The sequence below is a fragment of the Notechis scutatus genome, chromosome 9 (genome assembly GCF_049901735.1).
Source record: "Notechis scutatus isolate UNSWTSFEM ecotype Mainland chromosome 9, rNotScu1.2, whole genome shotgun sequence".
Classification (NCBI taxonomy): Eukaryota; Metazoa; Chordata; class Lepidosauria; order Squamata; family Elapidae; genus Notechis; species Notechis scutatus.
The window spans coordinates 13,677,533-13,821,711 of NC_142017.1; positions in this window are offsets into that span (position 1 = coordinate 13,677,533).

Below are 144,179 nucleotides of genomic sequence, written 5' to 3' on the forward strand. Positions count from 1 at the left end.
AACAATGGGGTTGGATAGAGCATTCCAGGCAATGACCACTCGGTTGCTGAAGTCATATTTTCTGCAATCGAGTTTGAAGCAGTTTACCTTAAGTTTGTATCGATTGTTTGCCCATGTATTATTGTGGTTGAAGAAGTTGTTGACAGGCAATTTTGTGTACTATGCTTAGATTGCACCACAGGCAGCGCAGTTCCAGATTGTCCAAGCCCAAAATTCCAAGCCTGGAGGCATAGGGAATTCTACTGTGAGTAGAGGAGTGGAGTACTCTTCTCAAGAAACACCTCTGAACCTGCTCAATCGTGTTAATTTCTGATATACAGTGTGGGTTCCACAATGGTTTTCACAAATGATTTTTTTTTCATAATAGTGTTTCATAGATGCACAGACATTAATATAGCTGAAGTTCTTGAATACAGCTCGTCCGCCTGGGTTCCAGGCGGATGAGCTGTATTCAAGAACTTCAGCTATATTAATGTCTGTGCATCTGTGAAACACTATTATGAAAAAAAAAAATCATTTGTGAAAACCAACTTGCCAAATGCAAAATGTCCCTGAAAATTTATTCTGTGCTAATAAGAGCATAACTGTTTCCTGTGAAATCAGGAATGTGGAGCCGTTTCCCTCTTTGCAGTTCTACTTATACCTCCCTTTGTGTTTTAATTCACAGGGAGCTTCATGCCTTTTTAAAAAAATAATGATTATGCTGAGCATATTGTGGAGAGTTAACCATTCTACTGGCTCCATTTGTTCAAAAGAGTAAAGCCCTTTCAGGCATTCATTTCTTTCAGACAATTAGAACTGTTATAAAAGAAAGAGAACCAGCTTTTTCCTTCTCCGGCTCTTTTCTCATCATCATGTTAGAAGTCTCATGTCTGCAACCTGGATTCTTCTTCTTATATCAATTTTCTATACCACACAAAGCCTCTGGCCTTTTTTTTTTAACACCCATCCTAAATCATGCTAGCAAATTCCAGCTGTGTAATTTTTTTTTCTAGCATGAGAAAGTGGAAAAAGAACAGAAAAACAAATATGAAACCTGGAAACATTGTTGCAATTGTCAACTGATCTTTGGGTGAATATTAATTAATTGGATTTGGATGCTGTAAAATCAGAATGATAGTTAAGGATCCCACAATAGTATTATAAAATATACGTATCAACATTACAACTTAAAATAAGAATAAAATATCCATAGTAGAACTAGTGGTGAGAGATCCAAAAGGTTAGAATCAGAATCAAAATGGAGCTGGAAGGGACCTTGGAATGGATTTCCTGCTCAAGCAGGAGATCTTATATCATTTCAGACAAGTGACTGTCCAGTCTCTTCTTAAACACCTCCAGTGATGAAGCGCCCACAATGTTTGAAGGCAAGCTAAATCAGAGAATCAGAGCTGGAGATCACAATAAAATTATTCGCTATTTCAGACAATTAGATTATCAAGGGTTTTTCTTTTTCTTTTAGAAAGCTGCCTAGCTGACTGACCATCCCTTACTAAAATATGTTTATCAAACAGAAAAGTTTGGAGATTAGGTACAGAATAACAGAATTGGAAGGGATCTTGGAGGTCTTCAAATCCAACTCCCTGCTCAAGCAGGAGATTGTATACCATTCTGGACAAATGATTGTCCAATCTCCTCTTAAAAACTTCCAGTGTTGGAGCATTCACAACTTCTGAAGGCAAGTTGTTCCACTGATTAATTGTCCTCACTGTCAGGAAATTTCTCCTGAGTTCTAGGTTGGTTCTCTCCTTGATTAGTTTCCATCCATTGCTTCTTGTCCTGCCTTCGGGTACTTTAGAGAATAGGTTGATCCCACCTTCTTTGTGGCAGCCCTTAGATATTGGAACACTGCTACCATGTTACCCCCACTCCTTCTTTTCATTAAACTAGACATGGGTAGTAGTTATTCAAATTGGCTGGATCCAATATCTTTAGGGTGGGAAATGCTTTACCCTATTTCAGGAGCACAGACTTTATTCCCTCTGTGAGACATTGATGATCACTTGGACAGAGCAAGGATCTCATTCTCAATAGATAGACAACATATAGGGATGTCTACCCACTTCATTCTGTTGTTGTTGTTGTTGTTGTTGTTGTTGTTGTTGTTGTTGTTAATTGAAAGGTCATGTCCAACCCATTGCGACTCCATGGATAATGTTCCTCCAGGTCTTCCTGTTCTTTACCATCCTCTGGAGTCCATTTAAGCTCACAATGACTGCTTCAGTGACTCCATCCAGCCAACTCCTTCTCTGCCGTCCCTCTTCTTCTTCTTCTTGTGCCCTCCATCGTTCCCAGCATTAGGTTTTTCTCTAGTGAGGCCTTCCTTCTCATTAGGTGGCCAAAGCATTTGAGTTTCATCTTCAGGATCTGGCCTTCTAAAGAGCAGTCAAGATTGATCTCCTCTAGGACTGACTGGTTGGATCGCCTTGCAGTCCAGGGAGTCTTCTCCAGCACCCTAGTTCAAAGGCCTCAATTCTTTGGTGCTCAGCCTTTCTTATGGTCCAACTTTCACAACCATAAATTGCAACTGGGAAAACCATAGCCTTGACTATATGCCCTTTTGTTGGCAGGGTTTTGTCTCTGCTTTTTAGTATGCTGTCTAGATTTGCCATAGCTTTCCTCCCCAGGAACAAGTGTCTTTTAATTTCTTGGCTGTAGTCCCCATCTGTGGTGATCTTCATTCTGTAGTTGTCTACTAAAAAAGTTGCTCCTCCCTTCTTTCAATAGAGTTTAAGGAGGGCACCTGAGACTTGTATGAAAAAATCTCTATGTTGTAGGTACCTGTGGAGATGTCTTACTGAGTAATTGCAATTTTTCAGAACAGTAGATTATTACATAGGACAATGCCAAATGCCATCCCACTGATATCATGAATCTCTGAAAAGTGATGTGATCGATGAAGAAAGAGTTTCACTTAAAGCTTTCTCTCATCTAATAAACAGTAAGCAATGTTTTAGAATAAATTGCTAAATTCCGCCTCTGATGTTTTTTATATTATAAATAAAATTTTGAATGGATTTCACCCATTATGTTAAACAAACAGTTGCTATTGATGTCGCATGGGCTTCACTCTACAGTTGCCATAACTAAATTGCATACCTTGGCATTGGGTTCTGAAAAAGAAAGGAGTGCTCCTTTTTTCTGATCTTGCACTGATTTTTTAGACTGAAGCAGAGACAAATTCCAGAAGAGAGGCTGAAGACATACAACCGCAGAGCAATGCTTTTGTTTTTGAGATCTGCTTTCTGTTGTTCAATATTTCTAGGCTTTAATGGTGACTGTAAATTTTTTTGTATTGCATTATACATTTCTCTCTATCATAAAAATTGGGTGTCATCTAATGAAAATTATTTTATTTTGATGCAGATTATACATATATCTTCCTTTACACAGTGCTAATGGAATTCATAGTCTGTCTTGATGGGCTTGGGGATATAAAATTGGATCAGACAAATTTATGTATGGTTTTGTTTGTAGACATTTGTTGTTATATCTATGTGGGGCTACCATATTCACAGAGAACTGTCAGTAATATAAATTTTCAATTGAACTACGTATGTAAGAGGCAACAACAATTCTTTCAATTCTCTCTTCTGGAATCCCATAATCCATTGAGGAAATGGGACATTGGTCAAAATGAGAGATGGGTTTCATGGTGCTATAGGCCAATATCTGATCCTTGATCAAATGGTAGATACCCCAGTCTGGTGGTATGGTTTGTGCTCAAGTTACCATTTGTCTACTCTGGTCATTAGGCTTATGATGCCCAGCAAAGTACTGTGGAAGAAATATGGTTCCCAGTAAAAAAAAAAATGTTAGATGGATATTTGGCTTATATAGTAGGCTCCTTCCTTCCTTCCTTCCTTCCTTCCTTCCTTCCTTCCTTCCTTCCTTCCTTCCTTCCTTCCTTCCTTCCTTTCTTCCTTTCTTCCTTTCTTCCTTTCCTCCCTCCATCCCCTCCCCTTCTCTTCTCTTCCCTTCTCTTCCCTTCCTTCCATATGGTTTCTGATTGGCAGTGCAAAGACACTTCTCTGCCTTATAAGGACACCTTACAATATTTATAGGATACACACTGGACTGTCCAGGATCTAAGAAAGGCCCTTGAGTATGTGCAGAATTATATTGCAATGCTTCCTAGAAACTAGAAATATTAGAAAAAGCTGGAAAAAGCTTTTGGCATGTAAAGCACAAGGCATATTCAAAAGCTTTTTAAAAAACTATTGGATCTGCTGGAGAGGAAAACAATATGGCTGCAACTACAATGTTTGATTTTTCAAAGCAAAAGGTCACAGAGATTGAAGAAGTTGCTCTGAAGGAGTGCTTTTCTCAAAGTGTTACTGTTTGCGCAGTGTACAGATATGCTGAAGGATACATATACTGTATCTGTAATGGAATGCAATTTAGCCAAATCACAATTAGCGGGAAATAAACTTACTCTTCATTCTGTATCCCATATACACTCCAAGTTCCTGTCATTTTCATCCTGCATCACTGTTGTTACAGGTTCTTGCTCACTGCTAAAAAAAGGTAGCAGGTGTTCAATCAAAATTGTTAATGTATTTGCAATGGATCTCATATACTTTAAAAGCAGGTAATTAGAATTATCCACAGATACTTTGAAGCCATGAATAATTCATTTCCCGCACATCAATAAAATAATTATTGCATATTATCATTCTTACTTACTTTGTACTCCAACATCACACTCACTCCTGTCAATGTCAAGGGAATGTGCCCATTTATTTATTTATCACATGGATTTAAGAAATCCAAAAAAGGAGTAATAAGGTTTAGTTCAGGGCTGTTTAAAACATATATGCCACATTCTACATAGGAGGAGCAGGGACTTAACAATCTTGAGCACTAACAGAAACATTTTCACCCACTCTGTGCTTTCTAAGTCTCTCAGATCATAAAAAAGGCAAAACAGACTAACAAAATAAATAAAAAATGTTATCTGTTTCCTGCTCTTTTCAAACCGGTTTTGAATTTTTAAAAGCCAGTCTGTGAAACGGATGTGGGGTCATTTATTATTTGTTGTTTTCACTTTTTTAAAAAAAAATGTACAGCATATTTGCTATATGCATTTTAGTAATAGGCAGTCTCTCCTGGAATGGAGATGTTCCGGATAAAACATGCTATAGAAATAAGAATACTAATGAATGCAAAAGTTCCTTCTAGCCTTATAATGCCTGGCTTCCTCCATCCATCAATATCCATTATAGTTTATGTATAGTGAATGTAATATCCTCAGTTGCATTGAGAACCAAGGAATACTTTAGCTTTTGTGTTGCTGCTATAATGGGGGAAAATGTTTATGATCAGCTATAAAATGTACTTAAGCTGAAAGTAAATTACTTTGCATTTTCTCCTATCAATTCTCACTCAATGTTGTAAAAGAACAGTATTAAAAATAATTTCAGCGAAGAAGATGATTTTGAAGAAATGTTTGTGGGCAGAGTGAGATGATCTTGCATATATTTAGTGATAAGGTTGTCAAAATTTGTGTGGGTGGGTGTCAATATCTTGTATTTCAGTGGATTGCAGCCTTCCTGCACTCTGACTCTTCCTTTCAGAGTCAGACAGCACAATCAGACAATATGTTGTTGTTGTTGCTGCTGCTGCTGCTATGGTTGGTTGCACAATTATCCAGATGCTTACATTGGATCTGGCATTTTTGTCCATCTACTGAATCTTTCTTGAAGGCCTGGAAAAGGCAGGTGGTGTTGGATGGTATTAACGGTACTGCCACAAGATGTAAGCTGTTCCAAGTAAAGCTACCTTTTGCAACTGACTGGTAGTGATTTTTGTCAATACCGACAATGCTCATGTGGTCCTCCAGACATTTTGGGTTTGCAACCAAGTTGCCTATTGCTATTGGTATTATCTTTGCTTTCTTTTGCCACAGTCATTCTAACTTTATTGGCAGGTCTTTCTATTTTGTGATTTTTTTTCCCTCCAATTCTTTCTCTACTATTCTGCTGTCTCTGGGTATTGTTATGCCCATTATCCAGACTTTTTTGTCCTTCTTATCCATTGCTAACTCTGGAATATTATTATTATTATTCCTTTAATCCCCAGAAAAACAACAGAACAGAATTCTTTCCATAGGGCTTTTGCAAGTTTCAGTGGTACTGTTGTTACTAAGGGGTTCTGATTTGAGAAATTATTAGATATTTCCAAGAAGCTTTGTTAGCTCAAAAATGAGGAGGAGGAGGAAGAGGAGGAAGGAGGAGGAGGAGGAGGAGGAGACAGCCTGAAGAAGAATGCACCTTTTGTAGAGAAGAAAAACTGAGAGATAACTTATATAAAAAAATGACTGATCCCCCCCAAAATAAGCTGGAGTTGGGTTAAATCTGGTAGGGCTCAGCTGAGAAATCACCAGCCTTCAGTGCTGTTGGTTAGACAGGAAATTTAACACAACCTTCCCAGAAGAAGGCAGTGGCAAACCAGATCAATATTACTGCCAAGAAAAAGTACATATCCATATAGTCACCAAGGGTTGTCTTTCTACTGAACAAATTTTTATCTTCAAAAGGGGAAAAATAGGAACAAAACACGGGCAGTAAATTCTAGGATCCCCACAACAGTAGTATATGGCAAATATATAGGGACATAAGTAAGACTAGTAACATGGCACTAAATGCATTTGGAACAATATGAAGTACTGAGAGCACGGTGTAGTCCTTAATGCAGCCAGCAGCTGAAGATGTGGACTCTTAACAGAGCTTCAAGCATGAATAAATCTGGCAGATCTTAGATAATCTCATTTCACTTCTAAAGTTTGCAAGAGTCTATTCTTTTGAAAACCATATGAGAGGCTCATCTCTTTAATTTGTTTTGGGGCTTAGTCACAGAAATGTTGAGAACATGGTTCATTGGTAATTGAAATCACTGATAGTACAGGCACAGAGCAGACACAGGATCAAGCTCTTAATTAAAAAATATACTAATCATACACAATTCTAAATCCTGCTCTTGGGTGTACTCACTCAATTCTTTTAAGTGAAGCTAATCAGAGCTGTGAACTAGCATTCTCAAATTTTCTGCCAAATATATTTAATGGTTTTCTCAAAAAAGCATTGGAAATGGGACCTCTCTCTGTCTGCATGCAAAACATAAACATACCTCCATCCACTCCCTGTTAAATGGATTTTAACCATCCATGCAAGGATTCACAGTTTATCTATGGTCTAGCAAGAGCTTCTCTTCTTTCTAGACAAGGGGGAAAGACATATTGGAGTGAACGAAGCTCATTTTGCATTTATTTTGTCCTGGAAGCATTTTTAAGACACAAGTATCCCTCTCCAAGGGAGAATCTATGCAATATAAGGAATGCATTTCTTATAAGGAATGCATTTCAAGAATACAGTTATAAATCAAATATGTTGTGATGAGGGGGCGTGGCACAAAAGCAACAAAGTCACAAAAGTATGTAAAGTCCCTTTAATATCTCTAACTTGGCCCCCAATGTCCAGTTATCATTGGCTGGAGGAAAAGCTCTCCCAAGAAAAGTTTTTAAAGGGAAGAAATTCATTCCGAACCCAAAGTACATATAAATTATAAATAAAAACCAGCACAAACCATGCTGCAGCAATTAACGAGACAGGGCAGCAAAAGGAATTGCAGACTTCAAAAGACAACGAAACACACACAATTGGGAGGACATCAGAACCCAGATAAGACTTGACAAGCAAAGATAATTCACACTTTGCTTCCAGCAAGGTGCTGTGTGCAAACATCCTTTTTAAATCCTGTTTTCCCAGCTAATCCTGCAGCTAATGAAGGGAATCAGGGCCCTTTTCTCCCCTGTAACTCACATTGCTCCCTATATTTTCTTCCCAAATCAAGGAACAGAAGAACTTATGTAAGTTCCCATTGGCATATTCCTCTTTTATATCTAATATACAGTGTCATTTTCAGGGATATCACCTTGGATTGTTACTACATCATGTCTTATTATTATTCCCAGTGGATCTTCCTATAGAACAGAAGAATGCTAATATTAATTGTTAGTTACTCTGGAGAACACTTTTGGAAGTGAAGAGCTGAGTAATAAGTATGTAAGGAATTCTAGTCTAATTTCCACTGGGAGAGATTTGAGACTTGGTTACTATCACAGTTTGCAGTGGAAAGGAATACAGGTATGAGACAAAGGCTGCAAATATTGATAGAATACATTTTACCCATCTCTATTTTCAATACCCTTAGTTACCTAAATAATAGAATGTCAATAAAGTTTAATTATATTCCATAAATGTCACTGTGTTGAAACATTACAAGATTTCAAGCATCAAGATTTATAACAACATAATAAAATGGAAACAACAACAAAGATGCCAGAATTGTTCCTTTATGATTCTAGGAAGTAATGGAGTGGCTTTAACCATTCAAAGAGAAATTACTTTATTTGTACTCTTAGTGTATTGTGAGGTACCTCTTGTAAATGCTCTGCATAGCCTTGATGATATAAGCTATTTCTCAACTTAACTCCCCCAGCTCTATGAATCTGCAATAAGCTGTTTAAGAGCCATCAGAATCTGTTACTCAGTCAGAAATGCACTCTACAATCCTTTCCATCTTGCAAAATGAGGCAATAAAACTCAACTTCCACCAGCAGGGTGTTTCAGAGATATTTCACACCGAAACACAAACAAATAAGGCGCTTGACAAAACTAAAACATTTCTGTTTACTGCCATTTCTTTGCTGAAAACAGCAATTGCTGGCTATAACATTAAAGGCGGGAGGGGGGGAATACTTGTTTTTTGTTTCTCTCTTTTTGGAACCTGGAGCCTTGAAACAATATTTCTAAGCACACATTATCTTTAAAATAGACATTGCAGTAATTTCGTCTTGCCGATCACCTATATTTTTATGTTGCAATGACAGGGATGGGTGGGAGTTATCAGCTCCAAAGATAAATTGAAAAAAAAAAGAATAAAAAGGAGAATAAAAAGAATAAAACTCTCTGAATGAATAAATTTAGCCAACAATTATGCACATACATGCTTATTTTCTTAGGCATTTTAGATAGAAAAATAATTTCAACGTTTTTACTACATCACTTTGAAACTTTCCTTAATTAAGATTTGCTACCAACTATGAACATAATCCAGTATGCGGCTTGACATATTTAATCTCATTGGCTTCAACAGAATAAAATCACACTGGGACAGAATAAATCATTTTTAAAATGGTTTATAAAGATACATGATTCCTGGAAAAAACAAGATTTGTGTATGCGTGTGTATGTGTAACCAGTACACTGTTTCCACATACTAAAGATATATAGATATATATAGTATACAACATATTAAATGACATAAAAAGAGGCAGTTTCCACATAGAGTTTAACTTAAGATATATAGATATATATAGTATACAATATATTAAATGATATAAAAAGGGGCAGCCATGATAATCTCTTTATTGAGCATGAACAATAGTATTCAATTCATCCTTTTTCACACTTTCTGTCACACTGGTCTGTTCTTAATATCAAAAATAGATAATTTAGGAAAAGTAATTAAAAAAGACTACATATACCATCATACCATTTTTCTCTTCCAATCAACTTGGGATAATTTTTTTCAACAATTACCACATATTTACACTACTCAAATACATAAACCAAATGATGGACTGGAATATAAATATAAAGTATGGAGGGGAAAAAAGTAGAAGGAAGTAACACACCTGTAGAAAGGGAAGATGTAAAGAGCCACCTGGAGATACTCCAAAAATGTGTATTTTCCTAATAATTAGTCCACCCTATACTTGGCAAACATCTCATAAATAACTCTCAAACAGCCACTGCATAAATCATTTTACAACACATTGTCAGCAGTTCCTGGCATAGCAAAATATAATATTTAAAGGATATGATCTAATGATATATTTTAAGCTGAATGAAGCCAGAATTACTCCAGGTACTGGAGAAACTCTATAATAGTACTTCAGAATTGCTCAAGTTATCAAAGTTAATGGCAGCTGTTTAAAACAAAAGAAGTAAAAATCCTTATCATGCTCTTCAACTTCAGATGTAGCTAGGAACTTAAACCCCAAGTGATGCCATCTGTTTCTTTCAGCTTCTCATGACTAATGATCAAAGGACCTACTACCTTAATATGGGACATATTTTACTTTGTTTTGCTGTTGTTTCAATGCTGTAATATAACTGGATTTGCAGGCAAGGTGCCTGACCCCAACCTAGCAGTACATAGATTAATATCAATTAATCTATTGCCTTCCTAGGAAACTGACAACAAAGAGCTCCTGTTTTTTTTTATTTTGGCTATACTCCATGTAGCATATTACAAAAAAAGGAAGACATTCACTGTGTGTATCTTCCTGTGCATATTATTTTTATTACACTCAATTCATGCACATCTGCAGTTTCCAAGGTAGGTAAGTCGGTAGGTGGGTAGGTAAGTAAGTAGCTAGGTAGGTAGGGTAGGAAGCTGGCATGAAAAAATGAACCATATTTGGGGATATAATGGAAAAGAAAAGAACTTGGTTTGCAGCTCGTAGCTATACAAAACCCACTCATTGCTATTCCAATTCTACTAAATTACAGCCATGGTACTTACTTGTTCATGTCTCTTGAAAACTTACCTCTGCAGGAACAAGAAGCTTCGAACACAAAAAGGTGCTTTCCTGCAGCAACAACAACAACAACAATAACAGAAATAAGTATTAATATTATCCAGCTCGGATAATTTGCTTTTCAATCAACTACAGACAAGGGTGGGATTCAATTTTTTAAACAACCGGTTCTGTGGGCATGGCTTAGTTGGTGGGCGTGGCTTGGTGGTCATGTGACCAGGTGGACGTGGCTTGGTGGTCACGCTATTGGCTGGGCATGGCCAACTCAATATCACTCACATCGAGGCACGCATCTCCTCGCCTGGCCTCCCATAACTGTGGGGATACTGCAACAGTTGTAACTGAATAAATGGCCATAAGTCACTTTTTTCAGTGCCATTGTAACTTTGAATGGTCACTCCACACAAGCAAAGCACCAGCAAAGGAAGGGACAAAAACTCCAGAGAAGTTCCTGAGACAGGAAGTCTAGTCCTGCCAAGAACATAATAAGGGTCAGCGGAGAGGCAGTTTCTGTAAGCAACACCAGAATTTTTCCTTCCTGCCTTCCTTACAGGATTAGGCCAGTAATTTATTCTAACAACTGGTTCTCCGAACTGCTTAGAATGTTAACAACCGGTTCTAGCAAATAGCTGTGGAGTGGTAGAATCCCACCCCTGACTACAGATGAAATGATTGTAAACATATGGATAGAATTTGAAATGAAGGATCCTTAATAACAATGACAGGTGTGTGTCTAGGTAAGTCTACTTTGGTATGACAATCAGAAGATGTAACCAACATGCCTGTCTTTTTGGACATATATATGTCTGTTATAGTACCATGGTAACATTTGAAATTCCTCATATTTCTCAAGTAGAGGTCTTGAAGCTTAATCTAGAATGTATTATGAAGACCTTTAAATATTTAATAGTGACACCAAATACTTGCTTTAAATTTTGTTCATAACCATAGCAACAATACAAATGATGACCAAAGTAACAATAAACTGCCTGAGTTTTCAGCTTAATTTTGAACATTTGCTTCAATAGAGAACTTATCTCTGAGTAATCCTCTAAAATGTCTAATTCAGTTCTAAGATTGAAATTCTGAAGAGATATCAAATAAGGCAGTGGTCACAGAAATATCTCTTGGAAAGAAAAAAAGAGAATTTAAGGGAAATATTTTATTATCTTGGTCCAAACATAAAAATAATCACAACCAAGCATCTGTATACAGTCCTGTGTACTGTGTACAAACATTACTGTATTATAATGTGTGTGTGTCTGTGTCTCTGTGTGTGTATATAAAATATACAGTAATATGGAAACTGCAGAAAATTCTTCTGCAAAGTCATTTGCTTGTATTAAGCAAAAACTGAATCAAGCTTTTTGTTCGGATCAACCTGGAATTAAATCTACATCAGAAATGTTCAAGCTGCTCACCATTATGTTTTGTTTTGTTTTTGTTATTTGAAAGTGGTATGCAGAGGGTTTTTTTCTCCCCTAACCCTTCTTTAGCTATCTAATTACAGTCTTTAGTATTTGTGCTGTCACCAAACAGCTTCACAGTGTGTAGTCACATCAATGCTTTTCTTGATTTTTGCAACTTCAATTATTGCTAATAAAAACTGATCTTGTTCATGGACTATAGACTGTGGGAAGCACACAATTAAAACCTCCAGGGATCCTTCTTTAATTCAAAATGGAGTCCTGTGGCATCCAAACAAAAAAACCTTCCACTCAACAAAAGATTGAATAGAAAATGTCAGCTATTAGACTGAGCTCAAATCAGAGAATGTTAATACCTCTACAGAGAGGGCATTCAGACCTATCTGGGGACATTATTTTTTTTTTAAAAAAAATCACAATCAAATGACTGTGAGATTCAGAGCTAGTAAACAACAGCTCTACAATCTGCATTTTTATATATTAAAGTATAGAAGTAACAAAGGCATAAGTTTGACATCCTTGTATAACTGTATCCAATAAGAAAACCAGATTTGATAAGTCATACCAATGATAACTTTATTCTATTTAATCTATCAAAGAAAAATATGCTACTAGATGAGTAGGGAACCAATCCTTTGTGACTGAGAAACATTCACAAGCATACAAAAAATCCTGAGGCCAATTGTGTACAAATTATATTTGCCATGTGAAGTCAAATGACATATGCATTTCAATCACTTGGTCTATTCTGTATCAACCAGGTATCCCCCAAGCCCACTGATAAAATCATGTCTTCAGGGCCTTTTAAAAAGGAAGAACAAAGTGGAAGGAGGGAAATCTTATATCGGGGCAATTATATTCCAAAGGGAGGGAGCCATCCCAGAAAAGGCCCTTTTCTTTGGACCCACGAGATGTCCCCTGTTTAAGCAAGGGGTTGAACTAAATAATGTCCAAGGTCCCTTTCAGTTCTATTCTGATTGATTGATTGATGTACCTTCCTAATAGATGAGACCAGCAACATACCTTGTCCTCTCTCTCTTGTGGGCCACATAGTTGAAACTGGGGAAATGTTGTCCTTCAAATAACCTGGCCTCAAGCCATGTAGGCTTTAAAGTTGATAACTAGCACCTTTAACTACATCTGGAAACATATTGGTAACCAACTGAGCTCTCCCCAAAGAGGTGACATATATGCAAATCTCAACTTGCATAGATTTATGTAGATTGCTGCATTCTGAACCAACTGGAGTTTCAGAATACCTTTTAAGTGCAGTCCCATGTAGAACAGAGTTATCTTACCCAGCAGTTTTAATCTAGAAGTAGTAGATTATAATTCATTCTTTTAAGATTCTTTTTTATTCATTCATGTAGTTGTACTTTCCTTGCTCTTCTCCTTTATGTTTTCTTGGCAGTTACATTATGGAAGCATTTACAGCTTTTCTTATAGTATAATTTTATTGAACTTATTAGAGTATAAAGTACAAAGAAATTGCAAATCACTGAAAAGGGAAGAGGAGGAAGACAGAATAAGACAGATAGGATAAAAGGGGAAATATTAACTTTTGACTATTTTTGGTGCAGTAGAATTAACATAATAATTTTTACTTCAACTTTTTACTTTGCATACTCAACATATACATATAATATTTCTGTAAAATAAAATTTGTCTAATCAGTAAATTCCATAGTTAAAGTTTTAATTTTTTTTCTGTCTCAAGCACAAAATTCAGGTGTCACTTCCTGGTAGAAATTAAGTTAGATGCATGCTTCTCTTTAATTAAAGCAGTTAATTTGACCATCTCTGCTAGTTCCATCAGTTTCTCTAACCATTCTTCCATTGTAGGAATTATTACATCTTTCCATTTCTGCACTTAAAGCATTCTCACTGCTGTCAACATGTATAACAACAAAGATTCATTTTTTCCCCAAGTCCTTTGTCCATTAGATTTACAGCTTTTCTATAAAAAATGCCTTGGGTTAAGCTGTTAGGGCACACTTCCATTTTTTATCAGAATTTTGGATTCAGTGCAGAAGTTTGAGGACCTTGCTAGTCAAACGGCAAAAGAACACATCAGAAATGAATCACATGTTTGGCTCTGCTTAAATAATTCAGCCAAATGAATCCTGGGGGATCAGCAAATCTTTAAAGAGTCAGGTCTATGTAGGGAAAATGAAAAACTCATTCAGACACGATGTGCCATTCTTAGCCAATGTTCTAGGATTTAATGATACTTAGTATATCTACTTCCATTAAAGCTAATTTAGAGCTTCAGTGATTAGTAGATAAAAAGACTGAAAGATATGGAAATGGGGGAAAAAAACAGCTCTTTCCCAACAGGAGGGAGCAAAGCAGTGGTGGGATTCAAATTGTTTTACCATTGGTTCGGTGGGCATGGCTTGGTGGGGTGCTTTGCCTAACGCCAGCGCGCACACCAGCTGAGACCTACAGCGCCAATCAGCTGGGAGGATAAAGAAGAGAAAAGTGGGAGGGCCTATCCTGTGCTTTTCTTTTCTTTTTCCTCTCAACTGATAGCCTGATAATTTTTTTCCCTCATCTCAGCTGATCTTGGCTTTTATTTACTACCGGTTCGAACCCGGTAGCATACCACCAGCGGAGCAAAGACTCTCAACACTGGGGCAATGGTGAATTATTTTTTCCAGAAGAATTCAAAGATTCCAAACATATTTTTTTTTTTTAGATTGCCATTGATTTTGCCAAATTCAGCTTAGTTTACAATGGTGAAGGACATCATCTGCTGCAAAACAACTGCCCAAAGATTTTGTTTATTTCCAAGAAAATATTAAGTCTTGTAAAGCTGTGAAATTTGAGTGAATAGCACCTGCAACACAGGGCAATCCTAGACTATGCTGTGCAGCTTGAATCTGCCTTGCATCTCTGTTGATCAGAGTCAAAATTTAGGACAACGTTTGATGATCCTTCACATTCATAGAGTAGTATTTAGAAAATAATAGGTAACTTTCGTCTTTATATTAAAAAATGGCCCATACATGTGGGATTGGGCCTAATCCAATGGGGTTCTCATTTTAGTTCTCTGTTGGCTTTTTATTCAACTTTTCCTTGACTTATCTCCAGACGGAAAACAATTTAGTACAAATGAGATCTCTCATGGTAGGGTTGCCTAATTAAGAATAACTGGCAAAGTTTTAGTAGCATTAATTATCTCAAGGTTTTTGCAGCTTGATTACTTTCTGATAGGGAAGAGTTTCCAAGTCAGACCTATTCAAATCAAGACTTTGTTTTGCTCTGGAGAGCCAGGAAAGATTTCCCAAAGGTGCAACACAGAAGCCTCCCAGAACACAACACTGAGATGTTCAGAGTGACAGCCTGAGACTGAGGATTTGTAGCATGAAAACCATTTGACTTCCTCCCTCTCCTGAAAAAGTAAGAAGTTCTGCTGCTATGTTACAGAAATGCATGATTCTCTAAATAGAGGGGAAATTACAGGCAACTGAATATTTGTCATTAGCGCTTCAGATGAATTGGTTAATGGGAAATGATAACTTGCAATTTTTCTGTTTCTATGCAAATCACTGATAATGTTGGAAAAGACCCAGAAGCCTTTTAATCGTCATCAGATCACAATGGGATAGAGTGATGTCTGTGTTTAAAGGACTTGAGAGATCTCTAGGCTGAAATTACATAGAAACACAGACACAGACCCTCCCACACACAGATTCATCCATTATGCTAAGCCATAAACATGATTTAATTGCAGTTTACACCCAGATACTGTAGTCTGTAAACTATAATTTATGTCTTAGATGTGCCAATATTTGCAACTGTAGTTTATTTCACTTCTGCACCAATTACTATAGAGTTCTTAAACATATTAGGCATCATTATGGATTAAAATAATGAAATTATTACAGAAGTATTGAGGTGATCTTTTTAATCCACAAGATGCAGTCATAAATACTGTTAGCTTCCTGTTGCAGGCTTTGTGATGACACACTGGTAAAATACTTAAATTTAAGACACTGTGGAAAGATTGTATTGTGAAAGGACAGCATTAAGAATCATACATTAATAAATAATAAAAATATAACAGTATAGCTACTATTACAGCTTTGTCTCCCTGAAGGATTGTGGTAATGTTTGTAATGCATAACCTAAGAATTGCAGGTCTGAGCCATTTTAGAGAGAAAGGGTGGACATAATTTTTTAAACAAAATGGCAGCCTCCATTTTTTCTTTCTTTCTTTGGCAGAGAAAATAACCTAAAAATGTGATTTAAGGAACACAAAGCTGTAGTTGGAATCACACAGTTAACCCATACAACTGTGTTGGTGTAATTGAATTGAAGTGGAAATCATATAGAATACACCTTTACAGAGAAAATTGAATTAATTGTTTAAAAAGTATATTACTGTTTCACAAATAGAATACAAAAATATTTGTTTTAAATGTACCCTTGACATTTCTAACCCAAATGTTAAACATATGAGTCTTTGGTTTATCACCAGTTACATATTTGTTGTTGTTATTGCTATTGTTATTATTAATAAATAACAACATGCAAGAATATGCAAGAATAAATTCTGGAACATTTTCTGTGCTTTTAAAAACTTCCCTGATATTTTGCCCCAGGTACAAGTTACTACATAGTTTTGAATATAAAATTCAGCTGTTGATATTATATCCTTATTTTTGTATTTCTAGACCGTGTCAATTTTTAGCATTAAACAATTAGTTATGCAATTATTAGAAGAGATACAAACAGCTGTCTCCAGCTAATATATTATATGGATAAGATCCTTGGAACCCTAGAGGGAAAAAATAGATTGCAGTCAGATTTCCATAGTGAGGTCCCAAATGTTGATGGAAAAAGTTCAAGGTGTATGTGTGACCTCACTGGTTGAATACAGATAAGGACTGTGTAGAATTGGAAACCCTGAAGAATCTATTTCCAATCTCACAGGGACTGTAATTTTTCAAATGAAAAGGTAATGACATATTACCAGTGGTGGGATTAATTTTTTTTACTACCAGTTCTGTGGGCATGGCTGTAAAATCTCCAGTCTGAGGTGGTGTTTGCCGGTTCTCCAAACTATTCAAAATTTCAGCTACCAGTTCTCCAGAACTGGTCAGAATCTGCTGAATACAACCTCTGCATATTATAGTTTGTACAAAATGTATCACAATATCACCTTTCTCACAAAAAGGATTTATTATTACTAAGGGTGTGTGTGTGAGGCCTGGCACTCCCCAAGCAATTCCATCAACAGGCACATTGACCTACAACCAGCCTATGAACCCCTCAGAATCCAAATCAACTGTATAGCCAATCAGAGACAGCACCAACCTTCAACCAACCCACACAATCACCACCACCAATAGTTTACATCCAATGACCCTGACCTGATGTAATCTCCTTATCACATGATAAGATATGGTATGAACCATTCAGAAACCAATCCATGAGCTCAGAAAATGAACCTTCACCTTCATCTTACCCTGAGCTACAGATATTCACCACTTTTGCAAAACTATGGGTGTGTACATGCATATATAAATTAAACGATAGACAGACAGACAGACAGACAGACAGATATGATAGAAAGAGTATATGGAGGGAAAATTTAGCTCTTCCTCTACCATAATAATCTTCAGATAGTAATGATAATGCCAAAATTACAAAACTTCTGATGTCACAGACTTCTGATGTCACAGAGAAAGCTCTGCACTGTGATGCATATGCATACGTAAGAAATATGTTTGTGTTACAATTTCATCACAAGTTTTGTTATTTTTTCCCCTTGCCTCACTTTTACAATCACCTCTTTGTGCTCTGACATAATATGGGAGAGGAAGTGATGGGGAGAAGCTGCTATTGTGCTATTATGCATTGCATAGAATTTTCTAGGGTAAATTTAACTCCTATGTTATACTGTTCTTTTGGTGCAGTTTAAGAAAACTGCTGAAGGTTTTGAGGGCATTAAATTAATTCCCATGAAAGGCTGATGAATCCCCATAATTTGTTACTGGGGGGGATGTCCGGGGGGTGGGGGGGCAGAGAGCAGAGGAACAGAAAGATTTAGTTGAATGCAATTTTCTATTCCTGAACGTTTTATTAGGAGGATGACTCACAGCATCTATATGACACAAGAAGGTCAATTGAAACATCTAGATATTATTTTTTGGTACGCCTGGTATTTCTAATTTGATGGTTTTATTTCTCTACAGTTCTTGCTGGCCATTTACTGAAATATAATAGGATTAAGGCATGTATGTCATTGGTCTAATGGATAAAGGTTTTGGAGGAGGTGGGTTTTTTTGTTTTTTTTTACATTCTATGAACTTAATGTTTAGTTTGTCATTGCTTTATTTTATTTTATTATTTTATTTTAAAATCTGGATCCTTTCACGTAATGGTGATATGAAAAGAAGTAGTCTTAAATGGCATCCATTTCCAGGTTTCTGTATTTTTATTAGTCCTTCTATATTATTGTACTAAATCAATTGTCACTTCTTCTCCTTCCTGTTAGTGCTGTAGAGACAACAATTCTGAGATAGAGGTAATCACTATTCGTTCTTGTCTGTATCACAATTGGTTATTCAGTTCCAGTGACAAGCCAAGCCAATTGCTTCTGTCCACATTCATTACAGGCAATTGGAGTGTGGAACAGAAAAGGAAGAAATATTTGCAAACAACAACCACTGCAAGTTACTGCTAAGGGCAAAACTATGTCTGCAAAATTTTACTTTGGAACAAAGAACCCAGTTCGATTTTTCTGACCTTACCTTTAATTCTTGACAGTTGGAAACATTAAGCATCATCACAGTATTTTAGAAAGTAAAACTCAAAAATATCATTAAATTGAAATGAATGTATGTGCTTGTGCTCTATCTTTAATGGAATGTATACTTTAGCTCGAACACTATCTCAAAGGATATATCAGTGCAGGGTGTATTTAGATGTAATAGTCATCTATGCAAAAATTGCCCAGTTTTAGGATTGTGGACAGGTCATGGTGGAGATTTAACTACTTCTATTTATTAGACATATTGCATTGCATTTGTCAAAGGACTGATAGATCTCAAATTCTTATTTACATCATGTCAGAATTTTTAAAAAATACAAGATTGTATTTTCAGTGATGGCACAAAACAAAGATCTAGCATCCAAACCAAAAGGTTTCCAATATTTCTTTTTCTTTTCTCAATTACTTTCTCAATGTACTGTTAAAAGATATCCTGATCTTAAAAGGAGGAGAAAAACAAAGAATGAGGAAAATAAGGCCAAGCCAGGTAGACTGTAAGAGAGATAACCATACAATAAAAGTCATGATACTCCTATTTCAAGAACCTAACTCAACATACTTAACTGAAAATAACTCCAGTTAACTCTAGTATAAATTGTCCTACAAGCCTTTGCAGAATATTGCTGCCTGCAGTTTTAAATATCTCTTCCCTACACAATTTTTGGGATCAAATCTAGAGATCCACATTGGAATGATTCATAGGTTATGTGCAGCAGATTCATCACCAGACAGCAATGTCACAAGAATGTTATCAATAAATATAATATTTGTAGCTCAGAGTTGGAATGAGAGGGGATTAGTGCTCTCTGACTTTGGTTGTTTTATTGCAGATATTTCATTCAGTGTTATTCCCTGCACAGTAAACATAACTTTGAGCATAAAGTCGCCATGTAAAACCAAGGCCGTGACTAAACATTGATTTTAATCAGGGGAAAAATAATTTCATCTAATGTATGATTAGACGGTTCTTGAAGTAGACTTGCAGTGTTTATCAGGCCTCCAGTTAGAGACAAGCAAATTTCTAAATACAATGATATCCATCAAACTTGGCATCACTTCTAAGCAAATAAAGGTGGCTTGCAAACATGTTTCTGGAAAATTTAAGCATTCTGTGGCTTCTGTTCTCTACCAGATATATATATTTACACAGTATACTATAAAAATACTTTTGTTTCACCAAGGGTGGTGATGGCGGTAAGCAGATATCATGAAGGAAGGCTGGGGAAGGAAGAGTCTAGAAAATTATATGGCTAGGTTACAAGTTCCTTCCCAAATATTTGCTCCTAACGTCTTGACATAATTGGGCATGGTGGTAAATAACGACCTTGAAGTAATGTTGCTTTTCTACTTTGAAGTTCCTGCACAGTTCTGTTGCTCTGAGATTCACTTAAATGCTTCTCAGAACTGGAGCTTCAACCAGCAATTCTGAAAGAGGAATGAAGTTCCCCGTGGGAGAAAGGCTAGGCGTGTGCAGAGCCTTTCCTCTCCCACCTTTCCACCCCTGGGAAATTTCAGTAGGTTTCTCTCCCCTCTGCCCCCACCTCCATCTCTCTCAAACTTCCTCTGATGTCTTGCTGGAACAGAACCTTCACTTTTGCTTTATAAAATCACTTGAAGCAAAGCTTAGAGCTAATGCTGCTAGATGAATAAATAACTTCTCTGGGTGTTATGGGAAATGAGGGGCAATGAGATAGAAGGAGAGAAAATTGTGAGAGAGAGAGACTGATGACATTGCAGTGATATGATCATACACATGTGGGTTTGAAGGCTACATTTTACACACACACACACACACACACACACACACACACACACACACACACACACACATATATATATATATATATATATATATATATACTGGAGAGAACCCGAATAACCAAAGATCCATATATATATATATATATATATATATATATATATATATATATATATATATATATATATATATATATATATATATATATATATATATATATATATATATATATATATATATATATATATATATATATATATATATATATATGTTTTCTGAGGTTCTCGTGGGTATTTGTATGTGGATCTTTGGTTATTCGGGTTTTCTCCCGCGTAAGATTCAAAGTGTCTAGGCAACGTTTCGGCAAGGTCCCACTCGCCATCTTCAGGCTGGTGCTTTCGGCTTAGTGCCAGTGCAAGCAGTGTGTGACCGGAGCTGCCATCTCTATATATACAAGTGGTGGGGGAAGGTGTGCTGGGCTGGTTGGCTGTGCTGCAGCCTCTTGATTGGCTGATGGAGTTGATGTTGGTATAATGGGCTGTGTAATGGCCTTTTGTTGTAGAGATATCCTGGATCTTGTGCTGTCATCTCCTGGGTCGTTAGCCTCTTGTGTTTTAACGGCTTGGGTAATGGGTTGTGTGATGGGCTTGTGAGTTCTTTTTGTTGTGGTATCCTGGGTCTTGCGCTGTAATCTCCTGGGTCGTTTGTGTTTTGATCTCTTTTCGATTAGCCTCCTGTGTAGTAACAGCTTGGGTAATGGGTTGTGTGATGACCTTGTGAGATTTATTGCTGTGGTATCCTTGGTCTTGTGCTGTGATATCCTGGGTCATTTGCTGTGTTGTGACTTCTTGAGTTCTTGAGGTGTAATTTCTTGAGTTTTCTGATGTGATGTCCTGAGCGGGTGGCTGTGATGTAGCATTTTGGGTTTTTAATATGGCTTTGAGTTTGGGGTCTGGGTCTGTGTTCGTTTGGCTTCGAGTTCGTGGTCGTGCCACATCTTCATGGTGGGGGTCAGTTCGCTCATGTATGGTTCAGAGGAGTTTGAAGTGGGTAGTGATGCAGCTGCAGTGCGGCTTCTGGTCTGTGGTCGTGTCTCATCTTCTGTGTGGGTGTGAGTCTGATTTTTACGTGGAAGTGTGTTGGTGGCATCTTATGTGGCCCTCATGGGTGTGGGTCTGGTGTCATTTATCATGTTGGGTACTCGCCTGTTCATGAGGGCGGGTTTCCAAATGGCTGGTAAGCAGGAGGTGTCATCTCTTTTATTCATGCTGTGTGGGCGTTTTCCTATCTCTATGGCTTCTCTGATTAATCTGCTGCTGTGGTGTTCAGTTTTGGCGATAGTTCTGGTATTTTTAAAGTCAATCTCATGTCCTGTGGCTTTGAGGTGTTGGACCAGGGAAGAGGTTGGTTCTTCTTTTTGATTGAGTTCTTATGTTCTTCAACGCGTGCACTTATTCTTCTGTTAGTTTGTCCAATGTATGTGGTGAGGCAGGCAGTGCAGGGGATTTCATATACTCCTTGGTTTTCTAACTCGATTTTGTCTTTAGGGTTTCTTAGGATGGTGGATATTTTTCTGTTTGTGCAGAATGCTGTACATCAGTAAATGCTCAGTAAATGTTCAGCACTCACTAATCAGTTGCCTGAAGTCTACACCAAACAAAGGGATTACAGAGTCATTAAAAAAATCATGGAGAAAGACAGCAATAAAATACTCAGTGTGGTATTCAGTTCCTACACTGTTTAAGTAAATTAGGACCAAAAGACTCATAGTGAATGGATTATTTGATTGATTGCTTTAGACATCCTACTCAGCACCCAACTCATGAAAGTTCAGTGGTGACTTAAGCTGGTCACAATCTCTTAGCTCAAGCTACTACAAGGAGTTGTTGTGGGGGGAAATGGAAAAGAGAATTTTGAATGCCACCTTGAGCTCCTGAATGAACAGAAAGAGATAAATCTAATGAATGAATAAATTATTGTGCATTTGAATGCTATTTCTTACTTTGACTTGTGACAATGGATTGATAATATGTGTTCTCAATCTGTGTCTAAACTAGTTCATTTTCAGTGGGAATTGATATTTATTTGATCACATAATGAGTTGTTTTAAAAATAGATAACACAACCTACTTGGCATCTATTCCATAAGATCCATATGTTTATCCTCAAGAAAGGCAAAAGTGTTTCTTAAACTATTATCATAATACTCATCTATTTTTGGACTGTCTTTATCTTTTGAAAATGAGAAGATGAAACAATATGTTTCTGTACAGCCTAGATTTAAGTATACATTTAAAAGTTGAATTAATTCTATGCTTTCTGATTGATACTATATGGAAGTTTCTCTTTGTTAACATTAGATTTTTCAAATTATTTATTTTAAACAATACAATGAAAATTACTGTATAATCACTAATGTATTTTTTACTGCTGTATCTGTTTCTTATATCTCATAAAAAAGAAGTAATGAAGAAACATTTTTCATATTTTGACTTGTTTTATATATTTCTTCTTTTGGGGATTTTTTTTCCTTTTTATTTTTTATTTTAAAAGCAGGGTATACATCATAGATTGCAATTGTCTAACTTGTCAGTTTTGATCAATGAATGAATGCACTTCATTTAATTTTGTGTTTAGGGAAACACAATTATCTTATTTGTCTTATTTTAAGTAAAATAAGTCAACATGCCCTGGGAATATAGAGAACAAGGAAATCAGCTGCAAACAAGAGTCTCCATAGAACTGACAGTTATTTATTTATTGAGCGTATGGCATCTCATATATGGACTACCAATATAAATTACCATTTCAATTAGGTTAGCAGAACCCAATCAAATATAAATGTCAAAAAGATCTATGCTCTAGGTTATCTAGCCACTGAAGCACAGCATTTATATTTTTTTAAAAAAAATCAGATATTGGACCAGTATATTCCATGATGCAGATCAAACTGTAGATCATGATGTGATCTATAGTTTGACGTGGGACCCTGCAGTCACATCGAGGAGAAGCTACAATGTCCCATTTATACAGAGAGTCCCGGTAGATGCCGTCCTATTCAGGATTGGTAGTTCAATGTGGTAGTTCAAAGCCCAGCATCTTCTTTCTGGGGTCATTTATATGTCTTCTTATAACTCAAAGGTTTTCCGTTGGGAATTGTTGTTGGGTAGATTTTGTGCAAATGCCAGTGGGGGCTATCTGGATATGAGCCTTTCTACTGATAAATGAGGAAGCTCAACATGTACTTTTAAGAGTGAGTTGCTCATAATTTTCCTCTATTCTCTCACTAATGCATTTGCCTTCTTAACTGAAAGTATAAAACAGGGGTGATGGTCTCTATTGTATTTGAATAGATCTCTATTAGAGAGAGATCCCATTGTTCAGCAAAGAGATTTTCTTGAATTTCTCTTCTAATTTATCTATAGGAAAAGCATTAAAAGGTCCAAAGATAATGTTGTTCTGACTTTTGAAACAATGATCCTGTCCAGATAATTGGCTGCTTTGGATTCTGCAAATGGGTTCTTAATAAATACATTATGGGATCCAGCTGCAGAGTCCAATTGCCCTTCTATCAATTGTAGGGTCTGAAATGGACAGACCATGATAGTAGCCATCTTTATGTTGAATAGAATAGAATAGAATAGAATAGAATAGAATAGAATAGAATAGAATAGAATAGAATAGAATTTTTATTGACCAAGTGTAATTGGACACACAAGGAATTTGTCTTGGTGCATATGCTCTCAGTGTACATAAAGGAAAAAACAGATACATTCATCAAGAATCATAAGGTACAACACTTAGTGATAGTCATAGGTTCAATCAAATCATACATAGGTTACTAATATGCTAACATACTAGGAAAACAAATAAAACAATATAAATTATAAAGATACAAGCAACATGGTTATAGTCATAAGTGGGAAGAGATGGGTCTAGAAAGGATGAGAGGAATAATAGTAATACAGTCTTAGTAAATAAGTTGACAGTGTTACAGCAATTAGTTGTTTAGCAGAATGATGGCCTTTGGGGAAAAACTGTCCTTGTGCCTAGTTGTTTTGTAGAAGTGATAGTAGTTGTGTAAAAGGACTAGAAAGAATAGTTTTCTGTACAAGATTTGGTTTCACGTTGTGCTTCTTAAAGAGCTAGGAACAGTGTTCCTAACACTTTCAGTTTCAGTTGAAGTTGTCAAATATTCTCTTCTGCCCACAATGTTTCTCACAACAGGGTTTAGAGTGGTAAATTTGGGACATTGTTTTACCCTCTTTAAAGTAGCTTTCTTCAGCTACCATGTACTTTTTCAGAATAATAAGTGGTTTCAAAAAGAAACTGGGAGACAGAGAGTTCTAGTCTTCCCCAAGGCACAAAGTCATCTGGGTGACCTTGGGCCAGTCACTATCTCTCAGCCCTAGGAGGAAGAAAGCAAGAGCAAACCTCTTCTGAAATCTTGCCAAAGAACTGCAGATCAGCCTATGTTCTGGTGTTGCTATTGTGGGAAAATAGGAAGAGGGAACATTACATACATCACCTTGAACTCTAAACATACAGGATGGGAAAGGAAACGGAAAACTTAGCTCTGCTCTCTTTCTTCTGCCTTTCAAAAATGATCTTCAGTTGCAGTTGCTTCTCAAACTGATGTTCTAATGTGAGAGTAGAATGGGAATATAAAACTAGAAATATAATGATTGAATGAAAAGAAAGGGAAGGGAAGGGAAGGGAAGGGAAGGGAAGGGAAGGGAAGAGAAGAGAAGGGAAGAAAGAAAGAAAGAAAGAAAGAAAGAAAGAAAGAAAGAAAGAAAGAAAGAAAGAAAGAAAGAAAGAAAGAAAGAAAGAAAGAAAGAAAGAAAGAAAGAAAGAAAGAAAGAAAGAAAGAAAGAAAAAAAAATACTGAAGTAAGATCTTTATTACTATTTTCTCAGAGTTGTCCTGATTGGTTTTAAGGCTATAATTTCATCATTCCCTGGAACATAAAGTATGATTCATAGTCTCAGGAAAGGTAAATGCAGCTAAGGAAACAAAATGAAAACTGAAGCTCAGAATACATAATTTATCAAAACACCTCCGTGAAAACAAATGTCAGTCCATGTGAGCCAACTGAAATGGAATTGAGGTTCAAATGAGGACTGTTACACATTTTAACATTGAGCCAAACATGAGACAGCTAACTGAGGAATAGAAATGTATAGTACACTGAGTTAATGTAACTGGGATTGTTATTTTAAGCCCAATGCCAAATAAGAAAAGGTGACATTTTGTATAGCAGCCACCAAGATATTTTTACGAGTTCTGTGTGTGTGAAAACCAAATGACTGATTTCTACTAACATAATTTAAAGTTTTCAAAAGATTTATAATATTAATTACTTAGCTATGACTTGGCTTAACTCGTCAACATGGCCAAAGAAAATAGTTTTGCCCATATCACTGTATTTCTCTTCCTGAACCAGAAATATGTGAAACATAGTTTATAATCTTAAATTGTAACAATGGTTACAATAACTAGACAATTTAGCAAGCTTATAACTAGACAATTTAGCAAGCTGTTTCCGGGAGCAGCCTTTGACTTCCTTTCCACCCTAGTTGGTATCCTGGTCATGATTCCAATCCCTAAGCTTCATTTTTCATTTTTTAATTAATAGAAAGAAAGAAAAAATACTGATACGTTGTGCTGAATATGGAGCCATGGTCACTGCACATGGGGAAGGTATGGTACTTCCAACTGGAAGGTGATGGTGGTTTAGTAGAAAGACTGAATGGAAAGAGCTGGAAAAATCAAGAGATGATCAGATTGGTGGAATAAGGATTATATAGCATAAGAACTCTAGAGAAAATTTGGTCAAAAACTTTGTGGTGGTGGTGAGGTGTCAGTGAGTTTGATGCATATTTGAACAGATGAGTAAGGGAATGAATTAGTGGGGAAATAGATAATGAAGTCTAAGTTCTTCTTCCCAGACTTGTTGATGTTGACTTGTTGATAGTAACACTGATGATGTTCCCTAGATGGGAAATGAAATGTCTGCAAGAAAATAACTAAGCTCGGAGAGCACACCCCAGATGCCGCAGTCAGTTACAAATATTCCCTTCTACTGGGACTTAAGTAGAAGAACTGAAGAACTGGTCACAGGAGAAAATAATACCTGAAACAAGAACATTTAAATTGATCTTAGACTTTTACCAATAATGAAGTTTCTTTTCTCTTTTCTTTTAACTGGGGCAAGAACAGATCTATGTAACATCTCTGCATTATATTCATTATGTATTATGGAAATATTTTCACAGATTGCTCATGTCTGCTATTTGGATTGTCAAGGAACTTATTAATATAAATGTAATGAAAATATCCCATATTAGGAACATGAGAGTATGAATTTGATGTTCACACCTTTTGCCTAATGCACTGATTTTAAATTACATATTCAATAGCTATTCCCAGTTTTTTAAAAAAAATCAATCAGGTGGTGAAAAATACCAATAGTAATATTTTTCTGGTCCAGAATATTTTGACTAGAGGATAAGAAGCAGAAGTGAGAAACCTTTCCACTACAGAAAAGTGAAGATTTATGATTATTAATGACTTAGCTATGACTTAACAAAAAATGAAATCAACAGAAAAAAAATCGCCTCTATGTCAGTGTATTCCTCCTCCTGAATCAGAAATAGCTTGAAGTAGACATATAGCAAATTAATAATCATAATACCTTCCTACAAGATTATTTCCTGGCAACCTTCCTGTCCAAAACAGCAGTAGTACTATATTAACACATTTTAATGCTACTTTTTCTCAGTTTCATAAATATTTTGGCATTACAGAATAGTGTCAATGAGAGAAGCATTCTTTCTCTTTGAAAATCTACACTAAAAATGGCTTAAATTCAAAAGAAAAGGAGATTTAAGAAAATGCTCTTTTTATGAAGATGTTATACCACATCTTTATATTCATTTTTCATCATATTTTCTTCATTCTTAGTATTATTTTGATGCCTCTTGTAGAATTGACATTTGTTTGTAAATGACTCACATTTTCATTTTCAATGCCAACAAAAGTGTGTATAGTCTTGGCTATGGTTTTCCCAGGTGCAATGTACAGCTGTGAAAATGGACTATAAGGAAGGCTGAGCACCAAAGAATTGAGGCCTTTGAACTATGGTGCTGGAGAAGACTCCTGCGAGTCCCCTGGACTGCAAGGTGATCAAACTGCTCAGTCCTACAGGACATCAACCCAGCAAAACAACTTCTTTCTCAAGGGGAAAAAACAGTCTAGTTGCCTTTTTGAAAACAAAAAACAAAAAACCACCTTTGAGACATATTTGCCAGTTAACACCAAGAATGCTGATATAAAGAAAATATATATGAGAATATTTTCAATATTGCATTATTACATTACATTAAAGTTTATTTCCTTATAGGGTATATCAATTGACCTATACAGAATTACTTACTGTACTTACTGAAATAATTATTTATTGAAAAACTTTCAGAATTGTGGGGCTTACCAACAACAACAACAAAAAATGTTACCATTACCTTCTTCAATGATAGTTGTTGTTTTTTTTTACTTCTCAGTCCAGCCTACAACTCTAGAATCCCATACAAGTACTAACTAGTTCTAAATCTTAGTTTTTATAGATCACTCAAGTTCAGCTAACTGCTGCCTAAATGACTGTCCACTTTCATAAGGGTGTGGGCAGCAGGGAGAAAATAATTACTTTTATAGTGTATTTATGGACTTCTTAGCAATCTTGAGATGATGAGATAATAAACAAAAAAAAGGACTTCTGATCCAGTTGTTCCCAATTCTATAAAACTGCAAATAGAACAAACCAGTTTTTGGATGTTAGAAAATAAATGCAGTGAAAAAGCATAGAATAGGGAATTTTCTTTAGAAGTTAAATAAATTGTGTTGCTATGGATTGTGACTGTACTGTGGATTCCTCCACCCTTAGTAGAGTGCACCAGACTAAATTAATTCATTATTTATTTTATTTATTTATTTATTTATTTGATTTGCCAATTGTTTACAAGATAATAAGTATAAGTGTATACATAGTTGTGAATACATGAAATGGGTACATATAAGAAAAATAAAAGAAGAATAGGAGAAACAATAGGACAGGGATGGTAGGCACGTTGGTGCGCTTATGCACACCCTACAGACCTCTTAGGAAAGGGGTGAGGTCAATAGTAGACAGTCTAAGGTTAAAGTTTTTGGGGTTTGGGGAAGAAACTATCCATTATCTATCCATGACTAGTTCTCATTATTGCTGGTCAGGTTAATGTGTCATCTCTGTAGGAGTAATGAATGCTTTAGACTAGTCATTAGTGATTGTGTATATGTTGGAGAACTGGTAGTATTTATACTGATCCATTTGTTCATTGGTTAGGTGGCATTGACACTTTAGTGGAAGTATTGTAATCTAATAAAGAGCTAGTGGTGATCTTTATCATTAAGGGCAATTTTTTTCTCATTCTAGACTATTCAAAAGGGCAAAGAGAGCCCAGCAGTTGGAACTACTTGGCAGCTTTTATCTCACAGTGGAGTTACATATGAAGAACTTATGAGCACCGGATTGTCCTTTGGCAGCTCCAGACGTGCTCCTCAAAGGAAGATAATATGACAATTATGAAACTTCTCAAATCAAATGTTTTCAGCCTTCTCAGCTGCATACTCATCAACACCTATAATTGATCCCTGGTCATCTAATTAAATAAAAATAAATTAATTTTGGATTTGGCTTTGAACTCTGGTGCCTCATTGGTTGGAATGAAGCCCTGCAGGCCAGAGTGGTATTCAGCAGGTTCTGACCAGGTCTGGAGAAACGGTAGCAGAATTTTTGAGTAGTTCAGAGAACCGGCAAATACCACCTCTGACTGGAGATTTTACAGTATTTTTCTCCCGTCACACCCACCAAGCCACACCCACAGAACCGGTAGTAAAAAAATTTGAATCCCACCACTGCTGCAGGCTAGCTCTGCCCATAGCCTGGAATTCGATCCTGATGGGGTCAAGATTGACTCAACCTTCCATCCTTCCAAGGGCAGTAAAATTAGGACCCAGATAATTGGGGACAATATGTTGACATTATAAACCACTCAGAGACCATTGTAACTATGGGGTGATATATTCGTCTAAGTTCTATTGCTATTTGTTATCTTCTGCACTATGGCTGAGTTGTAGAAATACTTTATGAATCTTTCTGTACATCTCTTTCCAACCACTGTGAAGATTGGACTGCACCTAACACAGTTCACATAGTATAGGTCACTGTGTTATCAACATGGGAGGGAAAAAAATCACTGATATCAATGCAAAAATAGTATCAATCCAAAAAAACAACAACAGCAAAATAAAACATTATTTTGTTTATCCCACATCTACTCTGGTCATTTAATAGCCCTTATGATGCATTTACCTTTTGATTTGTTCAGATGAAAGAAGATATTACAATGTTTTTGTGCTTGTTTGATGGTGTCAGTTTGTTTTTATACACTTTTGCTATTCATCAGTAATGTTCCAAGTAATCTGAAGTGCCAATGTTTTTGTTTGGTTTCTTTTTTATTTCCCAGACTATCTGCCATATTTCAAAGAATGCAAAACAGCTCTAACCAATGCCATTAATTCAACTCTAGCTAAAACTGAGTATGTGAATGAAAAATGCCTCCATGGTTATTACAGCTGGAAAGTTTTAAGATTATCTCTATGACTTAGTAAGAAAAATAGGTGTTTCACTAAATGGTTAGTCTAGTTTTCTGTGATTTCATTTAGATTCCTTGTAAGACATATTCATAGATTTTAAGATATTTTGAAATGTTTGAAATGTGATAAAAATATCTTTCATTTTCTTCAAACTAAAAAAAAAGAAAGATTAATTCTGATTTCTCTGCAATCTGTGATATGCTGCTAATTTGGGTTCTTCTAGGACAGAGGTCTCCAAACTTGGCGACTTTAAGACTTCAGTGGACTTCAACTCCCAGAATTCTCCAGCCAACTTATGCTGGCTGGAGAATTCTGGGAGTTAAAGTCCACAAGTCTTAAAGTTGCCAAGTTTGGGGACCTCTGTTCTAGAAGAATCCCTTATACTCTAAATAATTGGGCCAACTTGAATGAACCATGTTATCAAAAGGTAACCATTAGAAATGAATCCATGAAATACTTATATTTAATTTACTCTTTCAAAACCTATGCTTAGACATAACTAAAAATACAATAAGTTCCTCATTAACAGTACAATCTGTTGCTTTCCCTTCTCTCAGCATTACATCTCAAAATTAAGCATTCCATCTTGTTGAGTTTAATAGTTAACCTAGTATAAGTAGGATTACAGCCAAAATATGGTTACCTGGCTTGGCTGGTAGCAATGTTCTGAAGTGAGCTGGTAACCAGAAAGTAAGCTATTATTTGGGATGTAAAATCATCTGAATCAAGGACTTTAGGACGCAAAATCTGGCTTAAAGGAACAATCAGTGGCTCATGCAGACAATATTCTCTTTGCCAACACACAGGCAAAATACACTTATGATGATCACAGCTGTATTGTAATTAGAATAGTTAATAGAACAAATAATGTTTTCTTCTACATAATAGCCCTATGTATGACTATCAAATAAACAGTTTTAGATTTATCTATTTCTTTTTTTCTCTCCTTTCTCCCTTTGGGATAGAGAGTTCTATAATTAATTATTTGAAATCATGAACAAGATATCATTCCAGCTCAAATTCATTTCAAATATTAGCATTGTGGAAGATCATTTGCTAGATGCAGTAAATATTACAGAACAATTTGGACTTATGGAAGAAGATATCAAGAAACTGACTACACATAATGAATAATGATGAGTCCTGAAAACTTGATCAATGTGAAGTGCATATTATAACAAGGGTGCCCTTAAATTCTGTTAATCACCAAATTATCTTGAAGAACTAAGAATGAAACAAAACAAAAACAAAGAGCAATAAATAAATACAATCCAATTTCTGAATTCATTCAGGGATTTAGTTGTTGCTAGACTATGAACAGTAGGTGAAGGAAGTGTAGATTATGGCTTAGTGTAAGGTTGAAAGGTTCTCATATATAATGGATCCCATCTTTATGCTAAAACTGGGTGGAGCATTAACAGAGATTCCACAGCTGAATAAGAAAGATGATTTTATTTTAACAAATAACAGATAATCAGAGTTGGAAGGGATCTTGTAGGTCATATAGTCCAAACCCCCGCCCAAGCGGGAGACCCTACACCATTTCTGACAAATGGCAGTCCAATCTCTTCTTGAAAGTCTCAACTGATGGCGCTCCCACAACTTCCGAGGGCAAGCTGTTCCATTGGTTGATTGTTCTCATTGTCAGAAAGTTTCTCCTTATTTCCAGGTTAAATCTCTCCTTGTTCAGTTTCCATCTATTATTCCTTGTCTGGCCTACAGGCGCTTTAGAAAATAGCTTGACCCCTTCCTCCCTGTGGCAGCCCCTCAAATATTGGAAGACTGCTATCCTGTCTCTCCTGGTTCTTCTCTTCACTAGACTAGCCAAGTCCAGTTCCTGCAACCATTCATTGTATGTTTTAGCCTCCAGTCCCCTAATCATCCTGGTTGCTCTTCTCTGTACTTTTTCTAGAGTGTTAACATCTTTTTTGTAATGTGGTGAACAAAACTGGACGCAGTACTCTAGGTCTGGTCTTACTAAGGCTTTATAGAGTGGTATTAGTACCTCACTTGATCTTTGTCCTTTTCTTCACAAAAAAAGTAGATAGGTGAGTGAATCCCTTTTCCTGCCAACTACAGTTTGAAAAACATGTCTTTGATGGTTAAAGGCAGCATAATACATAGTGTTAGCACAAAGGGGAGGATCTAACAGGAGACAGAAAGATAAGTCAAAAAAAGAGAATTCTTTAAAGAATGAATGGATTGTCATTTTCTACCAATTCCTTTGCCTTGCTACTCCAACTGATAGCATGCAACTTTCCAGATGTTGTGGAACTCCAATTTCCAAAGAGTGGCATATAATATTATAGCTTGACAAATTGGGAGAATTATGGAACTATAGCCTACAATACCTAAAAGATCTTGTACTCTGTAGCTGTAGTGGGAGAGGACACATAGTCATTAGATTACTGAACAGTACTGGTTTTGCAATTTCAATTTTGAAGAAATCCTTGGAGAATGAAACTAGAGTTGTGGTCTTTAAGATAATAATAGAGATAAACAATTTTTATTTCATTGATGATCAGGGACAAAACCTGTTTCCTAGTGTCGTATTTCAGTAGAGATTTTTCATGGCATATATCTATCTTATTAAATACATATAGTAGTCAAAGTAAGTTGGGAACCATAATAGCAAATGGTTTTTAATACTTAGAGCAGTAGCTTCTAGAAGTACCCAAGAGTGATGCTAATAAGCACAATCTCCTTTCTGAAACTGGATGCATAAAGTAAAGGGAGTTATACTGCAAGTGTGGAAGTCAACTTTGCTTGAAATAACTAAAACTTGCACGAAGATGTTGGCCTTCAGATTATTCTGACATGACCTTTTTATTCAAAATATTCAGATATATCTTTGATGGCTAAGATTATTCACTCTATATGTATTTAATTCCTTGCATAATTCTATGAGTCAATGATCCTCCCAGGACATCCATATCTACACTTAGAAGCTTCTTTCTGCAGATGTATTCTAATGTAGAATACAGATAACATTCTGTTCTGAACTTTACTTTTAGAGTTTTCTTTGTATTTTCCCACCCTGTTCATTCCCATGACCTCGTTTAAAATTTTCTTAGGGCCACAATGCTGAATGATATAGGGGAAACAAAGCTCCCCTACTCAGATGATCAAATACAGCTGTATTCCAATCATTTCCTATGGGTGAAGGATTCAAATTGATTACTAGGGATAATCAGGACAATGCCAGAGATATTTCCACAGCCTTATTAAGAGGAGAGATGCAATGAAGGGGAGGGAAGGGGGAAAGGGAGAAAGGAAGGGAAGGGAAGGGAAAGGAGAAAGAAAAGCAAAGGAGAAAGAAGAAACCATGAATTTATATATTTATGACCAATTGCAGCATCCCAGGATCACATGATCACTATCTGCAACTTTCTCAGCAGGCTTGCAGCAAGTAAAGACAATGATTTGCTTAATAACATGGCAAAAAAGTCATAAAATCAGTCACAACTGACTAAATGACCTCATTGCATAGTGACAGAAGTTCAATTGTAGTTGTAAGTCAAGAACTACCTGTATATGAATTAAAGCTGTTTCTATTATGTATTGATCTGTATTAAAAATGATATAAACAGATTCTGCTGTAGCAACAATATAAAACAGCCATCAAGGAAATTACAAGTGGTCTAGAAACACTTTCATACAATTGACTCAACCTTCACATAAGTATGGACTAGCTCCAGTGATTTTCAAGGCCTGCTGTCATATCATAATTAGTCCAGAGTCATGAGCATCATTACCTCTGATTAATGTATAATCTCCAATGTTTCTCCCACTGCATACATTTTCATAATATTGAACACTTAGAATGCATTTAAAATATTCAAAGTACTTTATATGCGTGGTTGTAAAGTCTTCTTAAATTGATATTCTCTGTAGTAAAAGTGGGGGGCGTAAAGGTTGAGGAAAAAATGGTTCCCAAGAGCAAACTAGTAAATTTATAGAAAATCTAAGTAAAAGACCTTCTGACACTCACCTAAACGTTCTGTAATTCTGTAGATCCTCAGACATCAGTGTATTTAAATTCAGTGAGGTTTACTCTTATGTAACTATATAAAATATTCCAAGTAAGATTAGATAGATTACAACTCGTATAATATCTAGCCTGTATAGCCATTAAGAAAATTGGGAATTACAATCTCAACTCATGTATAGGCCAATTGCTTGGGGAAGCATTAAAAATTAAAAATTTGAAGAATGGTTGCAGGAATTGGGTATGTCTAGTCTAATGGCGGAGGGAGAACTAGGGATGACATGATAGCAATGTTCCCAATATCTAGCTGCCACAAAGAAGAGAGTACCAGAAGGCAAGGCAAGAAACAATGGATGGAAACTGATCAACGAGAGAACCAACCCAGAATTAAGGAGATATTTCCTAACAGAGAGAACAATCAACCAGTGGAATGGCTTGTCTTCAGAAGTTGTGGGTGCTACATCACTGGAGGCTTTGGAGAAGAAATTGGACAGCCATTTATTTGGAATGCTATAAAGTCTTGTGCTTGAGCAAAGTATTAGACTAGAAGACCTTCAAGGTACCTTCCAAACCTGTTATTCTGTTATTGCAATATTGAGTTACTTCTTTCTGCTATCTTTCCAGTCTCGTGAACTTATGTGACTCCAGATATCAAAAATTCTGCATGCCAATAGTCCCACTCTGTACTTTCTGACAGAAAGAAATCTGGCACACAAGGAAAAATATTAAGGGTCATTTTATTTTGTTTCCTGTGCTTTCCGGTGGACAAAGTCAGCATAATTACTCCTTGTCAATCATGTTTCTTAGAGTGCTAAGTATGTAATTAAATATTAATTTAATCAAATGGCAGGATTCATGGAGTGGTGCATAATTAACAATTAATTAACAATGAAATATTTAATATATAACATCTGATGATGATAAAATATTGTGTAACAAAATCTCTGTGAAAAATTATATGGTTGAGTTGACTTGCCTTCCCAAGGGGAAGTAGGCTATCTTACCTTGAATAACCTACTAGAATGTTGCAAACACATATGCACAAAATAAATAAATAAAATACACACCAAAAAAAAAACACAAAAACAAAAACTCTAATGAAGAAGTATTCCCATGTCAATATAATCACCTATTCTGGAAAAAAAAAAAACCTCCAGGAGATTTTAAACTTTATTTTATTTATTTATATTTCATGTTTCTGGACTGCCTATCTTCCTCAAATCCAAATAAGGACTTCTTGTGTATTTTATAAGGATGCACAACTCAGCCTATGATATTAACATTTGTAATTCAATTTAAGAAGTCATTAAGTTTTTGTGATATGAGCCCAACTGAATTGACTAGATTTGAAAATCCAGTTTGATTCTATAGAGGTGGGTGAGTATAAGCTCTAAAGCAGGGTTAGGATTCAAAAATCCCAACAACCGGTTCTCTGCCTGGTTGCTGGGTGGGTGTGGCCCTGGTTGGCGTGGTTTACTGGAACTTCCGGGAGGACCATTTTTTGTCCTCCCAAAGCCTCCATTTACCTGCATCCAAAATGGGCCATGTGCAGACTTCTGGTTTGGGTCTCTTCAGTGACAGACTGAAATCCACCATCGTGCACGGTTTCGATCTGTGCTCGCCGCTGGAGCGCCCCGATCCTTTTGATTCGGGGCTGAAGCCACCCCGTAGAGGTGGTGAAGAGGGGGGAGATTGCTAGCCGAGTGGAGGGGAGCCACATCTCTGCTCCTTGGCTGGTCTAAACTCCCTTCCCCGAAGGCGGTTGCAGTGGTGGTCAGAAATGGCCACCTCAAAGAAGAACCCGACTGGATAAGATTGTGCAGGAGGAAGACAAAGAAGAAAGCATGACAGACCAGGCTAAACAACAGAGAACATCTAAGCAAGGTACCCTGAATCTAAAAGTACCTAGAGGGATACTTCTGAAAGAAGATCTTTAAGTGGTGAAGGAGAGAGAAAAGGAGGTTAAAAACCCTTTTTTAACCTTTATATTGACAATTACAAATGGTATGGAAAGAAATTTATATTAACCTATTTTGACACTAATAGGCAACCTTAAGCTGAAATCTAAGTGTCAAAAGGAGAATAAAAATGTTTTCTTGGTCATTTTAAAGCCCTAAAAAGGAGAAGAGTAGAGGCAAAAGGGTGGGACTTGGAATAATGGAAAAATGGAGTGCCACCTGGAAAAATAAAGAGGATTAACAGTGTAACTTTGAAAAGACTCCCGAGGATACATTGTAACTGAAATCTTATTGAAAGATACAGTAACCCACGGAAAGGAAAAGTAAAGGAAAGAAACAACAAGGAACAGTCTGGGATCATTTGGTGATTTTAAAAAAAAGTTTTGGCATTGGTTTTTTCTTTCTTTTTCTGTTTTTAGTTAAAGTCAATCGGGTGGTTGTTCAAAAGTGTTTAAAATGGCATCACTCCTGGAGGAATTGGAGATGAGTCTTAAAAAACAGAAAGAAGATGCAGAAAGGGGAGGAAGATCCTTTGGCTTCGTGTTTGAATTTTTTGAAATGGAGATCCTGAACTATGAAAAGCAAAAGGAAAAACTTCAAGAGCAAGAAGAAGGGCGGGACAAAGAAAAAGCCATTTTCAATGATCAAATAATGCAAAGTGTGGTAATAAGGGGAAAAAGGGGGAAAGGAGTTAAAAGTTTGAGATCAAAGGGAACAGCCAAAAAAGAAAAATAGTCTGAAAAAGAAGTATAACAGCAAGGAGAAGCAGAAAAGAAAACTACAGAAGGGAAAATTAGAGAGAGAAGGGTATAAAAAAAGGGATGAGAAAAAGGGGGGAAAGATAGAAAGGGAAAGAACTCATGAGGGACAAAAACAGGAAATAAAGAAAAGGGGGAAATGTACTAGGATTAAAGGTATTTGCTCAGCTAGAAAACACAGACAATGGTTAAATTAAGTTAAAAGTGAGGATTCTGCAAAGGTACAAAAGATAGTGTTGTGACAGTAGAATACTGTAATGAGTTAGAAATGAAATAAGTAAAAAAACTATGAGATAAAACTGTATTGTTATGTAATGGTATGTTTATTTATAATTAATGCAATAATAAAGAAGAGAGGGAAACATTGCAATTGTTTCTAAAGATTGATAAAAAATTGAAAAGGAATGTGAAAGATTTATAAGGGAATTTATACCAATTATTTGAATGAATTTGAATAATTATTTTGCTTATTAATAGTAAATAATTTATAAGATAAAACTCTATGACGATCCAATGGTATGCTTATTAACAGTTAAGTAATAATGAAGAAGGGAGGGAAACATTTCAATTGTTCTCAAAGATTGATAGAAATTGAAAAGAAACGTGAAAGATTTACAAGGTTCATACCAGTACTAGAATGATTTTGAATAACTATTAGCTATGTTTTTAGAATTTTTCTTTTTACATTTTCAAGGGGAAGTACCAAGCAGAGTCTGAATGATGAGATTTACGTGATATAAAATAGATATTAGAAATTTGAATTTTATAATTTTAGAATGCACAAACTCAATGTTTAATGAGATTTCATATGATATTAACAAAAAGATTTAAAGGTGTTGCACTTCGATTGGCAATCATAGGTGGAATTTTGCTTCTTAAGAACGTTGGAAGAGAACATATGAAATTGTAAACAAGACAGACGAAAGTATAAGTGCAATGAATAAATAGGTATCGAAATTTAGGTAAAAGAAATACAATTGAATAAGAAGAAAATGAGACAACCATAAAAGAAAATTAAGAGAAGTAAAGGGAGAAATAGTGAGAAGTTGGAAAAAGAGTAATAAGATATGAAGTTGAATACATAAGATGAATATGCATATGAAATTGTGTCTGTATGGAAATGTAATAACACGGGACCATGCTGTACTCAAATAAGATGTTTTATTTGTTTTGTTAAAACTCAATAAAACTTTATTTAAAAACAAAACAAAACAAAATGGGCCATGTGCAGACTCCTGGGAGGGAAGGGGAGGGGTGGGTGGAGCCAGTTGGTTGATTCAACCAATGGTTCAGTGAACCGGATGTAAATTTTAACATGTGGTTCACTGAACCGGCCCTAACCGGCTGAATCCCACCCCTGCACTAAAGTCCATTAAATCTTCAAACCAATTTGAAGGTAAAGCACCTATCTGAGTTCAAAATAGCAAACAATTCAGCGGTTCAATTTGAACAGCCTAAAGCTTTCCAAAGCCCTTGTTTTTCAATGCCTTGATGGTAGCAGCAGCTGTCTGAAATTGGCTGAATTCAGAAGCTAAGCAATTTAAACATGTTTAAATGGAAGAAACTTGAGCTAGATTAGGAAGGTGTTTTGTTTTGTTTTTAAATCACAAAGGAATCACCACACCCACAAAAAATTATACTGATACAGTCCAGGAAGTGCGTTTGAGAGGATCTACCCTACCTTAGTCTTTAATTTAATCTTTTGTCCAATATTGATGCAGTGGTATGAAATAGTAAATACAGTTTACAGTGCATTCCTTTTCATGTCTTTCTGAAATAAAACCTAATTAGTTCAGTGATCTTATGGAAAATAATTTATAATTTCATTCTTCAGGCATAAGCAGAATGATGAGTGCTCCTGAAACTTGTTACCACAGATTTTCCTTCTGGTTCTATTGCATCTTACAGTAATAGGGTTCCCCTTGCAGACATTATGATTAATTTATAGATTTGTGTGATCTCAGGTTCATGGAAAATATATAGCCATGTAATCCTTTTAATGTCCCCTTATTTCAACAACATAAGAAATGTGATATTCCTCTAGGGTTGTCATTTCTGGAATAATTAGTAGAATTCTTATTTAAATTTATTGTTATGCTAATGCATTACCTTGCTCCATTTTTTTTGAATAAAATTCTAGATATTATCAAGGTCGTATCAAAATTCATTTTGTTGTCATAACAATTGTGTAATTAGAACTTCCTGAACCAGTATGTTCACTAACGTTGTTACTACATTTCTTCTGAAATTTGTACTTTCCTTGGAGCCAAGTAACAGTGCAAAAACATGGATTTATTGGGATGAGATCACTTCAAAATGACATATACTGGGGAAATAACAAAAAATGACATGATTTGTTTGCAAAAAAAACCAAGAGGAACAAAAAAAAAAACACCATGAGATCTGGAGAGAAGTTAAAAATACAAAATATTTCCATCCAATGAACACAATGAAATGGGGTTGGAAGGGAGAGAAAAAATAAAGCCATCCTTGCTTGTTATTAGAATTGTTGATTAGAGTAGAACAATTTCCCATATTTAATGTGTCTAAAAGCAAATAATATTTTCATTTTGAGCCGTCCCACATTTTGAGCCATCCCGTCAACAATGATTCTTCTTGTAAACAAATAATCACCCCACACATGAGAGCAGAAGACAAATTTTCTCTCAAGTCCCACTATATTTTATAGCATATATTCCACATTAAGTCTCCGTTATTCAACGAGAAAATAGAGAGCATAAGGTACGCATATAGCTGGATACCCATCCATGATGCAGCGCTCATCAGGGTCCTATTAAGATGATTAGATGGAAATAGGCTATCATGTTTGCAAGTGAGATCACTCCTAGCCTGTTACGTATGGCTAAAGCTGCATAGATAATTGTTGAAACCTACGGAATAATGGACACAGGGTGAAGAAGCCTGTGCACATCATATATCATAGAGTTCAATGGATTATTTATCTTATTTTCCTTTTGACTGCTGGGAAGACCTAATGAGATCGGAGATCTCTTCACCACATAGACCCGAATCGTTTAATATGATTTTGAAAAATAAATGATACTCTAGATTAGAACAGACATTTGGAAATTGAGAGAGAAGCTTAATAGCTTTTTTTGTGTGGGGGTGAACAATAAGGAGGTACGTACACAATTGTGTAAGCAGGCTGAATCGCCTAAGTGCCTGAGTTGGGATTTTCTTTTCTTTTCTTTTCCAATTTTAAATGAACATTCTAGAAAATGTAATAGGGATAATAGTATAAATTCCATCTCTATTCTGTCCCACATTCCTGAAACATTGGGGTCAAAATGAGTTAGAGGGGATTCAAGGAATGAATGGGAATAATTAATGGGTGTTGGATTATAAATGCTGAAATGAAATGAATTATAATGGCCTATTAGGAAGGAAAAGATTCACAGTAAGTTTCAGTAAAGACAAGATTGCTCTCGTAGATGTGAACCTTACTGAGCAAAACAGGAACGTATTTTTAAGCAACCCTATATAGAATTTTGTTATCATTTGATTTTGTATTCAATCACATAGTGTGATTTTGATTATATGATGGATATAAGGGATCATACTTGCTGATTATTCTTCCAGAATTATATTCTCTCCTCTGTTTCTATTTCCCATTTTTTAATTTTATTTAGAGTATGGCATATCATAAATGGACTAGCAATATATATTAACAATTCATCCAGATTAATAGAATCCAATAAAATATAAAAATTAAACAGTTCTGTGTTCAAATACCAATGTCCAGGCCATCTAACTATTGAAGTGCAGCATCATTTTTTTTTAAAAAAAAGTCAGATATTTATGTGTATGATGGAAAAATCCGAACAAAAGGGCCACTATGCATATCTTAATTATGCCATGTTCTCCTCCATTGAGGGTCTACATGCTTTGAACCCACAGCAAGATTCTTATGGGACAGGTTCAGAAATAATGCCTGGACATAGCTTCACATTGGACATGGCATGAAATTATTGTATTTCTGTTTGTATTATGTACTCTTGACAGAGAGTTTTTTCAGAGAGTAATGGCGTTACTCAAATATCATTAAAAAGACTTTTATCATAGGATATTTGGAAAATTAATTAAAAGTCCAATTTCTTTAAAATGTTTTTTTTTAAGTCAGAAACACACCTTTCTTCTTCATAACGAGATATGGAACTGGCTCTTTCTAATGCATTTTTGACAGAAAGATTATAAGCAAATTCAACTCACTTTTTCTTCTTCTTCTTCTTCATATTTATCACAGCTAATAAAAAGGCAAATTCATACTTGCTACCCAGAATTCCTGGATGGTGCCAAGACAACTTTTTTTCCTCTAGTGAATAGTCATTGTGATTTCATAATCAATTTCCCCAGCTTTTGGTTCTTATCAATTGGCTGCAGTTGGATCATTTTAGGCTGAATATTAGAAGCCATTTTGTATGCACTTTATAGCATGGCAAACACCTTAAGTGGTTTTGAAGTTTACATTCATGGTCGTATTTCTACTCTCTATCTCTCACTTAAGAAATTTTCTAAATCCAGAGCTTTTGGGAGAGCAATAGATTTCTTAAGAAAAATCAAAGTAGTAAGCCCATCTTCATCATTCTTTGATTGTTCCTCCATTAAGTGCCCAGAAAAAAACACACACACAAGGATAATGGTCACATTTGACATTTAATGTTATTTAATTTTATTTAAACCTCTCTCCCATCTTTAGTCCTTGCAGCATTTCTGGGGACAGGGGGAGGGGGGGATATTTAAATTGCTTTGATTCTTTTTTTTTTCTTCCAACTGCAATCTCCACACGATATTGAATGATAATGAAAATGCTCATGCATACCAAAAGGTTAAATAAAGCAATAGAGAAGGCCCAAAACTCACTCCTGTAGGTAAGAAACACCAATACATTTGCATTTTTTAAGATGAAGAAGAAACAGAAGTAACTGCCTAGCTTTGTAAATGAATTCTTATTCATATGGAATGTGAAACAGAGTGCTAGTATGGGACTCTTAAGAGAATAATGAAAATATTAATATAATGGATAATTATCAGGGAGGTATAATACTGGAAAGGTAAAAAATGAAGCTAAACATATAGTGCGATGATTATAGAGTGCATTATATTTCTACCATGGAAACAATGATAGGGTTTGTAGCACTATGCCATAGTTTGTTAAAGAAAACAACAGCAAGCTCAATAATGAGAGAAGGTTATGCAGAAGACAGAAATGGATATTTATTTTAATCTCAGTCTGTTCTTGAAACCAAGGTGGGTTGGGGAAGAGAGACAAGAGACAGAAGGGAACTGGAAAGTCACATTAATACCTCCCAGATACAACTGGAGTAGTCCTAAATGACCAGACAACCAATTTTTCATTCTCACACATAGCCAAAGATAAAATAAATGTAACCATTGGATTATTTTTCATTTAATTATTTATGTTCCTGACAACTGACACAATTTGTTCATTAAGGAAATAGGTAAAATAAATTTCATGAATTAACAAGGACCACAGAAGTAAATAGTTATCATTAGTGCAGATTTCCAACATATGATTATTCCTCCAGTAATAATAACAAAGTAATGTACAATATTTCTGAAAATCTGCGACTTGGTGTTTAAGGCTATTCCCAAATGGCTCATGATAAACTTCTATCAGATGAATATGAATGGTGTACAGCTAATAAACCAGCCTGCCTCAGAAAAATATTATGTCATAATTGGTCACCATTGACAAAAAAAAAACATAACAAACAAAAAAAACCTTCTAAAACTTTTTGTCTTCTTTGAAGTTTAGAACGATGATACATTAGAGTGACAAATTGGGTGTATCTGGTGAACATATTTATACTAGATAGTGATTCTCAACCTGTGGACCACAGACACTTGTAGGTCGTGATGTCATCACAAAAGGTATTTAAAGAGGGTCTGTGATGAAGAAGGTTGAGACTCACTGAAGGGAATTAATTTTGACCATTTGACCAATAATTTGAAGTTTGGTAGTTTAGTAATCACCAAAACCGTACTTTCACTGTTATTGTTAAGACAATAAGTTACTATTACATCTTTGTGTGTTGTTGTTGTTGTTGCTTTACAGCATTTCTTATGGATTGCAATGTAATTAGAGATGTTAGATTTTGGTTGAATAATAGAGCCAGTTCGTGTAATAGTGAAGGCACTAGGTTGGAAACCAGGAGTCTATGCATTTTAATCGTGTCTTAGCCCCAAAGCCAGCTGGTGACCTTGGGCCAGCCACTCTCCATCAGCCCTAGGAAGAGGCAATGGAAAACTAGAAAACACTGCCAAGAAAACTGCAAAGACTATTCCAGGCAATCTCCTGGATCCACAAGTGCTTTGAAGCCATTGGAAGTAGGTTCTGTGTCTCGTGTATTTCTATATGGCATCAAAGGCTCTGATGAATACTTTGCTACAAGGTGCCTCTCTCTCCACTCTGCATGGCTCTTCAACCGTTGCTGCATTAAGAAGCCCAGCATGCAAGACCAATGCCGAATAATGTGTCCAAAGTAAATTTCAAGACGGACTTAGCAGGTGACAACACCTGATGACCTTTGCTGGGGTGAAATTGTATTTTATATCAAAGAGGCCACAATTTCCATCTGTTGGTAGTGCTTAATTTATTATCGCACTTTATTAAATCTGGCCCCCTTTCTGAAGGGATGTAAATTAATCCTGTGATCCAGGGACACTCCAAAGTTAATGCAGCACAGCACTCTATTAAAACATGTGAACATCTCCTGTGTCTATGTTAGCATGTTGTGGGGCTAGGCAGCAGCAGGAGAAATGACAACTCCTTTTACACATTGCAGCAGTTGAGTGAGGTTCTTTCACTCCAAAAGAGAAAAACCAGGTGCTAATTGGATATTTTTCTCTTTAATTAGCGGCTACCTTTGAATACATTGTCAGACATGAACCCTAAAGAATGCTTAAGGGAACATAATCTTATCTCAGCCTGCTCTTTCTCTCACACTCTCCTCTGGCAAAGTTACTTATCATAACTAGAGGATGAACAGGCAATAAGTGAACGTGATTAAATAAAAAGAAAATCTAAGCGACTAAAGCTGAAACTGCTCCCAGAGTTTCAAGTACTCTTTCAAGTTTTATGAAAGACCCATCTCATGTTTGATCATTTTCAATTCCCTGTTGAAAAACGACAATGAATAGACACACAGTAGGATGGCAATATGCTGTACAATAAGGTTGTCTGTTAATATAAGCCAATTCGAGTCCCTCTGCTGCTCACCTCTCTTTGGAATTGCTGCATAACTCATTAATATATCATCCCCACCAGTCAATTGCAGTAGCAATGAGGAACACATGCTTGGTTGGTTCAATCTCGCATTTTGTTTTAAGGTCATGAACCAGTGTGTTGGGCTGACTCACAAACAGCTCTTCAAATTCACTTTTACTATTCTGCTAAAATTCATTGGCCTAAACAAGCCAATAAGTAGCAAAACAACTAACAGGCACACCAATAAGATGCAAACATTAACACTTTAAAAATGCTGATTTGTGGTCTCAAAATTATAAAATTACAATGTCAACAGCTTATAAAGAAAATTTGTATAAGATGTTTTACAGGTGGCATTTTCCCCCACAAGAATAGCAAGAATGTACAAGAACAAATCAGAAAAATGTTGGAAATGTCATCAGACACCTGGCTCATATTACCATATGTGGTGGACTTGTGCGGATGCTAAAAAATACTGAACTAAAATCCACACGTGGTTGGAAAAAATGACAAAAAAACATATAGACTTGAAACCAGAGATATTTTTATTGGGAATTTTACCTGAAACATATAGTAAAGATTTGAAATACCTGATTGTAAATGTATTAACAGTGGCTAGGATTGTATTTGCTAAAAACTGGAAAAATGAGAAAATACCATCAAAGGAAGAAATCATTAAGAAAATATTGGAATGTGCTGAAATGAGTAGATTGACATTTGAAATTAGAGAACAAGAGGATAAACAATTTTATAAAATGTGGGACCTTTTCTATCAATGGTTAGATAATAAAATACAGTAATGAAATTGATATAATGAAACTGATAATATGAGCTTCTATGTAATGTAACTGTAATTGAAGACTACGAAATGGATGCACAAAATGATTTGTAAACCAACCAGCACACTGTATACCTATGGAAGAAAGTTTGATGTTTTTATGTTTTGTTTGTTGATGTTGGTTTTTAAAAAAACCAATAAAATTTCCAAAAAATATATATGCTGATTTGCAATCTCTGATAAAGGCACCAAGGTTGCAGATAAAATGGTATGAAGTAGCCTAACATTTTACTTTCGTATCCATGGGGAATTACTTGATAATAAGTTATAAGTAGGGGTGTATGGGTTTAGAATTGCTTCTGTGAAACTTTATCTGAGGTGACAAATCAATTCATTGAATTGATTTAATTGGACAACATGTATCAAATAATTCAGTTTCATTTTTATGGTAAGTCCACATCAAAGAAATACATATGCATATACATACAAATACATATACATATTTATCCATTTTGAACTGAATTAACCTACTTCATATGTTCTAATCAATGATTCAAATAAAACTGATAAAACCAATTCAAATGTTTGGATGTTCAGAAACAGATAAATCCACTTTTTTCTAATCAAATAAATTTGATGAATCAAACACAATTTGAGTGGGCTTATCTTTAAGTAATTACTTTCCTGCTGAGAATCTAATTTGAATAGGATCTTGCTGTTACTGCTATCCCTTTCATATTCTTGTATTCATCAAACTGCACTTGATCATGGAATGAAAACACCCAAATCAGATGTGACATATATTTCCCAAATCCTGGAAGAGCATCTTTTCAGTATTAGCATGTGGGATATTTTGCCCCAAAATTTCAGGGAGAAATTAACACTAAATTGTGGATCAAACTCAGTTACCCAAGCTGGCAGGATGATTTTTATGGGTTTTGCAATGGATCAAAATAATAAAGAAGTGTCTGAACACTGAAAAAAATTCCTTTTTAATATCTTTCTGGCTTATTCAGGTAATAGAAACAGATTGTATATCCCACATTAAATGGAATGTATCTCTAATCCTTGTTAAATGTTTGTACAATTTGTTTTGATTATAGTATACTTAGTTATATTTTTTCTTTAGCAAAGTGACAAACCAGTAATAGGAGGGAAATCTATGTACCTAGATTTATATAGCCACATACTATATATGTGTGTGTGTGTGTGTGTGTGTGTGTGTGTGTGTGTGAGAGAGAGAGAGAGAGAGAGAGAGAGAGAGAGATCTCACATACATTTTTTCTGTCTCTCTCTCTCAGACTAATATTTGAAATATTTTACTTTTTCCATTTGAACTAACCAGAAGTGCTAGGAATCATTTAATAAGTACAGTTAGTATACATATAGTACTGCCTGGTTTTAGAGTGGTTCTGGAAAAAGGCTCATTAGAATGATTTATACTGAAATTCTCCAGATACTTTCTTTTTTACTTTTATAATATTATGATGACTAAAAGGTGGAAAATGTTAATCTTGTTTCTTGCATATAACCTTTTCCTTTGGTTAACTAATTTGACATCATAACATAGCTTTTCAAAAGAGAACAGTTCCTTTATATTGCAGATATGCATCCCATTTTCTTTGATATCTATGAATTCCTTATAAAGATGTCTTCTGAAGTGCATTCCAAGAGAAAATATTTTGTACACACATACACAAAGTAAGAGAGAAGAGGGAGAGGGAGAGAGAGGGGGAAGGAAGGGGAGGGAGGGAGAAAGGGGGAGAGAGAGAGAGAGAGGAGACAGAGAGGAGAGAGATTAAAGACTAACAAATTTACAATCAAATGAAATGTTGTAGTTTTATGTAGTTTTAGTGTTGTGCATGTCATAGAACAAAGTATGTTTTGAGCAAGTCCTTTCTCTTTTCCAAAGATGGAGTTATTCTTACATAGTAAACAAGGAATAAGTGCTGACGAATCATAGTTTGTAGCAATAAACATTCACACACACAAACACACAAAATCTCTGCAATGGAGTCTCCCCTTTCCATTGTTTTGATTCCCTCCCATCTTTCAAGTTCTTGTGTAATGCCAACCTTGTTGGCATGAAAGAATTCCTTGTAGAGTTAATCACCATTACAACTTTATTAGGCAATAGGGACTTTTTCCTCTATCCAGAAATGTGTTCGCCTCCTCCCAGTCACCTCCAAGAAGAAAAAAATAGCCTTTTAAGGGTTTTTCTCAATCTTAGCCACCGAAGCATTCTAAAAGTTCAGAGATAAATATTATCTCGGTTGTGTTTAAATAAAAAGTATAACATTTTGAGTGTGTGTGTAACTTTTCCAGCTTTAATCAACAGAAGCATTTTTGTTATGGGCTTCAAATAAAATGGAACTGTTTGTACATTCTTGGGGATTTAGCTGGGATTGTATATGAGAATATGTGGTCTAAGAGAATTCAGAGTTTTAGGGTAGCTTTATAGTAGCTTTCTGGAAGCAGAAAGGAAAGATATATTCTTTCTAACCATAATGTGGTTAATGGGAGGCATATGGTTGTTTAAAAGAATTGCACATCCCTAAAATAGAAGATTTCACAATGAGGAGTCCTTGGTGCATTCTGAGTGGGATTGTTTTCTTGCAGATGTTTCCTTGCCAAATTAGGTAACATCATCAGTGCCAGTAGGGAGTATTCTAGACTTCACAATGCAATATTCTGCTCGGTGTACAACTTGTTTAGAAATCCTACTTCTTTTATGACAACCTTATTTAACTGTAAGTTTCATTAGTTAAGTTTGGAATTCCTGTAGTAGCTTATTCTTCTGCATCATTTGTTATTATTTGTAATCACTTTTTCAGCTCTTTAATTTCCTGTTACATTTATCCAATTATTTCTTGCAATTCATCGCTTCTATCCACTTTATCCTTTTGGCCTGTTTTGTTTGCTTTCTCTTTTGGGCACAAGGATAGAAAGACTGACTCGTTTTTAATTTTAAAAAATGGCTGCAAAGTCAGAAAGAATTAACTGCTACTTGATTCTTTGTTAAAGCTCCCTGTAGCCCCTGACAAAATGGAGAAATCATCTACTTGAACAACAACTTACCAGCAGAAAACATGGCCACGGAGCACTGCAAAACATTTTAAATGAGGTTAAACCAAAAATATCCATTTCTCTAACTGAGAAGGGAATTGCCATCAACCAGTCCTAGAATAACAGCTCATGGGTTTTAAGGGTGGGAAGTTTTTATTATCATAATGGTGCAGTGGTGGGATTAAATTATTTTTTACTACCGGTTCTATGGGTGTGGCTTGGTGGGTGTGGCTTGATGGGCCTGGCAGGGGAAGGGTACTGCAAAATCTCCATTCCCTCCCTACTCCACTAACCTTCCCAGCTCTGTTCTCCTGTGCAGGGCTGCCAAAGAAAACCCAGCCAATCAGCTGGGACTCGATGGGAGACAGAGAAGAGATGGGGGCGGAGCCACTACTGGTTCTCCAGAACTGGTCAGAACTGGCTGAATACCACCTCAGCAATGGTGGCCATACGACCCTGCTTTCATATGGCTTAATTTTCCTCCTTGCATGGGATATTCTTAAATATGTAGATACATGCAATTTCTCATGTATTTCCTATTTAAATTTCTCCAGTATATCACATTCTTTAAGCTAAGAACTTCATTACAAAATCTGGACATACAAAACATTTATTCCAATCCACATAATGAAGTGAGAAACACAAAATAAGCAAGTTTGGGTTAAAATTTGGACCCACAGACTTCTCTGATGGCGCTATTCATGAAACCCACTATCTTGTGATATTTTCATTGCTTTTTTTGCAAAATAAAAATAAAAATAAAGCATAGGTAGTCCTTCTAAATGTCTTCAAGTTTAGTAATCTTTTTTATTGTATAGTGTGGATGAAAATAAATCCTTAAATGCAGGGCAAGGAACTTCATTGAAAAGTGTGTAAAATAATATACCAATTCTTCTCTTTTTGTTCACATATTTACATTAAGCAGCTACATTATTCAAAGTGATTCTTTGACAACAAAGATTCAATGACAGAAACATTTCTTCCTGTTACTACTTGCCTGCAGATCAATTCTACTTAAATTAATTTGGATTCTGTAGCTTTCCTTTCCTTTCCTTTCCTTTCCTTTCCTTTCCTTTCCTTTCCTTTCCTTTCCTTTCCTTTCCTTTCCTTTCCTTTCTCCTTTCCTTTCCTTTCTTCCCTTCCCTTCTACATGATAGTACATCCAATACATCTTCATATACAACTTTCTTAAAATAACTTGAAGCTTTCTCAGAAAGACACCATGTAATTCAAACCAATTAAGATGTATTATGGGCATGCCTCAAGCTACCTATGTAACACTGCTGAGATATATATCAGATATAAGTAAACTTTTATGAGAATATGCCTAGTGAATTGTCTGGCTTACAATTCTTAAAAATCCAAGTAAAGACATGACAGGATGGAAAAGATTAATCTAAAGAGATGGAAGCAATCAAGGAGGATGAGTATCAATAGGAAGGAAAATCTCAAGAGAGTTAGCTTCCATCCTTGCTTGGTGACAAACCAGGTGCATTCATGATATGAATGTGTAGATTGCCCCTAGCTCTTCTAGTAAAGAATTTAATTTCTACTCCTAGAATATCTATACCTCATATGGATCAAACCTTGGAGCACTCTCTCTTCCTCTCTGGGTTTCACATAAAATTATTGTGTTGCTTTGCTTGACAGATATATTTTATGAAGTAATGTCTTGCTGCAGATAGAAAGCCCAGTGGTTTACTTCATTTGTTCATAATTAATATAGTTGAAATGCTGGAAGAACTGAGATACCTATTATAAGTTTCAATACCTTCATATCCTCTTATCTTTATAGAATTATGTAATTAAGAGTTGGAAGTAAGCTTGATGGTCCTCTGATTCAACCGTATGCATGAGGCAGGAATCTTCATACTATTGTAAAAAAAAGATCCACCACAGAGGATTTTTTTGCTTGAAAACCTCTATGCTGATCCAGGGTCAGGAATTTCCTCCTAATTTCAAATTTGGGTCGTCCTGTATAAAACTTCCAATCATTAGATCTCGTCTTACCATCATGAATTATGGAGAATGAATCCACATCCTCTACTTTGGGGTAGCCTGCATTAGAAGACTGGTCTCTTATTTTTCCTTAACCTTTTATATTATTTAGGCTAAATACACCCAGTTTCTTTAACCCATTGTTCATATAATTTAGCCTTCAGGTTCCTCGCTGTTTTTATCACCATGCTCCACATTCTTTGTAACTCCTAAGTATCCCTCTTGTACAGAGCCACTCAAAATAAGATACAGTATTCTGATATGACCAATGTAGCATACTGTAGAATTAGCATTTCCCCTGATCCTGATAAAATATTTCTGCTGATGCAGACAAATATTGCATTAGTTCTTTAAGAAGCAAAAGCAGATCTTTCCTTGTCACCCCACTGTCTCTTGACGTTCCATAGCATAAAATAAACTTTATTTATAGTCAAAGATCAGCTTTCTTCCTGGCTGTCCACACATCTCGGTCTGAATAAATCAGGGATGGAGGGGAAAAATTCCTACTTTCTGCAGGACTGAATGGAAGTGAGGGAATAAGGAAGATTGCTATGGAAAGGGTTCACCATGTAAAAGAGAGTATTAATTCACATAAGAGCTGTGCAAAGCTTCAAAGGGTGCTTCACTTCAACAGTGTCTTTGAAGCTAGCAGACATTTCTCTAAACATCACTTTGAGTGGGAGAGTAGAGAATAGCCTCTTAACTTTTTATTAACTTTACAACAAGGGGACAGAGATGTGTGTTTGCGTGTATGTGTGTGTGAGATTTTTTTTTAATCTCTGTCTCTTTCAAGTTCAACTCTGCATGGCACTACAGGAAGCTCAGCTGGCTGTGCAAAATATCCTTTTGAGAGAGGTCAAAAGCTCTTCTTTCTATTTTCAAGCCAGCAACATAATAAAATGAACCCCAGTCAGCATGTATAGAATGTATGGAATTCCAGTTTAAACCATCAGGAAGAAATCAGGTTGTAGAGACTGGCTACATTTGAATTATCCACTCTGAGATACATATTGACCTCACCCTTTCCTAAGAGGCTTAGGGTGCATAAGCGCATTACGTGCCTACGTCCCTGTCCTATTGTTTCTCTTATTCTTTTATTTTTCTTATATGTACCCATTTCATGTATTCACAACTATATACATTTATACTTATTATCTTGTAAACAATTGGCAAATCAAATAAATAAATAAAAATAAATAAATAAATATGTATATGGGTATGCACATGCTCTCACAAGCTTCAATGTCTTGGTTAGCTCTAATTTTTATGAATTTATTTAGAATGGAATGGAATAGAATAGCTTTATTTGGCCAAGTGTGATTAGACACACAAGGAATTTGTCTGCAGATTCTCTCAGTGTATTTATTTATTTATTTTTTATTTATTTATTTATTTGATTTGCCAATTGTTTACAAGATAATAAGTATAAGTGTATATATAGTTGTGAATACATGAAATGGGTACATATAAGAAAAATAAAAGAAGAATAAGAGAAACAATAGGACAGGGACGGGTAGGCACGTTGGTGCGCTTATGCACGCCCCTACAGACCTCTTAGGAAAGGGTGAGGTCAATAGTAGACAGTCTAAGGTTAAAGTTTTTGGGGTTTGGGGAAGAAACTACAGAGTCGGGTATTTAGAAGCTTTAACTCTAGAATACATTTATTTTTCATCACTCCTTTTAAAAAGAGCAAGGAAAATTCTATAACTATCAGAATGGTGGGAACTTAAGGAGAAAAATATCTATTTAGCAAAGGAGTGGGCATATGAAGTTGTTGTGGCCCACCAGTGGCTGATGTAGCTGGAAGCAGAGTTGGACAGTGAGGAGGTTGGGGCCAGTCCTGGAAGCTGAGGAAGACTTGGATGAGGGCTCTGCGTCAGAGGCAGAGATGGGGCCAGGGCAGGCTGGCAGTCATCAGCTGCCTTCTGGCTCAGACAGCAGTGAGGCAGGGGAGCTTCTGGAACCGGTTCCCAGCCTGCACATGCGCAGAGCTGCCAAAAGGAAAGAACAATTAAGAACTCAAGATCGACATGGGAGAAGAGGCCACAGGTGGACGATGAATGGCTTCTCCCATAAGGATTAAAAGAGGAGCAACTTCCCTACTTCTTATAGAAGTAACAATGTCATATATGTAGGGTTGCTCAATGTCAATGCATGAAACAAGACTTCAAGACATACTATGAAATAATGACTAACAAAGGATCATCCCGTGATAGCCACAACTGAATGAGGATTAAAAAATAATAATTCTTTTTCCCCCTGATTCCAATAATACATCCATTGCACCATCTTTCCTCTTAACCCACATCTTTCTCTACTGCAGATGAATGGACAAAATGAGTTTGCTTTGTTTTAGTGTTAGATTTCCAGTGTAATAAAACTACCAAAATCTTTAGAGGGGCAACATAAAACTTGGAGTTATTTATGAGAATATAAACTGGCTAACTAGAGTCCAATTGCTGGTAATCAGAGCCATTTTTTTCAAAAAATACCCACCTTACAGGTAAGTTCTATTTTCCTTTTTGTGAGTGTACACTGCAAGGACTGAATGGTGTGTTGATTTTCAAATAAAGATCTTCCAGACACAAGATCAGAAAGGTATCTTCTGAAGGTTTTAAATCAGGTTCAGAATTATTTAGATCCAGCTGCTCTGTGAATTCTGAATCTTCAGATTCAACCTCATTCTCCAATATTTCCCTGTGTCAGCTCTTTAAGGCACAGATAATCCTTGATTTATGACCACTCATTTAATAACTTTTTAAAGTTAGGACAATGCTGAAAGAAAGTGACTTACCATTGTCCCAAAGGTACTTTTTCAAGAGCCCCCTGGACTTTCTGGTTTTTCTTTGAAGACATTTCGCTTCTCATCCAAAAAGCTTTTCCAGCTCTTGAAAAAGCAGCTTTGGGACAACTATGACCTGGATGATCGAGAATGTCCACAGACATTTGACTTATCATTGGACTTTGCGCTTATGACCATTGTAGCAACTCTGTGGTCATGTAATAAAAATTTGGATGCTTGGTAACCAGCATGCATTTACAACAGTTTCAGTGTCCATGTGATCATCATTTACCATTTATGAGCATCTTAAAAAAAATATCAATGGGAGAAGCTAAATCCACAACAACTATGACAAAAATGCCATAAAATTGAATATGACTCACTTAATGGACTGCATTGCTTAGCAATGGAAATTCTAGGCTGTCAGGAAATAGTCACCACAATTTTAGGAATGGTCCTTTAGGATTTTAGGTTGGTCCTTTACTGTTGTAAGACACTATAATAATATATTGAAGACTATTTGTTCTGCCCTGTTTTAGGCCAAAGACAAGCAAGATGGGATTGTTTTAAGCCTCTTTCTCAAGCTATCTATTTTTCCAGGACTGCACTGCTTTTTTCTGTCCTTTAATGCCCATCCATTCCTTCACTGAAATTGTTTCTATATCTGTTTACCCAGAGGTGGTATTCAGCAGGTTCTGACCAGTTCTGGGGAACCGGTAGTGGAAATTTTTAGTAGTTTTTTGGAGAACCGGCAGCAACCTTCCCCCAGGTGTGGGGATGGAATAGAGATTTTACAGTATCCTTCCCCTGCCACGCCCACCAAGCCATGCCACACCCACCAAGCCATGCCCACAGAACCGGTCGTAAAAAAAATTGAATCCCACCACTGTGTTTACCCCTAGAGAAGATATAATGCTAAATTCCAGTTCCAGAACAGTGTTAGATTAAAAAAGGATTTTCTAGTAGTGTAAGATTCTCAACTATGCTGATGTTGACCTTAGAAGTTACTGCATAACTATATAGTCAGCATATCTTGCAGAGGAAAATACAGAAACACAGAGATAGTTTAGTAATGCAATTAGACATAGCAATTGGCTTCTGGAAGCATCTCTTCTCCCCTGTTCAACTGAAAATGCAAAGTATGATTTGCAAATCGGACTGAATTATATGTCTAATCAATCTAATGTGAAAAACAAAGTGTATTTACAAAAATGTTTCTCAAAAAGTCCCTGGTTATTTGGACTGAGAGACTCTGTCAAGTCCAACTATTGCCTACTAATGGGGCCCATTTTTTTCTTCTCTCTCATCAATCTGTTAGCTTTTCAGCTCTCTTGGCTAACATTCAATTGATTTTTTCCAACATGAGAACATTTTTGACTTTTTTTTTGTTCAAGCTCATCAAATTTAAAGTCCTTGTTCCATGAACATTGATATTTTCCACCCAAGTCTGTCCCATGTACATTTTGAAGACTGGGGTAGCAGCTGCCTCCCTTGGCAACTACCAGAATACAGCAATAAGAAAATCAGTGGAGCCCAAATACAGATGATCCACCTGTACTTCAGATCAAGACTGAACGTCAGTTTAAATAAGCATAGCGGCTCATTATATGTGCAAATTAAATAAGGCACATTACGTTTGTATGAGGCATACTAAAATTGTATGTCATATTAAAATTTAGCCTAGCCTAGTCTCAAGCAATCTACCTGGAAGTAGCATCTAGGGGGGGAGATGTTTCCCATCAAGTATTTCCTGATTCTTTGAAAGATAAGTTGAAATATTTTACCTGGCATTTTAAATTTCTCTTAATGTTGAAGAGAATCCTTGACATTCCTTGAAGACTGGAATGTTATTTGGATCATTTATCTGAAAAAGAACTGGAAAGCTTCATCAAGGCATCCTATCCTGGACATTAAAGGACTCTCTTCTCTGGCCACATCAACTGCCTCCACTGAACCTTATAAAAACATGGGGGTATTATTTAGCCCAGCGCAAGACTGTTTTAATCCAAGTTGAATATTAGACCTTCCATATTCATAGGGCAAGCTCTACCACTCTCATTTTCATATTGATAGAATAGGGTCTACCATGTACCTAGTTTGGGAATGAAACTTCTGCAAGAAAACAACCAACTTCAATGAGCACCAAAGGAACACCTCCCCCCATATTTCAATTTTGCACTACAAATATTCTCCTTTATTGTCTGACATTAATTTATAATATTTGCAAAGGGATTCCAGGGAACAACAGTTATCTCAAGATAATCTGTAACCATGCTCGTCTGCAATCTCTGCATCATGCAGTGAGGTATTCCAATAAACAATGGAAAAGTAATCTTCTACCTAACAGGTACAAAATAGACATTTAGTGCTTTATTGACATTCTTCACTAAGTAACAATGGTGCATATGATGTGCAGTCGTATGGATAGGATGAATTACTTGGGGAATAAAAAATGGTGATGATAGATAGATGATAGATAGATAGATAGATAGATAGATAGATAGATAGATAGATACAGACAGATGCTAGAAAAAATAGATTTATTTATTAGATAGATAGACATGTATTTGTTAATTTTAACCATTGTAAAGACTGTCTGTCTGCATTATGTGACCAATACACAGACAGGATAGACATTAGGTGTATTTATACAACACGCTAAACCAATTTATTCAGTCCAATTTTCTGGGATCACACAATCACCTGTATCTTAAACTAACCATAACACTGGGCTCAAATAACAGGCTAGATTGTAATCTGATTGAATTATTCACTGGACCACAAACTAGCAAATCAGACACACGGACTAAGAAAAAAGTATGAGCATTTCCAATTTAAGAATGTGTGTTCTAAAATTTAATGAGCTGTAAAGATTAAAAATGGGGATCCACAGCCTCGCCTAGCTACAATGCAAACCCCCAATGCACACCAGGTTCAGGTACAGATCTTCATAAAATAATCAGCAAAGGAATTTACTGATAAATAATACAATCAATGTATTTCCCCCCTAAAGTTTGAATCTTACTAATAAGTTCTTTTCAACATAAAAAAACATAGAAATATTCATACTTTTTTTATACGCACCTCTTGAATCAGCTTTGTATTCACTTTTCTCTAATACATATTTTATACTGTAAGAATGATAGTTCTGCAACTTCACTGCATGTATTACGCCTATGTGAAATGGCTATCGCCTTGAGAAGGCATTTAAACTCATGGGGGTGATATTTCCTGAAAAGTAACTGGGGAAACTGAAATTGAAATTTATTTTTCCAGGCAGATAAAATGCTTGACAATATCAAAACAATAAATCACAGGTGAGAGTAAACACCAGCACAATCTAGGGATACACACACACACTTTTATAATTTAAGATCATTCCTAAGGAAATAAAATGAAAATTAGGCTGAGATCAGATAAAAGTCTAGTGCCCAATTCATGAAAGTGGATCTGTATATTGTCTCACAGTAGAGTTTGTGCATTGTGATACAAAAACTGGGACATGGTGTGTAATAAAGTCATGTTATCTGACAGCAATAGGAAAATATGAAATTGTTCTGATTATCTGAAAAACTCATTAGGGTGGGCATTTAATTTATGCATTGTTAGATTTTTATACACCTGTATCACTTCACAGGTAATCAAGGCGATGAATGTACCTAATATTCCTTCATTCTCCTATTTTCCCAACAACAGCAAACCTGTGATTGGACTGAGAGAATATGATTGGTCCAAAATCACCTAGCCAGTTTTCATCCCTGAGGCAGAGCTAGAATTCACCATTTCCTAGAGTAATGGAGAATTCACCATAATGGAGTAATGCAGAAGTTAATTGGATCTATGTTGAAAGCTCCTCATGAATCAGATAATGTTGTGATGTAAGTTATTTTTTTTTATCATTATGGTTTAGTTCAGATGCTTACATTTTGATTCTGATTTAAGCCTTGAGCACTGGTTCTAGCCTCTTGATTTATTTGTAGCTTCCATTCCACTGGAATGGCAGTATCAAAATTATTTTAGATGCTCCCCTTTAATTTTTCAGAAGGCACAGAAGGAAAGTTTCTTACAGGTTAGGACTGGAAAACAATTATATATTTCATCCCATTGGACAGAAAAAAATATAACCAGATAATATATAGTTCAGTGGAGATTGAATGATTAATGAATCATAAAATTGCCTGTTACTACACCCTTTGGCCACACACACTCATTTTTAGAAAATAAAATAGCAGATTCCATGACATTAAGAGATGATGGACAAATCAAAGCAAACTCATAAGTGAGGTCATCTCACATCACCTTTTTCTTGGTGGCTGGCAGCAAATCCATCATATTCCAGAATGGTTAAGTGTTAACAAGTTTCTAATTAGCAATTATTCATCCATATTAATAATATATATTGCTGCTCAGTGCAGCAACCAAAAGAATTACACTGAATGACAGGGTGAGAAAATCTGTTCTAATCTATGACTCTGACAACTAATTAGACACATCTCCTGAAACTTATAAATATTATTATTCTATTTCTTTCTTTTTTTTTAAAGTCCAACATACAAAAGCTACAACTGAAAAATCAGTTGTTCTTGTGTAGACTGTTACAAGTATTTGTAATTAAATAAGTAATGATCGGGTATCTTTTCTATTCTTCCTTTTTTTTTATACCTCTTTTAAATTTAATCATGCTGTCAAGAACTGTTATTGTTTAGTGATCTTTGAGATTTTGGAGTTTGTTTTTTGGTTGAAAATGTGAAAGTGTTGTTTTAAATGAACAAGATAAACAACGATGATTAATAACCCTGGCATTGTTTATTTGAAATTATTGCTAATGTGACAGTCACTAAGGTGGTCTTGGTAATACCCTATTAACTAAAGACAAATACATATATTTGTATTTTTTTGCTTTACAATTATAAAGAAAGCACTTTAATATAGCAGGAGTTAATTAGATGAATTTGAAAAATATATATGAATGCTTATGGTTCAATGGATTGTGGTTTGAAAAGGATAATTGATCCATGAGAATTAATACAAAAAATGTTTCACAACACAAGGGGGAAAAATCATGCTTCCCCATACCCTGGTGGTGCCATGGTGATACAAATACATCTTGCTATAAATGAATTGCATTGCTATTATGAGATACCATAGAATGCAGCTCATGATTTTGGAAAGCTATGTGGCTGAAAACAAGGAATGATAAACATAAATGGTGTGATCATCACAATGAAGCAGTAGTTAAGTATTGTAATGTAGGCTAGAAGTTCCAAGGATAGTACTTTGAAATTTTTGTTCTCAAACTATAAATTATAGTTCACCCACATCCAAGAATCAAATAGCTAAAAGATGCAAAGATAAAAATGAAGAAATAATGATTTTATGTAATATATATTTTTAAATCCAGATTAAACATGATTAAAAACTGTTGTGAAGAGTTGTACTGTTGTAGCTGGTTACCATCCTTTGTTCAGTCAGCCATCATGCCTGAGTTGATATATAATGCTAAATAGGGTTTCTAAACTATCATTTTGGGATGGAGTCCTTGCCCTAAGAGCAAATAAACAAACATTCATTATGCTAAATATGACATTCTTACTACACCCCCCCCCCAACCCCAATTATAATGCTGGTGTCAATCCAGAAGAATTATTTTCCGCTGCATAATTTTTGTGAAGCTGGAATTCTGAATAACGTTTTCTAATTCAAAGCTAAAAACAAAGGTGGTAAATAGCAGTCACCATTTTTGAAAATATTCACCATGGCACTGGACTTTTTTGGTTTTTTTCTTTGAAGAAATTTTGCTTCTTCAGCTCTTACAGGATAGTGGATGGATTTCCAGAGAAAAAAACGCAGACTACAGGAACCAGGAGCACTTACTCAGGTGACCCTGAGATCACAGATAAACCTCCATGTGCTTCAACAACCCTCTAAAAGGGTGCAAATGACCAGCTGGCTGCAAGGAGTATAAATCCTGTCATTCTCCACCATCCTATCAGAGCTGAAGAAATTTCTTGGATGAGAAGTGAAACGTCTTCAAAGAAAAAACCGGCGAGTGCAGTTGTCTCCTGGAAAAGCACCTTTAGGATGATCAAGGAGAGAAGTAAGAACCTAAAACTAAGAAGAAATTTCCTGACAGTCAGAATAATTAATCAGTGGAACAGCTTGCCTCCAGAAGTTGTGACTGCTCCAACAATGGAAGTTTTTAAGAAGAGATTGGACAATCATTTGTCTGAAATGGTGCAGTCTTCTGCCTTAGCAGGGGGTTAGACTAGATGACCCCTAGAACCACAGCACTGAATTCTTACCGGTTCTCTAATCCTTCCTATGATTTAGCCAGAAAAGCAACAAACTACTTTTTCTTTTCCCTTGTGGCTGTGAACTCTTTTTTTTAAAAGAAAGGAGGTTTTAAATCAAGAAAGAAAAGAGTCGGGAAAGAAACGGATTCCATTTGATAAATGTGTCCTTTAGTTTCCTTTTGTTCTTCTGTCTTCAGGATGATGGTGCTTAGGAAATTCTGTGCAATTGGAGAATTGATTGAGACTTTTAGGTGAGCTCAGAGGAACAATTGAAAAGTTGTGGTCAATATTTTAGCTTTAATGGAAAATTCTGTATTCTTAAGGTTATTCTGTTTCCCATTTAATGAGGTTTTTTTTTTTAGCCAAAATTAATGCCCTCTGATTCTTTGAGATAAAATATTTTGGCATACGTTCATTTTCTGTAGCATGTCAGCAACTGAAACAAAGTCTTTGCATTTAATCAGTCCAATTAATTATAATTGTAAATATCCATTTCCACTGGATAACATTATTGGAAAGTCTTAATATCTTTTGAGTTTTTCACAGGGAAACAATGAATCTTACTTTCAGTTCCTGAGAATACCTACAGAAAATCCCATAATTGCTGATTTAAGTTACATTAAACTTGAATAAACTGTTAATGAGTAAAAAATAAACCTAACTGACTGACTCATTAATCTTATTCCAGATAAGTAAACCTGAGTCTGAGAATTTATACTGTGTTCCATCTTTGTTAGAAATCAGAGAGAAACTTGATGAATAAATGGAATTTAAGACTCTGCTAAAACATTGTTCAGAGGACATTTTTCTTAGTATTTGGCTACATCAAAGTTGATTATTATACCTGCTTCACTAAAACCATGTATAGCAGATAGTAAAATAAAAACCTGATGCAATTGAATACTAATGATAAGGTCACATTTGTGTGCACTTGAATGAATTTTTCTATACTTGGTAGAGAATATTTGGAGAATGACCCATAATTATGCTGGATTCAATTCAAATATTTCTAAAAACTTTGCCTGAAGAGTCATAAATCATTTGAAGACAACAGTTCAACCTGTACATTGGCATTTGTAAGTGAATTTGGCCTTTGGTATAAGTCACAAAAGCTGACCTCTGAGAATTATACTCATGGGTTGCTTTGTCCTGCATGGTGACCCATTGTCTTCTTTGTGGCTCAAATATTTTGGAGGTGCTGAAATAATTGATGTAGAACTTGTGGGAAATTGCAATAGCATTTAGACTTATATACCATTCCACAGTGCTTTACAGCCCTCTCTAAACAGTTTTACAGAGTCTGTCTATTGACCCCATTGGAAGGATGAAAGGCTGGGTCAGCCATGAGATGGTGAGACTCGAACTGCCCAACTGCCTGTAATACTACATTCTAACCACTGTGCCACCATGGGTCATTGGTGAAATTGGCTTGATGGAAGATGGATGTACTAGATTGTAATGTTCCTTTCCTTGATAGATAAAACTTATTTATAAAAATAGATACAAATATAAAAAAGTTTTATAGATAGATAAAAATTATAATTAGAACTGGAAAAACAAACAAAAAACCAAATGCTATCAACCTGCTTTCCATTGAGGACCTGTATGAGCCAGAAAGAGGGCTGTAAAAATATCTAAAGACCCCTCACATCTTGGACATAAACCATTTCAATTTCTACCCTTGAAATGACGCTATAGGGCATTGCATGCCAGAACAACTGGATACAAGGACAGTTCCCCCCAATGCCATCACTCTGCTAAACAACTAATTCCCACAACACTGTCTCTTATTCTTCTCATCTTTCCTATTACCTATCTCCTTATCTTCTTATGACTATAACTTTGTTACTTGTGTCTGTTTATTTATGTATTGTTTACTTAGTAACTTAGTATGATTTATGTTGATTGCTTATTTAGTATTCTATAACTATCTTAATCGCAACTAGTTATCATATTTAAGCAAGTGTTTTCTCATAAATTTGAGTGTAAGATTTCATTGGCAAATCCATAAAGGGATGATTGCTGACTGCAATGAAATTCTGAAATCCTGCTAATCTACACTCCCTCTATCAAATATGGTGGGTATAGACAGATTGCTTATACTTACTTACTGTAACAAGGTGAATCGATTTTTTTTCTCAACACTTGTTGCATTTTCTTCTTTCTTCCTCTCGTCAGAAACCATTGTCCTATTCCTTGCTTTGTTCATCAGCTCTTTTTGGATATCCAAGCCAACCTGTAAAGCTGAGTCAGCCCTCAACAGAGTTCCCTTATACCAGTGGTGTGTGGAAAAACCTCTCACCAAATCCATAGCCTTTACTAGTGAAAACTCAAAAATATTGAAACACAGGAAATCTAGCAGCATTTTTTACAATGGTTACCCTTCTGACTGCCTCTCCTCATGCCATTAACTTCAGGCCTGGCTACAAGCAGTAGGATACTGAATACTTTTCTTACTGAATAGAAATGTGCAGCTGTTTTGACACAGATCATACCTTCACTTGCAAATTGCTTCTGCTGAATTCAGGGGAGATCGTGGCATTAGTGGACTTGGCTTTGCTGATTCCAATTATATATCCATAGGAAGCAATAATGAAGCATGTGTAAGGTGAGGAAGAGACAAATAGATATAGAAAGAGATATTCTTTCTACGCCTAAGTTCCAATCCATTTGTAATAACTGTCTCAAGAACAGTGTTTAATATCTCCAGACCAGTAACTGACCCTGTATGTTATGTATGTATTATACTGGGGGCTTATAAAAAGGTGTACACCTTACAAAAAGTTAATAGGTGGTACATGAGAGAAGAGTTTTTATACAGCAAAGAACCAGGTAAGTGCGTGTTACAAAATATTTCTTAACACATCACTTAGGATTTTTCCCCCCAGCTCTGATCAATTTAACTTTGAATAAAAACCCTGTGATAATAATGCAGATGTTTCATATCCCAAAGACAAAAGCCTCTGTAGTCTCACAAAAAATTCAGTTTAACACAAGGTCATGGAAGAGAATCTTTAGGGATTTTTCAAGGTCTTTAATGATGAAGTCTTTAGTATATTCCAGAGCTGTGGCCCCAGGGCAGCAGAAGCTTTTAATGAGAGCTGAACAAGAAGGACCACTGAAGCAGGGATGAGCTTTCAGGCTGAATGGCCATTTTCTTTTGTTCTGATATTTCACCAGAAGCTACGGCTGGCATCCTGAGAGGCGGGGGAGCTCCCAAAAGCTTGTGGCTACTTTCCTGATGCCAGCCATGAAGGACTATGGCTTCTCTATATAAAGGAAATTGTAATGCAGATTTTGGATAGCAACAAGATGCTATGGGTGAATATGACACTTCAAATAACTTGATGTGCCCTCATTCCAGATAAAAGACAGAGAAGATTTATGCTGGTCCCTTGTTAAGCAAGGACAAACTCTACTCTAACATTCAAGAGCAGAAGAGATTTTTCCTTGTGAAGATAGTATCTTGAAGGACATACTTTAGTGGACCTAACTTCTGGACTTCCTTGTTTCTTTTGTTTTGCCACTTTACTGAATGAAAAGTAGTGGAAAATGTGAAGTCTTTTGTCTGTACACTTTGCTCGATTTAATAACATTATCTATATAGATGTTAAGCTATATCTAAATTAAGAAGAAGAAAAAAAAAGACCAGGACATATCTTTCTCCAGCAAGCAACAACCAGATAAGCAGGGATTAATATCAGACAAACAATCAAGCAGAAAACAATACCTTAATCAAGGAACAACCAAGCAGAAAATCACATCCACACCAAAACTGGCATGGCAAGCTACTGTATAGCATTAAGAAGCAAACCCCATGTTTCCTAGGACTAATGATTGATAGAAGCACCGAGGATTCCACAGTTCAACCTTTAACTGCATATATTGTCTTCTTTTGGATAAATTCCTCTGCTAAACAGATAACAACTTCTTGTTCCTCCTATTTTACATTACTGCCCTACCCTCAGGATGTCACAGTCCTCAAATGCCCAGTCACTAAAAATTATTTACCCCTAGCAGTGGTGGGATTCAATTTTTTTTACTAGCGGTTCTGTGGACATGGCTTGGTGGGCATGGCTTGGTGGGTGTGGCTTGATGGGTGTGGCTTGGTGGGCATGGGAGGGGAAGGATACTGTAAATCTCCATTCCCACCCCACTAACCTTCCCAGCTCTGTTCTCCTGTGCAGGGCAACCAAAGAAGACCCAGCCAATCAGCTGGGACTTGGAAGGCAGAGAATAGATGGAGGCGGGGCCAGTCAGAGGTGGTATTTGCTGGTTCTCCAAACTACTCAAAATGTCTGCTATTGGTTCTCCAGAATTGGTCAGAACCTGCTGAATACCACCTCTGACAACTAGCATAAAATCATACCATGATCAAAACTAATCTTTTGGTAACTGGTAGAGTAATTATGAATTAATGGCATTACAGAGCTGTAGGTGAAATGTGATTTATACACAAGGCCTGGAAATGAACTAGTCAAAGCAAATACTAAGAATTTTAAAAAAAATGTGGTAAGGATGGGAAACCAAGCTTGCTTTGCTGAAATGGAAAAGAAAAAGGATGGCTTTTACAAACTCTCTTTTCACTATTCTGGTTTCTAAGTACCCTATTAGTCAAGGTGATGAAGATATCATCAATTAGATTACGGAAACAATATAAATATTTGATCCAGTCCATTTTCCCCAAACTCAGTCTCACTATAATAACTTTACATGTTCTTCATTTATTATAATACAATCAAATTGAAATCAATAAGTTGTAAGCACAGTTAGCTTGCAAGGCTGTTTACCGCTATTATGCTTCTAGGAAAATAAATATTATTTATTAGGAGTGAAGATTCTCTGCTTCAGAGTAGTCGTCTGAGTCTATCCTTGCAAAAGAATGAAATGATAGGATCCTGATGTGATAGAATGAGCTGAATCATCTCAGGCAATGGAAATGTTTTTGTCCTGCTAGCAATGATATAACAGAGCAGTGGCGTAGCCTAGAGGTGAAGACACCAGCCTCCCACTTGGAAGGTTGAGAGTTCAATCCTAGGTAGCAGCAGATGTTTCTTTATCAGGGTGCAAAGAAAAAAAAATTCTGCTGTGAACTCTGTGTGCCATCAGGAAGGGCATCCAGTCAGTAAATGCTCAGCGGCATCCAGTCACCCAGATTCTATTCCAATTTATTTATTTATTTAGTGTATGACAAATACATGGACAAATTAAGGGATGACAGGGTTGTAAAGAGAAATTTGTAGTAATGATATAACTGAGGGCACAAGACATTCTAAACCAAACTGTTACTTTTCTTCCTCAAGGGGATTTTTGGAAAGATCTTTTTTTCATATAAAGGCTGCTTGCATAGTCTCCTCCAATCCAAAGCCAGTCTATTGTCTCAGCCTCTTCTTTTTCTGCTTCATGTGCTGTGAAAGCCTCTACCTATTCATGAGAGGGAAACAGCTTTTTTTTTTTAGACATTCATCCTCTGTCATGGCTAAGGAGAATGAGAAAATATTAAACCACTGGTCTAGTTAGCATCACATTTTAGCCCCAATTGGGAGTTGCTCTGGGTAGGAAATATGAAATTTTGCAGATCTACTTCATTGTATATTCAAAAATCCCACATGAAAACTATAGCAAATCCTGAATGAAAATTACAGCAAAACTACAGTAATTTGTTTTTCAAATAGTTATTCCAATGAGAACTAAGAAAGATCAGTCTACTTTTAAAAAACAATATTGCTTAAAAACATCAGATTTTGCAGAAAAGAATATGAGAGTGTTTACAAATTAGATAAAAAAATTACTCTAAGTCTATTATTTTCTACAGAGTAATACATACATTTAGTATTTATTTGATTTGTCAATCACTTACAAGATACAGGTATAAGAATAAATATAGTTTTGAATACATGAGATAGATACTTATAAGAAAAATAAAAATAAACAATAGGACAGGGACGGTAGGCATGATTGGTGTGCTTATGCACGCCCCCTACAGGCCTCTTAGGAAGGGGGTGAGGTCAATAGTAGACAGTCTAAGGTTAAAGCTTTTGGAGTTTGGGGAAGAAATCACAGAGTCAGGTAGAGTATTCCAAACATTGACCACTCTGTTGCTGAAGTCGTATTTTCTGCAGTCAAGTTTGGTGCAGTTAACCTTGAGTTTGTATCTATTGTGTGATACAATACATACAAAACCTACACTTGTATTTTTATTAAAAATTAATATTTTTATTAAAATATCCCCTTCTTTTGTTCTACTGATATGATACCATAAAATTCAGCAGAGCAAATAAAACCAAAGGTTCAAATGAAGCAAGGCAGAAGAAAAAAATACTATTATATTATCTCCCTTTCTTACCATTAAACTTGATTAAGATATCTTGAGTCTCAGTTATGCACCTGTAATTCAAGCCACTATACTACACATCTTCAACAGATAATAGTACCATCTCAATAGCAGCAGTAGTGTATTAATTGATTAGTCTCAAATCAAATAGAAGTAATAGTAGTTGATGCACCTGTATAAAAGAACTGACCAAAAAAATTATTTGTGTGGCTATTTGCAAATTTTAGAAATAGGTTGAGAACCACTGAAAGTAGTGCATTATGCAATAAAAGATAAGATATTCACATACTGTATTCCTTGGCTTTCTGATAAGTATGTGCAAGACACTCCTAAATATTTCCCTGCAAATATTTTCTACCTGGAAAGAAATTTTGTAAGCAAATTATTTTTGATTGCATGAAAAAGAATTGATAGAAAAATGGGGAGAGGTTTTTTTTTTTAATGGCATTATAATAGGTAGTATTAAGGGGAGAAATATTGGTGTCTGTTTCTGTAGCCACTGGCCTCTATAGTAAAATTATTAAAACTGGAGGTAATGTATCTTTCCTAAGGCTTCCTAGAATTTGAGAAAGGGAGATAAAGAATACAGAATAACAGAGTTGGGTTCATTTCTTCTCTCTGTTCACAATCAATCTTACCACAAATTCAGATCCAAGCCATCTCCTCATAGACATTTAAAAAAAGCTTTATGAAAATCATTCTTTTCCTAAAACTGTAGGAGTTTTCATTGCTTTTATTACCTGACTACAAAATGACTGATTGATATCGAGAATTCCAAAGATTGCTCAAAAGTCTTCTCGCTAACATGCCATTCCTTCTCGAACAATAAATTTGTGATAGGTTGTGAAAGACAAGCGATCAAAAGGACACGGTCTTCCGAAGAGAAACCCAACAGGCGATGTAACTTTTGTTTGATGGGGGAAATTATACATGTCTTGCCAAATTATGGAGGCAAAGGAGGCTGAATGAAAAGTCCCAGAGGGACGTTATTGTCATGGCTTTATAATGAAACAAGCTGTACAAGTATAGTCTAGACTCTAGGAGCTTTTTGATGTTGCAAGTGGAAAAAGTAGTGATGGTGGGGGGAAAAGGGAGGATTAAAGAAGCTCAATAAAAAACCATATTTGGGAAGAAAAAAGAAAGAAAGTGTATAATCCACATTGGCAAAATCCATTCAGACAGTCCACAATGGTAGGATCTTTCAACCGGCACCTGGACATTTTGACGTCTTTACAAATTAGGACATAAATGAATGATACTTAATTCAACCTATTAAAATGAAATTGAAAAAAAAATCAGAGGGCTCAGGCTTTATCTGTTAGCTTTTAATGTGTGCATTTGTGTTGTGCGTGTTATGTGTATATGTCCATGTGAATGTGTACACTACACATATTACACATAGGGGTTTATTGTGTTATGTGTATATATTATGTACATTTTGCAAAGAGGGATAAAAATTAGAGACTGAAAGAAGAAGAAAAATAAGACTAAGAAAATATAGTGTTAAGTTTGACAGATTGGGGTGTGTGTGGATTACTTAAGTGACATTAAGTCAGACTTAACTCTCTCTCAATGCCTAAAAAAACACCCAGCATCACAATTGGTCTCTTGCAACATCTTGTAAGCACTGTTCTTTAATCTCTTTGATCCCATCTATCTACAAAGCCTTCTTCTCCTTTCATGCTTACCAAGAACATTCCATTAAAAAAAAAAACCAAAAGGAAAAATGTAAGAGTTTTTTTTTTACATACATACATACATGCATGCACACACACACATGAAGAGTCTTTGTTTAGAAGTTAAGAAAACAGGAGGGAAGAGACAGATTGGAGTTTGGAAACTAGGAGGGAAAACAAAGAAGAAGATGTTTACATGTTTGCATTTGTTTGTTTCTTTAAATCACTTCATAAAGTTTCCCTTCCTATGGCAATCATTTAATAGGAATCCTTGACTTCAGGATCCAAATCATCTAAACTGCCGGTCAGTTCTGGTAGTAGCTTCAGCTACTTTAGTAGCATGCTTACCTAGTATATGTCTCCAATCTATAGTAGACATCCATATCTTGCTCTAAATTACTTGAAGACTGCAACATCCTATTTTACACCATGACTTTCCAAAAGACATGATAAATTCTAACTTAATGTTGGAAGTGATCATTCTAAAGTTACAGACTAAAGGGTTTTTTTTAATGGTTTCTCTGAAACAACCTTCATATCTTCTGTTTTAAATCCCTTTAAATGTGAATGTAGAAGTGAAAACATATTCAGCCATTCAGCTCAAACTCTAAAGGACTCAAACTGGCTCTGCATGATATGATCATATTACGATCATATATATCCTATGCATTCAGCTGGAAGGATGAGGGGAAACTGTACTATTGTTTGCTTGAGTTCAAACACCTTTCTAGAAATTTGCTTTATTATGTTTCAGGGTCTCATGAGATGTGCATTTAATTTCAAGCAAATGCAAATAAGGCTCTGCTTCAAAAGTCTTCTTAAATATAGAGATACTGTGTAAGTGAGGATAATGAACAATGCACTATGAGCTGCTATTCTCATTCAGCATGCTCTGTATATGCAGTTAAATGTATCAAGAAGTCTACAGCGCAGTTAGCTCCAAACTGGTCATTCAAAAGATCATTTTAATGAGCAGATTTTCAAGAATGACTTCCTGACAAGCCAAAGATCTCCAATGAATTCCACTGGGTCACGGTTAAGGAATGAAACCAAATTAACCTTAAGAATTTTTGGGGGGAAATCGGTTTTAGTTAGATATCCATGATCAGCAAAAAAACTAGATCCAATCAATATGTGCAATTACATCAGCTGCTGATTTTGTCATCCTTCCTTTATAGCTTCAATCATACTGCTCCAAACACAGGTTGTCCTTAATTTACAACCACTCATTTAGTGAGTTTTCGAAGTTGTGGCAACTGAAAAAAGTGACTTATGACTGACATTCACTCTTACTCATTGCAGCATTCCCCATGGTCACATGATCAAAATTCATTTGCTTGGAAACTGGCATGTATTTATGTCAGTTGCCCCATCCCAGGGTCATGGAATCACCATTTGTAATCTTCCCACTGTCTTTCCAACAACAAAGTCCATGGGGGAAATCAGATTTGTTTAATTATCACATGAATCACTTAACAATTGCAGTAATCTAGTTTATAATTGTGGCAAAAGTTATACATGGGACAAAACTCACTTAACAGCTGCCCTGCTTAACGGTGAAAATTTTGGGCTCAATTGTGATTGTAAGTTAAGGACTACCTGTAGGATTTCTGCCGACCCAATGGGAATGGAAGGAATTTGGAGATAGTTCAGCTGTTCTTCATGAATTCTCCACATTTAGAGAGACGAAAGAAACTTAAGGGGTGCAACTCACCCCTTTGACTACATGCTTGTCTATGAGACTGCAAAAATGTTCATAATTCTAGCCTGGCAAATAATAGGGACTAACATTCATTAGTAACTGAATGGCCATAGGTTCACAGTTCTATCCTACATTCAAGATCCTGTTTCCCAGTATCATTTTTGATTTTCACCCGTTGTAATCCTCAAGGGTATGCTTGATATCATTTCAGTTCATCTAAGGCAGGAGTGTCAAACTGGATTTCTTTGAGGCCAGATCAGCATTGTAGTTCTCCGCGGGCTGCCCAAGGGAGTGAGGGTTGGACAGATGCCTCCTGTAGCACCCTGCTGGCCAAAACAGGGCATGGGGAGGCTGTGTGTGGCTGCCCTGCACCCTTTGGCCCTCGATGGCCTTCTGCAGCACCCTGCTGGCCAAAATGGGGCACAGAAGCGGGCACACGCAGTCCCCCCATGCCCCATTTTCAGCCTGGATGGCCTCCTGCAGTACCCTGCTGTATATGCCCCCCCCGGTGCTGTTTGGGCTGGCAGAGCGTTTGTCCGGGCTGAAAATGGGGTGCGGGGGCTCTCATGCACCATGCAGCATTTTCTCTAGCAGAGGCATTGTAGGCTGGTCCTTTGCTATTTCCAAGCCACTCCTGTGGGCCAGATTTAAGCCCTGCATAGCCTGGATCCAGCTCATGGGCCTTGAGTTTGATACCCCTGACCTAAGGCATGTCAGGGCTTCATTATTCAAGATTTATAAAGGGCATCCATAGGTTGTCATGCAAAACAAAAATTAAAAAACGCAGCCCTGATGGTGCAATTCAAGTTCCACCAAATGGTTATGTGGTATTGTGCACATATTGTACATATGTGTGATGCCCCCAAAAGAGGGTGGAGCCTCCTGCGTACCATTACAGCTGCTATATTGACAGTTTTGACTGTATGCTACAGACAATCTTGCCATTATACAAAAGGCGTGATTTCAAATATTATTCCAGTTGGGATAAGGTTCTGGAAACTGTTGAATCAGATATGTTATTAAGACCGGCTTAATAATTGCACACAAGCAGAGTAAACTTAGGAGCTGTGAATATTTTGTTGCAGTTCACTAAACATAGCGTATTTTTCATTTATGTAAAGAAGAATGAATATTTTTGTATTAAGGGATGATCAGGGAGATCATTTTCAGTCCCAGTGCCAAATAATAGTGCTTACAGTACTGTCATAATAGTAAAAAGAAAAAAAAATCCACTGAAAGAACATTCTTAGCGATGAAAACAAACAAGGTGCTTACAGAAAAAAGTATTTGAAAAATAACAGAATTTGAAATCACAAACTTGTTCTAAAATGACAGTTATAATTGGATGTGATTTTTTTTACTGAAAAGAAGCACAGCAGCCCTACCATCAATACATTAATGATTATGCACTTGCAAAATATATCCACATTACTTTTTTTAAAAAAAATCCTAATTAAATCCTAATTAGGATGTGCATCGGAGTGTTAATTCTTGTTCATTATTTTGCGAGGGTATTTCTTACACTTTAAGGAACACTGGATTACTGAGATACATAAGATATAATTATCAATAAATAGGACTATCACTTAAACAGACTCAGTGAACTGTTTTCTAGGTCAGTAAGAATTTAAGAGCAAATGACTTTTAGCATTAGTAACATATATTTGTACACTGTTATTTACATTTTTTTTTACACTACTACTTTGTAGCTGTTATTCCTGCAATGACTTTGCTGTTATACAGTATATTTCGGTTATGTAGCAATACATGATCTGAAAATGTGAGTTTTGCCATAAGCATCGATGTCAGCAGCAAATTGATTTTAAAAAGGTAAACAGACAGACAGATACATAGACTATATACTGTGCAGTATGGATCCTTCTGTAACATTTGACTATATTGAGAGAATTGTGTACAAAAAAAGTATGGTAAGTGTTCTTTATAGATCTCCCAAATAAATGCACATTTTAAAGGTCTAAATCTCAGAGTACTATCACAGATTTTAGAGTCTTCCATAAGATCTGAAGAGATCACCGATGTTACATCACATCTGCTGACCTTGCAGTCCTTTGATTCTGGGACCCTAGCAATTGTGAAATGTTAGAAAAGTGTTGCCAGTCTCTGAATCAATTTGAAGTGTTGGAATGATGCTCTGAACCAACGCATTTCAGATCAAAGTCACTGGGCGCAGACATATTGTGCATCTGGAAAAATTGCACTGAAGAGTAGTAACATTGATAAGAGTCTCATGAATTGCATGAGAAAACCCAACAGAATATGGACATGAATTACTTACAGAATATAATCCATAGAACTGCAATTACAAATTTCAATATTTTTTTTTTCTGTGTGAAATTTCAATTGAATTAGCATCTGTGAATACATCCAACCATTTGCTGATCAAATTTCTAGTGACATCAACATCAGCAAGCAAAACCTTCTGCATAACTCCATGGGATTAAACTGATTAATCTTTTTGGAGTTAATGCAGTTAATACTTTATTAATGCTACAGGGGCCATGGTGGTTCACGTAGTAAGATGCTAGGCCTGCGCACTGCTGAGGTCGGCGGCTCAGTTCCCATGAGCGAATAAACTGCTTAGGGATAAGAAAAGAGCCTCCCCCGATTGCCTACCAGCATTCAGGCATCCTGCAGGTAAAGATAACACTGCCCCCCCAAAAAATCCTTTCACACAGGCAGCCAGCCACTTTAGTAATCCCTGGCTAATACATGCCATATGCTAAAAAAAAATGCCGGGATTCAATAGACAAGAATAATTTTAACTTAGGGGTGAACTGTAGGGTGCTTGATGCTCTCTGAATTTGGTTCTTTTCTTACAAACGTTTCATTACCCAACTAGGTATCATCATCAGTGCTAGCAGTGCTTACCTAGCAGTTTCCTGGCTGGGTAATGAAATGGCTACAAGAAAGCAACCAAACTCAGGCAGCACCAAGACAATGATTCTGTTGAACCATTTAATTTGACTTTTAGAATACTTTTAGAGATAACATTATCTTTCACTTTATTTATGTCTTTGGCCAGATCACATTAGGCTAGATGTTCATTAAATCCATATCTTAAACCAAGAGTTTTCAAACTTGGCCAGTTTAAGACTTGTGGACTTCAACTCCCAGAATTCCTGAGCTAACATGAGTGGAGGAGGAATTCTGGGAGTTGAAGTCCACAAGTCTTAAAGCTGTCAAGTTTGAAGACCCCTGTCTTAAACTCTCAGGATAATTCTTCTTTCCTCTTTTCTTACCTTTTCTATTTCTTTCTCCCTCCCTTCCATTCCCCTTATCCTCTTTTCTTTATGATTACTTTCCTAAACTGAAACTCTATTTGGAAAGCTCATGCCTGTCCTGCAAACTTTGTTTCCATTTCCTAATGTGCAAATAACCTAAAAGTCCTTTCAATGAACAATTCAGCTGTCAAACAATATGCAATCAATTGTCCCTGATGATAATTAACCTTGGCTACAGTTAAGGTCTCTGTTATGAGATGAGGAGTCTCTTGTTCTTTTCTGTCTCTCTGAGTTTGCATGTGATTAAGTTGTAATTTCTAAAAATCAAATTTACCACGAGAAATTAATTTCCTTTGACATCCATGATCTGTAGATTAATATGTTGATGTTTTGTTTTGTTTTTTATTTTAGGAGAAAAATACAAGTAGTTTAAGACATCGCTCCAATCATGAGACATATTAAAATGCAGGTGGCATGCTAAAGCCTAGGGATAGCATAACTTCCATTCATTTTCTGATTTTTTTCATCTCTTTTAAAGATTCCTTTGATTTTATACAACTTGACATAGACTATCTTGAAAATGTGCACACATTGTTCGTGTAGTTTTCCTCTGGGATGCATTTTTGTACATGCTCTATCCAGTATCATTATTTATATATACATTTTCCAAAACATATGCATGCATCTGCATAAGTAGTGACTCATAAAATAATATATTTCCACATGTGGATGTCTGAAGTGAGATTCCATACAATAATTTATTTCTTGTACAATTTACCCCTAATAAATTCATTTTTGGAAGACACACATTGCTTCAGGAAACTTTGGATAGCCACATACTGTACTCATTCTGGTTTGAATTGAGATTTGCGAATCAAAATTTCAAATGTGCTGGGTTCACATTAAAAATGAACTTAATATATTTTCCCATTTTTATCCCCATCTCTTTTGGAAATATACATCTGAATAAGATAGATAGATAGATAGATAGATAGATAGATAGATAGATAGATAGATAGATAGATAGATAGATAGATAGATAGATAGATAGATAGATAGGCAGGCAGGCAGGCAGGCAGGCAGGCAGGCAGGCAGGCAGGCAGGCAGGCAGGCAGGCAGGCAGGCAGGCAGGCAGGCAGACAAAGACATATGAATAAAAGCAATTGCATCATATCAATCTGAGCTGTGAATACCCAGTTTTTCACAATACAAGATAAAATAAGGAAATACTTTCCAAAGGCTTCTACAAACACAGAAAGAAAGAGAGATCTTGATAGAGCATTGGAATGGTTCATTCCCCTCAATTTTACCAATGTTAGTTATAGTCCTTGTGCACGTTTCTGAAAAGAATGGAGTCTATATTTCTCTTACGCAAGAGAAGAGAACCTGATTCTGTATTAGATACATTGATATTGGTGACCTCTACGCACTTAGATTTCTGGAAATTGCCTTAAGTTCAGTCCACCTTGAGGTCTTCCTTCTCCTGTCTTTAACACTATATTGCAGAGAGATAATTTAAATCCTGGACAAAGTTTGGCGCTTTTAAATCATATTACTTTGCAACTGCACTGATTTACAAGAGATGTGTAACAACCACCCTCCCACCTCTTTTTAATATGCCCTCTGCAGAGATCAGTACCCAAATACATTGGCAAACTGCCAATGATGAAAGCAAGTATTTCTAACTGATTTCAGGCAAAAAAATAGAGAAAAGTCTATAAGCTCTTGGATTGACTTAATATAAAATCTAAAAAAATCTAAGTACACCTGAACATTTAAAGATGTGGACATCCCAGTTCCACAAAATCATTATGATGTGGACATCCCAGTTCCACAAAATCATCATGCTAATGCAATGCAATAGCATTGATACTTATATATCATTTTAGAGTGCTTTACAGCCCTCTCTTAGCAGTTTACAGAGTCAGCCTCTTGCCCCCAACAATCTGGGTCCTCATTTTACCCACCTCAGAAGGATGGAAGGCTGAGTGAACCTTGGGCCAGGGAGACCTGAACTGCCAAACTTCTGGCAGGCGGTGATCAGCAGAAGTAGCTTGCAGTACTGCATTTTAACCACTGCACTACCATAGCAATCCTATTAACTATGGCCTGCAGTCCCAGGTTAAAAACCTCCCCCATTCCCAGAAAGTAGAAGACATATGTTTCAAATAAGATGTTTTCTCTTACAAATCCTTCCTGTGTTAACTGCAGCCAAACAGATGCATTGATGACAGAATCTAGATTGTGAAACCAGATTAATCCATTTAGTGCAAAGTGGTGAATGCAGCCCAGAAATAAAACATCAGATTGCACTGAGTTGGACAGTAATGATGAACATGAGCTGAATGTGGAAATGCAAGGACATCAGCCTGACAACCAAATGTAGCTTATTCAGCTCTATTGTGTTTCCTGTAGATACCTGCCATGGTGGTACAGTGGTTAGAGTGCAGTACTGCAGGCTACTTCTACTGACTGCCAGCTGCCTGTAGTTTGGCAGTTCAAATCTCACCAGGCTCAAGGTTGACTCAGCCTTTCATCCTTTCAAGGTGGCTAAAATGAGGGCCCAGATTGTTGGAGGCAATATGCTGACTTTGTAAACAGCTTAGAGAGGGCTGTGAAGCATTGTAAAACATTGTATAAGTCTAAGTGCTATTGCTATTGCTACTGCTGCTTGTGAAAGTTAGACTTTAAAAAGCAAGCAGGAAGAAAATCAATTTGTTTGAGTTGTGGTGCTGGAGAAGGCTCCTGCATATTCCTTGGACGGCAAGGGTGACCCACAAGCAAGTCCTAGAGCACATAACACCAGATATGTCACTGGAAGGCAAAATCACAAAACTGTGTCTCACCTATTTTGGCAATCTCATTTGGGGGAATTCATTGGAGAAAGCAATTATATTAGGAGGAGTTAGTGGTAAAAGGAAACCAGGCTACCAAAGAATAAAATGGCTGGGTACCATCAAAGCTGACACCATCCAGAATATAAAACTAGCACAAGATTGGAAGATGTGAAGAGACCTGGCCCATAGAATCGCCAAGAGTCAGACACAACTGAATGGATGTCATCATCATCATCATCATCATCGTATATCAATTTATATCATTGTATATCCCAGCTGACTGTGACCTCTCTCCCTTCCAATATTTCAATGAAATGACTAAGGAAGATGTTTCTTATCTTCTTAAGGAAACTGAGAAAACAAGGAAGCTGCAGTGTGAAGGAGAGATAAGTAAAATGAACAAAACCTATTTCCATGTACCAATTTTTGACAGTAAAGTTCAGAAAAATGCCAAAAGATATCTAATGCAGTCAAGAATAAGGCATCCAAAACGGAGTGCCACTTCTTTAGGGAAATAAAAGTTTGGGGAAATAGGTAGAAAACCTGGTAGGGTATTAGTTATAAACGAATGAACCTTGATTTTAATTTTGAACTAACTGCATTTCTTCTATTTTTTTCCCCAGCTGTTCTTTAATTATCATAGTTGGAGACTCTTTTTTATTAAAGAATGGGTAATAAAGTATCAGAAATAAGTACAGAGCCCATTGGAGTGCTTCTTTGTGCTATTAAAATTTGCCATCTCTATTTAATAATCTTCAGTATTTCTTTAATATACTGTCCTGTACTATTGTAGCATTAAACAATAGCCTGAGTTCTTGTATAAAGTAAGATGGCAGATTATATAATGTATGAAAAAGATAAATGTAGTATAAAATTGAAGCAAAATGATAGCTTTGTTTGAGATTAAAATAAATCACCTTTTCCAAAGTTAAGTTTTGCCACCCTTGATTTTCAAAGAGTAACAGTCTTCTAGATTCCTTGTTATCAGGGCAAAAGTTATTTTTTCTCTTTCCCTTCCCTCCTTACCTCTTGATGCTTTATTGTTACTTTATAAATCTTGAGGTCTGTTTTACTCATTATATTTTCTAGTTTCTGGTCAGGTACATTTCCCACATTGGCAAAATGACATAGATACACACTGCTCATTGCAGAACAAGACTTCAGGGAAGCAGGAACATCAAATATATCTTGAAGGTTTTTATTTCAGTTTCTCTTTTTACTGCTTTATTACCTACTATTTCTCTTCTATCGCCTCTAGTTACATGCAGCATCCACAGTTATTTTAATTATACTTTCTCTTCTGCCACTTACCTTCAGTATTTTGTTCTTGTCTAAGCACTCCTTTGCTCATCAATGCATTTAGCACATAAATGTCACAAATGATGCTTTCACCATTCCACATTTTTAAAATGTCTTCATTTTTTATCAAATGTATATAGCTGTCCATCCATCCCATGAAATTCTACAAAACACAAACATAATTAATTAAAAAAAGAAAACACATCAAGATCTCATTTCCCATATATTACATCAACTCAGACTAGAGCTTCAGTTACTAATTAATTACTTTTATTGTCAGAGTACAACATGTGTACAATGAGATTGGCTCTAATGCCTAGGGTAAAAGCCAGATCTTCTTAGGCTCCCAGAAAGCATGTAGAATTGGGTTCATTTGTATCTGTTTGAGGAGGCTGTACCATTGGGCAGATGTCATTTTTCAGAGGAACTTACAGACATGAGAAATGCTCATTGTATGACCACAATCTAAATTCTTCATTAGTTCAGATCTCCCATTGATTTCCAACAACATTGTGGAAAGTAGAATTTGTCATCCCTTTGTTATTTCTCTTGCTTCCGTCTTTTCCTTTCTTCTTAGCATAAATCAATTCACAAATAACAATTTGGGAGAAAAAATCCAGCAAACATTAATATTGCTTTGAATGTTCAGTTTACCCTACATGTCCCTTCTGCCTCCTTTCTCTCTTTCCTTGTTTTTTTTTAATTCTCCAGAAGTCAAGAGAATCCTCTCTCTAAGTCTGACAACAGATTTTATGTTTGAATTCTGGTTCTTAAGCAATGGGACTTAAAGTAAAACAAAACTTCAAATGGCAAGACAAGCCTTGCACAAACAGTATGAAGTGAAGGTCAACATTTTGGAAGGAGAGAAGGATGTTATCTCCCACACAGAATAAACCTAACAAGGAAGAAAATAAACACATGGTGTCTGTCTCCACAAAATTACAATTGACACAAATATTAATTTTGCCAATCACACTTGAAAAAAAAAATCACATAGCAAATGTTTCCATTTGAGTTTTAAAGGGTATGTGTACCCACGCAAACACATTCACCCACACGTTACATGACTAAAATACGGAGATCAAGTAAGGCTAATGGAATAGCAGAGTTGAAAGGAAACTTGGAGATCTTTTAGTCCAAGCCCATGCTCAAACAGGAAATCCTATACCATTTCAGAAAAATAGTTGCCCAATCTCTTCTTAAAAACCACCAATGTTGGATCATTGACAACTTATGGAGACCAATCATTCCACTGATTTATTGTTCTCACTGTCAGGAAATTTCTCCTTAGTCCTAAACGTTTCTCTCCTTGATACATTTTCATCCATTGCTTCTTGTCTTGCCTTCAGATGCTTTGGAGAATAGCTGGACTGGACCCTCTCTTCTTTGAGGCAGCTCCTCAAATATCGGAACCAATGCTATCAGGTAACCCCTAGCCCTTCTTTTCCTTAGACTAGACAAACCCAATTGCTGCAACCACTTTTCATATGTTTTAGCATCCAATCTTCTAATCATCTTTGTTGTCCTGATCTACAAACAAGAAAAGCTAAATTCAAAGTCATTCTCCACCATAGAAATTCAATTGGTGACTTTGAACCAAAATCCAGTCTGTGTTCTCAGCCTAACCGTTTCATTGTTTTAGGAAAACATTACAGAAATTTGAAAGAATTCTGGGACTTGAAGACCTTGGATATAAATATTTCTAAGGTAGAGAGAACCACTGTTCTATAGCCACAAGGATATTTAAAGTATCTCCTCTTTTCTTATTCAGAGACTAGGATTTTTTTCCCATAAACATTTTTCAAATACTATGTAGAATCAACAAAGGATATCCTCAGGAAGAGGATGAAAATTGTTTAAAGGAAGAAATATTGATTTGTCTGAGGAATTATATGTTTTGTTTCATCTCATCTAAAATAAAGTCATACCAGCTGCAGAATGGATCTTTTTTATTGTAGTCTTGATCAGGCTTCTTTACTACTATTGTATCAGCTATGGACAGAATTGGAAAGCAATGATATAATCCAGGGAAAAATGAAGAATAAAAATGAGAAAATGTTGTTCCGCCTTACTTTCTAATCAAGGAAATGTCCATATTTTATCTTTAGGGAAGCTGAAGATTAACCATATCTGGAAAGCTGCTCCTTAAAGCTGTAACCCTTAGGAAAGTCGAGCCAAAAAACAAATACATACAAAAGAATACATACAAAATGCTCAATGCCATTATGAGCCTTACTAATCTATTTGCCTTAGCAGCATCTTGTGGTTTCAGAGGTTAATTATTGGTCACTTAAGAACTAGATTACAAATTTGCTTCCTTTTAGCCATATTGAGTTTTCCCTTGCTCTATTAATTTGGGGCATTATAAATGGACATTCCCAGTTGTCTTTAATAAGAGCATTCTTTTTATATTTCTATCCATAGAAATATAAAAATATAAAATATATCTTCTGGTGCTATTTTCCACATCCCCAGAAGGCAAGGCAAGAAATAATGGATGGAAACTAATCAAGGAGAGAAGCAACCTAGAACTAAGGAGAAATGTCCAAAAGGTGAGAACAATTAACCAGTGGAACAGCTTGTGTGGTGACCCAGGGTGGGGGCAACAAAAGCAACAAAGTCACAAAAACAGGCAAAGACCCTTTAATTCCTTCAACTTGGCTTCAAAGGTCCAAATATCATTGACTGGAGAAAAAAACTCCCCCATAAACAGTTACAAAAAGGAAGAACTTCCATTCAAATTCAAAATACATATAAATTATAAATAGAAAAAAACCAACACAAACCACACTGAAACAATTAATGATACAAGGTAGGATAAAGGCTTGAAGACGTCCACAAATATTGAAATACACAAACTGGGAAGGATGCCAGAACTCAGATAAGAACCTACAAACTAGACATATTTTCACGCTTTGTTTCCAGCACTGGTCCATGTACAGTTTGACCTTTTAAACAGTCCTCACAGCTTCAGCCCATGAGGGGATCAAGGCCCTTTCCTCTCCCGTAGACCACACCATTCACATTTCTCCCTTATCTGCTCCTCCCCGTGTGCCCTAGGATGAAGAGGGGATGTGCCTGGATCTTCCTCTGAATGCCCATCTGGCCTATGCCCTTCCCCAGTTTCCTCCACACTTCCACTCCCTGTCATCTGTTCCTCCTCTCCCTCAGAGTCAGATTCTAACAGGGGCATGACAGCTTGCCTTCAGAAGTTGTGGGTGCCTCATCACTGAAGATTTTTAAGAAGAGACTAGACAGCTGTTTGTCTGGAATGGTAAAGAGACTCCTGCTTGAGCAGAGGGTTGGACTAGAAGACCTCCAAGGTCCCTTCCAACTCTATTCTGTAACTATTCTGTAATAAGTAGAGAGACTGCTACCAAAGATGTACTCAATGATCACTCAATGATAATCACTCAGTGGCAAAATCACCAAATTAAAAGTAGGAAATTTAAACAAGAAATCAGACACAGACATATATGTATATTTTGATCAGACCATGATTCTCTTCAGATGTTCAGAATCAAAAATAGAATTTCATCATGCAAAAACATACAATATATCCAACCTGGAGTTTTGCTCAGCTTTTTCTCAAAAGTACATTTCTACTTACAGTCTTTTTCCATTTAGTGCCATCCAGAAAAAACATAATTTAGGGTGTTGTGGTTGTGGGTTTTCTTTTCCCTTCTGGCAAATCTTTACTCCCATTTTATCTCATTATATCTCACTGGTGTTTATCTTGCCCACCTGCATTTCATCACTTCTTCAGAATTTATTCTCTATCTCAGAGCCTTCTTTCTCTAACAATTACCTTTCAAAATAATTCTTAATATGCAAGAAATCCACTAACAGATGTTTCTTGTGTTGGAGAGATCTGGAGGAGGGGGGAGAGGAATGTTTGCAACTTCAACTAACTATTTTACAATCCACCAAATGAAAATAACCATGTTTCTTTTATATGAATTGCATCCAGGCTTAAACATTGCAAAAGTTGTTTTTATATAGTTTCTTGGGAAATTCTATTCTTATTTATTTATCTAATTTCTAAACTGCCCATCTCCCTGACATAAGGACTCTGGCTGGTGCACATGTAAAATATTAAAACATAAAAACAGTACATAAAATTTAAAGAGAGGTTTAAACTTTTAGTAGTAGTTGCCACAATTTATTGTGCAACTTAATATTCTGTGGCTTGATGGTTTGGTGTAAGAGAAACTGGGCAGCAACACCTTGGTTGTCATGCACATTAATATAATCTTTTTTTTTATCAAAAAAAATTGAAGGGAGGGGGAAGACCATATCTAAATCCATTAATAACAGCTGCTCTGCTCCTTTAATGTCAGTTTTGCCCTTTGCATCCTGCAAATTATATAGAATTACTTGAGGTTTTATAATCTTACAAAACTTCAGAGAGGGAGATAAACAGAGCTACCCCTTGCCAAAATATTTCTTTCTATGGTTCATTGTGGCATTTTACTGAAGTTTGTCTGTACAGTGATTTTTCATTACCTTTATCTAGATTCAATTTTATATCCTGATAAATGGTTTAAAAAAGAAGAGAGGAGAGAAAAGAAACTTAAACCCAAGTAGAAAAGTATAATCCCAGCTCTCAGTTCTGTGACTTTTTTAAAATAAAATTTATTTGGGTTTTCACAAAACATAATGCAAGTAAAATTTCTTTTTTTGAGAATAGCATGGTCCCGGGTTATCACTTCTCCATACAGACACAAATTCAATTTCATATTCATCTTTGTGTTCTATTCCATATCTTATTACTATTTTAACATTTTCTCAATAATTTTTCCCTTCCCTTAGTTTTCTCAATCTTACTTTTAATTATCTCATTCCTTTCTAAATACAATTATATATATATATATATATATATATATATATATATATATATATATATATATATATATATATATATATATATATATATATATATATATATATATATATATATATATGTATGGTGTTCGGCTTGGTTCGGGTATTTTCCCACGTCATTGTAGTTCTTTTAAAGTTGTAGCAACGTTTCAGCAGAATCTCATCTGCCATCATCAGGCTTCTGTATTGTGTCCGTCTGTGGGTCAGACTTTTACAGTGGTTTCAGATTTAAATTTGGGGCAGCCTATTGCTGTGCCAGAATGGTTTTTTCTTCATCCTGATTGGTTGGGAGTCTTGGTCTGTGTTTATTGGTCTCGGAGTTTGCTGTGTTCTGCTTGATGGGTGTTTCTGATATCTTCTGTCTGTTTTTTGGCTCTTTTTGTATCTTGATTGGCTGGCAGCATTGTGTTACTTTAATGGAGGCCTTTAGTGCAGCTTGGCTTCGGGTAAATGGACGGCTATCATTAGTTAGGAAGCTGGGTTTCATCTGGGTGCCTGGTTGGGGTGTGTTTGAGCTGGAGGTATCAGGGGGAATCTGTTTGTGCCCAGGTGTTTGCCTGGCTTGTGGTGTGGAGATTTTTTTGTTTGTGAGTGCAGGCTTCCAAATGATTGACAGCCTGGTGGAATCATCTCTTCTGTTCATGCTTTCTGGTCTTTTTCAATCTCTATGGCTTCTCTGATGACTCTGTGGCTAGGGTTTTCCATAGTGGCCAGGGTTTTGGTGCCATTGAAGTTGATGCTATGACCTGTAGCTTCCATGTGTTGGACTAGTGAGGAAGTGTGTTCCAGCTTTTTGACTGCATTTTTGTGTTCATCCAGGCGGGTACTTATTCTTCTATTGGTCTGTCCAATGTATGTGGCCGGGCATGATGCACAGGGGACTTCGTATACGCCTTGGTTTTCCAGGTCAATTTTATCTTTGGGGTTGCTAAGGATGGCTGCTATTTTTCTGTCTGTTTTGAAGGCAGTCCTGATGTGATGTCTGTGTAGTACCTTACTAATTTTGTCCGTAGTACCTCTTATGTAGGGCAGGACAGCTGTTCCATAGGTCTGTTCATCTTCTGGGTCTCTATTATGTTTCAGTGTGTTTTTGTGGATCAAGCTGGTGATTTTGCTTTTTGTGGAAGCCGTTGGCTGTCAGTACTTTAGTCAGGGTGCATAGTTCAGCCTTAATGTGTGTCTTGTCTGCCAGGCGTTTGGTTCTGGTAATTAGTGTTTTAGCCACGGAGTTTATCTGTGCTGGGTGGTGGTGGGATTGGGCATTGAGGTAGCGATTGGTGTGGGTTTTCTTCTGGTATATGGTGTGTCCTAGTGTGCCATCTGTTTTTTGTAGATTAGTACATCTAGGAATGGTAGTTGTTTGTTTGTTTCTGTTTCCATGGTGAACTTGATTTTGGGGTGTGCGCTGTTTAGGTGTGTTAGGAAATTGTTTAGGTTTTCTTGTCCATGGGGCCAAATCACGAATGTGTCATCCGATGTATCTTAACCATAGTTTGGGTTTGAGGATGGCATTGGCCAGGGCTCTGGATTCGAATTCTTCCATGAACAGGTTAGCAATGACAGGTGACAGTAGTGATCCCATGGGGGCTCCTTCTATTTGTTTGTATCTTTGTCCTTTGTATATGAAATATGTGTTGGTTAAGCAGTGTTCTGTTAGTTCCATGAGGTGTTTGGCTGGTTGGTATTTATTTTTGATGATTTCAAGGGTCTCTTTTATCGGGACTTGAGTGAATAGGGAAACCACGTCAAAACTTACAAGCAGATCTTCTTGCTCCACGTGTAGATCTTTGATCATTTCCAAGAAGTGGTATGAGTTTTGTACATGTGAAGCTGCTGTTTCAGCATGGGGCTGTGCATCATGCCCGGCCACATACATTGGACAGACCAATAGAAGAATAAGTACCCGCCTGGATGAACACAAAAATGCAGTCAAAAGCTGGAACACACTTCCTCACTAGTCCAACACATGGAAGCTACAGGTCATAGCATCAACTTCAATGGCACCAAAACCCTGGCCACTATGGAAAACCCTAGCCACAGAGTCATCAGAGAAGCCATAGAGATTGAAAAAGACCAGAAAGCATGAACAGAAGAGATGATTCCACCAGGCTGTCAATCATTTGGAAGCCTGCACTCACAAACAAAAAAATCTCCACACCACAAGCCAGGCAAACACCTGGGCACAAACAGATCCCCCTGATACCTCCAGCTCAAACACACCCCAACCAGGCACCCAGATGAAACCCAGCTTCCTAACTAATGATAGCCATCCATTTACCGAAGCCAAGCTGCACTAAAGGCCTCCATTAAAGTAACACAATGCTGCCAGCCAATCAAGATACAAAAGAGCCAAAAAACAGACAGAAGATATCAGAAACACCCATCAAGCAGAACACAGCAAACTCCGAGACCAATAAACACAGACCAAGACTCCCAACCAATCAGGATGAAGAAAAAACCATTCTGGCACAGCAATAGGCTGCCCCAAATTTAAATCTGAAACCACTGTAAAAGTCTGACCCACAGACGGACACAATACAGAAGCCTGATGATGGCAGATGAGATTCTGCTGAAACGTTGCTACAACTTTAAAAGAACTACAATGACGTAGGAAAATATCTAAACCAAACCAGACACCATACATGTAAGTACCCTTGCGAAAACTTAAGAAAACAATATATATATATATATATATATATATATATATATATATATATATATATATATATATATATAATATATATATATAATACAATACAGAAGCCTGATGATGGCAGATGAGATTCTGCTGAAACGTTGCTACAAACTTTAAAAGAACTACAATGACGTGGGAAAATACCGAACCAAAATATGTTAAAACTTAAGTAATATATATATATATATATATATATTCTTAAGTTTTATTACAATATGGTATTATATATGGTATATATTAATATTGTTCTTTAAGTTGTAGCATAGCTTAGCATATCTATCTGCCATCATATCCGTCTGTGATATAGACGGACACAATACAGAAGCCTATGATGGCAGATGAGATTCTGCTATACGTTGCTACAACTTTAAAAGAACAACTACAATGACGTGGAAAATACCCAAACAAAGCCGAATATATATATATATATATATATATATATATATATATATATATATATGTTTCAATAGCTTTCTAGTCATCATATTTATACTTTTGTCTGTCCTGTTTCAATTTCATATTTTCTTTTCTCATTAAACAAATTTTTCCCTGTAGTTACTAACTGGAGTATGACACTTTTGTATCTTTTATTTTTTATCCATTCAACTCTTATTTAAATTTCAATAATTAAAAGTAAGATTGAGAAAACTAAGGGAAGGGAAAAATTATTGAGAAAATGTTAAATAGTAATATATTAGTAATATTATATATATATATAGCAATATTATATATATATAATAAATAAAATATTTATTCTATTCCAATTCAGCTCTATCATTAATGTTAGTTATAATCTTTGACAACTTTAACATTTCTTTTCAATAGGATATCATACTTCTAGGAACACTTATAATATTTCCATAATTTTTTCATGTTTCTTTCATATTCCTCTTCACTTAAATTTTTATAACATATTTATAATAATTAAAATGTTCCCCTCCTTTCCTAATTTCATTCTCTCATTCTCTTTATTTCATTTATTTATTAAACATTCCATTACATTACAATGAGTATTTTATCTATCATTTTAATCACACTTGTTTCATATTTTCAAAGTTCATTTCTATTTCTAATATAACAATACTATCTAGCAGAATCCCCCTTTCAATTAAGTTTTCACCCATTATCTCTATGTCTTGTATGTTTTCCCTGTTTCTCTATGTCCTGATTCTGTCCTTTATAATTTCTTTTCCTTTCCCTCTTCTCCCTCTTCTTCTCCCTTCCCTTTTTGACCCCTTCTCTCTCTAATTCTGATTCTCTCTTCTGTAGTCCTCTCTTCTGTTTCTTCCTAATGTTGTAATTACTTTTCAAACTATTCTTTTTGGGGGTTGTTTTTTTAGATCTTAAATTTTTCACTCTCTTTCCCCCCTTTCCTTTTTTCCCCCCACATAGAAATACTTGGTCATTGAAGATGGCTTCTTCTTTGTCCCGCCCTTCTTGTTCTACAGACATTTCTTGTTGTTTTTCTTAGTTCAGGATCTCCATTTCTAAAAATTGAAATACGAAGCCGAAAGAACCTCCTCCTTCTTGTGCATCTTCTTTCTGTTTTTTAAGTTCCATTCTCAATTCTTCCAAGAGTGATACCATTTAAAAAACTTTTAAACAACCATCTGATTAATTTTAGTCCTGTAGATCCAATAGCTAAAAATCCAAAAATCACCAAGTAATCCAAATAATCCAAAGCTGTTTCTTCTGTGACTTTTTGATAAATTTAGATTATATCCTGTTTCAATTTATTCTATACTATTATCATATCTAGTTCCAAAAATTGTGAAAAAAATTATATACTTTAACATCACCCCTATTTTACATACAAACTTAGAAAAAAAATAACTGAAATGCTTTCCTATACTACCTTGTTTTTTTATATTGTTTTCAGAATGGCATGCATTTCAACATGCACTTTTCCTTATTATACATATGCTAAATTTATTTCGTTTCTTTTCAGAATGCCCTGTTTTAGCTCCATGATACTTTTACACAGTTGAAGCATGCATTTTAAAAATCAGATCTGCTGTAAATCATGAACATTTTCACCCACCTAAGAAAACTATGAAGGCTAAGAAATAATATTACCAATTACTCTCTGGTAGAACTGAGACACTTCAACAGTTCAGAAAATGTTCTGGGGAAAAAGGTAAAAGTTTTCTGAAAAATACTGGCTCTTTCTACAGCATTATAGCATGGTTTCCCCCCCCCCCCCAGATATTGGAGTTCTACTTGTAGAATTCTCAACAACAGTTCATCATGACTAGTGAATTATGAATTATGTTCAAGGAAGGATATACTGTATGTTGCTTTCAAAGAATATTTAGGCAACTGATACAGACATGGGTGAAGCAAATGGTGGGGGAACATATTCAATTAAAGCCAGAACTATTTCTCTTTGGAATAATGATAGAAAGCTATAGCAAAGGTGTTAGATCTGGAGGAGTGGGCGTAATAACGGAGACGAGGCATCAATAGTGACTCAACTCAACACTTTAATAGTGACTTCAGAACAGAGCAACAACAAGGGCAGCAGCAGCTCTTTTATAGAGCTAGCTGCTGTCACAACAACCAATGACTTTGAAGTAACCGCTCTAAAAGCGTCCAATCAGAGACGGACCATTGTCAGCCAATCAGGTCAGCCAGAATCGGCCAATCACGATTCGCTTATCCGCGGGCCAATCAGAAGTGCAGGCTTACAAGCCTGCTGCTGAAGTAAGCTAGTATAGTTTTTGACAAATGAGTTTATTTAGTTCGTAACAAAAGGTATAACATATCCAATAATACGTGTACTGACAGTGGCGAGAATGGTCTATGAACAATACTGGAAAAATGAAAATATACCAACAGAAAGAGAAATAATAATAAGGAAGATAAGGGATTATGCAGAATCTGGTAGACTAACTTTAGAATAGAAAAATAAGGGGGAATCAGAATATTATGCTACTTGGAATAAGTTTTATCAATGGTTACAAAAAAGAGGGGAAGGTTGGAACAACAATAGCTAGGATGACTAGATCTAGAATGAAAATACAGTATCAATAATATGAATGGTTTAGTAATATTTTTGTATGTATGGCAGAGTAATACCAAAATTGTTGTACTGTGTTTGATACTTGTAAACAATCATATATACATTATATGAACAGGTTAGAAATATGTGACTCTGAGTTCTAGTCCTACCTTAGGCACAAAGCCAGGTTAGTGATTCAGGACCAGTGAGCTTCTTTCAAGCTGTAGGCGTGAGACAATGGCTGACCACTTCTGAATACCTTGCAGGAAATTGCAAGGATGAATCCTGGTAGTCACTAGGAATCAACAATTGACTCAAAGGTTCACATCCATGTACGCTGACACTAGATGTGTCCAGTCTTTATTATGTACTCTTCCAACTGAGAAAGCTTCTTCCAACTGAGAAAGCTTTAAATGTTTTTCAGAAACATACCAAGAAAGGATACCAAATACTGGCAGAGATTGACATTTTGGAGGAACAGCCTTGAGGTGTACATTGAATGCTTTATTTTATTTTATTTTTTAAATAACCAATATCTCATGACTTCATCAGTTCTTATGTGATTTTGAAGATGTCACTTATAGAATTCTAAAGTAGAAAAACTAATCAGGTCTCTTAGCAAAGCTGAAATCACATGCAGTTAAGTGTTTTTGGAAACATATCATAATATTTAATAAGTTGTTTTTTTTTTAAGAAAATTATGCTGAAGGCCAGTACCTCTGACTAGGGAAGTTCTTGGGTCTATGCTGCTGACATCTTGCTGGAGGCATTGGCTGATTGATCAAGCCAATTCTTTCCCCGGATAATTAGATTATATGGCTTGGTTTATATCATATTTAGCATTTTAGCATTTTTATTTGGTGCACACTTATATCGAAGCACAGTATATTTTACAGCCAAGTAAAGAATTAAATTGAGTCTTCACTTCTACCATCTGAAATATCTTTGGCTACAAGGTTCCTGAAGAGCTCCTTCCAGGAAAAAGGAGGCATTGATTTTTAGAAAAGCTGTGTCTATTTAGAATTCTAAAACTAGTCCACTGTTATTCTCCAAGCCTTCAGAAGCAGACTCTAGGAGAAGTAGGCACTACCTTTTCCTCATTATAAACTGTATATATTAGAGAGTATTAACATATTAACTTTTCATGAAAAAAAATATAGTTTCTCAAACTGATCTCAGATTAATTAATATGACTTATTTTGGTGGCTATAAATCCTCTTCTACCTGAAAAAAAAAACCTGGAGCAAAGGAGGTCCACAACAACAAGAGCAAAGTTGATTGAAAGTCAGTAAATCTTGTTTATCTATTTCAAAATGCTAGGCCAAAGAAATGCTCAAGTCAGTTGAGGACACAAAGACTGGATTGAAGCAGACAACATTGTGCCAAATTCATGAGCAGCTCAGTGTTATCTAACAGTTGCTGTCAACAGGGCAGCCTGAGGCACAGAGCAGGCTGTAATGGAGGTGTCCCTTCAAAATGCAAGTGTTGGTACTTGCCTAAGGCTATGTAATATTGCAATATTCTTTAATGGCTCAAGATTTTTGCATCACACATTCCATGTACCTAATTTCTCATACTTCCAAGCACCAGCATTCCCTATGATCTAAGATAGGACAGACAGCATCTGGAAATGTTTCCTAATTAACTCCCCCTTCTCTAGGAGTACTGCCTAGTCAACACTGAACTAGGTTGCCTTCAGAAGTTGTGAGTGCTCCATCCCTAGAGACTTTCAAAAAGAGACTGGGGAACCATCTATCTGAAATATATAGGTTCCCCTGCTTGAGCAGGGACTAGAAGACCTCCAAAGTCCTTTCCAACTCTATTCTGTGGTCTGTGGCTAAATCTGTCCTGTGACAGTTCTTTAATATTGTACTCCAGGCAGTTACTTTTCCCTTCTCATCTAAGGATTCATCAGAGATGGGCAGGACACTGGTTTACAGTGTCTTGCCTGTAAAGCAAGAAAAAGAGCAGAAAAGAGCACTGAAGAGCAGACAAATGAGAAATTGAAACCAGACTTGACAGATTCAGCTCTCCTTAGACTCAAAATGTATAACTTATCTGATATGATAAGCCTGCTGTGAAACCAGCTTAAATAATTCCAACGTTTGCTGGTGGGGTTTCACTCCCCTGAAAACATGTACTAATAGAAAAGATGGGCATCTGATCTGTGTTTCATTAATGTTCCTTCCCATTTATTTCTAAATGGGTACTTCTGTTTCTCCTTTTATGTTTTCTAATCTAAATAACTCGGGTGTTTGGTTTGTTTTTTTTTTTTTTGCAAGGAGTCAATGTGAATTCCACAGGAGGAAGTCTATAGCTTTCATCTTGATTTATAGAGATGATGATAAAAGTTTAGTCTCACAGCTTGTTGTCCATTTTTACTGTTAGATTGTTGCCTACAGCATATGTTCAAAGACAGGTTACCCATAGCTCAATGAAGCTTTATTTCAGTAAAACATAGCCTTTGGTTGAAAGGTATTTGATTTGGGCTGGAAGTTCTATCAAGAATGGAGGAAGAAGAACAAAATGACACCATTAAGTAAATGGTAGACTTTTGCTTCATTGGAACAAGAACAATATTATCTTGGGAAAGTGCCATAATGTGTTGCTTGAATGCCAGATTACAACTGAAGACCGAAACAACATTGCTTTGACAATATTAGGATAAATTTATCTTTTGCCTCAGTACTGAATGATGTCTTCTTGCCTTTAGGAATACCAGAAGATGACAAAAAGAAATGTTGATGTTTGGGAACTGTTTCAATCTGTCAGTTATGGACAGAAAGGTAAGGCAAAGGAGTCTCTTCAAGAGTGGAGTTATTTTCATCACATCATTGGCAAAGTTTGCTCAATTTTGTACTCATAAAATGAAAAAAAAAATCAAATCTTATTGGATATGTGGAATTATAATGTCATATTTTCCCCTGATGGGCAGGTTATTAACCTAAGAAGGAAAAAGAAGGAATAATGCCTATGGAATCTTACTATTTTCCCCTCAAGTAGATCCACTTTTCATTATAATGCCTTTTAGCCATTGCTTTGACTGAGAAACACATCAAAGTCAGAGAACATTAGATTCCAGCTATTTTGTCTGTACTGATAAAACTCCTTCCATTTTCCATCTTGCCTTGGGGATGTTCAGTTGATCAGCGCTTCCACCAGTTGGAATTTATTCCAGACCAACTGGTATTTGAAGCATGACATTGTAACATCACTGCTACTGTGGTAGATATCTCAGGAGATATTTAGAAATCTATAAATACTTTTTGCAAACATTCCAGAATTTGATTTAGAATGAAATCCTGTATACCAGCATGGAAATCTGAAGTTCTCCAGATATTACAGAACTAGCACTCTCAAGTTTCAGTATAGAGTATATATACTTTCTTTTGAGAGCAGGGAACAGAATTTTATTTTCAATGTGGGCCAGTGTGCTCACAATAAAAAAAATAATGACAATAAATATTTCTCTTCTCTTCTCCCTCTCTCTCTCTCTCCCTCTCTCCTAACCTCTCCTCTCCAGAATAACAATTGCAACTGAATTATCTGAAATGTTTAGTAATGATAGATTTTAAAATTTAATAAAAGATTAAAAGGAATGTTTAAAATATTGAGTTTAATTGAAAAGACTAATTTACTGTTGTTTTGATCTTATTATAAACTCATTATTGTAGCATTTGTTTCTTGAAATAGACAATTGGAAGGCTATAAGATTTAAAATTTAGATTCATTATTTAATTATATTAATTATTGTGGACTTACTATTTTTTTTTCTTTAGAGACTAGTAGGTTGAATGTACTAAGCAGAATCAGATTGGGTATTAGGTGTTATTTTAAATATTAATTTAGGGGGAGGATAGAAAGGCATCATACCTTGATCAGGGATTTCAGGAAAAAAAAATTTCTTTACTTGCTATAGGGAATGAGATAAATGGATAATTTGGAAAGAATGGACAAAAAATATAAATATAATGAATTAAATTAAAATGAATTAAATAAAATAGAAATAAGAAGAGTGAAAAGTGGGGAGAAGTTATATGGAAGATATAGAATGGTAAATAAGATAGGTAATGGCATATAAGATGAGCACGAATTTAATTGAAGTACAAAGAGAGGTAATCTGGGGCCAAACTACTTTCTTAAAAGAAGTTTTATATTTTTGTGTTTTGTGTGTTTATGTTTTCTTTGAGAATTAATAAAACCTCGGAGGAATGTTGGATGAGAATAATGTTAAACAAGACAGAGAGGAATGAAGATGATGGTTATAAACTGGATAAATATAGAAAATTAATAATAATTAATGAAATTGAATAAGAAAAAAGAAATAATAAGAAATTTGTTGAGAGATATCTATATGGTTATATTGAAATGGTGAAAAATAGAATTATGTTGTATAAAATAGTATTCTATCTGACTTGTAAAATTAATAGTGGAGAGGTTTGTGTACTTAATGGATAACGATGGTTTGTTTGGCGTTGAAATTAATAAAATTTGTTTCAAAAAAAACAAAACAATTGCAACTGAATTATTGCAATCTGTGTAGTCCTTGCTTACTTGATCATCCATAGCTACATAGGTATTGACAGTTGCTTGGCTAATATCTGGTGGGGTACCAAAGATTTAGTTGCTGCCTGGCATAGATGAGTATTAAGGGCCCAATTCAGATTTCTCCTATGCAATTTCTTCCTTTTCACTGATTTTTTTTTGAAGTTTTCAAGGAGTTCTAAGAGATGAAATGATAAAAAGAGGCATCTAGAGTGCCATTGAAGCATGCCAAAGGTTCAGTCCAACCAGACATGTGTAAGCAGTAGTGGTGTGTCTACTCTTTAAGAAGTCCTTGGTGTATTAATGCTGGACAACTTTTGTCCAGCCCATAGAGAAAATTATTGATAAGGTGATTGAATTGTAACTTCAGAGGGTATGGATTGAAGTAAATAACCTGGTCTTATTTCAGTCAGGTTTCAGGTCAGGACTCAATCTCACTCAGAATCTCACTTGTCAGTGTCAGAGCCAAAATTGTGATGCTAGGACTCTTTTTGTTTTCCTTCTCGATAATATTGAAATATCTTTCTTGACAGTCTGTGGAGTTAGGAGTTGGAGGCTCAGTTTTACAGTAATTCCTTCTTTCTCCATACTTGATTCCAGTTGGTGATGACAGGAGAGAGGAGAACGTGAGGAAGAATGAAGGGAAGCTAAGATTGCTGTCTGCCCTTGTGAAAAGTAGTGCTGGTAACACAAAAGCACCTCCTCCATCTGATAAATTCAGACAGTAGATAGACAGTAGATCAAGTACATTTTAAAATAGATATATGAGGGGTTTTATACAGCTTTGCTTTCTGAAATAATATTCCCCTGGAGATAAAGGCAAAAGGAACAGGGGATGGCCAAGGATGAGATAGTGTCATTGACATAATGAACATGAATTTGAACAAACTCCAGGGGACACTGGAGAACAGGTGCAGCTGGGATACTATGGTCCATGGTGTCGTGAAGAGTCAGACATGGCTAAGTGACTGAACAACAAAAACAACAACTGCTGTGCTTTAAATGGGCCTTGAAAATCTGGCTCTTTCTCCAGGTTAGGAAGTATGAATTGTATTTGTTGAGAATGTTAATGTGCTAGGTGCATTCATCCCCAAGTTGTTGCCTGCTTTTGCTTTTATTGTACTGGATTTGTTTTTGATTTGTAAGCTGCCCAGAGGTGTTTTGATTTAGTTGGCTTGTAAAGCTGATTTATTAGTAAATCCAAATGCATATGTGAAAATCAGAGGGGAAGGAGTCACTTGTTCTCTGGCCCTACAATGTACACGTATATAGGATTCAATTAATATAGTTAAATTCAATATTACTTACTTCTAAACAAACATACGATGCATAAAGCTGAAATATTGCTATGGGCCAAAACATAATTCATGAGATTGAACTGTTAAACACAGCTGAAATGTGTGTGAAGTCCAGTTCTTAATGTGCTGAGTTTAGCGTTCAGTAATATATCAGGAAACCTGACTTTTACACACGCACACACACACACACATTTTTACAACTGCTTCTCCAATTTTTGATGCTTTCTCATTGGAGCAGTCTCTTTGTTCTTCTTGTTGAACTCTAGCTCACTTAAACATCTCTGTGTGACTACAGTATCTCTTTTCATTCCCATAATTCAAAGGGATTTTGCATGCCCTGAATCCAAAAGATCCAAAAACCATGGCTTTAAACCATTAGAAGCTCTCCTTATTTAAGAGAAAAATGCGGCTCTATCTAGCTTGAGAGCTTGAAGTTCCTGATGCTCCTGCTTTAGATTAAGCATCTATTTTTGGTGCCTAATTTTTAAATTAGTGCTTTCTATCAAAGCATGTTTACTGCTGTCAAAGAAGAACTAGCTGGGAAGAGCACTGGTTCATTGAGTGACATATAATTACAGAAATCTGAGGATGTGTAGTTATGCTTGCTAAATGAGATGATGGCATCTCTCTCCGTTCCCCTGCCAAAGTCGCTGATGAACTTCCTCGTTGTGTTAAAATTAGTTGCCGCATTCCTTAATGTTCAGAACTCGGCCTTCTTTTCATTATTGTAAGATAATCCTCAATCCAAGAAGTAAAATCATTTTGATATACATTTTTTTTTCTGGAAAGAAAGAAAGAAAGAAAGAAAGAAAGAAAGAAAGAAAGAAAGAAAGAAAGAAAAAAGAAAAAAAGAAAGAAAGAAAGAAAGAAAGAAAGAAAGAAAGAAAGAAGGAAAGAAAGAAAGAAAGAAAGAAAGAAAGAAAGAAAGAGCAAACTATTATCTTTTACATGGTGTCAAATATGGCCTGCTCCCACACAAGTTATGACTGTGCTTCATAAGAAGAACAGTTAACTAAATCCTCTTCTGCTACTGAAACCACTTTACCTATTTTGGATTTTAATCAATCGGCTATGATTTGAGGTTGCGTTATCCCAGGTTTGCTTCTCTTTTATCCCTTACCTTTGAGCGAAGTGCAATTGCACTTCAAAGTTGCAGATGACTGGGCTGCACATTTCATTAGAATGACAGAGCTTGGGCTGGCCCTCTGATCAAGCAAGATAACTTATATTATTTCAGATAAGTGACTGTCTAGACACTTCTTAAAAACATCCAGTGATTTAGTGTCCACAATTTCTGGAGGGAAGCTGTTCCACTGGTTAATTGTCTTCACTGTTAGGACGTTTCTCCTTAATTCTAGGTTGCTTCTCTCTTTGGTTAGTTTCCAACCATTGTTTCTTGTTCTGTCCTCTGGTGCTTTGGAGAATAATTTGCCCCCCTCTTCTTTGTGAGAGCTCCTCAAGTACTGAAATATTGTTATCATGTCACTCCTAACTCTTCTTTTCTTTGGAGTAGCCAAACCCAAAGCCTGCAGCCGTTCTTCATAGGTTTTGGTCTCCAGGCTTTTGATCATCTTAGTTGCTCTTCCCTGAACTTTTTCCAAAGTTTCAACCTCTTTCTGAAAGATCAGCAACTGAGATCCTGCTCACTGAAGGCATTCTTCTGAGTGATTCATGAATAAGGCCTTATCCATAAGTAGACCTTTATTTACAAGAAATTCCTCCTTGGATTTCTTGTATGGTTATCTCCACACACTCTACGGTTTGACAGCTCATAATTAGATTAGGAATTCTATGCATCATAAATAGCTGAGTCCTTCAACTCCAGGGCTTCCAAGAAGGTCTAGTTTGGTCGTTTGCCTCCAGAAGGGCCGGCTCTTCCTCCAAAGAGAGATTATTTCAAGTTATGAGAATAAGAATAAGGAGGTTTCTAAACTGCTCTAAAGCTCCTGATATCCTATTCGGTAATTAATCAAATTTTGAAAACCAAATCACATTTTAGCTTATTATACCTACTCAGTCCACATATAAAACCACTCAAAAATCTGAATAAAATTTCAAAGCCATTTTTGCTCTGTTCCAGTGTTCCTTTGTGCTAGCCTTCAAAATTAAATAAAGAAGTCAGGCTTTTATATTCATCCGTATACATATATTTGATGAATATCTTTTTTCATATAAAATAATTACCTGCAGTTGAATGAGATTAGTTTTATTTCCTCTTTCATCCTTTTCATCCTCCCCACCCCACCCACTTATGTGTTACTTATCCTTTAAGGAGAGAAAATTCTACTAGGATAAGCACCTCAAGATGTCTTTTTTTCTAAAGAAAAGGCTAAGAAATACTTAGATTCATGTCATTTTTTTATTTCTTGAGAAGTATTTCCTTCACAAAGAGACTTTGAAACCTTGACATTTCATGTTTTGGAAATGTATTGGCTATTGTTTGGTTATAAATACTAAAATATCTGTATATATTTTATACCCTCTCTAAATATTTCTTGAAGTTAAGGAAAGTTAAGGAAAAAAGTGGGATCAATGAAATTGGGAGAGCATGACTTCAATTACCTCTTTAGTGGGGGGGTGTTAAAATTTCTATAGAAAATAGAAGAGCAATAGCATCAGAAGCAGGCTGTAGAAACAATAAATTGCTTTTTTTTTTTTTTGAAGGAAAAAAAATACCACATTTTCTACATGCAAAATAATGTCAGTTCCTTTTGTTTTTCACAACTTTTTGCTAACTGTAGAATACACTCTTAAAAGAGTTAGCAAAAAATTCTGAAAAGCAAAAAGGTTGGCATTATTTCGTATGGAATGACATACTTAGATGCAAGAAAGATTTGAAAAAAATGTGGAAAATGTGCATGATAATAAAACTGAATGTATATAATCTCTCTCTCCTCTATTCCCTCTCTTCCCTCTCCCTCTCTCCCCCCAACACACACACACACACACACACACCACAAAGTCAACAATTATATTGAATATCCTGCCCATTTAGGCCATGTTTGCTCACTTTTGTCAGTGTTTTGAGTTTCACTGCCTTACTTTAGTATTTATGCCATGTGTAATATTTGTTTCCCAATATTGCTTTTCAAGTTTAAAAATGGTTCAAATTCAGGATTGATCCATTGATCAGGGAGTAACTTGGCTTAAGGGTATAACTTGTTTTCCATACAAAAAGCCAAAGTGCATTTTCTGGAAGTTCAGGAAGAGCATTGCATGCCAAAACAACCAGACCAAAAACAGTTTTTCCCCATATGGTCACTCTGCTAAACACATAATTCCTACAGCAGTGTCTTATGCCTAAGAATAACTAACCATATAGTAAGGCGGAATTACTATTATCCTTCTCATCTTTCCTATTACTTACTTCTATTGGTATCTTACGACTATCCCTTGGTTGGTTGTATCTTATGATTCAAAATTGTATCTTATGATTTAGGATTTACAACTTTGTTGCTTGTATGTAAACTGAGAGTTTATGCACCGGAAACAAATTCCTTGTGTGTCCATTCACATGTGGCCAATCAAGAATATTCTATTCTATAATGCAACACTGTGCTAGATGAACAAAGAGTTAACAAAGCTTTCTCTTTTGAGAGAGCCTATATGAGTGGTTTAAAAACAACAACAACAACCCTACAACAGCTTCACTTATTCCTGGGAAGTTGGAATATTTCTGAGTATTTTACACTGTCTAATGAACTCAGCTGATGAGCAAAGATTTCAGTCAGTCAAAATAGAATGCAACAGAAATAGCAAATAGAAGTCAAGGAGAATTTTAAAGGCCATCTATGTTTGTACCATTCATTTCAACTACTTCTAATTGCTGTTTCTACCACCATGAACTTTCTACTCTGCCAACATCTGAGACAACTGGGAATGTTTTGACACTTTTTCAATCTAGTTCCGGGAGTGCCAAATATTCATAAACATCAAGTACCTGATGTACATCAAGGAGCAACAGTGAATTAAATCCTGGTGATAAAATTTGATTATATATAATTGTGATGCTTAATCAACTTTATTCAGTAAAGCAAAAAGGCAGTGCAAAATACCTTTTACTGAACCAGCTCAAAATACAGCAATAAGGAATATATTGTTTGGTATTCCCTTATTTCTTTCACGTTAAATTTAGAGGCATTTTGATCTATCCCCTGTTCTCTATGGACTTTGTTAGAATAGACAAAGGCAAAAGAAGAGGGAAAGATGATAGATAAGGGATGCACAGGCCCCAGAACACTTCTGAAAGCTCACGGGGAAAAGAAGTACTATTATTCTTAATAAGATTATTTTTCAGGGTGTGTTTAAATGCACATTTGAAGCCTGGGGATTTTGCAGTATTTTTTTTTAGAATGCAGTGCACAACTGAATGTTTATCTGGATCCATATTTCCAGGTACATTTCACTAAAAATATTACATCCCCCAGTTGGTTTATACAAGAATTTCCAACCTGATTTTTTTTTTTTTTTTATTGTTCATCGCACAGTCAGTCAGATGTTCAGACTGAGTTTGACATTTTAGTCCACCTATCGAGTCCTTCTCAAGGACCTGGGATAGGAAAATGTGAATGTTTGATGGTGTTAGAAGTATTATTGCAGGATATAAGCTTTCAGGTAAAGCTGCCTTTTGCTATTGACAAATGGTGAATTTGTTAATGTTAATAGTGTTCAGGTGAAGCTCCAGATATTTTGGGATTGCAGCCAAGAACACCTATGATTATTATCACTATTATTTTATTTTTGTTTCGAAGATATATTCAAATGTACAATATCAACCACAGATAACCGGATCCCTGAAGTTATCAGTATCAAAATACTTAGGTCTGGTATTGTTGAAATTCTTGCTACAAAATTTAAAATTCTTGCTTTCATCTATTCATTTCTATAAACCCACAGATTTAGAAACCTGATTGAAAAAAAATATTTCTTCATTTCATTTTATGCCATTTTTTCCTTGTCTCTCAGCAGTGATGCCAAAAAAGATTTTTTTAAAAGTTATAAACCAATGGTCCTTGTATAAAATGAATAGAATCTAAATGAACTCAGCCTGGATTAAAAGAGATGAAGTGATGGGTACTATAATCGAAAGGCAATTAAGTCCAGAGCCTCAGATTACCTAAATAAATCAAAGAAAACCATCTTCTTCATCTTGCCGAATAGAAATGCCTTTTCTTCTTTCAAGAAAATTCATTTATCATTTATAAAGAAGATAGCCATCTCAGTTGCTGTATCTGAATTTTGGAATGGCCTTCTGAAAAGCACATCAAGCATCAATGATCTATTCTTTATAATACCATGTTAAAACTATATCACACAAGGGCTTTTTAAATGTTAAAATGAAACTTGTGTATGTACATGTGTGTTTGTTTGTGAGTGTGTGTGTGTGTGTGTGTGCTGGTTATTATTAGATTTGGCCTTTGTGTGATGCTTTGTATTGTGTTGTTCTTGTATTGCTGCATTGAATTTTAATTTTGTTGGCTATACTCCATGTCTTTTGGGAAAGAAAAGATTGGCTTATACATTTCTAAAATAAAATTTTAAAATGGGAGTCAGAAGCCATCGTCTATTTGTTACTGAGACTGTTATAATAAGGAAATTAATTATTTCTGGGGTTTGTAGCCTCTAGGAAGGGGTAATTGTCAGAAAAACAGATGGAGGCAGAAATAGGTTGAAACAAGTTGGACTTTCAATGAAATCTCAGATGTTGCATGCTTCTGTTCATTGTTCTTAACATAATAAGCAAATAAGCACAAGCCACCTCTAATCTGGTAGAGTGCAGCTGTTGTTTCTACAGAAATTCCAGATACCATAGACTGGGAAAATTCTAAGAGCTATAACTCAAAATATATAGACAAAAAACAAATTAGAAGAGGCTGTCCTCCAAATTACAAATATAAACTTGATGACATTCTGCATCTTCCTGAAAAGAGGATATATGTCATTATGCATAGAAAGAAAAGAAAATTTGGTAAGTCCATGTTATTTTGTAGTGACAGCTGTGAAGTAAAATTTTCCCCTATGCATGTTTTATTAACTAGCCAACACATCCTATTGATTCTTATAGTATAATTTGCTTTATGTACCTGAAACTACATAGAAAAAAAAATCAAGCATCTTGAATGTCGGCTGTGACTTTTTTTAAAAAAAAGTAACACTGTTAAATTAACACTATCATTCCAGACTATTTAAATTTGATTTTCCTGTTTCATTCAGTTTTTCCCCGAAAGCCATCACTCAGCTAAACAAATAGTTCCCTCAACACTATCCAACTATTTACAAAGTCTGCACTACTATTGCTATTAATCTTCTCATCACTCCTTATCACCCATCCCCTCCCACTTGTGACCGCATGACTGTAACTTTGTTGCTTGTATCCTTATGATTTATATTTGACTGTTTCTTAGTATGATTTGATTGCTTATTAGTAACCTATGACTATCACTAAATGTTGTATCTTATGATTCTTGATGAATGTATTTTATTTTTTTCTTATGTACCCTGAGAGCATATGCACCAAAGACAAATTCCTTGTGTGTCCAATCACACTTGGCCAATAAAGGATTCTATTCTATTCTATTCTATTCTATTCTATTCTATTCTATTCTATTCTATTCTATTCTATTCTATTCTATTCTATTCCATTCCATTCCATTCCATTCCATTCCATTCCATTCCATTCCATTCTATTTGTACTTCATTTCTTTAATTCCAGAAAATCATCAGCATCATGAAATATCTAACTTTCTAACTAACTAAAATAACATCACCATAGACACCACGTTAAACTGGAAGTATATATTTGTAGATAACTTCATTCTTTGGGTCACCTTTGCAGTAATGGTGGAAATATCCATCTAACTAATCCAATCCCACTTCTCCTGAAAATGAAAAGGCCAAAAATGCTGAAACACATTGCTAACTGTAATTAGCAGCCTACTTGCTGAAGAAATAAATAGCATGGTTAAGAGTCTATGATAGCCAAAATAATTGCTATACAATCTTTTCCTTAGCTTAATATTAAAAGTGATTAGAACATTACTAATTCAGAGCGTTGGCCAGAATCACAAGAAAGCTGTTTTTTTCCTGTTTATCTTGCTTTTACATGAATGTTGTCGGCTTCTTTCTAATGCAATCTCATTAGCTACATCTTCAGAACTAGCAATAAAGGGACAGATATTTTCATGTGGTATTTAAAAACCCTCATTGTACACTGCAATGGTTCAATAAATAAAGAAAACATTGCTATTGGGTGGGGGCCAGTCTTGCTTGCAATAAAGTAATCTTTTCCCATTTAGTCATGGATACAAAGAGAGGCTATGCAGATTGGATATGGACAATAGTAATTCAAAGGTCTTTAGATCAATCTACATTCAATGTGCAGTTACATTGTACAAGTAATTAGTTGTAGTAATATTGCACTCTTTCATTTGGTTTGTCCCTGTGTATACATTTGCACACCTATTTGTCTGCTTATTTCACCTATGGAAATAAGAAATCATTGTGATGTAACAATTAGAGGAAGAATATGATCCAGCCAACAGAATTGGCTGAATGATGATTGGAGAATCACAATACAGGTAGTCCTTGACTTACAACTATTCATTTAGTGAATGTAGTGAACCACGGTGGTGCAGTGGTTAGAGTGTAGTACTGCAGGCTACTTCTGCTGCCTGCCAGCTGCCTGCAATTTGGCAGTTCAAATCTCACCAGGCTCAAGGTTGACTCAGCCTTCCATCCTTCTGAGGTGGGTAAAATGAGGCCCCAGATTGTTGGGGCAAGAGGCTGACTCTGTAAACTGCTTAGAGAGGGCTGTAAAGCCCTATGAAGCAGTGTATAAGTCTAAGTGCTATTGATATTGCTATTTAGTGATCGTTCAAAATTACAAAAAAAAAAAAGTGATTTATAACCACACATAACTATTGCAACATCCCCATGGCCATGTGATCAAAATTCAGACATTTGGCAACTGACTTATATTTATGATGGTTGCAGTGTCCTACAGTCACATGATCACCTTTTGCTACCTTCTGAAGAGCAAAGTCAATGGGGAAGCCAGATTCACTTTATAATTGTGTTACCAGCTTAACAACTGCAACAATTCACTTAACCGCTGTGGCAGGAGAGGTCACAACATTGGTCAAAACTCACTTAACAGCTGTCTCATTTAGCAACGGTGGGCTCCATTGTAGACATAAGTGGTCATAAGTGGAGTAGATGGAAACATCAAGACCGTATCGACTGATTGTAAAAAGATGTCAAGCTTCAAATAAATTTACCACCTCTCATATCTACAGAATGCTAAAACGACGAAGCTGGTTTTTAAAAGAAGTAATAATTCTGGATGGATGATTTGGGTTTTGTTTTGTTTTGTTGCTTGAAACAGTCTGCAGATGAAAATATTAGCTCGCCTTCCTTTTTTTCTCTGCCTTTCCGAATTCTTGCTGCCAAGAGAATCTGCCTCAAATGGCTTTGGAATTAAAAGAGAGGGAGGTAGAGAAGAAAAATTAGCTAGAACTTTTCCCCTCCCTTGAAGACAATCCCTGGAATTTCTTTTTTCTTTTTTCCCTCTCCTCTAAAAGCAGAAACAGCCAATCTGTAAGAAGCAAGGATTAATAGAAAATGGCATTTTAGATTCTATGGAGCAGAATGGTGAAGGATGTATCTGTCTGGGAAAAATTAGGCATATGCAGAGGGACCTATTAAAACTGACTCACTAGTCAGGCCTTTGTTCTGAGCATGTGTGACTTGAAATGTAATGCTTGACTGTCAGCATTTGTTTAGCTAATGATTCTAACTTGTTAATATTTTAACCATGGCTCCTTTCGTTGTGCTTCAAAGGGTTCATCATCACACTCTTTTTTATTAATTTTTTGGCCCTGCTCTTGGGAGAAAAAAAATATTGAGTGCATGCGTGTGTATGTATATTTACCTTTCCAGGTTATTTGTTAGTGATTTCCCAACATTGTGGCAAGTGTTCTTTTCTAGGTGTGAATATTTCCCATATTCATCACACTTGGTAATTTTGTTTTGTGTGTGGAGAGGGGGTAAAAGGGGTTAATCACTGTTATCTCAATCAGCATCCTGCAGTCACATTGGGCTTTCAATGTAAGAAGCAGAAAACCAGGAGTCTCTCTTGCAGGAACAAATTGTTAGGAGAAATGGCAACTAACTTGGAGAGAACTTTGGATCTTGGTGCTCAGGGATTGATTGTCTGTTATGTCTTGTCTATTATTATAATTAGACTATTATGTCTAATATCCAGCATATTTGTCCCTATACAGGCATAGCAGGTTCAAGAGACCATCTTAACAGGCCATATATTCAATTAGCAACATGAGTTAACATTAACTCATTAACATTATATATTCCCTCATGTTATTTTTGCATAATTGGCAAAATAGGAGGGGAATGAATACATAGTGAGTGAGGGAGTAAGAAGAGCCTCTTTGCTGGTGTTACAGCAGTGTAGAAAGGGATTATCTTTAGGCAGCTGAGTAGAAACTTCTGGAGACCCATTTTATTTATTTATTTGAACATGCCTCTCCTCCACCTCTACCAGTTTCAGTGCTCAGAGATTTAGTTGTCCCCGTTGATTGATTTTTGCCTGGTCACAACATGGAAAGGAACTGAAGAAGTTCCTTTCTTCAGTTAATTACCCTATTGGGAACCCTGCAGAGAAGATAGTGAAAGAGTGGATCAGTCCCTTCAGAGGTGGTATTCACCAGGTTCCGACCAGTTCTGGAGAACCGGTAACAGAAATTTTGACTAGTTTGGAGAACCAGCAAATACCACCTCTGACTGGAGATTTTACAGTATCCTTCCCCTGCCATGCCCACCAAGCCACACCCACAGAACCGGTAGTAAAAAAAAAATGAATCCCACCACTGAATCATTTGATTCCTGCCTGGCTGGAAATTACCTCAGAAGAGGAAACTTTTGGCCCAATGGAATCTTGTCAACAGTAATGCAGTACTAAATTCAGAGACCCCTAATCTGTTTTATTGGTGAGTCACTATGGATAGTAGGAATTTCTGCTAGATAGAAATAGTTGGGTTATGGGAATCCAGATTAATTATTACAGATATTTCAGAGCATTCTTCACACTTTTCTAGATATGGTTTGTGGATCACCATTCTGATCCAGGCAGAGAGTTTAGATCAAAAAGCTTGGAAGATCCTTTACAATTATGAACTGATATTTTCATAAAGTAGGTACTATCAGCCTTGGAAGCCATCTGTCTCTTCAGAGCTTCGAGGCTGCCACATTCAGTGCCTAGGAATTTGGGAGGGGGGATTTCATGGTGAGGTAGAAGATTAGACATAACAACATTCTTTCTTAGAGAGTCAAGGGCATGTTGCTCTGTGCCTGGAGGGGAGTAACTGGAGGGATGTCTCCAGTTGGACAAATATTTGATTGGACCTTGTGATTGACTGATGGAAGTGGGGGTATGGATCTTTGATTCTCTTTTGGGAAGGGAAAACCTGGAACTTTCAGATTCAGATTTTCCCAGATATGCCAATATGACAACTCTAATAAAATGGAACTTTGAGGAATTTTTTGTCTCAGAGTTTATTGGTTTGGAGTTAGTAAGCTGGAACACTAACAGGTACATTGCTGATCATGGCTGGCATATAGCCAAAAACTTATGCACCAGAATTAGACCATTAGGCAAGCTTTGTACATAGAAGGAATGACTCGTTACTATTACACAAAAGTAATGTGTTAGATGAGGTTATCTTGCTTTCATTAATAAAAGCTAAAACTCTTGAAAAATGAAGTTGTCCTCCTTTGTAGGCTGTCTATTGCAATCTATGAAAGAATGTGGGGATTCTTAAATTTCAGATCATACTGAAAATTATTACTCAAGTTGTGCATTCAGATCAAGATACAATATGTTCCTAACACTTATTTCTCACACTTATGTCGTGTATGTGTGTGTGTGTGTGTGTGTGAAGTTTTTAAAGAAATTATCTCTTTCATGGGATATTGGAAAATGACCTGCCAAATGAAAGAGAGGGTGGATGCTAATTTTCCAGCAAAGAGCATAGACACAAGACAGTAGCGGCATTCTTTCCCAAGTTTTAAGCTAATTAAATTATTCTGTTTCTGAAGACCTTCTCCAACATTTTCAGTTTCAAGTGGTCCGGGAAGTATAATGTCTCTCATTATTCTGCCCTGAGTTTTTGCTACAGTAGATGACAGAAATAATGGATCACAGACTTACGAAATCATTTCACCTTAGTAGGAATGTCTGCCATTTACAGAATTATCTGCTATTAGTATTTGTTATTCATCTGATAAGATACTAAAGACATCTTAGGGGCAGCATGACATTAAAAAACCCCATTCCTCTACATACACTTATCATAGCCTCTTTTTGATACCATCCACATTTCCTGGGTACAATAGCAGAACAGATTAAATGTAGAAAATGATTTTTTCTTCTAAAGGGGAAGACGAATAGGGTGCTTACACCGAGTATGAATATTGAGTCTTGGGGTTCTATTCTAGAGCACAATTTCTGCTGGAGAATGCCTTGACACATTACTTAAGCCAAGGGTTTTCAAACTTGACAGCTTTAAGACTTGTATACTTCAACTCCCAGAATTCCTCCTTCAGTCATGTTAGCTCAGGAATTCTGGGAGTTGAAGTCCACAAGTCTTAAACTTGCCAAGTTTGAAGACCCTTGACTTAAGCCATAACCAGACAATTGCACAGAATTGAGAAAGAGCTTGCTTATTCCAAGACAGCGATGAAGGAACTTGTTCTCTTCAACTTCCAAGCCAAAGATATATCACTGATCACTATTTGGTTGTGATCAGTCACAAACAGACTGATCACAACCAAATAGAAGATGGTCTTTGCCTTGTGAAACTTGGAATTGTACCTAGAAACCTGCTGGAATCTAAACCAACTCATACCAACCATGTTTTTCTCAGGTTAGACCTGAACAACAATAATTATCAGGTTCTAGTCTAGCACTGATGATGTTACTTAGTTTGGTAATGAAATATCTGCCAGAAAACCAATAAGCTCAGACAGCACCAACAACTGATAGTTCAATCCTGAGCTACAAATATTGTCTTCTATCGATTATCAGAAGAGATATCCTTACTTCTGTGTTATAAATATATGATTGCTTTTCTTATTTCTTGCTTCCAAAAGCTAACAAAGCCTACAATATGGATGGTTTAGTGAGACATTTTTCAGGGTGCCTAAAAATTATTCTGTATTTTTATTTCTCATTAACAAAAGAAGAAACTGCTTTGGTTTTCCAAGAAAACAAAAATATTCTCATGGCAACAGCGAATGACTATTGCATTTACTTACAAAAAGAATATTACAAAATATTACTCTTATATCTTCTCTGTCATTACATCTGAGGTCTAGAATTTATGTGAGAAGATATCATCAGGGAACATCTCCAAAAGGTATTTTATCTAACAGAATGTAAGGATACTATAGGAGGCAACAGAATCAGGATAAATAAGGAAACAGAAAACAAAGCTAGCTCACTAGACTAATAATAGTAATAAATAAATAATAAATAAAATAATAGTAACAAAGTGAACCTCAAAAGACATCTGATAGCCATTCTGTGGGAGATAAAAGCAGAAGTTTCTTTTGCATGGGGTTAAAAGTAGTTTCAAAGTAGCTTTTGGCATACTGACTTCTATGGCAACCGGGGCGTTTTTGGAGAAATTTGTTAATGAGAAACTCAAAGAAGCTATTTGGAAAGATGACTTGATCATCATGATACTTTTTGATTATAAAAAGGGAAAAAGGGACATTGCACACTCTGTGGGGGAAATCTAACTTTTAAAGTTTGTTTTTTAAGGCAAGAAAGAAAGGGAATTTTGTTCGATTTAAATACAGAATGTGAGAGAAAGAAGAAAAGGACAACTAAAATTATCCAAGGAGGAAAACTGTAGAAACTGTCCCTGTTCATTTTTTAAAAAGTAAATGAATAAATATTTTCACAATATAATGGATGAAAAAAAATCAATATATCACTCCAACCTATTGTATGGGTCATTAAAGTTATCAAATGAAGTCCAATGGCATTGGACTTCAAGCAAGGAAAACCTTCACATAGTAACAGCAGTTTACTAAACAGTGGAAGACTTTGCCACAACTTGATGGACATTTTAGATGTTTTGAAAAGCTGACTAATTGGATCTGACAAATTACTATCATTGAGGAAAAAGCAGACAGAGGTTGCCAATCATGACAGCTAGCTGTCACTTTCTGGATTAGGTGTATCATCTTTTGAACATCAGCTGCAGGAAAATAATTATATCAGAGTTGTCCTCATTTCCTGGTAGTGGAGTTTCTAAGGATGATCAGGTTCACCACCTGGGAATTAAATACAGGCTACATGAGTTCACTTTCCAACTGAAATTTATCCATTCTATTTATGCATGACAGGAAGACTGGCACCTAGAAACAAGTCTTCTTGATGGTGTCCCCATCCTTTTCAAATAAGGTATTTATTTATTTATTTATTTTATTTATTTGATTTGCCAATTGTTTACAAGATAATAAGTATAAATGTATACATAGTTGTGAATACATGAAATGGGTACATATAAGAAAAATAAAAGAATAAGAGAAACAATAGGACAGGGACGGTAGGCACGTTGGTGCGCTTTATGCACGCCCCTACAGACCTCTTAGGAAAGGGGTGAGGTCAATAGTAGACAGTCTAAGGTTAAAGTTTTTGGGGTTTGGGAAGAAACTACAGAGTCGGGTAGAGTATTCCAGACATTGACCACTCTATTGCTGAAGTCGTATTTCCTGCAATCAAGTTTGGTGCGGTTTACTTTGAGTTTGTATCTATTGTGTGCTCTTGTGTTGTTATGGTTGAAGCTGAAGTATTCATTGACAGGTAGGACATTGCAATGTATGATTTTATATACCATGCTTAAGTCAGACCGAAGACGGCGTAATTCAAGGTTTTCAAGTTCTAGAATTTCAAGTCTGGTGGCATAAGGTATTCTACAACGAGTAGAGGAGTGGAGAACTCTTCTTGTGAAATATTTCTGGACTTTCTCAATTGTGCTAATATCAGATACGTAGTGTGGGTTCCAGACTGATGAACTGTATTCGAGTATTGGTCTAGCAAATGTTTTGTATGCTCTGGTTAGTAGTGTGATATTACCAGAGAAAAGCTACGTAGGATTAGGTTAACAACTCTTAATGCCTTTTTGGCTATGTAGTTGCAGTGGGCTCTAGCACTTAGATCATTAGAGGTGAGTATTCCAAGGTCCTTTACAGAGCTTGAGTCATCAACAAGATCTTGACTATTCAGCTTGTATTTTATTTTCTGATTTTTTTGCCAATATGTAAGACAGAGCATTTATTTGTTGAGATTTGAAGTTGCCATTTGTTTGACCACTCTGATACATAGTCAAGATCTTTTTGTAGGGTAGCAGTATTGTCTGTGGTATTGAACAGCTTTACATCATCAGCGAAGAGAACGCAATTGCTCTTAATATGATCACAGAGGTCGTTTATGTAGAGTATGAAGAGAGTTGGTCCTAGAACACTGCCTTGGGGAACACCACTATTGACAGGTACTGGATTTGATAGTACGCTCCCGATTTTGACCATTTGTTGTCTGTTTGACAGGAATGCTTCTATCCAGTTATTCAGTTGTCCAGAGATACCATAGGATTTTATTTTTAGGAGTAGTTTGTCGTGGTACCACTGAATCAAAGGCTTTACAGAAGTCTATGTAGATTGCATCTATTGCTTTGCCCTGGTCGAGTTGTGTCGTCCATATGTTTTTGCAGTGTAAGAGTTGCAGATTACAGGATAGTTTTTTTCTGAAACCAAATTGTTTATTGGAGAGTAGGTTATTTGTCTCTAAGTGAAGGATGATGGATTGGTTAATAATTGATTCCATGACTTTACAGGTGACGCAGCATAAGGAGATTGGCCTGTAATTTTCAACTAGGCTTGGGTCTCCCTTTGAAGATGGGGATGACTGTGGCTTGTGACCATAGGTTAGGCAAGGAGCTGGTTCTGAAAGATTTTTCAAAGATTATGCTTAGAGGTTTGGCTATGGCAGTGGATAGCTTTCTTAAGAAGTAGGCACATATTCCATCCGGTCCAATAGATAGAGATGGTTTTAGGTTGCGTAGTGCTTTTTCAACATTGTCTTCTGTGAAATCGATATGTATTAGATCATTGTTGTTATCTGTGGTACGGCTAGGAAATACTGGGCATGATCCATTGCTGTTTACAAATACTGAGCCGAAGAATGTGTTAAAGATGTTGGCTTTAATGGTGTCGTCGCAGTCTTTACCATCAGGTCCTATCAAGGAGGGATGGACCTTGAGTCTTTTAGTTTGTTGTTTACAAAATTGTAAAAAGCACGGGTGGAATTGGTGCTTAGAAGGTTTTCCTCTTGTTCAATGTGATAATTGGTGCATTCGGTCTTTATCTGGTGGCATAAATTTTTGTATCGGTTTTTTGAAATTGGCAACGTGACCAGATTTGTTTTTCCGCCAGAGTGATCTCTTTTGGATTGAAGTTTCCTTATTGATATGGGTAATCTGCTTTTTGTTTTGTTTTGGGAGTTGTTGTTGGTACATATAGTTTGATGACTCTTTTGACTTCAAGTAAAAATATGTTGTAATGGTCTTCAACAGTATTGCATCCAGTGAATAGAGATTGCCAATCAAGGGATGAGAGATCGTTGTGTATAAGATCATAGTTGCCTTTTTGAAGTTACAATTGGGAATTACATCATTGTGGTGATTTTTGTGTGGACGTATGTTGAGACAAAGTCAATCATATATTGTGGTCGCTACTGAAAAGGGTTCTTTAGTTTGTATTCCGTGAATTAAATTCAAACTATTGCAGAAGATGAGATCGAGGCAGTTGTTTAGTCTAGTGTTGTTGGTTACTAGTTGTTCCAGTCCCAGATTTGTAGTAGCATTGTAGAAGGTTGTGTGTATGATTTCAGTTGTACAATCATTTAGGGTCCAGTCAATATGAGGTAGATTGAAATCACCAAGAAAGATAAAAGGGTATGGGCAGGATGCAGCCCATGTTAGTAATGTATTTAGCTTGTTTACATGTTCGATGTCATAATCAGGTGCTCTGTAACATAGTAAGAATTGAAATGTGATATTTAAGGATAGTTCACAGATGATGGTCTCAGGAAGAGCAAGCTCCTGGGTAACTTGGATATTTTTTAGATGTAAGGATTTTTTATAGAAGATAGCAACACCACCTCTCGACGATTTTCACGATCTGATCGGTAAACATGATAGTCTCTTACTGTGGTAATGGAGTCGGGGAGATGCATTGAGCCATGTTTCACAGACAAATATAATGTCAAAGTTAGCCATATTTAGGAGGATGAGAAATTCAGGTATTTTATTCACGAGGCTTCTTGCATTGAGTAGTTTGCATTTAAGGCCGGCAGTAGTTGGAATTGAGGTAGTTGGGGGCGTGCGTGCCTAGTCTTGGGTGATGGTGGATCGGTTGAGGTAGGGTTGTGGTTGAGGGTAAAAGCTGAGTATTGGGTTGCGTGGCTTACTTTTGATACAGTCAGCATGGTAGTCAATGTACAGGTCCTTCTCTCCATTGTCTAGACGGTTTTGAGTTCAATGCGGAGTACACGGGAGCGGACACGTTGCTGTATGGTTAGGTCAGGGCGGCAACGGAGGTTCTTATGGTTGGTGTTGGTTTTGGCGAGTGAGTTTATAGTATAAATGAATTTACGTTTGCTTGTTTCATTTTTGCAAATGACTCTGCACAGGCGTGGGGCTACAGAGCCGTCACTGTTATTGAGCTCTCGGCCAATGCGTGAAATGTCAAGTATTTCATCAGCGGAGATGGTTGATGCTTGATAATCCCTGATGATGTTTCGGACAGTTGTGATGTCATCATTGTTATTGGTGACCTCTAGACCAAATAAGATGGCGTTTGGATCGTTTCCGTTCACGCTCAACAGCTTCTCTGATGAGGATTGGGATATCAATATTTGTCTGGGTTGTGTTTATTTGTGGATTGGGTTTTGGATTGGGTTGTGGTTGTTGGGTAGAGATGTGGTTTGTAGCTATTGGAAGTTCAAGTTTTTGCGTTGTTTCTTTTTTTTTTCAAGGTTGGATATTCTTTCTTTTATGGCGTCCAGGGATGCTACTATGGTTTCAATGGTATCAATTCTTTCCAACAGATCCAGTTTGGGTTTGCATGCGTCCAGGGATGCTACTATGGTTTCAATGGTATCAATTCTTTCCAACAGATCCAGTTTGGGTTTGCATGAATTGCAGTAATATGGAAACTCATTGGATGATTCCAGGTATTGAATAAATTGCTCGGTTAATCCCAAGCAGTCATGATGAGTGTATTTCTTACACAGAGAACATTTGATGGAGTTTTCATTATCCTTTAGATTTTTGTAGCATTTAAGGCATGTGCAGGAGTCTTGTGGATCATTGGTGGGGATTATGTTCTCTGTAGGTAGTGCTTTGGCATAGGATTTTTTTCTTGTCATGGTAGGTTTGTTAAGATGGTACGTTGATTAAATTAATATTGCCAGAAATGGAAGGGATGCGGTGGCTCAGTGGCTAAGATGCTGAACTTGTCTATCAGAAAAGTCAGCAGTTTGGCAGTTCAAATCTCTAGCACCACATAATGGAGTGAGATCCTGTTACTTGTCCCAGCTTCTGCCAACCTAGCATTTCAAAAACATGTAAAAATGCAAGTAGAAAAATAGAAACCACTTTGGTGGGAAGGTAACAGCGTTCCGTGCACCTTCGGCACTTAGTCATGCCGGCCACATGATCATGGAGACGTCTTCAGACAGCACTGGCTCTTCGGCTTTATAACAGAGATGAGCACTGCCCCCTAGAGCTGGAAATGGCTAACACGTATGTGCGAAGGAAACCTTTACCTTATTGCCAGAAATATTACTATTTTTTTTAGAAAGCAATTAAAATTTGATTACTCAAGGAGATATTTGGGTTTGACCCAGTTTTATCCTAAATTTTAGTCTTTATCTGAATTATAATTTATTTTATTTATTTACTACATTTATTGGCCACCCACCTTACTACGGGTAACTTTGGGCAGCTTACAATGTTGAAAAGGATAAAACTACACCAAGCATGCATACAATACAAATAAAGTATGATAAAAATATGAATTATCAACTCCAATGAAATAACAGAACAGCTGAGTTGGAAGGGACCTTGGAAGTCTTCTAGTCCAAGCCCCTGTTTAAGAAAGAAATGCTATATCATTTCAGGCAAATGTTTGTCCAACCTGTTCTTAAAAATCTCCAATGTTGGAGCATCTGCAACTTCTGGAGGCAACTCATTCCACTGATTAATTGTCCTAAGTATCAGGCAATTTCTCCAGTCTAATTTTAGACTGCTTCTCTCCTTGATTAGTTTCCATCCTTTGTTTCTTGTATTGCCTTCAGGTGCTTTGAAGAATAGATTGACCCCCTCTTCCTTGTGGCAGCCCCTCAAATATTGGAACACTGATGTTGTGTCACCCCAGTCCTCTTTTTCATTAAACTGGACATACCCAATTCCTGCAATTCCTAAAACAGTTTTTCATATCTTTTAGCCTCTAGTTCCCCAATCATTTTTGATGCTCCTGTTAAAAGATTAGGAGGGAGGGAGTAGGATCAGCAGGCAGAGAGGCAGGATCTGTTATTAATCTACAGTTTTGTTGTTAGTTGCGAAGTCGTGTCCAACCTATTGTGATCCCATGGACAACGTTCCTCCAGGCCTTCCTGTCCTCTACCATTTTCTGGAGTCCATTTAAGCGCACGCCAACTGCTTCAGTTCTGTCTTAGGCCCAGTACTCTTCAATATCTTCATTAATGACTTAGATGAGGGAATAAAAGGGGAACTTACCAAATTTGCAGATGATAATAAGCTGGCAGAAATAGCTAACACCCAAGAAGATAGGCTCAAGATCCAGATGGATCTTGACAGACTAGAACATTGGGCCATATCTAATAAAATGAAATTCAATATAGAGAAAAGTAAAGTCCTACACTTAGGCAAGAAAAAACAAAAGTTTTTTCATAGACTGGGTGAAACCAGGCTCAATAGCAGTAACTCGGGATCTTGAAGTATTAGTGGACAACCAGCTAAATATGAGCCAGCAGTATGCAGCAGCAGCCAAAAAAGCTAATGCAATCCTAAATTGCATTAACAGAGGGATACAATCAAGATCAAGTGAGGTACTGCATCCAGTTTTGTTCACCACATTATAAAAAAGATGTTGAGACTCTAGAAAAAGTACAGAGAAGAGCAACCAGGATGATGAGGGAACTGGAGGTTAAAACATACGATGAACGGTTACAGGAACTGGGCCAGGCTAGCCTAGGGAAGAGAAGGACCAGGGGAGACATGATAGTGGTCTTCCAATATTTGAGGGGCTGCCACAGAGAGGAAGGGGTCAATCTATTTTCTAAAGTGCCTGTAGGCCAGACAAGGAATAATGGATGGAAACTGAACAAGGAGAGATTTAACCTGGAAATAAGGAGAAACTTTCTGACAGTGAGAACAATCAACCAATGGAACAGCTTGCCCTCAGAAATTGTGGGAGCGCCATCAGTTGAGACTTTCAAGAAGAGATTGGACTACCATTTGTCAGAAATGGTGTAGGGTCTCCCGCTTGGGTGGGGGGTTGGACTAGATGACCTATAAGGTCCCTTCCAACTCTGATTATCTGTTATTTGTTAAAATAAAATCATCTGTCTTATTCAGCTGTGGAATCTCTGTTAATGCTCCACCCAAAAAACGGAATGATAACCACAGCATACCTCTGGAATTGTCAGTAAAAGAGAGAGGGAGAGAGTTTTTTTTTTTAAAGGAAAGAAGTCTATTTACAGCTTTAAAGGTTGAAGAAAACTGCAAATTTATAAATTCAGGCTTCATTGCACTTGTCTTTCATTCTACCAAAATGTGTCCTTTTAAGATATTATACCTTTTCACACCCGATTGACTAAATAATTTAAGAAGATATCTCTTCCCACAGGTATCTTATCACTTCTTATCATTTCTAAATATTGAAATGTATACATTTCAATATCCATCATACAATGCAGAAAACATTTATCCAAAACCATCACACCATTAAAAAAAGAAGAAGGTGGAAAAAATGCTTTGTTATTGCATTTCTAGAGGAATAGTCAGCTTTGAGAGAAGGGTAGAGGGCACTTACTTGACGATTCTCTCATTATGATCTGTCTAGGGCATGCATTGCCGGGCTAAATAATAATCAGCTCTGGAGCATATAAGGAGCATATAAGGGCAATTACTTACATCAGAGTCAGTCTAAGGTTCATGAACAAGTTTTCCTCAGCGGATAACAAACTGTTATAGTGAAATTCTCAAGGTTGTAAAAGCCATTCAAAAGTTAGGAGCCTTTAACAAACAGGGGCATCAATAAATACTAGGTCAAATATATAGCTAAGATACCATGCCCAGCACTGATGTTTAAAAATTGAGGAATAACTAAACTAGAGCCACTTGGAGTCTCCTACAGTTTCCTGACCTACTGTAGGATCTGAGGGTGGAGTCAAAAGTATCTAGTAACACTATTGTTCTTCTCATTCTTCCTATTACCTATCTCCTTCCACTTATAACTATAACCTTGTTGCTTGTATCTTTATGATTTATATTGTTTTATTTAGTTTCCTAGTACGACTTGATTGCTTATTTGCTTGTTTTTTATCCTATGACTATCACTAAATGTTGTATCTTATGATTCTTGATGAATGTATTTTTTTTATGTACACTGAGAGCATATGCACCGAAGACAAATTCCTTGTGTGTCCAATCACACATGGCCAATAAGGAATTCTGTTCTAAGAGGAACCATGCAGGATTTCTATGTAGCCACAAATGGACTAAGCCCAATCCCTTGAATTCCATTAACCCTTATCTACCACCAAAATAGTACTGTCAGTTGAGTAGATACCTGTGCAAAGGCATATGTAGTAATAAATCAGTTTAAATGGAAATTCACTTGTGGTTCTCATCTTTCACAGCTGACATCCGCAATGCAATTGCAATTTAGACTCTACTCCTAAGCAAACTCACCTCCTAAGGAGCATTCTTCAGGCATGCCTGGCATCGCCTGATGTTCCTCTATATTTCCTAAATGGCTGAGAAATATTGTTTGGTTTGTAAAGAAAAATAATAAATTGCCAAAATTCCTTTGCTATGTTAAAAGTGAAATGGAACAAATTAATATTGCTTTACTTGTTTCTAGGATACATTAAATTTGCTGTAATAATGGTAGCTTTTACAATGACATTCCATAAAATAGATTTATTTTTATTTTATTTATTTATAACAAATGTATATGACCACCCACTCTGGGAAACCCACAATCTAAAAGTCTTAACACATACACACACACCACAACAGTGACAATGACAAGCAAACCAGTTAATTGATCAGTTCTATATTAACCTGAAGTCCCCAAGCTCACTGATAGTACCAGGTCTTCAGGCCTTTCAAAAAATATCAAAAAATATCAACATGGGGAAGGGCAATCTTATTTGCAGAGGAATGATATCCCATAGGGAAAGCACCAAATGTACTTGCCTAATATGTATTTCCTCCACTTTCAAATATATATATTTTGGAGCATTTTCCACAATAAGCAACTTATGGCATGATGATGACTCATTTGGTTTAATTGGGTTCTTTTTATCCAGTTTTAGGGCTTGTGGGAGAACAGATCATGTTTTAGCTCATATTTATGCAGAAGTATTGAAAATTCAAAAGGTTGCTATTGTGTTTTAGGGTCACTACAATTCTGTGCTGAAATCTAGATTTCCTCAAAGGTTTTCTTTTCCCCAATGACCTAAGAGACATCCATGTTTCTGCCTTATGAGCCATGGTGGCACAGTGGTTAGAATGCAGTACTGCAAGTTACTTCTGCTGCCTGCATTTTGGCAGTTCAAATCTCACCAAGCTCAAGGTTGACTCAGCCTTCCATCCTTCCGACGTTGGTAAAATGAGGACCCAAATTCTTGGGGGCAATATGTTGGCTTTGTAAACCACTTAGAGAGAGCTGTAAAGCACTGTAAAGCAGTACATAAGTCTAAGTGCTATTGCTATTATTCTTAGAACACTTGATAATTGCTTTTCAGTTCTTCTGAAAGGATGGATTTGGGGTTTACTTTATTATCAGTGATAGCATGAATGGATAGTGCCGGTGTTGTTTTAAATGACATGTCTTTCCATCTTTTTTGCCTGCCCTGCCCTTCCCACAAAAGGCCCATTACAATAATTTCTGCATTGTGTCTTTCTTTGGGATTTATGAAAATGATTATCTAGTGAAAAGCAGGACACTGTCATCTATTTCTCATTATCTTCATATTCTCCCCATAAAGGACATAACCAGGGAGGCTACAGAGGGTTGGGAAGTAGGAAACTCTGCCCCATATCTAACTAAATAGCAAATTCATAAACATCACTAAGAAGAAATCCTATAGGCATCCTAACACTTCATGGTTTGAGGATCTTCAATTAACTCTTAGTGAAAAAGAGACTCAACCAATTGGGAATTGTCTGGTCTACAAAAATGCAGATCAATGGTGAAGTGATAGCAATCTTCAAATAACTAAAAGATTGTTACCCAAACTTAGGACAAGTGCAGGGCATGAAATAAATGAAATTCATGATGTAAGATGGCAGATTCTTATTGAATATTAACTGGGGTGTGAGAAAGAGGGAAAACTTTCCTAACAAAAAGAAGAAAAAGTCTATAGAAGGGAGAAGATTTCCTTCAATCCCTATGCTCCAATGGAAGCTAGACAGCTAAGGTCCCTTCAACTTAAGATTCTTGCACTTGATAAACCTAAATAGCTTCCTCCTCCACTTAGAACCCCAGTCCATAACATATTGTTGCATTTGTAGTTTTTGCTAATTTTTAATGGAGGAAATATCAAGAAAACTAAAGGACAGATTGCAGCACAGCTTTGCTTTATTATTTATTTGCCTAGGTATCTATTTATAGACATTTATAAGTGTTATGAACTTTCTGACCTCAGTCTCTTTAATAGATTAATAGCCATCCTTGCCAAAGATTGGCAAGGAATTATAAGTGCAGCTGGGAACCGGAATAAATGTGTGTAGACATCAATGCAATGATCTACACTGCATTCAAATCAATAGTTTCTAGTGCAAAACCTGAACTGGCTGTTTCCCACTTAGCTTTGGAAATAGGTTTCTCCAGTTCAATAACCTTTCTAAGAATAGGTCAGACTTCTATTGAGCTAGGGGACTTTAAGAGATGCCAGTGCAATTCCAAAACTCTTCTAATATCAACTCCATTCTTTCTCTTGGGTTGAATTTAACCTCAGCTTCAAGAGCCAATGAGTGAGCATTAGTTGAAATAGACTTCTTGTGAGTTAAACTTTTTGTATCTTTGCAATAAGGAGGCAGGAGAACAAACACTATTTTTTATTGGAGAAGAGAAAGGACAGGGCTTAAATAATTACACACTCTCACTATTCTTATACTCCCAGTGGTAGCCTTTCAATTTGAAATTAAAGGGGAGGTACAGAAAACTCTGCCTCATCTACAGGTTTGATCAAACAAATCATTCAGATTTTACCTGTGCTGGTTTATCAACACTTTCTGTTCAACTTTTCATGAGAAAAGTTGATGTAAAGAGTGGCTTGTTGGAGATATATTTCAATACACATTTACCAAAATACAATAGCTAGAACTTATCTATAATATGGTTTCACTTTTCAGCTTGGTGAATCCAGTCAACATTTCATACCGCTGAATAAAACTTCTTATTCTTCACTTGTTCTAAGTAGCAAGAAACATATCATTGTATATTGGTTTTTAATAGAAAGCATTACAGCATGGCAATGTTCATTTAATCATTTTGATAAGAACATTGGATCTTAGAAATTATTTGATTGCTAAACCATGTTTCTATTCTTGAGGCTAAATTCCTGCCCTGACAAGAAATCAGATATTACAATATTTCAAAATTTGGGGATACTTCCATCATGTATTGGATTCCATTTTTAATATTGATGTGAATGGAGTTTTTAAACATTTCAGTAGGGTTCATTTACGATAGATATATGTTTCTTACCTGATAGGATACTATTTGACCTTCCTTCCTTCCTTCCTTCCTTCCTAGAAGTTATTCAGTTTTTAAGTCAGCAAAATGTTTGCCTTCTTTCTAGGTTTAAGAGGGAATGATAACCCAAGGTCACCCAACTGACTTCCATACTGTATGTAAGAAACACATGAGCTAAAACTCATGGTCTCGCGGCTCTTGGTGTAACATCTTAACCTCCAGAAAAATACATGTGTATGTGTTAGTACTATTGATTGTAAGTAATTATTACATTTCTATAGCATAAGAATCCCTACATTCAAAGGAAGAAAACAGACACAGAGGGAAAAATTTGGGAAAGAAAAATAGAAGAGATGAAAAAATATTTTACTTTGAATTAGGAACTCTTCCTTCTGATATATTCAATCACGGATAACCAGAACATAGTTGATTTCACATCCTATTCAATATTTTAATTAAACATATGTAATAAGAAAACTGCTTATGATTCTCTCAAGTTGTTGTCATCATGGAAGGACCTTCAGAAAAGTCTCTTTGTGATCAGGTATTTGAAAGCAGAACATTTTCTGACATTCTGCAGCATTCATGAATACAGAGGAAAGACACATCTCTTAATAATTCAACAGATCTCAGGCTTTTTTTAAAAAAAAGAGTTGCAATCAAACAATGTTCTTCCCTGCTCCCTAGGACATATCTTCATGGGGAAAACCCTTCCATCTTCAAAGTATTTGTTTTTTTTTCAAATTCCTAGAAACTTTTCTGAATGCTACTTAGTTTTCTATGCCTGATTTAGTCTAGCAATGAATTGGAATGGGAAAGTTTCACACATATTATCAATTCCTTTATAAGAGGTCATTGAGGCCATACAGTATAAAGCATCATCCAACCATTGCTTTGATACTATATCACTAATGTGGACATATTTTATATCACCATTGTGAATATGCCTATGGAGATCCTCAATCCTCCGGAACATGGTTGTTCCAAATGTGTTTTTTTTTTCCAAAAGGCAACTGGACTTGGTTTTTTGTTGTTTGTTTCTTGAAAATGTTTTGCTTCTCATTCAAGTAGCTTCTTCAATTTCGGAAGAAACTGAACTAAAGAAGCTTCTTGGATAAGTCAGAGCACACAGACAATGAGCAGAAAGCTCCAATATCACCCAATGGATTGGTGTCTGAGCAGACAGAGGAAATCAGATATGTCAGTAGTTAGCAGAGTCAGTAGCTGTCATTCTCTGAAGTTGAGGGCAAAGAATTACTGCCCTCTCTCAACACAAGAGCTTGGCAGGTTGCGAAAAGAGTAGAGCAAAGATGGTCTCTGAGACTGTTGTGCAAAAGGAGTCCAGACCCACTAAATGAGCTACATTGGGGCTGCTTCTGTGGAAATGGGGCAACAAGCCCAAGATTTCCATGTCCACTAGGGGTCCTGGTGGCACGGTGGTTAGAATTACAAGCCAACTCTGTCCACAATTTGGAGTTTGATTTTCACAGGGCTCAAAGTTGACTCTTCCATCTACGGTGTTGACATCAAAGAGCTTTGAAACTGCATATTTCATGTCATTTATAAATCTCAAATGTTATATATTTAATTACATGAAACGGTTGCTATAAATAAGGCATGTAATGTGACACGAAATGCTTATTTCTATTTGGCATTAATAGGAGGCAAAGAACCATGTATGATCCAAAATTATATCCAAGAATTCTGATCCAGAAAATGATTACAAACTTACCTGCAAATGATTCCTTAAAAAAAGTAAAAGTAGTGAAGATTGGCAGGAAATACTGTTTCTTTCTAATAAATTTTTTTTTAAAAAAAACTGCAATGTGTATTGTTACATTTTTTTAAAGTCAGCCTCTATTAAATCTTGAGAAATAAGTATTTAATGTATTCATGGCATATAAGCTTCCAGAGCTTAGCATTATATAACATTTTTGATATTTTGATTATAGTCCCCTGATAAGGTACTGGTTTTGCATGAAACATATACTAAGAATTGCATTCGATCAGATTATAGGATACAGGTTGTCACTTTCATCTGACAAATTCTTGTGCATCTGCTTAATGGAAATCTTTACGGTGATGCAGTCAATATGAAGCTCATTTCAATCCAACCAGCTCAAAGCATAAAAATGGCCAGTCCATGGAGGAAAGATTAAAGTGTCAAAATGACTTTTGAAGGGCTACATAAGCCAAGAGATTACAAACCAGACAAAATAAGCCCAGTTCAATGCAATATTTAAGTATTGGATTCATGGATTGCCCCTTCTGAATTAATATCCAGCAGCAGATCTTCAGCCAAATAGTTAGACTATTTGTATTTAAGAAAGTTTCCTTTTCTTCCAACTTGCAAACTCATGCTTATTCACCTCCCTCTTTAAATGCACAGAATTGAAGCATATTGCATGTACACATATCCACATTCAGACACCCACTCCTACATATTACAATGTGACATACAATACATAAGGGGGCAAAGTTTTGGAATTCTTCATTTCCTTGTCTATTTGCTTCTCCATGATGTTATTTTAATAACATTCTACCTTATTCGTTCACTCTCTTGTTAAAATAGTTCTCCTCTTCCTAAATAAATTTAAATGAAAACACAATCTCCTTATACCCATTGGTTTAACTTGTCTAATTTTTTTTTATGTTTTCAGTTTGATATTTCCAGTTTGGCATGCCAGTTTTTTCCTATTACATGCTACTGGAGATGCCAATGTTATACACAAAGGAATCAGGACTATTTGTATAGAATCTGGTCAATTAATGGTCAGCAGTAAATTGGTAATAGATAAGAGTCAAAAGAATTCAAGTGAAAGGCTGGACTTGGGTCCCTTGTGGCAAAGCAAGGACTCTAAATGGATAATACATCCCACCACTGGGCACCAGGCTAGAAACCAGGAAACGGTGAGTTCTAGTCCTCCCTCGGCCACAAAGCCAGCTGGATGACCTTGTGACAATTATCCTCTCGTGTTCTAAAGGAGGAGATTAAAACATGGCCTTCTTCAATTCAAAAAGACATTAGTTTGGCAGGCTGAAGCAAAGAGGCAGTCCCGGAACCAGAGAAATCTGGGGGCTGGACAGGGGACAGACTGTATCTGTCCTCAGGGTGGAAGGGATTGCTACTCTTGAATTGGCCTTTTTAGCCACACTAGATGTTCTTTTAGGGCCTCTTTTAGAGCACAATACCATAGTCTTTTGAGACTGAGGAATGCCAAGTCTGAAATCTGCAGGGACTTGCCCTGTCATCAGGAATCAACATTGATTCCAAGATGTGCACACACATATACACACCTAACTTTTTCAACAGGTGAGGTACTGCTGCAGAAAAGGCACAATTCCTAGGTCCCACCAGGGCGCACTCTTCAATTAAGGGGACTCAGATATCCTTTCTGCCAGATTTGATTGGGGCAGGTAGAGGAAATCAAAGAAAGACCATCCTTCAGATCCATGCCTACATTCTCCCAGGGATTAACAACCTAAGTTCAGAGGGAGAGCCATCTTTTGATCTCTTGAATAGGTAAAAAAGAACGTTTGGTTGAGGCTCTTGTACAGGGCCGATATAAAATTCATAGGTGTTTCCTTGAAGCTAATCCAAGGGAGCATTTTTCCCCCAAGTGTAATAGTTCTTTCAGAGACCTTTTTCACTACCACAAAGTTACTTGCTTAACAGCATGAGATGCAGGGCTTTTTAGAAACAGACCTCCCATTGCTTTAGTACAAAGAATCAATCCTGTGTCAATACAAAACGCAATAACCATTTGACTTCTAGAAAGAGCACACAGTTCTAGATGTTTTTTCTACCCCAAAGTGAGATGAATTGCCAAAAACCCTTGTAGTATTTTTTAAATGTGCTTAGTATTTTATATATGTTATGTCCCACCTTCTAAAATAAACAGTTAAGGCTGAAAGCAGCAGTCCTTGTAAAGAAAGGCAGCAAACAGGAAAATGTTATGTCCCACCTTTTAAAGTAAACAGATAAGGTTGAAAGCAACAGTCCTTGTAAAGAAAGGCAGCAAACAGGAATTTTCACAGATAGCTCCAATAAGTAAAAGTTCCAACGAACTAAATCCAAGACTCAACAAGATTCTTCAGATCAAAATCCTTCACAAAATAATTCCAATAAGTAGAAGTTCCAACGAATTAAATCCAAATCCCAACAAGATATTTCAGATCAAAATCCTCCAAACTGTGCTCTTCAGTTCTCCTTGCAAATAGACACTTTGTTCCGGACAAAGTGCAAAGTCATATCTCTCCCTTTATAGAGTAACTAATTAGTCTAATTGCTGGTCTGCTCTCCTACTGTATCCTCGTTGGTTCCTCCTTGTCAGGAGAGCGTCTTGTCCTGACATCTACCCAGCAATCATCCAAATTATCATCTTCTTCACCTGAAGATATAATTGGTTCCTCATTATCACCCGTTCCCGCCTGACCACCTAATTGAAGGGTGGAGGAGTTTGAAGGTTCAAGCCGATCTTGCAAATCAAATGCATTCATCTCCTCCTCATCGTTAGAACTTGCTGATTCATATAAGTCCTCCTCGCTGGAGCTGTCATTCAAAAACCTGTAGCAGATGCCGGAATCACAATATATATATATATATATATATATATATATATATATATATATATATATATATATATATATATATATATACACACACACACACACACACACACACACACACACATATATATATACATATATATATATATATATATATATATATATATATATATATATATATATATATATATATATATATTTGTTTTCTTAAGTTTTATTGGGTGCCACATGTATGGTGTTCGGCTTGGTTGGGTATTTTCCCACGTCATTGTAGTTCTTTTTAAAGTTGTAGCAACGTTTCAGCAGAATCTCATCTGCCATCATCAGGCTTCTGTATTGTGTCCGTCTGTGAGTCAGACTTTTACAGTGGTTTCAGATTTGAATTTGGGGCAGCCTATTGCTGTGCCAGAATGGTTTTTCTTCATCCTGATTGGTTGGGAGTCTTGGTCTGTGTTTATTGGTCTCGGAGTTTGCTGTGTTCTGCTTGATTGGTGTCTCTAATATCTTCTGTCTGTTTTTGGCTCTTTTTGTATCTTGATTGGCTGGCAGCATTGTGTTGCTTTATTGGAGGCCTTTAGTGCAGCTTGGCCGGGTAAATGGACGGCTATCATTAGTTAGGAAGCTGGGTTTCATCTGGGTGCCTGGTTGGGATGTGTTTGAGCTGGAAGTATCAGGGGGATCTGTTTGTGCCCAGGTGTTTGCCTGGCTTGTGGTGTGGAGATTTTTTTGTTTGTGAGTGCAGGCTTCCAAATGATTGACAGCCTGGTGGAATCATCTCTTCTATTCATGCTTTCTGGTCTTTTTCAATCTCTATGGCTTCTCTGATGATTCTGTGATTAGGGTTTTCTATAGTGGCCAGGGTTTTGGTGCCATTGAAGTTGATGCTATGACCTGTGGCTTCCATGTGTTGGACTAGTGAGGAAGTGTGTTCCAGCTTTTTGACTGCATTTTGTGTTCATCCAGGCGGGTACTTATTCTTCTATTGGTCTGTCCAATGTATGTGGCGGGCATGATGCACAGGGGACTTCGTATATGCCTTGGTTTTCCAGGTCAATTTTATCTTTGGGGTTGCTAAGGATGGCTGCTATTTTTCTGTCTGTTTTGAAGGCAGTCCTGATGTGATGTCTGTGTAGTACCTTACTAATTTTGTCTGTAGTACCTCTTATGTAGGGCAGGACAGCTGTTCCATAGGTCTGTTCATCTTCTGGGTCTCTATTATGTTTCAGTGTGTTTTTGTGGATCAAGCTGGTGATTTTGCTTTTGTGGAAGCCGTTGGCTGTCAGTACTTTAGTCAGGGTGCATAGTTCAGTCTTAATGTGTGCCTTGTCTGCCAGGCGTTTGGTTCTGGTAATTAGTGTTTTAGCCACGGAGTTTATCTGTGCTGGGTGGTGGTGGGATTGGGCGTTGAGGTAGCGGTTGGTGTGGGTTTTCTTCTGGTATATGGTGTGTCCTAGTGTGCCATCTGTTTTTTTTGTAGATTAGTACATCTAGGAATGGTAGTTGTTGTTTGTTTCTGTTTCCATGGTGAACTTGATTTTGGGGTGTGCGCTGTTTAGGTGTGTTAGGAAATTGTTTAGGTTTTCTTGTCCATGGGGCCAAATCACGAATGTGTCATCGATGTATCTTAACCATAGTTTGGGTTTGAGGATGGCATTGGCCAGGGCTCTGGATTGAATTCTTCCATGAACAGGTTTGCAATGACAGGTGACAGTGGTGATCCCATGGGAGCTCCTTCTATTTGTTTGTATCTTTGTCCTTTGTATATGAAATATGTGTTGGTTAAGCAGTGTTCTGCTAGTTCCATGAGGTGTTTAGCTGGTTGGTATTTATTTTTGATGATTTCAAGGGTCTCTTTTATCGGGACTTGAGTGAATAGTGAAACCACGTCAAAACTTACCAGCAGATCTTCTTGCTCCACGTGTAGATCTTTGATCATTTCCAAGAAGTGGTATGAGTTTTTACATGAGAAGCTGCTGTTTCAGCATGGGGCTGTAGCTCTTTTGCTAGGTGTTTAGCTAGGTTTTGTAGTGGTGCTCCTCTGGAGCTGACTATGGGTCTGAGAGGTATGCCTTCTTTGTGTATTTTTGGGAGGCCGTATAGTTTGGGGCATCTGGAAGATTTCTCTCTGGGTATGATCATGTGTTGGATCTCTTTGCTTATGTGGCTGGTTATAATTTTCTTCTTGGTTAATTTTTCCAGATATGTGGTTGGGTCTGTGTTTATGGGTTTGTATGTGGAGTCTTGGAGTAGGTCTGTCAATTTTGTTTCGTAGTCTTTTCTGTCCATTACTACAGTGGCATTCCCTTTGTCTGCTGGGAGGATGATTATGCTGCTATCTCTTTTCAGGGTTTGTAGTGCTTTGATTTCATTTTTCTGTAAGTTGCTTTTTGGTGGTTTGCTTGTGCATAAGATGTTGGTAACTTGGTGTCTTATTTTATCAGCTTCATCTGTATTTAATTTAGTTAGGCTGGATTCTACTGCACATATGATGGAAAATACACAAAGAAGGCATACCTCTCAGACCCATAGTCAGCTCCAGAGGAGCACCACTACAAAACCTAGCTAAACACCTAGCAAAAGAGCTACAGCCCCATGCTGAAACAGCAGCTTCTCATGTAAAAACTCATACCACTTCTTGGAAATGATCAAAGATCTACACGTGGAGCAAGAAGATCTGCTGGTAAGTTTTGACGTGGTTTCACTATTCACTCAAGTCCCGATAAAAGAGACCCTTGAAATCATCAAAAATAAATACCAACCAGCTAAACACCTCATGGAACTAGCAGAACACTGCTTAACCAACACATATTTCATATACAAAGGACAAAGATAAACAAATAGAAGGAGCTCCCATGGGATCACCACTGTCACCTGTCATTGCAAACCTGTTCATGGAAGAATTCGAATCCAGAGCCCTGGCCAATGCCATCCTCAAACCCAAACTATGGTTAAGATACATCGATGACACATTCGTGATTTGGCCCCATGGACAAGAAAACCTAAACAATTTCCTAACACACCTAAACAGCGCACACCCCAAAATCAAGTTCACCATGGAAACAGAAACAAACAAACAACTACCATTCCTAGATGTACTAATCTACAAAAAACAGATGGCACACTAGGACACACCATATACCAGAAGAAAACCCACACCAACCGCTACCTCAACGCCCAATCCCACCACCACCCAGCACAGATAAACTCCGTGGCTAAAACACTAATTACCAGAACCAAACGCCTGGCAGACAAGGCACACATTAAGACTGAACTATGCACCCTGACTAAAGTACTGACAGCCAACGGCTTCCACAAAAGCAAAATCACCAGCTTGATCCACAAAAACACACTGAAACATAATAGAGACCCAGAAGATGAACAGACCTATGGAACAGCTGTCCTGCCCTACATAAGAGGTACTACAGACAAAATTAGTAAGATACTACACAGACATCACATCAGGACTGCCTTCAAAACAGACAGAAAAATAGCAGCCATCCTTAGCAACCCCAAAGATAAAATTGACCTGGAAAACCAAGGCATATACGAAGTCCCCTGTGCATCATGCCCGGCCACATACATTGGACAGACCAATAGAAGAATAAGTACCCGCCTGGATGAACACAAAAATGCAGTCAAAAAGCTGGAACACACTTCCTCACTAGTCCAACACATGGAAGCCACAGGTCATAGCATCAACTTCAATGGCACCAAAACCCTGGCCACTATAGAAAACCCTAATCACAGAATCATCAGAGAAGCCATAGAGATTGAAAAAGACCAGAAAGCATGAATAGAAGAGATGATTCCACCAGGCTGTCAATCATTTGGAAGCCTGCACTCACAAACAAAAAATCTCCACACCACAAGCCAGGCAAACACCTGGGCACAAACAGATCCCCCTGATACTTCCAGCTCAAACACATCCCAACCAGGCACCCAGATGAAACCCAGCTTCCTAACTAATGATGGCCGTCCATTTACCGAAGCCAAGCTGCACTAAAGGCCTCCAATAAAGCAACACAATGCTGCCAGCCAATCAAGATACAAAAGAGCCAAAAACAGACAGAAGATATTAGAGACACCAATCAAGCAGAACACAGCAAACTCCGAGACCAATAAACACAGACCAAGACTCCCAACCAATCAGGATGAAGAAAAACCATTCTGGCACAGCAATAGGCTGCCCCAAATTCAAATCTGAAACCACTGTAAAAGTCTGACTCACAGACGGACACAATACAGAAGCCTGATGATGGCAGATGAGATTCTGCTGAAACGTTGCTACAACTTTAAAAGAACTACAATGACGTGGGAAAATACCGAACCAAGCCAGAACACTATATATATATATATATATATATATATATATATATATATATATATATATATATATATATATATATATATATATATATATATATATATATATACCGTATTTGCTGGCGTATAAGACGACTGGGCGTATAAGGCGACCCCCAACATTTCCACTCAAAATATAGAGTTTGTTATATACTCGCCGTATAAGACTACCCCTCTTCCACACCTTCCACTTTTGCACTTTTTTTTTTTTTTGACGCACTTTTCTGCTTTGGACAATTTTGAAATGAGCTAATCCAATTTTGAACCAAGAATATGCAAATAGCTATGGAGTTTAGAAATGAGTTTTAAAAATATTTTTCATTGCTTACCATTAAGCGTAAAATATGTTGTAAATAAAATGAGAACACAGGAAAGCGTTCTCTTCTCAATACAGCTGATCTCTCTCTCTCTCTCTCTCTCTCTCTCTCACACACACACACCAAAAACCGGACACTGAAAAGGCTGCCAAGGAACAGTATATTCAATGCCTTCTCTTTAATCAAGAAACAAGGAATTCCTTAGAATCTTTTTTTTTTCCCCAAGTGGCCCTCTTTAAAAAAAAAATGGAGGTAACACTTTCATTCAAAAAGTCTTCCAGTATCTGGAGTCGCTCAGACATGAAGTGAGGCAGGAGAGTAAGTGAAATTTGAAATGATCCAGCTACCGTTTTCTTCCCCTCCCGCCCGAAGGCCATTATCTCACGTCAAAGCGAAGGGGAGGCAAAGAAGCCAAACACGCTAAAAGGATCTCTTTATTTTCCTACACAAGGTCACACCTACTTTTCCGCATTCAAGGACAACCTCTCCTCACCACCCACACACACACACACACACCCCAATACCCGCAAACAATGTTCTGGGCATTAATCACCATTGCTACATTAACCTGGTAAATTTATACCCTGCCTCCCCAGTGTTGCTTTGACGGCAGGATTTCACACAGCGGGCGCTCGCTCGCTCTCTTCTCCGCTCTCCCACCGTTCGCACATGTTGGAAGCACCGTAAAACCTGATAACCCACCGGGGCTCCCCATCCTTAACCTACAGCCGCCCGCATGTAAAACCTGCGTGCAAAAAGAAAAAAAGAAAAAGAAAAGTACGCCACACGTGAGGATCTTGAATCCTCTCCTCCCCACACCGCTAAGGAAGGAAGAGGGGAAAGGTTGCGCAGCTCGTGGCGAGTGACACCCGCCACACACACACACACACACACACACACACACACACACACCGCTCCCCCAGCCTCCCTCCCGGCTGCAACTCAAGCTCAAAGTGGGAGTCGGAGTCCTCCCGGCGTATAAGACGACCCCCCACTTGGAGGCATGTTTTCAGGGCAAAAAGTCGTCTTATACGCCGGCAAATACGGTATATGTATGTATGTATGTATGTATGTATGTATGTATGTATGTATGTATGTATGGCATTCAGCTTTGTTCAGGTATTTTCCCATGTCATTATAGTTGTGCTTTTAAAGTTGTAGCAACGTTTCGGCAGAATCTCATTTGCCATCATCAGGCTTCTGTATAGTGTTCATCTGTATACACACACACACACACACACACACACACACACACACACATATAATGGATTAATCTGGAAGGGTAATTTAAAAGGCTGTATCTAGATATTGCTGATGAATTTAAGAGCCCATATTTCTGTTTCTTAAGCCAAACATGCATAGTGAAAATTGATATCAATCTATTGAGAGAATTAGGTTTGTGGGACAATATCTTTTTGCCTTATTATTTATCATCTCTGTTTTTCCTTCATCTTTTTCATCTTCTGCAAAGGAGTCAATAATTTCCTTTCTGATCAAGCCATTTTTTTTGTATTTTTATAATTGCAAAAATGTTTATAATTGCAAAAAAAATTGAATTTTTATAATTGTTTACAATTGCAGTTTCCATTTATACATTTCTAATTTGGCTTTAACTGGTTCTCTATAAAGTTTCAATCTTTTACATCTCTGTTGAGCCACTTTCAAATTAAAAAAAAAATCAGGATGAAAACTGAAATGCCAAAGCAAATGTTGTGGTATAGTATACATTTTCATTAACTTCTCCCCCAAATGCACAAAATCAAACACACAAATGTATGTACAGAGTTATTATTTTGGTGTACTTCATATTGTCAGGGGCCATCACTTCTTTTTGATATTATGTTGTCATATAGCTGTTTTTTTTAAAGAGTTAGGATTCCATTTATATTAACAAAATCTCTCTCTCCCTCCCTCCCTCCCTCCCTGTAAGGTTTTATGTTGGATAGCAGATCACTTTATAAAGCTGAATGAATCCATTCAGAGAGAAAGACTAAAGACAGAAGTAAACAAATATTCTTGATACTGGGGCTGGCATGAAATAAAACATCAGCCTCCACTTAAGAAATAACTTGGTGATAAATGGCTGAGTTTCTTACGTGTACCTCCAACTAAGACCTTATAGGCATGTTTCTTCATTATGGAGCCAGATAAGTATCTGCATACCATAAATCAGAGTTAAAAAATGAAAGAAGATGAAACAGAGAGAGGAAGAAAGGAATGATGTCCTGAGAATATTAGTCTGACCAACTGGAGGCATGTTACCTATTGGCAGTCAAATAAGTCTTTTCAGTAAGGAGATAAGAGTGCAGAATCTCTCTTAACACCTATTCTTCCATGTGGATGTCCAGTTTATAGGAGTAGAAAATTGGTGCATGCAAACTTGAAGTTCAATGTTTGAATTTCATATTTGAGAAGGAAAAGATTCAATCTTTTGAACAAAGAAAAACAGCAAAAAAATAAAAACTGCAGCCTATTTGTTTAGTGTAATGTGTGTGTCCTTTGATCTTAAAATATATATGCAGGTTGATGGAGAATGGGGGCACTGACTTTTCTTCTGTTTCCTCTCCCCCAACATTTATATTCTGTCAAATAATATTTGAATAGGTTTGTAATTTCAGCTAATAAGCCTCAATGAACAGGTGATTTAGTTAGGTACCTGAGAAACACCACTGAAACTCAGCTCCAGGCAACCCTAGGGAGGTCATGTTCTTGGTGGGAATTGGAAATGATTTGACATTGTTTTCTACCAGGAGGTCTTTCTAATCTTTTCAGTCTAGCAGCTCTGGGGTTTGCTGATAGTCTCCCATTCAAATATTAACCAGGCTTGATCATGCTTAGCATCTCAACTCAGAAAAAAAATTAGTTTGAGACAGCTGCATATTTAGTGATTTGGGTATCTGAAATGATATTTTGTGATGAATGCATCATTCCTTGCCCTTTAGGGGGTTGAGATTTTAAATACTTTTTAAAGTACTTAATTAAAATCGCAACAGTTCATTTGGTTTAAAAATCTCCATCTATTTGAATATCCCAACTCTTTCTGTCTGTTTATTTCAGGGGGGAAAATGCAAAGGAGGAAAAGGACCTCCATACACCCCCACCAAAAAAGGGGGTTTATAAAAGTAATAAATAAAATTATATTGTCTGCATTATGAAAAAAAACAAACAACTGTAGCCCTCATTTTGTTTTGTTGACTCATATCATATTTGAACCCTTGCTATCACTGTTCCTTTTTTTTTTTCTTCTGATCAAAATTAATGAAATCTAAATTTTAGGATCTAAATATCAGGATTTCTGGTGAGCATAATAGGAACCATAGGGTGAAATTGTCAACTATAATACCCAAAATATTATCCTTTAAATTATCATGGAAAACCTCTGGAGTCAGCACAACTGGATGAAATAAATTTTCATTCTTCACTCTTTAGAGGATAAAGTTCAGTAAAGAGGGACATTATATTCTCAAGAAGGGAACTTGGCCATTTTTTTTTCTAAATGGTCCAAGTTGTAGTGAATATAAGAAGAGGAAGTTGTGCTGAATATATTTGCTGCCTTGAGTTATTTGTAAAAATAAAGGCAGGATACAAATATGTAAAATTAAAATAATTTCTTAACTCATGGGAGATGGAATTTCCTTTCTTGAATTCCTTCTTGAAGTGACTTGGAACTCATAGGAACTCAATCCAAAGACCTCATCCATAAGACCAAATATTGCAATCGGCCACGGTGTAATCTAGAATCGAGATTTTTTTGAATTTCATAATGTGTTTCCCCCTTTGCCATTAATATTTGGTCTTATGGAAAGCATACCCTCTCTAGGATGCTAGTTGGGTAAAGAGTTGGGATGTTCATGCTGATCCAGTCGGCGTTAAATTTATGGTGCAAAAGCATTGATGCTATAGCTGACTTATTGTTTTGGTCTGTTTTTAGGGTAGTATTTTTAGGTCCTAAATATAAATATTATAGTAGCGGAAAAATCAGGATTTTCAGCAATATCCAGCATTAATGTTACAGCAACAAAGCAAGCAATATCTAATGTAGACTCTTATGCCACTGGTAAAAGATATAATTCGGCCACTTTTAAATATACCGTATTTGCCGGCGTATAAGGCGACCCGGCGTATAAGCGACCCCCACCACCACCAGAAACGCCCTCCAGAAATCCCGGGGCTGCAGCGGCAGGGCGGAGTGCCAGGGGCCGTGGGAAGAGCAGGAAGGCTGCAGCCTCGGGCGGGCGAGGCGGCGGGATGAAGCGGAGCGACGCAGGGGATCCGGGAAGCCAGGCGCCTTCGCTGCGTCAGCAAGCATCCGAAAGCCGGCAGTGGATATGCCGGCGTATAAGACGACCCCCCACTTGGAAGGCATGTTTTTCGGGCAAAAAAGTCGTCTTATACGCCAGCAAATACGGTAATTATTAAGATCTGATAGTAAGTAATTTTTGGTGCATCTTATGAGAGAGTGAATGTATTACTTTCTGCCTTTGCAGAGAAAAGTGTGGGTTTCATATCCAGTCCGAATTTAAATAAATAGGATTCTCTATAAATAGTTTATTAGCAATTAGATCAACATTAAAATAAATTAGATTTGTGTTATTAAGACATCTGCTGAACAAACATGAATAAATTAGCATGCATTGCAACAACTAAGTGCTTTGTAATAATATATAACACTGTATACCAAGCAGCCAATTATTTCTGAACTTCTTTCTGGGATATTAAACTGTCACAATGTGAAATTACTATTATTTATGATAATAACAGTAGTGCTATTTTGTCAGTTTTAATTAGGCCGCCTCCCAATTTTGTGCTGAAGATCAGGGGTCAGCAGGCACTGAATGTCTCAAAGTAGCAATAAGCAAATAAATAATGGCCAGAAATCATCACATCTTCCCTTGAGACTTTGTGATTCTTTGTCTTCAGCTGTATCACCTGGAAGGCTTGTAAAATGTGGCAGTTCTGCATTTTACAGATATGCTTCAAAACGTTACCCTTTAAAAAATTTATTTTTAACCTTGGGATTCCATATATATTGTCTAAGCCGTCTCGACGCTGCCAGGGTACACAAAAACATTGTGTTACCAAATCCTTGTACTTTGTCTCTAATATGGATCACAGCAGCAAAGTATATGATTGTGCCCTTACTAGCAAAAAATGAAAAGTCTTTGTTGGAATAGATAAAATTACTTATTCAATAATTTGTCTGGTCCCAATATCCTAGGAGTTTTTGAGGATGCAAAATGGCAGCCAAGCTGCTAAACCGGTTGGCTAAAGCTTGAGAAGGAAAATAAAAAATAAAAACAAAAACAGGAGATTGGATAGGGAGATGTATGTTATTTGTCATTGCTAAAAAAAAACCTGCCACCTGACAAAGTACAGATCACTTTGAATCCAGGCAGTCCACAGTAATAACCTTCATTTTGTCTCTCCAAATAGAAGATGATGGAAAAGTAACTATCAAAAATTTAAATGCCTTCATTTATTCTTGGCAGTTTTATTAGTTTATTTGATCTATTAGTGTTCCATCAATGATTATGCCTTGGAAACCTCTTCAAGATCCCACCATGACATTAAATTATATGAATCAAGGGCACTGATCTTTTTGTGGTGTAATTGAAATATTTCTGTTGAACTGAAAAAGCCGTCTCAACATCATAAAGGATTGAAATATGTTTATTTGTTAGGGGAAAGGATAAGGGGAAAGCTGTGAAAAATAACAATTGTTACATTAAAGAATTTTGTGTATATCATTGTTTCTATTAAATTAGATAGAAATTACACAGACGGCTATCTGCATTAGTTATTCGAGGGAGAAAATTACTATTTACATAATCAGGCTACCAGAGTAAGAAGTCAGGTCACAGTCTATGTGATGAACAGGGGTTGAGAGAGAAATTCAGTCATTCTTCTGTCAATTTATCTAATTCAACTAGATCAACAAGATATTTTCTCCTCTCTGGGGCTTCTCAGATATATTTGATTTCAACTCCAATGGATAATTGGCTGGGAATTTGAGAGTTGAAGTCAAATATATCAGAAAAGATGAAGAAAGGTTGTCATATAAAGGTTAAAGTAAGCTACCTAAATGTTTGTGTGATTGTCACTAATCACAGGCATAAAATATGGTTTATTGGAAAACTGGTAGAAAAATGTGAAAAGTAATTCATGTACCATGATAACGTATATACAACACTGCCTAAATTAGGATAAATTCACTTTTCATCCAGGCCTTTTAAATAAAAGGAAGGAAGGCTGAGTCAAACTTGGAATGGAATTCCTAGAGTGAGCAGTGAATTAGTCAGTAGTACTGCATTCTAATCACTGCACCATCCCTCTATATTAAATATAAATACATTAAAAATAAAAAGGATGAAACATAACAATTAATAATACAAAGTATATGGATAGAATTTTCTTTCATATCCACTTTGGAGCATCAAAAATATCGTCATAATATCTTTCAATAAAATAGCTTTATTTTATAATGAATTAAGAAAACATTATTTCAATATTGTAATATTGTATTATGTTATTTAAAGCTGGTTTTGGCTTGATTTTCATATTGGAAAATTAGGACAGAAATATTTGAGAATGTCCACCCAGGTTTATCCATCAATGAAATGATAACTAACAGATCCCATCTCCATTGTTCAGAATCTGGGATCAATTATTATAGGTAGTAGTAGTCAATTCGTTTCTATGTTAATATTACATTAATTAATTTGGTTTATGCTATGTTCATTAAGAAAGATACATATGCTATTGCACTCTATTTTTCAATGAATATATTAATATAGCAATAATTATCTCCTTAAAAAACATATTGTCCTACATAATCCCCAAACTCTACACTGGGTAGTTTGCATTATGTATATTTATTCTGTGCTGAGCAAGGCTTAAGAAAGGTAACTGTTCTTACCTCCAGAATTTTATATTGATGTTTATCCACAGTGGATGCAAGCAGCATGCAAAATGAATGAAGAATGATGCCAACATTTCTTCAGAGAGGTATTAGAAAGGAGTCAACAGAGAAGAGTTTATGAAAATTGCATGAGTTGTATATTATATATGCATATGTTTCAAGAGTTACATTAAGTATCTTCTGCGAGGTTACAGCCACAAACGTAATGTTGGGGATGTAATGGTAACTTGGTGTTCAAAACAAAAATGTTTTTTTTTCGACAGAAAGCTTACAAAAATAACTTTTTCGATCTCAGCTTAATTATCCTTGGAGCCCATCTCAAGGTCAGAATTAAGCTGAAGATAATTATCAGTTTCACTTTTTTTTTTTTGCAAAGCTGAGAAAGACTTGGCTTCAGAGTTGCTGTATCAGTGAAATGGGCAGCATACCAAGTTAATAAATAATATTTTTATAATATTCTTCAATTATAGCTGATCTTATATTTTATTTTATGCTATTCTATTTTTTTCCCGTATCAATATGAAACTGGAAATGGGAAGCGCTTGTTCTATGAACAGGTCATTTGCTTAGTGACTTTGATTTTAACTTAGGGCAGCAAGCTTTCAGGTGATAAAAAAATTCACCTTTTCAAAACCTTTTGGCTGTAGAGCCAAAGAGCTTTAGCTTAAACCAAGAGTGCCCAACCCTGACAACTTTAAGACTTGTGGATTTCAACTTCCAGAATTCCCCAGTCAGCCTCTGAAGGATCTTACATTAACAGGAAAAAAAAAATCAAATGTGGCTCAGTATTCAAAGTACAATTGTTTCAGTAATGATATAATAGCCAGAAGTCTTATCTAGCAATAAACTATTAATCTAGGATGATTAATAATACCAACTTTAGCTGTTTACAAATTAATACTTGCATATACATAAGACCTCCAAACCATTCTACAGCAGGAAACATTTTCCTTTTTCTCATATTATTTTTCTACATTTATTAGGAAATTAAATTTATTGACATATACATATATGGGAAAAGCTCCACATTCTGAATAAAAGCATATACTAAATAAATGAAATAAATCTGAATTTTAAAAAACCATTTTTCTTGGAGTGTTTTCCCCCTATTAAGCACTACAGCAGAAACCCCAAAAGCGATTTCCAATTTCTCCTATAAAAAGAGGGACTGATGGGATGCCACAAATTTTCTTGTATCAGTAGTTTTGCTAAACACAAATAAATTACCCCCTCCATTGCTTGATTAATTAGGGATACATATTTAGTTGATTAAAGTTGCAATCTGATCTTCCACTTATCTAGGACTGTAGCCCCCAAATCCATGTATTTAATTCCAAAAAGACGGGTATTGGATTATGCTGTCAAGGTTCTTCAAGTGATTAAGCAATTAATTGATTAAATGTTGCAGCTCAATGAAGTTATTTTTAATAATACAGAACTCAGTGATCACTTCTTGTTGATTTTACATCTTTGAAAAAACAACTGGTTTGGATTTTATAAATATTGCATTAGAAAGAATCTGTTCAAGCCCACTTCTATGTGCTGACAATATTAATTTGGAAAATTGGTATTCCTGTACAAATGTATTCGCACCTCCCATATATAATTATGGTAAGCACCTAGATTCTGCATAGAGATGCAATATATAGTGTTTTACATTCATGTTGAAATATCAATGCTTATCCAGACTAGTCAAACTAAGCAAAGGAAATACTATACCAGATTAATTGATTCTCTGCAGAATCCCCACACCAGAGGATGGTTAGAGTGTGTGTGTGTGTGTGTGTGTGTGTGTGTGTGTGTGTGTGTGTGTGTGTGTGTTGTTTGTTTCTGGAGAGGCAAAAGAACAAATTTCCCTAACCTAGTGGATTTTGTAAAATTACATGTTGCTGAACATCCCCAAATTGCCACCTTAAGCCCCCATGAAGTCACTATTTTTTGTGACCATGATAGTTTTTCTTCTCTCTCTCTCTCTCTCTCTCTCTCTCTCTCTCTCTCTCTCTCTCTCTCTCTCTCTCTCTCTTTCTTTCTTTCTTTCTTTCTTTCTTTCTTTCTTTCTTTTTTCCTTCCTTCCTCCCTTTCTCTCTTTCTCTCTCCCCTCTCTCTGTCACAAAATCTCCCCTCTCTCTGTCACAAAATGAGTATAAAAATTGACAGTGCAATTTCCCACCAATTGGGGAAAAAGATGAAACCTGTAATACACTGTATGTTCTAAAAATAAGCATATCACATTAAGGCAAACAAATAGCAAAACAATCATAGGTTTAATATAACTCCAAGCAATATTCCTTTCTCAAAGCAATATTCCTTTCTCCAAGCAATATTCCTTTCTCCAAGCTATAGTCCTTTCTCCAAGCAATAGTCCTTTCTCCAAGCAATAGTCCTTTCTCCAAGCAATATTCCTTTCCTTTCTTAGGGCAGGGCAACACTCAAATAATGTCCACCCATGCTTCAATTGATAGATTTAAATACCTAGAGAGATCCAAAGCAAAAAAAACCCAAAACAATTATGACCAACGTACTGGAAAAAATCATAAGATTAACTCCACACTAGCTAGACATTGTATTGGTGCTGTTGGCTCTGATTGAAATCTGAATATGCTGCATGCCCTGTTAAACAGGAGACCCTGTACCATTCTGGACAAATTGCTGTCCATTTCCATCACCTTAGTTTATTTATTTTTTTCTTCCGTTGGCCTGCTTCTCTGTTTTTCTGGGAGATGGTGTTTTCTTAAAAGCAAAGGTAATAGATAAAAGTGTAGTTATAGATATGGGTTCTTCTCATATTGTGTATTAAAAGTCAGTAAATCAAACAAAGGAGAATCAGTTTGGTGTAAAGGTTAAAAACATAGCATCAGAAACCTGAAATTCTAACCCTGGTTTAGACCAGGAATATAAGCCAATAACTCTCAGCTCTAGAGAGAATGCAATCCAGTCTGGGTCGGTCACCGGGATCAGAAGTTGAGTCTTCCAAGCTTTCAGACTCATGCTGGAGACCATCCACAGGGAACTTCTCTCTCACCAGAATGTGCGACCCAGATTGGATCCTGCAACATTATCCTGGACCATGTATATTTGCCTTCATTCATGAGAGAATGCAATATCAAACCACTTCCAGAAAATATTGCTAATAAAACTGTATGGATTTGTTCACATAGTATCCAGAACTGAGTTCCTTTGACTCAGAAGAACATGTGTACATATGTACACATACACGTACACAGTCAAACGTGAGAAGTGGCTGGTTACTTTTTACCATTCTACCATCGACATCATTTTGGCATACTGTGTAATGGTGTGGTATGCCAGATGCTCTGTAGTTGATAAGAAGATGCTCCAGAGAGTTATAAACATAGCACAAAAAGTCATTGGTTGCTCTTTTTCTTCTTTGGAAAAGATTGCGAAGACCAGACTCCTCTCTAGAGCACTAAAAATCTCCACAGACTGTTCTCATCCTGGTCATTCAAATTTACTGTTACTGTCAGGGAGACATTATAGATGTCTTAAAATGAGGACTAATAGACTGAGAAACAGTTTCTTCTCCAAGGCAATAATTGTCTTGAATCAAACAGCACATTTGTGATCTAGTCCTATGTATATAGTGGCATTTTTAAACTATTTAACTTGCTAAATGTTTTAGATAGGTTTTTGACTGGGTTTTTAATTATTATTATTTTAATTATTTTAATTTTTAAATACTTGTGGTGTGATTGTGATGTGGTGTTTGGGGCACTGTGCTGGAGTGGCTTTCAAATTTCATTGTATTTATGGAATGCAATGACAATAAAGGTAAATGCAAACAAAGGGGAAAATCAAGAAGCAGTTTGAGAAGTCTGCACAAGCAGAGTAATGAAATGTTTTTCTCATGTTCCTCAAAACTACAAGAATCTGAAACATACGAGTTCATAGTTCAAAGAGTACATCAGAGGGTTCAAGAAACGGTATTTAAAATTACTTGTCACAGAAATCCAAATGCTATTTACCATACTGGATGCTTTTCAAACAGAGTTTTATACTAAAGATCTCAGCTTGATTCAAGATCAAGGCTACATGGGAACCACAGAAATAATCCTACGTAGTAATCCTACGTAGCTTTTTCTCTGGTAATATTACACTATTAACTAGAGCATACAAACATTTGCTAGACCAATACTCGAATACAGCTCATCAGTCTGGGACCCACATTATGTATCTGATATTAACACAGTTGAGAAAGTCCAGAAATATTTCACAGGAAGAGTTCTCCACTCCTCTACTCGTTGCAGAATACCTTATGCCACCAGACTTGAAATTCTAGACCTAGAAAACCTAAAACTATGCCGCCTTCGGTCCGATCTAAGTATAGTATATAAAATCATACATTGCAATGTCCTACCTGTCAATGAATACTTCAGCTTCAACCATAACAATACAAGAGCAAACAATAGATACAAACTCAAGATACAAACTCTTAATCTCACCAAACTTGATTGGAGGAAACACGACTTCAGCAACAGAGTGATCAATGTCTCGAATACTCTACTTGACTCTGTGGTTTCTTCCCCAAACCCCAAAAACTTTAACCTTAGACTTTCTACTATTGACCTCACCCCTTTCCTAAGAGGCCTGTAGGGGGCGTGCATAAGCGCACCAACGTGCCTACCGTCCCTGTCCTATTGTTTCTTTTATTTTTCTTATATGTATCCATGTATTCATAACTATGTTTTTACTTATACCTATTATCTTGTAAGCAATTGACAAACCAAATAAAATAAACAATAAAATAAATTGCAGATAGCCAAACAAAATAGTTTGCTCTGAGTACATTTTATTAGATTAGGTTGAAGTAGCCCAGATATGAAGCACATCCAGGGCCACAAGTTCTATCTTTACTGTAAGGGTACATTAACAGAATCTTACAAGTCTGAAAGAACTCTTTCTTCTTTTGCTTTTTACTGCCCCAAATACTAAAGAGAGTCCTTTATAAGACACTTTCACCAATTGTCCTCTCTCAGACTCAGATTTTGTTGATTTTAGACAAAGTTGGTGGGAGAAAGGGAGAGAGGAAGAGAGGGAGGGGGAGGAGGGAGGGAGAGAGAGATTGTAGTTCTATCTTGTACAGTCAGATCTCATAAAACACTAACCCTTTCTAAGTTTCCCAATTTAACAGACTGCTCAGGAAGATAAATATATTCCACACTTTCAAAGGATGCAATCTCATATGAAGTCCTATTAAATGAAAGCAACTATGTAGAAAGTAGAGGTTCTTTTCCAAATAAGCTACAAATACTTACAAAAATAAAAAGAAGTGCAAAAGACAGGTTTGAGCTAAAGAAATAAACCTGTAAAGGGTATCTAAAAGGAAATGGCAGTGATTCATCAAGTAGAAAAGATCTGGTTTGTTGGCTCAATAGATCAAAGGAGAAGGACAAAAATGTCAAAAAATGAGTACAAGAAACACACAAATATGGACACAAATAGAGTCCCTAATCTTTCCTTTAACTGGAACATTTACACACAAGTATGCCTTGTGCAGTTTGGAAACTGGATTGAGAAAGATGTAGAATTTTATGATAAAAACAAAGCAAATACTGTAGATGAATGAATAGCATGTGAAACTCAGAGTCTACAATTGGAGAAACCTATGTATGTCACGTCCATTTACTCGTAGATTATATTGCAAAATGAATGGCATTAAACATTCAGTGACACAATTCTTTTTCTATGTCTGCTTAAATTTTTTAGCAGCGTTGATGTCCAAAATAATTTGTAGACATTTTCTAGCTTAGCAGAATGTTCTTTCAGCACATGCATTAAGCAAGACCATAAGTGAGAAATAGGTTTTTATTTTATTTTTTAGTATATTTTATAGGCAGGTTTTCTTTTTTATATTTAGTCTGTTTTATTAATATTCTGTTATTAGTTCTTGGTTTGTCCTATTCCCTGAACCAAGCCAAACACACTTCTGGGCCAACCAACACATACTCCAAAGCTTACTTATCTCAAAGTATCTATATTTGCTTTATCCGATGAGAAAATAGGTTTCTAACAAAGATGGCTGACTTTGCCTTATCTTATTGTGGTAAAAATAACAAGGGAGCAGTGGAAAAAGGACTTCTGGATAGGAAGAGAAGAACTATATATATTTCATTGTATTTTCTCCAGAATAATAATCATTGATTGGATAGTATTCAAACCGTATTATGAAAAATTATTGAGCTTTCTAGTTTCTCAGTAGGGGCACTATGGTTATGGTTCAGGGAGAGTCCTACTGTTGAAAACATTTTGAAAATTATCCCTTTTGGAAAAATAGTCCACTGCAAATGTATTGGAAATGTTTAAAATCCACACATCCATCAACTCTAACTGTAGATGATAGTTGGTTTTCTTTTTCCTGCTGGAGAAAGCATTATCTGGGCTGGTATCATCATCATCATCATCCACATCATTATTATTATTATATTATTATTATAAACTTTTATTCATTAAACATGAAACTCATTCAACTGAACATTTAAAAATGTATCACAAATATTTTTGACTGGTACTGGTGTATAGATTGCTGCCAGCACCCTAGGTATCAACCAAGTATCTTCTTGTTCCAAGCGTATGTTGTTCCAAGCATATTACTACTGCTGCTGCTGCTGCTGCTGCTATTATTATTATTATTATTATTATTATTATTATTATTATTATTATTATTATTATTATTATTTACACAGTCAGCCAGACTGGGCTTGGCATTTTTGTCTACCTATTAAGTCTTTACCTAGGACCTGGGATAGGCAATTATTATGATTATGATTATGATTATGATGATTATTATTTGCACAGTCAGCCAGATGTTCAGACTGGGTTTGGCATTTTTGTCTACTTATTAAGTCCTTATGAAGGACCTGGGATAGGCTATTATTATTATTATTATTATTATTATTATTATTATTATTATTATTATTATTATTATTATTATTTCCTTTTGGCAAATTATTGCTGTCTGGTTGGACTGGGGGGAATAACTGGATTTTTTTTTAGGAAAAAACTCTATTAATTCCTTATCTCCATTAACCACTCTGTGTATGAGGAGAAGACTGATTTTACACATTTTTGTCAAAAGTAGTTGGAACACTATTGTCAAAACAAAATGTAGCCATCGGTGTCTATTTATGTAAATGAGACCAACATATACGGATTATTTTAAAAGGGACAGACAAGCTATATCTCTCAGCTGTCTATCCTAACTTTTTGTTAGATTTTGTTGTTTCTTCTAATCTGGTGTGTAAGTCTAAGTTCCTTAAGGACCAGATAGTCTTCCAATTTATTAGCTGAAGTATCTTACATCTTTCAATGCTACAGGGGAAAAAATACCCATATTGACAGATCTTGAGATTTTATTGAAGTTATATTAGTGCTATCTATCAGGGATATGCTAGAAAATCTATAACTTCGACCTAAATGGGGCCCCTGTGAGCAATTCGGTTTATGAAGTGCAACCTTCCAAAACTAGCTCTTTGCTGCTTGGTTCATTTTTCAAGCAATGTGATGTTTAATGATTTTGTCAAAATAAAAACTAATACGCAGTTTCATGTCCATCATCAAATTATGCCTTTCAATTGATGGCCCGGCCTATGGAAAAAGACACACGCTTGAAGGGCTGTAAATGGAAAATAGCCCAGGTCCCTTCTATTTCATTTCCTATTTTGACATTTCTTACTAGCCATTTATTTTGGTTACAATTACACTGGGAGTTTGCCAAGATAAGGTAATGACAGTGTTTCATTTGGAGGAGCATGTAGATATTTGTCTGTGACACCGTGTTGCACCGATGCAGCACTCCAAACATTCATGGGGATAGAAGTAAGGCAGGTTAGACGATCCTGATGACCTTGTTTAGAGCAATCTCAAATTCCATTTGCTAGACAGCTAAATGGAGTCCCTACTTGATTCATTTCCCCTTCAGATTCATCTGAAATTGTACAATTATAGAGGAGATTAGTTATTCGTTAATACATTGGGTTTTTCTCTCCCTGCTTTTCTTTAGCTTTACTTATAGTTCAAGGGAGAACTAATCAGTTCACATGGACCTCATCTAAGTTTTTTGTGCTTGAAATTATAAGCATGTTCTAGCTGATTACTGAATGCTTGTGATTTTCCTTTATAGATAGATAGATAGATAGATAGATAGATAGATAGATAGATAGATAGATAGATGGATGGATGGATGGATGGATGGATGGATGGATGGATGGATGGATGGATGGATGGATAGATAGATAGATAGATAGATAGATAGATAGATAGAGATAGATAGAGAGATAGATAGATAGATAGATAGATAGATAGATAGATAGATAGATAGATAGATAGATAGTGTTTTCTCTTTCAGGGCCAGCCCTACCATTAGGATGAACGGATTCTACAATAGCAAAAGATGGTTTGGGGGGCATTATAACCAGTGGTGGGATTCAATTTTTTTTAATACTGGTTCTGTGGGCATGGCTTGATGGGCGTGGCATTACTTGGTGGGCATGGCAGGGGAAGGATATTGCAAAATCCCCATTCCCACTCCACTCCACTAACTTGCTTTCCAGCTCCATTCTCCTGTGCAGGGCAACTAAAGAAGACCCAGCCGATCAGCTGGGACTCGGGAGGCAGAGAATAGATGGGGGCAGGGCCAGTCAGTGGTGGAATTTTCCGGTTCTCCAAACTACACAAAATTTCCACTACCGGTCCTCCAGAACTGGTCAGAACCTGTTGAATACCACTTCTAATTATAACATTTGGATGTATAAATTTTGAGCTATATAGTATTTTATGCCTGTACTGTGAAATCACCATAATCATCTATCATCATTTTCCTCCTCCTGCCCCTCCCTGTCAATCTCCTTCTCCTGGAAAGAATTATGGAATTTCGTCCTGTTGCACCAATAATACAAGTTTATGGGAAATGTTCAAATCCACACGCACTGAGCTCAAACTGTTGTTGATGGTTGGTTTTCTTTTTCCTGCTGCAGAAACAGCAACTGGGTCTTCTTACTGTGCTTACGGGCATTTGCTTTAGGCATTTTTGATTAAGGACAAACAAATCTACAGATGTCTCTGCTTGGAAAGATAAAGTCAATTTTCTTAACCGTTATTAAGGGCCATGCTTCACTTTGTATTTGGAAAAACATTTAGAGTGTGTCTGCTACCTACACAGTATCATCTATGAAATAAAAAGGAAATCTAACCATTTGGCATCATCATTTCATCAATATTTCCTTTTACTTCAAAACTCTTATTTAATACTGACATAAAACTGGGTATAAGTTCAGGCATTATTATCATTTTAAAAAATTAATATGTTGATATTAGAGAGTTTGTCAACTAAGTGATGCTATCAAAATTCTAGTCCAGTACAAGGGCGTGAATCAGGAATAACAAATTTCAGCTCAATTGAAATATAACTCTTTCTTTGGACAGAATGTAACATTACCAAACAGAACTAATACACAGTTTCTTCAAATCTTGGCTCCTGCAGGCAACCATGGCTAATAGAGTTTTTGCACAATTCCATCTAATGCACTATCTGTGCCTATTCCACCTTTTAGAGGATCTACTCATGATCATTCATGTCCTGGTCACCTCCTGCTTAGATAATTGCAATGTACTCTATATGGCTCTGGCCCGGGAAGCTATCCAGAACCTGTCATTGGTTCAAAATACAATAGCATGAATAGTTATGGACATACCTGTTTACATACATATAACATAGCTACTTTGCACGTTGCTTTGCTTTGTTACTTCCTGGTTCGGTTCATGGTGCTGATTATCACCTATGGTGCCCTTCAGGACATGGGCTGGGATATTTGCAGGAGTATCTGTCCCAAATTGTTTCTGCTTCATGCACAAGATCCAGCAGTATAAGAATGCAGGGATTCCCTTCTATAAAAGAACCACAGCTAATGGGTCCCTCCTAAAACCCTTTACTCCAAAAAGTGTCATCAGCTTTGACTCCAAGGAGTGTCATCATGAGACCCTCAATATGCCATATAAAGCTTGGTATAGCCCTTGACTTGACAGAAGATGCACACTCCTGAGATTTTAATGGCCATCATAATGTCTACATTTTGGCCTTCTGAGACCACTTAAGGGAGTCCATAAAAGCCATCACATGGAATCAACCCAATGATAGAATCTAGTCTCATGAATAAGGAATTCAGAAATGTTCCTTAGCATAATGAACTTAACTTATTCATCCTTTAATATAGGTCTGTATGGATCTTTGACCTGAAGCAACCCTTCCCTCAAAAAACAACAGTTTTTTTCCCCCTTGCCTACAGAGATTGCTATTAGAATAGAATAGAATAGAATAGAATAGAATAGAATAGAATAGAATAGAATAGAATAGAATGGAATGGAATGGAATGGAATGGAATGGAATGGACCCCTGCAGATTGATTACACAATATGGCTATGGCAATGACACACACACACACACACACACACACACACACACACACACTTCCATATGTCTAAAGTCCTATTTCATAAAGCTTCCTACATTTGAATGTTCAAGTTTAAATGGACACAGAGAATTACACCACGAATTGGTCTCCAAATGTATGCATGTTCATGTCTTCTCCTTTTGCTGAACATGGAAAGGGGTCATTTCAATGTGGTAAAGAAAGATACCCTATGCATTTACATGACAAGAAGACTTCTACCACTTTCTTGCATGACATTTGGGAGGTGGAGGCAAATGAGACTAATCATCTTTCCTCATTGATATATATCACATTTTAATCACTGAAGATACACCTGATATTTTCAGAGCTAACTCTCAAAGAATCTTAGGTTATCTCTGCAGAGTCCTAATTTTATTATAATGTAATGATTCTGGACAAACATGCATTCATTTTTTTTAAAAAAAAACACCAGGTATTTTGTTCTGAACCATTAACAATCAAGATAGACAACACCAAAATATAAAGATCTAACCTGCTATAAGGCTGACTTCAATATTTCCTTAATTGAGCAAGACATTAAGATAATTTTGATGGTAACTAAAGTATGACATGTTTATGTTTTAGGAGTTTATGTTTCAGTTTCTATAATTCAAGGTAGGGGTAGATAATTGTTGTGGTTTTCCGGCAGCCTGTGCAGATGACAGCAGAATCAGACAGTGGGGAAGAACAGGAACCAGTCCGGGAGTTTGGGAGGACTCAGATGAGGGTCCTGCATTCGATACAGAATGGGGCCAGGACCATTTGGGAGTTATGCACTGACTCCAGAGCCTCTGGAGCCTGG